General features: G+C 39.0%; 1 protein-coding gene across 1 annotated transcript; it reads left to right on the top strand.

Moving 5' to 3' along the window:
* Window positions 1-33416: 33416 nt before the first annotated feature.
* On the top strand, window positions 33417-92194 carry LOC128144185 (sperm-associated antigen 16 protein-like). The gene is made up of 10 exons (XM_052792654.1): window positions 33417-33496; window positions 38179-38225; window positions 38652-38750; window positions 44038-44165; window positions 51032-51169; window positions 56891-56998; window positions 60267-60384; window positions 61793-61862; window positions 68582-68733; window positions 91904-92194. Exons 1-10 carry the CDS (start codon window positions 33454-33456, stop codon window positions 91997-91999), a joined length of 999 nt encoding a protein of 332 aa, XP_052648614.1. The 5' UTR covers window positions 33417-33453; the 3' UTR covers window positions 92000-92194.
* The last annotated feature ends 20977 nt before the right edge of the window (window positions 92195-113171 follow it).

The raw sequence follows: 113171 nt of genomic DNA, 5'->3' as shown, positions 1-113171 counted from the left end.
AAGTCCCAGGTGCTGGAAACCCATCCCTCTCCAAAATGCAAGTGTGAAGGTGTGCTGCTCTGAGGGAAACCCTTCCCTAGGGCTTCACCTGCCTGCTTTCCTCCCTCTCCCCCAAATCCTCACACACCTACTAAATTCAACCCACAAATAGCAGGGGGGGGAAAAACCCCAACTCATTAGTAAATCACACTTTTTGTTAAACAAGACTTATTTACATCCATGGCATTCCCTGTGGCTCGTTCAATCCTGCTACAACTGAACAAAGGGCAAGCTTGCTGTTAGAAGCCATATAATGACCCTATAGCCATCCCATGGCAACCTTTTCCACTCCAGCAAAGCGGAGCAGAGCAGGCAGGGATGGGGGGGAGGCGACGTACTGTTTCCATACCTTGTCATCACACTGCTTGCTCCCTCTTGCTCCAAAGGGCTGGATTTTTACCAGCCAACCTTAATTTCCATAGCAAACCACAATGTGGAGGCCCTCATAACTGCACTGCTCCTCGAGCTGGATCGTTAAGGCTTCTAATTAAAACCAAAGGAGCTGATGGCTCTGAGTGTCTCACGATGCACACTGGCAGCCTGGCTGTGGGAGGGGGCTCTGCTGTCCCCCCCGCCCCCAACCCACACAGTTCTGCGAAGGCTCAGCAAGGCACCCAAAAAACACCCTGGCCGACGGGGATGCTGCAAGTAAGAAGCCAGGCACACACTTAGCCTCACCGGAGACTGCAAAACTAACACCACCAGCTACACACGTGAATGGCTGGCTGGCGTGGAGCCTTTGAAAACAGAAAGTTAATGAAACTCCAGCTCCTGATGAGCTGTTAGTATTTTAACCCTCCTAACATGAGGGAAGGCGTAAGGGCACTGATGTATGCAGAGTTGTCCCCAAAGCAGAGGAGCCGAGGTGTCGGGTGGTAAAATGCCCTGGTTGCAGCGAGCTTTCTGGGGCAGGGAGCTGCAGCAGGGGAGAGGAGAGTTATCAAAGAGCATAGGATACCTGACGGCAGCGGCTTCATCACGAAACCGCTTTTAAAATGAAATGACTGAAAGAGCTTCCCCCTCCCTCCCGGCACGTGCTCGCTGCCAACACATTGCAAGCGCTCTGGAAAATGCTGCTCACTTGCTCTGCGGTTGCTCGTGACAGCTTGATTTGGAAGAGAAGAGAGAATTAAAACAGTCTTCTGAAGAAGATGAACGACCTGCATTCACTGCTACCTTTTTTCTTTTTTTCCCCTTTCTTACTTTTTCTTTCAAAGCAGCACTACCCTTCCAAGGGCCAAGCCCTCCAGACACTGTAAGCACCAGTGCATTTTCAGGCAGGCAGTCGCTGCTCCTTAGCTCCCCTTTTATTGCACAAACTGCGTACAAGGAACACGACACCAGAATAAATTTACCTATGACTTCTACGAGCTCCAGACCCCGTGGGCACATCACCCCCTCACGAACACCTCCACACAGAAAGGATAAATTTGCCCTCAAGCAAGCGGTTTCAGCAGCACTGCACTCAGGTCAACCACGTTGGATTTATCCCACTGTGCCAGATTTATCCCACCATGCCTGGTACCAGCCCAGGGACGGGTTAAACCAAGCCCTCCCACCTTAAAACAGGAGAGCGCCTGCCTCCTGAGAATGAAACTCCTGCAGCACATGCAGGCACTCATTTTAATGACTATATTTTGTTGTAATGTTACCAGATATTTTAAAGAGTGTATCACTCTAGCAGAAGCCACTGCCATCTGTGCTTCCCCAATTAGGAATGCAAGCAAATATGTATTTTACAGTAACATCAATAAAATGTAACGTACAAGTGATGTATCTTTGGTTTTGTGTTGTGTTTTTTTTTTTTTAAAGACACAAATTAGGGAACCAGTCAGTCTTGAAGCTGTGGAATTCCCTTACAGGAAGAATGGGGGTTTTGTAACCAAAAGAACAATCCAGGCAGGGCGTCCATCACATGGATTTCAGTTTTCAAAGCAGAATAAATGGGCTTTAATATCTTTTTTTGTTGTTGTTTTTAAATGTATCATTACTTTGAGAATATGGCCTACACTTTTTTAAAAAAATAAAAAAACTAAAAAAATACCCTGCTTGCCAGGCTATTCATTAGTGAGCATCCCATACGATACGCCTGAAACCTGCCTCCTGTCAGAAGACAGGTGTTGAGCATTTTCCAAAATCTTGGCTCTTTTTTTTTTTCCCACTGCTGGCTCAGATTGGTCACCCACAAGCTGAGCCACCATAAATCAGCAATTCGGTGAAGAAAACGCTTTCATTTCCCTGTTACTTGCAACACAGAGATCTGGCTGCACTGCAACTATTTTTGGTTATTTCCAGAGAGTCCTTTCCCCGACAGATCTGGGCCATCGCGCTTGCCATCACCCCACAGCACCCGGTTCCCCAGGGAAAGCAAAAAAAAAAAAACCACCTTTCAGAGGGCAGAAGAAAACACTAGCATTGCAGAGAAGTAGAGAGGGTGGAGATCCCTGGCGCAGGGCTAGAGAGCCCAGCTCCACGCAGGGACGGGGAGATGCCCGCGGGGTGAAGCTGGGTACCGCGGGGGGGATGCCGGGTACCACAGCATCTCTCACTGGCGATGCTTATCAGGCTGCAAAGTTGCACAGCGAGGGCTCGCTGCAGGCTGGGGAGGCGTTTGAAGTCAGAGGGGAGCCGTTAAAAACCTCCAGCCTGCCGAAACAGTGCTTTGCACTGCGGTCACTTGCCTCCTCCTGCCTGACTTTTTTGTTTCTTTTTTTCCATCCAACTGTGTTTTAAACTGTTTCTCTAGAGCACGCAGCCCCCAAAGGGGAGGGGGGAACCAACCCAAACAAAGTAAAAAAAGTAACATATTGTCTGCGACTGCCAGCAAGGCATCCCCTCCCTCTCTCGTGCTTAATGCGATAATGAATCTTCCCGTAGGAGGTTTTGTGGTTTAGGGCTTACTGAATAATAATGTAACACAGAATACACACAAAGCCACATTTCTCTCTCTCCTCTTCTTTTTTTTTTTTTTTTTTTCCAAAATACACATCTGATCAAAAGCCAGGCTGCAATTAAAACGTAGCATAGTCTGGGGTTTGGGTTTTTCTTTCTTTTTTTTTTTCTTTTTTTTTTTTTTTGATGCCACTAGTTAGTATTTCATCAGCAAACGAAAGCTAAGATAGAATAAATATTTTCTCCATAATGGTAATGATAAAGGTTATACTTTGTAACTCTGCTTTGTGCTTTAGCACTTAGCCTTTTAAAAATATTTTCAGCTAAATTACTATGCAAATAACTAAAAATTGTGTGTCACACAGAAGGGTTAAACCTGCTTCACGACAGAGGGAGACAAGTGCAGGACTTGCCTTGCTCTGCCAGAGTTTCCCATTTTGGCATTTTCTGACCCCACCTGTAATTCTGTTGCACTCACGTGCGTGTCTCCTCCAACAGCTTAACCATGAATAATTTTTGTCCAACAAAGATCTCTGAGCATCCCTACATGATGCCACAGAGACCCAGAAACGATGCGCCTTTTAACAGCGGGGAAAGCCAAAAGGCTGCTGCCGTCTCTGTCCAGGTTTTTCAGCAAATTAACGGCAGAGAGAACAGAAGTAGTTCCTTCAATGGCCTCTTCTCCTCTCTATGCTGTAACTTACTCTCTGTGTGCATATTAATGTACTCAAGAGACTCCTTGACATACCTGGAGGCTATACACCACCTAAAAGAGCAGAGATAGGGTAATAAACCCCAACTGATCCAAGCGAGGCGAATGTGAATAAGTGTGAATGTCTGTGAGGTCCTCCCATCTCACTGTGGGGCGGCTGGTGTCCGTTGTGGCATTTAAGAAAATATTTGTGGCCCCAGAGCATTAATTCTGTTTTCAGTCTCTTTTTGTGTAAATCCAAGTATAAAACATCAGGCTCTATACTGATGTGCAGAAATCCCTTCTTCAGTCCGTTGGTGAAGAGGTATATTCTTGGGAGGAGCTTCTCTACTTTCATCAGCTTGAAAATCTTCAAACATTAAAGGAAAATAGGTCACCAAATCTTCCCTTTCCATATATCTTCCTACACACTAATAGTTATGGTCTTCCTCGTGGGATACAGATGCAGCATCTCACTTCAAACCCTGATAGGAGTCACTCATATGCACAATTAAAATTAATTATGTAGCTGTAGAGATGTCCCTGAGCCTTGCTAATAAAGAAATAATTCAATTTGATGGTCATCTTCACTTCTATCTTAACCACAGCATGTAAGATTGGAAATACATGTGTTTCACTTCAGTTAATTACTCTGGGCATGCACACAAATACATGTGCTCTGCAATTAATTACTCAGAGCTCAGTGAACTTTGCAGGGACTCCACCACAGCCAACAAAAAAAATCTTTTCTCCACAATTTGGCCCTCAATTTCCCCTGTGCCTGTTTGGCAGCCCCTTCCAGGGAGAGGCAGTGCTCTGGGAACCACGGCCACGCGGCTGGCGAGGAGGTTAGGCGAGGGAAAGCGCCTGCCTTCCCTCCTCAGCCACATCTGATCTCAGCCAGAGACAAAATACCAGGCGAGAGGGAGCTTGGGTCTGGCCAAGCACAGCTGCTCTTATCTCCTTGGGTAGGAGAAGAAAGCCTTGGCACCATCAAACAGCTTGAATCAAAGCCTCTTAAGTTCCTCCAGAAAAAGTTTTGTGTGGGAGCCAGCCCAGAGGATCTGCGGCTCTAGAGAAATACCTTTGCCCGCACCGTCTGCCCAGGCTGCCCTTGGCTCCTGCCCTCCAGAAACAACCCCCGTTAGCCAGGACACTTATACATGTCGAGAGCGATGTTTGTGTAGTTTCCTTTGGCTATTTCTCTGTCACCTGCAGCCCACTAGACCTCCTGGGGAGAGCTGCCTCCTCTCCTGGGCTTGTTTGGTGCAGGATGGGGCAAGCAGGAGGTGCCACGTGTAGCAAAGGTGAGCTAGAAGAGGCATTAAAGAAAAACTTTCTAGTGGCAGGGTGACACAGGCATGGGAATAGATGAGCTGCCTGTAGAGGTTGTGGCATCTTTTTTATTGGTGTTTTCTAGATCGGAGAAACTTCTCGGGGGGTGACCAAAGCAGCATCTCCAAGTCTCAGGACAGATCCAGTCATCTTCTCAGGAGTCTCTTCTGGCCAAGCTTGATGCAGTTCCCAGGGGTCTTATACCTCACTGGGGACTCAGGCACTGCCCTGCAGCACCAATAACCAATATAAGAATCATGACCCATTCAGGAATTTATTTTACAGGCTGATGAAATTCAAGTTGAAATTAAGTCCCAGTTGCAAACAACAATCAGGACATTTCAACATCACGACAGAAATTCAGCAGATCCCATTCAGAAGATGCTAGCTGCTGCATTATGTTTATTTTGAATTTAGAGGCTTGTGCTTAGCGACAGGTTGCCAGTGTCCATCTGTAGCTTGTTTTTTGTTTTCATCCATGCTGCACATTTGTGTGACAAGACGTGGGCATGTTCAGCGTGGAACAAACCTGCTTGTTTTTCACCTCCAGTCTACCCACAGGCAAGGCTTGGCAGATCCCAAGCCTGGCAGCTTTTTCCCCAAAGGCACCTGGAGAAGCTCCGCATCCCCATCCACCACCCCAGGCATGCCAGGGTCAGGCAGGAACAGGCTCTTCCTTGTGCAGGAAGCCTCTTCTGGCCCAGAGCAGAAAATCCCCCAAGCCCTGATGCTCTAAAAGAGTTGGGATGGCTTCTTCCTAACATTTCAGCTATAAAAGACAGTAGTCCACCACACTTCTCATAACCTCACCAGTGGAGCAGACGATAGCTTTACCACTGTTATTTAACAGCTGGGTCCACAGGCCAGGGACATTTGGCCATTAAATCCAGTCAGTCTCCCCCCAGCTTGCAAGATCCCTTAACCAGGGCTTTACACCCCACGTGCATCGTCATCCCAGCACTAATTCAGCAGGCAAAGCGCAGGGTTAATGTCTGCCAAACCTCACACGGCTCTTCCCATTGACTTTGGTACCCTCCCCACAGGCCTGGAGCTGGGCATGTACTAATTATCTTGGTCAGTTAATTAAGCATCCTAATTTTTTTTTCCCCTACCGAGGAGGCCTTTCCTAGCATTTAGGAGAAACATTTAAATGCGCTAATGGCCCACCCCTGAGTCCTCCCAGCCATTTAAACTTCAGGCTGCCACAAGCTGCCCACAGGAGAGAGGACAGGAAGACCAGGCTGGCTTTTGCAGCAGGTTTGGGGATTTTCACAGCCCTCTGAGCAAATTCAGAAGTACACATGCATGCATTTAACCAACTAGGATGTTTCAGTAACAAGAGCCTCCTTTTGCTATTAGTTGAAAGAAAAAAAAAAAAAAAGTTGATGATTTTTAAAGCAACTTCTTCAAGGGAGGAAGGGAAGGGATGCCATGTTATGCAATTGCAATGACAAATACAGGAGTTCTGCCTGGTCTCAAAAATAAGTAAGAGGTAAAACGATGCTGATATCCCCCCTAAAGTCACTGAAAGCAAGCTAGCTAATGCACAGTACATCTTGCAGAACCCTGAATTTTGTTTTTTCCTTTTTCTGCTCTCTCCTCTGCTGAGAGAGCTCCCTGTTAGGACACTGGGGGGAAAAAGCCCCAGGAGGGCTATCGCACATGCCAACCCAGGGCTGGCTGCATCCTGCTGCACTGCATCCCTAGCACAGGGCAGGGACTTCACGGTTCCTCGCTAAAAGCCGTGCCTGAGACACTCTTCTGAGGGTGCCAACCACTGCGCAAGGCACGCGCTGCAGTCAGATGGCAACGTAGGAGAGCCAGAAGTTGTGCCAAGGCTCTGGCTGGGGCGGGGGAAAGAAAAAAGGAAAGAAAATAAAATAGTCACCCACGCAGAGCAGCCTTTCTTTGCAGGCTTGCCGGCAATGGTAAGCTCATCGGTGTGCCCTGAAACAGCACCTGAGCATCCCGAAAACAGCAAAGAGAGGAGCCAAGCAGGCAGTAGCACAGTTTCTCTTTCTGCAACATGCACGTCTTAGGGGAACCTTAAAAAAAAGCAGCAGTCCCTCTCCCTGAGCACAGAAGCTGACAATATGCAGGCTCTTCTCTTACTAAATTTAAGTTTTCACAATAATTCAGCTAAGGGAAAACAAAGAAAACCTCGATGGCAGCAAATTTGTATGCAAGACTTTGGCAAAACCCTTTCAGGCAGCACACCTGGAGGAGGCTGCAGCCTGCGCTCCCCAGGAAGGCGTGCAGGAAGGAGAGCAGGGGAAGCAGCCGACATGCAAGATGGGGTCGGCGAGATGAGACCAGATGTTAGAGGAAGCCTGCCTCATGTGCACAAACACTACAGCATTGGTATTTTCAGGAGAAGTCCCCTGGGAAATAGGAAAGTGAGAAAGAATAGGTGAAAAAAGAAACGATTATTTTTACAAGATGTCCCTCCCCTGCACGAGCGATATGAGAGCTGACAGCCCACTCCTGTTGTGGGAGCTATGTGCAAGCTCTGCTAGGACAACAACTGGCAAAGCCCACGTCTATCCTTAGCTCTGCCCCAAGCTCATGTAACCTGGAGCAATTCCCTTCCTCCCCATGTAACCCTGTTTAAGCAGTAAGATCTTCAAGGCAGAGACTTTTTGTGTGTACAGCACCTGGGAGAACAGGGTCAGGGGGATATCATCTCAGATATGATATTTTCCATCATCATAATAATAATAGAGCCTGGCTGTCACCCACCCTGCGTTCAGTCACAAGCTCTGACAGTTTGGCCAGAAATCCCATTTATTTGTTCATGTCCTGATAGCTCCTACCTTTATCACAGAGAGCTGCTCCCTTTGATCCACACACAGTGGGAGGCTCCAGCAATTTCAGAGGCTCCAAGCAAACTCCTCAGAAGGGCAATCAGCCCAGTGTGGGACCAGAGAAGATTTATGACCTTGTTAGTACAAGTGAGGCTTTTCTACCCTGACTGGGCTGAGCCTGGGCTTTGCTGCAGGAAGCTGGGCATGTGGGGCAAGTTACCTCCTTGCAAGCAAGCAAGGTAAGAGAAAAAGCCAGACTAGCAAAAACAAGGAATATCATTGTCCTTATTTATAAGGACAATGCTTGCTCGCTCCTGGAAGACTAAGTTAGGACCCAGGCCACATTGTAAGAGACAGAGCCCACATGCTGTGGGCAGCAGCCACCACCTACACCCAGCAGCAGGCTTGCAACACCCTCACAGGCACAGAGGACCAGCTGAAGGACAGACCTCCAAATTCCCAAAGGATAAATGCAACAGGACTCACCAAGCAGCTTCACAACCACACATGGCCAAGAGCTCAAACCCCTCCCTCCTTCACTCAGTGCACTCCTAAGTAGGGTGCAGGGGGCCTTTAAACCAAAAATACTCCTCCCTTAACAAGCCCCAGACCTCAGGTTGTAGCTGACAGTAATTGAAAGCTGTTAATGTCACCACCTTCAGCTGCAGCCAAATCCCAAAGCTGCTCCATGGCCAGATTTTTTGTCAGTACCCCAAGTGATTTCATAGGTTTTCAGAGGCAAATGTGTGGTTCTCATGGTTATGGAAAACCCTGGTTCAGCGACACTTAATGAGCCCAAAAACCCAGAAAGAAAACAAACAACAGATCAATGAAAAATCCTGGTTTGGGGTGCTTTTCTTTAAAACCACTGACTTAGTTTCTACAGGATTTGGCTCATAATTTTTGAATACAGGGGAAAAGCCAACTACTGGGGGGGTCGGAATCCAAACAAGGGCAAGATATTGGCAGCAGCCCTTGTCCTCAGGTGCTCCCCCAGTCCTGTGTCCCCTCTCGTCGTCCCCCCCCGCCTGAGCCGTGCTGTGGGGTGTGGGGCTGCAGTCATCGCTCCCTCTGCAGGAGCAGGAATAGCCATCGGGGCTCAGATATGCTTGTTATTCATGCCTCGTATTCACTAGAGAATTTTCTTTTGTGGGTTTGTGCCTTTTTGGGGGTCTTACTAATGAGGAGGGAGATAGATACAACTATGTTGGGTGTTCTTCTAATTGTCTGTTTTGTCCCCATTTCATTCAATGTGTTAGCATTGCTTGTGACTTAAACCTCAGTCTTGCGACATCACCTTGTTTTCTAGATGTCCCACTAGAGTTAGAAATCTCCTTTTTTTTTTTTTTTGTGACTAAAAGCTTGTGGTAGTGGGGGAGCTAGAAAAAAGTGAAAGCTAAGCACCTTAGCTAAGCTGAGAAAAGTGAAAACGTGAGCCCTAAACACTGAAACATTAGTGAGGTGGGGATTACAATGGACTGTAATGTCTTTTTCTGGTTTTTAATCTTTTGCTGCTTGGTCAGTTATACTTTGGCTTTGTTGTGTTTTGTTTTGGGGTTTTTTTGTTGGGTTTTTTTGTTTGTTTGTTTTTTAAATGCCTGGGCTTAATTGGAGTGGTTTACTGTTCTTAGTAGTGGATGGGACAAAACACGCTACTTGTTTTCCTTTTGTGCATAGAGTCTGACACTGGCTATAGCCTGAACAGCTCAGCAAATAGCAGCCCTATCAACATGATATTTTATTTGGAACAAGCAGGCAGGACTCCCCACTTCAGTACAGATTTAGAAGGAACAGCCACCTCTCATATTTCCCCTCCTGGTTTTGATATGAGTATCACCAAGTGGCTTGAGATTTTGGAAGCAGCACTCAGGAGGCTGCAGAGCCTCAGTTCATGGCCTTGCTCTGACAAGGGAAATCCTGAATTAATTCTTAAAGGTCTTTTTTTTTTTGCCTAAGGATGGTAGACTGAACTCTGAGTTTTAAGAGTTTCAAACATTATTAACCTTTATTCGCAAGCGGCATGAGCTGAGAGACTCGCTGCAGGCATTGGGTTTCCACTCCTGCAAGCTCACAGCTTTTGCTGCTAAGTTTACAGTGCAAGGACAGATGGACTTTTTACAGGCTTTCAGAACTGTAACTTTGGCTTTTACCATCCCCAAAAAGCCACATTCAAATGTAATGAGTTGACTATTAGAAAGAGTAAGAAACCCCAACAACATTCTTGTAAAATCTGCCATCCTGCTCATGGGAAAAGCCCATGCAAGGATGCCTCTCACACTGACAGGCATCCGTGCTGTCCCGGGCATCTTTTTCAGCCCTAGGAAATAAAAATAAATAAAAACCACAAATTGTGCTTTGGAAATGCCTTGCTCAGGCTGCGGGCAGACAGCAGAGGTTGTGTTAGCAGTGTCCCTTAGTGCTGCTGAGCTGTAGTGGTGGGACCCCCAGGGCACTTCATCAAGGACTGGGTACATGCAAAATAACCCTGGTGATTCCATTTAATTTTCTGTGAAGTGCAGGATTACCAGACCTCTGCAAGCTTGCAGTATCATGCCCCAGCCAAGGCCAGCTCACTTGCTGAACTGGGTTTTGTTCACTCCTGCCCATCAAAAGAGGGGAGTGAACACCAGGCCATGACAACCCTCTTGCTCATCGAGCACCATCTGACAGCAGCTGTGTTCTGGCATGTTTCAATTGTACTTCACCCACTAGAACATCCAGCAGTTTCATTACTGCCACAGTTAACTATTATTTGAAAAATCTGGCCAAGCTGAAGAGATGTGAACAGGTCTCCTGGTTAACATTGATACAATAGCTCAGGAAAAAAAAAAAAAAATCCCCTCTCTCCTTTCACCCAACCTGTTCCACTTGTCAGGATGCTCACCCCTCTCGTCTATGCCCAACCCATTATTCTTCAATTCACACTTCAAAGGCTGCTCTTTCTGAGCCCACTCCCAACATTATACGTGCTTTGAAGTACCTGGGCCTCATCTTCATCACCAGCGAGGCGGTTATAAATGGTGCCTGAGGAAAGAAAAACGCTTCCTTGGCAATTCTGCCTCCAGAGCCACTGCCCTCTCCCCATTTTCCTGCCACACCTTGTTAAATACCTGCAGGAAATTGCCTGCTTCTCTGGGGTCTGACTCTCCAGTGCCTTACACAAATGGAGAACAGGGATTAAAAAAAGTTATTAGTCTAACCTGGCTGTGTTTTTCACCTGCCTGCTCTGGTATAAGGGACTGCAGGACATGTAGGGCAATAGAGCCAAGGTGCAGCTCTCACTTTACATGGTTTCAATCAACGAGAGGCAGAAACCTCTTAAGAAGTTAACTCTGGCTGAGGCCTTGAGTAAAAACCCACTGAAACATGCATTAAGACTCATTACTGACCTCTGACATTGCTCCTGTGGCAACGCTGAATGACAGAGCTATGTTTTATAGGTAGTAATTTTGCAAACGTATCTTCTTCTGCCTACGAAAGTAGCACATCGCTCATCCTCCCGCACAATCCACTGGCTGGTGTAATTAAAACGAAGCCAGACTCAACTAATTTGACACAAGCAGTTCAGATTTAAAATATTCTCTTGAAAAAATGCACTTTGCTGTTAAGAAGCAGCACATATGTTTATGTATGGATAATGAGCCTTGCTGGCAAGGACAATTAAGTCTCCTGTAAGCATCTGTGGTCATTCTCCACCTGCATTTCAGAAGGAGGCTGCCTGTAAAATATTTGCCATTCTCCAAGGTAATTGTACAGTCCCTTGTACTTGGCTCTCATGGCTGCTATGGTAATTCTATAGAAGACTATTCCTTGCCATTTTTCTGGTGTGCCTCCCTATCTCAAATGAGGATGGCATTCATTGCCTGAAGTTAAGTGTATTTTATCTTTATTCTCCTTTCACACCGTATTTCTGCCTTGGACTTGATCTGGCAGTTAGTTATAAAATAAGCACAACCTAAAAGATTGGATTGCCAAGTACAATGACAATATATCTAGCAGCTATTTCTTTCACCCAGGTTTTTCCAGCTTCTTGATTTGGCCCTATCACATGTCCCAGCTGCCAGTGAAATAGCTCATGGGCTTTTGTAGGTATGGAAATTCAGTGAGAGCCTGATGGGAGTTTTTTCCATGCAAAGTGGGACTGGATGGGGCCAGCCTTGCTCAGGGACAAGACAAGAGGTCCAAAGCAGATCAGGTGATATCACCCATCTTCACTGCCAGAAAATGACCACATTTCTGGGTATTTATGAGATTTTTCAGCCCCCTAGCTGGGAAGCTCTTTTCCCTACCTCTGGAAAAAAGTTATATTGTACTTGTTTCCAGCATCCAATTTACAAGCAGCCTGATGCTTGTTGCTAGCTCCCTGCCAGGTGGGCCAGGCTTCTTGCAGGCAGCACACAGGCCATCACAGGCACAGCGGGACAGGCAAGGGCAGGGTTTCCCCTGTACCTGCAGCCACACTCAGCATGGAAACACAGCTCCGCAGGATGCAGTGGCCACAGTGCCCAGTTTCCCTCCTGCTCCCAGGGGAGGGCAGAAGCCCTGTAGGCATTTAGAGCAGCAGGATGCATTAGCTGCTTCTAATTTTTTTTTTTTTAAATAAAACTTTACCCGCAGCTAGATGGACCCAGTGCAGTATTAGTGTGCACTAGGGCTTTGCTCAGGCTGGAGCAATTTCTGACACCTTTCCCCTCCACTGCAGGGAGTTCACGGTGCTCTTCTCTGCCTTCCCAGTGATTCCCACTTGCTCTAACCCTAGGGATGCCATAGCACTGTACTGAAATAGCTCATGTTGCCAAGATGATGCACAGGTAGAAAGTTTTATACCGGGTTGTTTTCTCATGGTAGGAGCCAATAGGGGAAGGCACTATCTTAGGAGCCAGCCCTACCTTCGCAGGGCCAGTGATCCCTGGTTATCAAGCTATACCCATACCTTACCTAATCATTTAAAGAACAGCTGAATAGGGGAGTAGCAAAGGTAGCCCTGTGCATGTCAGCTCTCTTGCTTTTTAAATTTTATATATATGCACACAGGACAGAGTAATCCAGTGTGGTCCTGAGGAGTCCCCTTGTGAAAGGGTCTTTTCCCCACTCACAGCTATTTCACAGTAATACACTTTTGGTATTAAATAGAAGGTGTTTTTTCAAAGCAGCACACTTGGGAACAATTATTTAGCTCTGGACCCATCCATCTACTTACACCCATCTCCACCCCTTTCCCCCTGTTATATTTTTGGCATCTTTAACATGTGTCAAATTCTCAACAGAAGAATAATAGTCCTGAATGCTTGCTTGGTAACAGCAAGCAGAGCAGGTTATTAAAGGACCAATTCTGCAGCATTGCACAATGAGGACCTGCACTTATGGAGCAGGGCTGTTTTGGGAATTAATACCAAGCAGTGCTCTTGTCTCCTTTTTTCTTAAATTCCTTCTTTTAGAAAAAGGTTCTATTATTTATTAACATTAGGAAAGTTGAGGCTATCCTAAGCTCAGGTAAAAGCAAAAGGCAGCACTAAAATAACATTAAAAATGATAGAAGGTTCCAGGTCAAGTTGGCTATTGCAGATAAAGCTACTATCATCTCCCGTTAGTGACTAGGACTGAGAGCCAAGTGTTTTCATTACACACCAGGTAAGAAGTACTTTATAAATCACAATAACTCCTGACACGCAATAACATCCAGTCTTATTAATATAAACTGCAGGGATTTTTTTTTAAAGTCTGCTGGCAGTAAAACCACCCCTTCCATAAAACGTTGGCATTCACACATGCCCTGCAGCTCCTTGCAGCACCTTTAAGCACTAAAGATGCTCATTACCTCATACACTGAAAAAATAGAGTGGGATTATATCATTGCTTCAAAATACTTTCCCCCACCTCTCCCTAAGTTGGAAGGTGCCAGTTGTAGGCACCCCCAAAACCCATGGAAGTACTTGACCTAGAGCAGCCAGCCCCAGCCCAGCACCACATTGTCTCTGCTCTGCTGATACACAGCTGGTTTTAGCACCCTGGCATGTGGGTAGGGCTGAATGCTCTGAATTTGGGCAGAAGAGCATCGCACTCCATGCTTTCTTCTTTTTTTTTTTCCATTTAGAGACAGCTAGGTTTTATTTTATGATTGTGTTGGAAAGCACTGCATCTTCCTCAAAGCAGCTTTTCCACATAGGCCATAGTCTCCCCCAATTTAGGGGTTGTAGGTGGGACCTCCTGTGCTGCAAGGAAAAGGCTGGAGGTCCCTAGAAACTGGCCAGACCCCTTCTTTCCCCAGGGAGCTTCAGCCAAGATAACAATGTGTTGCTCAGGTCCCCATTGCTGGGTGGTGGCGGGGGGGCAGTCTGTGGCCACCAGGATCCCACAGACTCCTGGCCCCCACCTTCCTGGCTTTTGCAGTCCTTCCTCCTCCTCCCTCTCTGCCACTTACCTGGGAGCTCTTCTGTCCTCCGTGCCCACAGCACAAAGTTCTCCTCCCTGCTGAGGGTCTGCAAATGTTTTCCTAATACAAATAAGCATCACGACAGGAGACATTGCACTCTTGTGCAGAAGGGACACGTGAGGTCCTGCAAGGAGAAAATCAGAACTAACCACAAAGAGACAACTGGGATAGAGGCAGCATCATGATCTCGCTGGTCTTCCTCCATCCATCCACCAAACAAACAGCTCTTTATGGTACAGGTACAGCAAATGCTGCAAGAAGCAGATAGTGTTGCAATATAAATGTTAGGATAGAGGACAGCTCAGTGAGATACCATTTTTCTATCTTGCAAAAAGGGGGCTTTTTTTGAGGTTCCCCCCTTTGCAATTCAGGAGAACGCAACCTTGTTGAAGCAGGAAGGAAAAAAAAAAAACCAACATTGCTCCTCCAGATTAGTCAACACCACAAGAAGCAAGAAAAAGTTCTGAGTCCAGATTGAGCAACAGAGGGGCTTGGCTCAAGCTCTCCAGCATACCAGAGAGCCCTACCATTACCAACCTGCCTGAGGAGTTTCTCTTCCTGATGAAGTCTTTCATCAGACAATTTCTGACCAGCCTAGCTGCTGCCTTCCTCCCAAGAGCCTCACCAAAACCATCACTCCTGCTCAAATACACCTTGTATTATAGTTAAAATGCTCACCAGGTGTTGATCTTACATAGTTTCATGCCAATGCACCACAGCTGGGCCTCATGCATACTAGCTCTGAATATTGATAAGGATGGGAGAGGAAAGATGAGCCCCAAGCTTCTGTTATTTTCAAATGACTTCTGATGAGATGCATCAGAAAGGGCAGGGTCATTTCAGAACCCTGTTGTACTTTGCACCAATAGCTGCTTGTTGTGCATAATGAGTTGAGGACATGCTAGCTGAAATGGCTGTAGTACCAGTTTATAAGGAAATTAATTGCCTATAATTGGGAATGCTCCAATAAGGGCACTCTTAAAAATGTAATTAGGAACAACTCCTCTTACAAGAAACTTTTGCAACTTTTTGATGCGCAACCAAAAGTCATTTGCCTGCTTTGCTGCATGTGGAAACAGTGGATTCTGCTTATCCTCCCTAGTGTATGCACAGCCATACACAATTTCTCTGTTTCTATTAATTGCCAGTGTCTGTCAGTATTGCATTTGGTTTGCAGCTTCAGGGTTTATTCCCCCACCCCGTTGATGTTTCCTATAATATACACGACATGGGGCTCCTGAATGTCACTTAAATGTTATCAGAGATGCAACGTTCAAACACCGCAGCAGAGGCACAAACACCGTTATAAGCTTCATTTGTAATCTTTAAGGCGCTTTTTTTGGCAGTTTATTCTTTCTTGCTGCAGGAAAGAAAACATGTTTCTTATCTGCACCGTGATGAAAAAAAAGAAGATTTTAGTACTAATTGGATGAAAGGAACAGTGTAAAACCTAATAGAGAAAATAAATCTAGAAGGGGGAGAGAATTAATGCATAAAAGTCCTGTGGGTCTCCTAAAGAAAACAAATATTTACCTGCTCCAAGCATGTATATTTTGAAGGTACCTTAGCTCAGTAACAAAAATGAGATCAGTGTGATACACCCTTCTATAAATATTTGCACTTCAGATCATTCTCTGGGGTTGTAACATCGTGGCATGAGTTCCATTTCCTTAGTTTATTGGTGTGTGTGTTTGCCCTCAGCTAGAGTTGTTAGTTAATAAACCTGGCCCAGGGATAACCCATCTGCGAGCAGATGGTGCAGGCGATTCTGTGCTGCTGACAGTAGATGTCAGCATTGCCATTTTCCTAAGGGGAGCAAGCCCACCGAACAGCCTCTCCGGCCACTCTTGGGAGGAAATCTTCCTTGGAGGGGAAATTAGTGAAATATTCACATAGAGAAAATATTAAACTAATAGGTGAGAGCGTTTATTTTAGCTATTCTGCATATTTCTGGGCTTTTAAAAAATATTGATGTTACCTAATATCTTAAGATGGATAAAAATGTCAGCGCTAAGTCTTTTTCCATCAGTTTAATGCTCTGTTGGGTACTCTTTTAAGATTTCTCTTTAACAAATTTTCATATCATATGACTGTGAGAAAGAGAATATATGAAATTGTTATTTCTTTGTTTGGCCACACAGGGTCTGAGAAGGGCGGGTGGCCTCTCTTCTCCCCACTCTCCATCAGGGAGGGCCACACCAATAGCCCTGTCCATCCATTTTACCAGCCTGGGATGGCTTTCCGATAAACTCCCACGCCTTGAAGGAGGCTGATTGCGCCTATTCTTGAATTTCTGAAAATCAGCAGGTAAAACATCCCGCAGCTCTATGCCCCCATCTTGGTGCCCTGATGGGCTCTGCGTGTACACCGCAGGGCTGTGCAGCGGGGGTGCAGGGATGGTGACGGAGGCTCTCCCCTCTTGCTTGGTGCAGAAATATTCTTTGCTTTGCATTAGGGTGGCAGCATTGGCCGCACAATGGGGACTTGCAGCAGCCCCGGCTGTGCTGGCAGGAGCCATGCATCCTGTATGAGCGATACATGCTGAGCTATAAGGGCTGTGCAAGCAGGGGAGCGCAGGGCCGGCTGTGCGTGGGGACACGAAGCAGTCCGCTAGTGCACTCACTGCCAGGCCCTGCAAAGCTCCTCCAGAGCTGATGTTTCACCATGCTGGAACTAGAAGTGTTACTCTCTGACAGCTCTGGGATATTTTGTGGCATGATGTGGCCCCTGGCAGCCCGTGCGTCGCCACCTGGTATTCACCAAGCTGACTCTGAGCATGATATTTGCCATAGTGAGGACACATGTGAGCAAACAGCCTTCTTGTCGCCACTGTCCGCTCCTGCTTTCAGTGTTTTAGAAAGAGGGTGGATGGAGTTTGGGGACAGAAAGTTCCTGCTGGGGTGGGGGGGCAGTGATGCTAATGCAAGGGACTTCATCCAGAGGGCACTTGAGCGAGAGCAGAAGAGACCAGTTGTCTGCCAATGCTGCGTCCCCCCAACCCTTCCTGTGCTTCCCCAGGTGTGGAGAGAGAAAGGGGATGCCTGGCAGGAGGAGAGGAGCCGGGGAAATGGAGAACAAGAGACAGGATGTAGCAGTGCATTTATTTCCATGGGAGGTTTTAAAATGATGATGATGGAGTGCAATCGCTGGTAAAGATGAGAAAGGATCATTCATCTTGGGAGACTTCTCCCCTCCCAGCTTCTACCACAGCCCCTCTTGCAGCAAACCTGTTTTCAGGAAGGCATCCCTCTGCATGTGGGTTTTCAGGCTTTTGGTATCTAAAACTAACGCTTTATGGGAGAGACCGACACATCCAAAGTCTTGCAGTCTTTCTCCACCAGTCCTCTTGGGATCCTAAAGTGGCACTGAACCATCCTGCCAGAGCCACGCAGTGCCATAACATACTTATAATTTCATTTTAATTTGCACAGGAGTTTGAAAGCCTGGAGCAGCACTGTTTATGAGCAGTGTAGTCTCCTTTCTCTTGCCCTACAGTGGTTCACTGGTGGAAAATATCATTTGAAGATTGTCATCATCACCTTAAAAATGTACTCACCAGCTACAGTTTTTGGAGCAGCTGACACTTTTTTTTTGTTTTGGACTTCAGACTCACAGAAACCACAAGCCTTTAAATGACGTAAGTCTTTAGGTAGTGTATGTGGGATGAAAACCACAGAAGATCAGAGTTTTCCATTATAATTACACACAATTGTTTGGACCGATCACAGCATCCTTCACTTCTGTGTAATTACACTGGCCTTGAGCAGCACGTACTGACATCACGATGTCTTCCTGATACTCAGTAACCGCTTCTGATCAATGCTGATGTGAAGGAATTAAAGTTAATAATATTGCCTCCTATCAGGGCAATGGTTGCTGGGCTCTAATTCAATCCTGCCAGCTGAGAGCCAGCCTGAGCAGGTGCTTTCACTTTGGACATGAAAAGAGACATGATTTAAGGCCCTGGTGAGTAGGTTGAGGTTTGGGGTTTTTTTCCTCCTGGAAAGGAGGGAGAAGATGTAGGTGTGATTGTATGTTGGAGAAATTCTTTACTAAGTATGTTTTTTAATGGATGTTTTAGACCTTTTTGTTAGCATGCTAAATATTAAAGAACAGATTTTAAAATTGAAGGCTTTACTTAGTTTTGCCTTTCTGCAACAGAAGCAAGAAAAATACTTATTTTAATTTGCTTCTATGTTATAAATGGGTCATGTTAGGACAGGTAGATTTATAATGGAAAAGATATTTGTGTAGTGCACAAAGCCAGCACCAAAATGCTTTAAAACCCCTGTATATGCGTTTATATTGCTCTTGAAGCCTGGGGCCTGAGTTCACCATTGTCCTGAACTTTGTTCATCTCATTGCAAAGCAGATGCAAAATCTAATTTGTCTGTGCTCTAGAAGGGTGAAATTAAAAGCCAAGGTATTAGTGAAAATGACAGTACAAGACAGCTGGCAATGTCTCCCTTTTCTTGCTAGTACTTTCCTTCTGGTTAGGTCCCCTTGCAAACTGACAAAAGATATATCTTTGCAAATCATTTTCTAGCCTGCACATGTGTTTAATTAGTCTCCAGCCTGCATAAGGAACTGCAAGGAGAAAGATAATTATGCAGGCTTCATGCTGTTTTGAGCTCTTGTGCTTTGCAATTTCTTTTCCAGTGTTCAATTAAAAGTTAAGCACTTTTTGAGGCTATCCAAGTAGACAGCTATTGATTCTTCATTCTGTAGCAGAAGCCCTTCTTATAGTTTGTCAATTTGTAAAGTTGCTGGTTGGGAGTGAAAGTGGGTAGCGCAATGTCCTTTGGGAAATACCACAATGAATTCAAGGTGTGAGCTACAAGATGGCCTTGCGCTTCAGACCCAAATATCTGATAATGTAAAAGTGCCTTGCTTTTTTAAAAACATTAAAAAATAAGTTTTTTGTCAAATAAAAGGACAATATGTGATGTGTGGAGAAGTTTTGAGAAGATCTTACTATGTGAGCCAGTGCACCGAAAGCTGAGGTGAGGAAAAGGGATTTTTAGGTCTGTCTATAGTTGGAGAAGGTGACCAGAGGATGAGGATCCATGGGCTGTTCAGGAAAAGTATTTCAAGACCCTTTACCTGTATTGACAAGGCACCAGTGCTTTGTATAGCTGTAGGGTAATCACCCTGACAGCTCCCTGGGACAAACAAGAAACCCCAGTAAAAGCGGCACTTGGCAGGGATACTGGCTCTGCCAGGGATGTTTTCTTCTGTAGAGGACAGACTGCTGCAGGGAGGAGGGGGTACCATGTGCCTTAGTGGACAATTTAACTACCATGTATATCTTCACTATGTGCACCGCTTATCTGCTTTAGAGGAAAGAAATGTTTTGTTAGAGATTTACTGTCTCTCATTCAGTTGTGGACAACATACACATGTCCCCAGTGGCCATGGTTTACCACTGCGACAGGAGACACGTTGATGTGAGAACACCTGAGGTGAGAAGGGAAGAAAATTGCAAATGTTTGATTTTTTGCTATTAATGGGTTGCCTCAATAATGCTTGGTCTGTGGAAATTTACTCTGCTTTGTTAGGAGGAAAAAAATCTTTCATGGGGACCTAACCCAAAGACCATTCACTCCCATGTGATCTTTTCCTTTATTTTAACAGATCTTGAATTTTCTCTCTAATAAAAGAACAGCCAATATACTATTAGAGGAATTGACACAGTTGGAATATAAATTCCCTGTGCAGAAGTAAAGATCTTTATGCAGTAATGGCTAAGGAGTAAAGAGGATGGTTCAGACAAAGATTATAAATATCCCCATTATGGGCCCTCATTTTCACTGATATAATTACAGAAAAAGCTGGGAACTTTTATGGGCAAAGCCGATAGTCCTCATACAGGCTTTCAGCATTGCTAATGGCATGTGGGTTAATGGTCACCAAGTCAAATGGTCCCTTCTGTAAGTGTTCAGATGTGGAGACCCTCTGTTCTACCAGTTTTTCGTATCTGATCCACTGGACACTGGCTGCTCTTCATAGCAGCTGGGTACAAGCTTTGGTGTTGAAACCAGCTGAGCCTAGTCCAAGTTTTGCTTAGTCTTTCCTTCTGGACAGCTTTAATGAGGATGCAGAAAGCAGTGGCTATGGCCAGGGGAGCAGGGAGGCTGCTACGGAAAGTCCTGCTTCTTCAGGAAGGTTCCTCTCATCCTCCCATGTTGGGGACGTAGGCAAGAGATGAATATGAGCTGCTTATAACACCAACATTTTAGATCTACAATAGCATAGCTCACTCAGTCCTAATTAGCTGTGACCAGTGGAAACATAAAGCTGATACAGTACAGTGAAAGAAACATAACTGAATAGGTGCCTAGGAGGAAGGCTGTTATAAAAATACTGTAGTAGAAGATGAGTCTCTCTTTAATTAATAGATTTATGGTACAGTGGATGCATGATGAATTGAGATGGTATGGTTAACTGTGGTGAACAAAGCTGTATCCTAACAACCGGTGGCTCTATAAAACTACATTTGCAATGAAATGTCATCACGCTTGATAACTGCAAGGTGGACTAAGCTGCACAGCTGAGATCTAGATTTACATACATGTGCAAGAATAAATGTTCAGGCATGGAGGCTTTGGCTGATTTTACAAAGTCCATCTGTGAAACCTGGACCCAGAGCTGGTTTCCAGCTTTCAGTGCCAGTTCAGTCTGGATTTTCAGAATGAAGCTTTTGGTCTGTGTGTATCGGTACTGCTGTCATACCCAGACACAGGGACCAATTTCATCAATGTTTTCTCAATGTTGAGAATTATTGTTACTTGTTAATATTAATCTACACTAATGGTAGTGTTAATCAAATGCTAATTAAGACATTGTGTTCTGTGTGACGATGAAAGAGGCAAAGTGCTTTAATGGTCACAATACTTTTCATATATGGACCGTACTCTTCAATTGAGGGTAGCGGGCAATGGCTGAAGTTGGCTAGAGGGCATTCATCTCCATTTTACAGGTGGAGAATGAAAGCACTAGCAGGGCTGTAGCTCGAGATGCCTGCCGTTTTTGTTCAGTTCAGGTGCCATCGTTCTGTGAGCCCAATTTCATACAGGGAGTCTCGTGATGGATTCTGGAAACTGAGGCAAGAGAGATGTCAAGTCTGAAAATGTCCAGTTAAACAGCTTAGAGAGTTGTCTAGAAAACCAGTGCTCTGTTATGCCGCTTGCTATAAAGCCAAAATCTATAGGGCTATTTTGCCTGTTACATAAATTAGTGTGGAAATTTAAGAGGTTATTCCTGCACTCCTCCTGTGTTTAAAACTGCTATTCTTTAGGTGCAGTTTTGGAGGAATGATAATATTTTTGAATTAGACTAGCTGATGTAGTTAGGAAAAAATGGACTTGTGTTTGGTCCTACCTGTCCTCCTTCAGATATAAGAAGATTTGGGCTAGACATCACAGTTACACTGATCTAGCTGGCCATTCTCAGTATGAAAAAAGACTGGGGGAAAAAAGTTTTTTTTTACACTTTTTCATCAGATTTTGTATTTAACACAAATTATCTTTTTCCTGTGTAATCTAATTGCCAAAACTTAGCTGTTTAGTCTGCACAAAGTAAGGTAACCCATGGGATATTATACAGATGTAAGAAAGAGGTTCTTTTCACTGTCTTAAATATATTTATAATAGATTCATGCACAAATTAGGAGAAAACAGACTTAGCCGTGTCTTTGTGAAGTACGGCAAATCTCATGTAAAAAATGGAGGGATGAAGAAAACATTGCTGACATCAACTTTACCTTCCTTAGCTTAGATTTGCTGGGCAATATCATCTTGTAGCTCTATTTTTATAAGCTTTATGCAAATCAATGTGCCCTGTGGCTGTTGAAAAGAAAATAATAAGTAGCTTCCAAAAAGCCAGTAGTTTAACTTGTGATGAGAGCCTGTGAATGATGGACATTATGGGTTCAGTTTATTAGATTCATTACAGCTCCATCTTAAGTTGATAGGAAAACCTCATCTGATTTCACTGAGGGTTGGGCCAACACATTGCTTTTTGCCTTTAGCACTGAGTACATTCACTGGGTGATGTCTGCATGCATGGTATACACAATGATTTTTAAATTGCTTATTCTGTAGTCAACATGTCTCACTAGGTTCAGCGGGTGATTGTTAGAGACAAAGCCCTGGCTTGGAAAAATGGACCATGAAGGTGATTCTTTCTTTCTGAATTATTCATTGGGGAATCTTCTGCTTGTAAATGAGAAAAATGTCTTTGACGTGTGACCTGACCACATGCCTGTCTGAGTAATTGCTAGCTCACTGTGAAAGCACTGAGCATGGGCAAAAGAAAGGCTGTCCAGGTTTCAAAGTGTTCCAGCTGATGGGACACCAGGGGTCTGACCTCACGTGAAGTCTATGAGAACAGCTGAAGATGGACATATACTTTGCATTGTGCCATATATGCATGCGCCCTCCTGAACAGAGAGGGACAGAGAGAGGGAGGAGGAATTTGGGTCTGGACAGATATGTACTCCTGCAACAACTCCAGCTCACTCAGAACCCAACTTCATGTGTAAAGCGGTTTTTGTCCACAAAGTTGTTTTTTTAAAGCAAGCGATCTTGCCTTCTGCAAGAGTGGGAATTACAACTGTAGTCATTTGTCATATGTTCAAAAATACTGATCTGAAGTCCCTAGCTTGTGAAAACTGTAATGTTTCCTTCTGCTTTAAAAAACTTTATAAAAAGCATAGAAAGTGAAAATTGCATGTCTGTGATGGAAGTGTCACATGGGCTACTCAGCCTACTTTCCTTTTCTTTCCATACTTTGTTTCAGATTTCCCACTGTCATATGGAATGGACTATAAGGAGATATGCTCTGAGGTGGGGTTTGAATTGATTCTGGCCCTGGGAAAGGGCAGTAGATATGGAACTACACATTGCTGAGCTGGTATTGAAAAGTCATTTTTGAAAAGAAACATTTCAAGAATGATCAACTTTACAAAGGGCAGCAAGGTGAGTTGTGGATCTTCTGTAAGGGAGAAGATGGTCAGACAGATGGTCATGCTGGCCTGTGAAGATACTTGTATTATGTCCCAGTAAAGTACAAACATGTGTTCAGAAGTTTAGAGGTGAATTTGGGTGAGGGAATTCTGATTCTTCTTTTCTGAACCAGCTATATATTTTGAAGGGTCAGAAATGCCTTTACAGGCAGGTGTTTGTTAAAAAACCTGGTTAATTTAAACACATAAATTTTGTAGTCCTTAAATAGCTATATCGTCTTAACTTCCACTGGAATAAACTACTATTAAAAGTAAGGCAATGTTTCTCTCTATTCCTGACCAGTGGAGAGGAAGCAGCAGCCCTCAGACTGCCTTGTAAATGCATGTTTTGGACAGCTAGTTGCCTCAGCATGGTAGTATAGTAATCAACACACAGAGCAAGGAACTGTCTCATCTGGTCAAAACACAGTGCTGGAAAGAGTTGAATCTGAAATGACATCCTTTTCAAGGGCTTGGGTACCTCATCCCTGACTTCAGAGGAGTGGCGAAGAGACAGGGCCCATATACGGCAAGCCTCTTTTGGATACTGGCACTGCAATTGCTCTTTTAAGAAAGGGGACAAAGCCAATTTTGAGGATTCCCAGTCAGTGAAAACATAGAGGATTTTCTTCTTGGTTTCGGGTGCCTGGATCCCTTTAGGCCTCTCTAGATTCTCAGCTTATCTTAGGGATTTGGCTCTAAATTACTGGGAACATATCTGAAGTATAAAGTGGAGTGAATTATAGTAAGAGTTTATACTAAGATAAGCTTCTAGTGTGTGAGCTACCACATTTTAAACCAGTTTGGGCATCTTCAAATGCAATACAGGGTGCCCAAGACTTAGGTATAGTTTAAGAGAAGCTGAATTATCAATATTTGCCCATTCTATTCTATACCAAAATGAGCAAATGGCTTGATAGCAGAATTTATGGCTGTGCTACAAGCAAGATGAAGGTAAAAGCAAAGAACTTAAACATAGCATTTTCAGACTTCAATTTCATGGCACTTCAATATTTAAACAAAATATTACAAAAACCACAAAGCAAAGCTTTGACATTTAAGTATAGGGTGTCAATATTGTACTATTGTTTTCATCAGAGATACAAGAAAATGAAAACCATAAAATGCTTCATTCACATCACAAATTGCAGTCAGTGTTGGATATAAAAGACTTCTTTCATCTGAAATGTTGGAGTTTTACAGAATTGTTGCCCAAAGTCCTACATCGAGGGCCAACTAGGGAAGGTGCCCTGTTGGACCTGTGAACAGAGAAGGACTTGTGGGTGATGCGGTGGTTGGAGGCTGTCTTGGGCATAGTGATCACAAAATGATAAGTTTTCGATTCTTGGAGAAGTAAGGAGGGGAGTCAGCAGAACCTTAGACTTCTGGAGGGCGGACTGTTTAGGAGACTGACAGAGTCCCTTGGGAGGCAGTCCTGAAGAGCAAAGGAGTCCAGGAAGGCTGGACATTCTTCAAGAAGGAAATCTTAAATGCACAGGAGCAGGCTGTCCCCATGTGCCCAAAGATGTGCCAGCAGGCAAGAATTGCAGCCTGGCTGAACAGAGAGCTTTGGCTGGAACTCAGGAAAAAAAGAGTTTATGACCTTTGGAAGAAGGGGTGGGCAGCTCAGGAGGACTACAAGGATGTTGTGAAGTTATGCAGGGAGAAAATTAGAAGGGCCAAAGCCCAACTAGAACTTAATCTGGCTACTGTTATAAAAGACAATGAAGAAATGTTTCTATAAACACATTGGCAACAAAAAGAGCTCTAAGGACAATCTCCATCCTTTATTGGATGCAGGGGGAAACATAGTGACAAAGGATGAGGAAAAGGATGAGGTACTTAATGCCTTCTTTGCCTCAGTCTTTAATAGTAAGACCAGTTGTCCTCTGGGTACCCAGCCCCCTGAGCTGGAAGACAGGGACAGGGAGCAGAATGGAACCCCCACAATCCAAGGGGAAATGGTTAGTGACCTGCTACGCCACTTGGACACACACAAGTCTAGGGGGCCAGATAGGATCCACCCAAGGGTACTGAGGGAGCTGGTGGAAGTCCTCATCAAGCCACTTTCCATCATCTGTCAGCAGTCCTGGCTAGCTGGGGAGGTCCCAGTTGACTGGAAGTTAGCAAATGTGACTCCCATTTACAAGAAGGGCCAGAAAGAGGATCTGGGGAACTACAGGCCTGTCAGCCTGACCTCAGTGATGGGGAAGGTTATGGAGCAGATCATCCTGAGTGTCATCATGCAGCATGTACAGGACAAGCAAGTGATCAGGCCCAGCCAGCATGGGTTTATGAAAGGCAGGTCCTGCTTCACCAACGTGATCTCCTTCTATGACCAGGTGACCACTTAGTGGATGAGGGAAAGGCTGTCAATGTTGTCTACCTGGACTTCAGTAAGGCCTTTGACACTGCCTCTCATGGCATACTCCTTGAGAAGCTGGCATCTCATGGCTTGGATGGGCATACTCTTCACTGATTAAAAAAACTGGCTGGATGGACGAGCCCAGAGGGTTGTGGTGAATGGAGTTAAATCCAGTTGGCAGTGGGTCACAAGTGGTGTTCCCCAGGGCTCAGTAGTGGGGCCAGTTCTGTTCAATATCTTTATCAATGATCTGGACGATGGGATGGAGTGTACCCTCAATAAGTTTGCATATGACACCAAGTTGGGAGGGAGGGCTGATCTGCTTGAGGGTAGGGAGGCTCTACAGAGGGATCTGGACAGGCTGGATTGATGGGCCGAGGCCAATTGTGTGAGGTTCAACAAGGCCAAGTGCTGGGTCCTGCACTTCAGTCACAACAACCCCATGCAGCGCTACAGGCTTGGGGAAGAGTGGCTGGAAAGCTGCCCAGCAGAGAAAGACCTGGGGGTGCTGGTTGACAGCCGGCTGAATATGAGCCGGCAGTGTGCCCAGGTGGCCAAGAAGGCCAATCGCATCCTGGCCTGTATCAGGAACAGTGTGGCCAGCAGGAACAGGGAGGTGGTTGTTCCCCTGTACTCGGCACTGGTGAGGCCGCACCTCGAGTACCGTGTTCAGTTTTGGGCCCCTCACTGCGGGAAAGACATTGAGTTGCTGGAGCGTGTCCAGAGAAGGGCAACCAAGTTGGTGAGGGGCCTGGGGCACAAGTCTTATGAGGAGAAGCTGAGGGAACTGGGGTTGTTTAGCCTGGAGAAAAGGAGGCTGAGGGGAGACCTTATTGCTCTCTACAACTACCTGAAAGGAGGTTGTAGTGAGGTGGGTGCTGGTCTCTTCTGTCAAGTAACTAGTGATAGGACAAGAGGAAATGGCCTCAAGTTGTGGCAGGGGAGGTTTAGATTGGATATTAGGAAAAATTTCTTTACTGAAAGGGTTGTCAGGCATTGGAACAGGCTGCCCAGTGAAGTGGTGGTGTCACCATCCTTGGAGGTATTTGAAAGATGTGTAGATGTGGTGTTCAGGGACATGGCTTAGTGGTGGACTTGGCAGTGCTAGGTTAACGGTTGGACTTGATGATCTTACAGGTCTTTTCTAACCTAAACAATTCTATGATTCTAGCTCTGTTAATAATAACATAGCAAAAAGATGGATATAAAGACTCTGCAGTCTCCATTATATATTAATATACAGAAACTAGCATACACTGCCACCCTCAGCTGAGTTAAGAGAGATTAGAGGTGGATGACTTGACTTCTAATTATTTATATCTTCATATTCTGTATGTGAGAAAATGCCGTTGCACTAAGAGCAAACAAAATAATAGAAAGAGGGAGTTAAAATTCCATGCTCAGTGTCGATGAATGCAACTGGCTTTAAGCAGTTAGTGAAAGGCTTGGGTAAATACTCTGGTAGCAAACATTGCTCTTGGCTACAAATCCCCTGCCAGTCCTTGCCTGTCTTGCATCAAATTTTGTGACTTCTCAGACCAAATTTTTTTTTTTTTTATAATTTTCTGGTTGTTTTCCTGGAACAGGAATACATGATATCTTCTGGGTGTATCTCTGAAAAGATATATCTTGAAGAAATACCCAAGGATTGCCAAGCTTGCTAAAAACACAAATGGAAATGGTCAGGTTTCAAAGGAGGTTGGTCAGAATAGGGCAAACCCAAGCAAAAGGAAACAATGAGTCCAAGTGAGGAAAGTGGCAAAGAGCAGGCAAACGTGTTTTGGGGCAACAAGGGTGAAAAGAAGTGAAGTATTCTGTCCTGTGTCTGATTAAGATACAGATAACAGAGAGAGAGGATTGAGTGCAGGGAGAAAACTTAATTTTGTTGAAGCACCCAACAGTTTCAAATAATTTATGTTTTTACAAGATATATTCCTTTATGTATATTTTAGTCTGATTTTGACAGAGAAAATTTGGTCATGTCAGGTCTTAATGTGTGCACATACAAACTCTCTCTAGGGAAACCAGCTAAAATGATTCTGGCATGTGCTGATTAGTATGAGACTCAGACTTCCAATGGGAAGATACATTGCCTGGGTAACAAGTAGTGGATTACTAGGAAGCATGGTCAAATAAACAAAAGTAATAATTTCTGCTAGCTTTTCTGTTGCTTATCCTTCAGTTTGTGTGTTTTCTGACATGATGGCATCTCAATTCTTGCTTTTATTACTAAGCACAGATTAGAACAATACAGCACTTTGTTTTCTCTGGTCTTTTGTGTTAAGGATGGTGGCTTTCCTTTTTCCAACTGTCACATAGTTATAAACTTTTTTCTTTTTAGCTTGTAGTAGGAGTGTATGAGCTGCTTTGTGGTCAAAGTTACCTAACTTTGAAAAGCATATTAACTAAACTTAATTTCAAAGAGGAGAAGAACATGTGAAATGAAAAGCCTCTAAATATCAGGAACAGATGATCATTAGTTCCTATAAGCTGCATAAATAACATTGTGTTCATAAAGCTGGAGTTTAGAGAGAACACGGGTCACTTACACTTCTTAAATAAAAAATTACTATATGTCACCTCTCTTCTCTCTCTTAGCAGGATTTATTCTTGTCTGTGATGCAGAAATACTCCCAAATTTAGTACATGGAGAGCCAAAATGTACCATCTGTCCAATGCTCCTGAGAATTTTCAAAGGCAACAGCAGCAGAAGAGGTGGAAGCTGTATTTCTTGGAAACAGCAGCATCAGTGTGGATAGAATAACTCTTTTATTATACATTACAGTGTACAGACTAGACTATATACATTACAGTTCCAGTGTCTGCAGTGGGAAACCTGCACTTCACAGTACTGTACCCTGTAAAACCTGTGCTGTGTGATCACATTGTACTGATGTCTCTCTGCATTATTGACAAAATACTTGACTGTTCACTCCTGAATTTTTCTGTAAGTGCAGCCAAACCTCTACATACTTCTGTTTGCACTCATATCGTTGTATTTCGAGAAGAGCATTGTCTCATTCTTTCCTGTGAAAGAGCTGTGCAAAATAGAAGGCAGACTAAATTTTAGAAATTTATCAAAGAAAAACAGCTTTTGGATGAGGTGATTAAATAGTATAACTAGTATTCCAGCTAATGCTAGTTATGCTTTTAATAAAATGCTTAGGACAATGAACATCAACAAGAGTGCTGATGCGTTGGGAAACTGACAATCTTGTTTTCATATGATCTCGACTCAAACCCTTCTTTTCAGAGACTTAGTATATCCTAGATTAATCTATAGAAATATCTGGAAATGTAGTAGAAGATTATACATTGAATGTTCTCTACAGAGTAGAGACAAAATAGTACTACATTTAATAACTTCAGCTTAACTCTGAATGCCAAACCCGTAGCACTTTAGTATTGCTTTTCCTAGCATTCAAAAAAAACCCCCAACAAAACCACCCCCCCCAACAAACAAAAAAACAAGTCCCTCTTTTTTTTTTCATCTGTATTAGCTTTTTTTTACGTTTAAATTATTTGAGAATCATGAGCACCAGCACAGGAGCAAGGAAAGAGGCAGGAATGCACAGCAGGAGGCAGAATAGAAAATTTATTGATTTAAGCTGTCATGGGATCATATTTATTGAAAATCCTACTCCATTTTTTAAAGCACCCCATTCTGTTACATTTAAAGCCCAGCCAGGGTACTATGGCCCCTAAGCTTTGCAAGTGTGACCTTTATAAATATGAAGCCCTGGCATTACAGCTATTACACTGTACTTCATACTGTAGTTACACTCTATTTGGCATTCCTTACATTTTTAGATGAAATTTTTGTTAAAGTACCATCTTTTTGAGACTGTAGTGTTTGTACTTACCAATTCCTTTAATTTGCTTCCTTTATCAAAACTACATTTGGCATGCATCATTACAGCAAAATAATAAAAAAAAAGTCCTGCTTCTCTAGTTTTGGAAAAGTGAATGTATTTCCATATGGTGGCAAAAGTGTTGATACTTTTCAAGAAGGAACATTTCACTGGATACAATGTTCACATCCTTTGGAAACCTGTATGCACCCCCCCCCCAAAAAAAAAACAAACAAAACCCCACCCCGAAACAACCAATCCCCAACCAACAAACCCCAAAAATCTTTTAGGGGAACTCTGGAAAATAAATACATGGAAAACATAAGGATGTATAACTTCCCACTCCCTGTTCCCCACCTGCAATACTCTGAGCATGTACTGCCATCAGTTAAAGAAACTTTCATTGTAAGCTTTTTTTTCATTTCAGAGTCTGTGTTGCAAGTATCCTTGATATGATTCTTAGGATAACTGTTAGCCAAATTCTGCATGTTCCTCTGTTGTTGTACAAGCAGCTGCCAGATGGTAATACGGAGAAAATACATTTAACGTCAGTCACCTAACTGGATGCCAGATGGCACAGCAGAAGTTGGAACAAGATGTTTGCCAACTCATTCTGGCTTCCAGCTGTGGTCCCATGCTCCACCATGACCGTGCGGACAATGACTTCTTGACCGTCACCATGATAGTGCCTTTACAGTGTTCCTGACCACACTATGTGCTCTTTCAAAAAGCTGAATTGATGACATTCCCTTGTCCCTCCTCCCCAAAAGCTGTACTGAAGAACAATGAGAAATGTGTGTGTAAAGTCAGTGGGGCAGATAATTCTTTGCTGGCAGTTTGTCTGTTGTGATGAAGTGCATAAACTGGACCTTTTAGATGCCTTCCTGCAGAGCAGGGAAAGTCACTGAAAGTAGCCTGCATGGACATTCTGGGGGTTTTTTTAACTCAACTTGTCAGAATTGTAGTCAGTTTGCTTGTTGAATTCAGTAGGAGGGGATATTTTGCTCTGAATGAGAGGATAGTCTTGCAATCCTTCAGCTTGTGGTATAAAGCTGGAAGACTATGTGGCCTTTAGGGCTTGGGAGCATGTGCAACACTTCTGGAGCATTCCAGTTTACCCAGTTTTCATGAATGATCTTTTTCAAATACTGTAACTTGTCTGGCTGATATATCTGGCTAAGGTGCATGGCTTAGTCTTTGCTGTGTGAGAAAAGTAAACAGTCTGTCTAATGAAATGCTCAAGCTACAGCAGATGCTGCTTCCATGTCTTTGTCACGAGAAGTTATAGGATACAGCAACAGCATTGGTTATTGCCATTTAGGAGAGGATAATCATTCATAACTCAGACTGTTATGAGGCTATAAAACAGGGTGAATTGGGTGTTTGGAATTCAGCTTAGCAATAACCAAATATAATGTATTTATGGTAGGTGGCTCTCAATAAGGTAGAGAGAAACAAGTTGGCTTGTTATGCCTTTTGGAGGAAAATTATTGTACTATCAGCTCATTTATATAGTCATGATGGGATGACATAAATAGTTTAGAAGTTGCCAACCAAACACTGTTTCCAAACAAAGCTTTAAACCTTTGGAAAATAACCATCAGTGACCAACCGATTCATCTTTAAAAGCAAACAGATGAACTCTATGGGTCCTTCAGGATACTGGCAAATCTCCACATATGCTAGAACTGGTTACCTTCTCATTTCAACCTTTTTTTCATAGAAAGTACCATTGCAATGACCATATCTGACTTTCTTGAAAATGCAAGCCATAGGACATCCTGAACTAGCTGGTGTCTGAATGTAGAATATAACGTTTATGAAAAACTCTGTCACTGCTAAAATCCTCCAGGAAGAGTTTCCATTATACTTTAAAATCAGTCAAATAGTTATTTGTTAAAAATTTGCCCTTTGTTTTTGGTTGTAATTTATTTTGATTTAATTCTCAATATGGTTGGATCTGTTTCTATCTTTGCGTAGCCTTTCTTATCAAATCTATTACCCATGCACTTTGATCAAGCTGTTTAACTATTCCTTGAATAAACCAAGACGACTGAGATCCTTTTGTCCTTCACTATTAATTGTTTTCCAATCTTAATCTTCCCTAAAGCACTTCTCAGCCCTTTTTAAGCTTTCATCAGCCTTCTTCAATAGTGGATACTGTATATTTCCATATTTTAGTGAGATAGAGAAGTCCTGTGAAAAATTTTTAGGCAGAAGTTAGGCCTGTAGAGGCAGATGAAACTCACAGAAGTAGAGAAGGGTACTGCTTAGCATTTTGTTTGTTCAACTCTGTGTAAAGGCTAATAGTAAACCTGTTGCTGAGAGGAGTGGTATTAACTTATGATATTAATCAGCTGTGCTTGCCTGTATGACATAAGTACAGCTACACTTACTCTGTGATTTGTGGTGGAATTGGAACTTCCCTAAGAGAATGAAGCCTTCATTTGAAGCCACCCCAACAGCATTATGACTTTTTTAATCCCATAGTTTTGGAAGTACTGACTCATGGGTGTTGTGCTTTATGATGCCACTTCTGCTTATTCTTTGTTATTTTTTGAGATGCTCTGCTGTAGTTCAGGACTGCTCTATGGGGCTGGATATGGATGAAAGCATGTTGTTCTGGTCACATCACTTTCCTCTGAAGGGAGAAAACCAACCCTGCAAGACAAAAAGAAAGGTATGCCAGCATTTGCCCTCCATCTCTTGAACCCAGATGAGTTCAAGCCCTGACAGATATCAAACTCAACCCAGTGGCAAAGCTGACAATAGAGAATTTATGAAGGAATACAACAGTTCTTGTCACCTTAGCAATGTTGTGATGATCTTGTGCCGAAACACTGTTCTTTTATTACAGTTTGGAGACTTTGACAGTGCCAAAGTACTCATTGTTTCTCAAGAATGTGTCTACAATGGGAGAGGAATGGCAATCCTGTGTGAAGATTTCTGGAAAGAAAATGCTAAAACAATAGTTTCACAGGTAACAGGCCCTCTTGCAGGATTGCATCTTGTTTTTTCAGGCTGAAGACTGGATTGAATGATATAATTCAATTTTACCCACTTCCATCTTCTCTAATCTTCAGACTGTATTTCAATGGTTAGGTTTTTATTTTTTTTAAAGCTTCAAGCAAAACTGGTGCCTCTCTTTTCGGACCAGACATTAGCACTTCTTTTTTTTACCCCCCCCCCCCCCCCCAAGACTTTGGGCATTTATTTTCAGTTACTGTACATGAATTCAAGCACTGATTCTGAATTCCTACTGCATGCAACGCCCATTAACTCAATGGAAATTTGAGACTGGGACTTCTGAGCTTATTTTTTAAAAAAAAGGAACAGTAATTTTTCTGTTGATTCCTGCAGCCTCATCCCAAACTCCTAAGAACCATAACATGTTTTCTCCACAAATGTATAGGATATGGTATGCTTCTTTCCCAAACTTTTGCCTGGGAAAACTCCTGCTCTTAAACTTGAACATACCGCAGGAACTTAATGTAAGCAATCAGTCCCACAGGACTGAGCTCAGGTGAACGAGCAAACACCTGCTTCAGCTACAAAAATGTTTCCTCTAAAGAAGAAATTAGTCCCTTCTTATGAGGTTGAAGCAGTTTTTCCCTCCCTTCTCCTGTTGTTTTCCTTCCATTTAGGAAAATGCAGTATACCCTAGTCAGAAAGGTCCCAGAAGTCAGTGGGGAGGACCCTGAGGGGACACCGAGGCCCGCCCAGGCTTGGCCAGCGACCACCCTGGAAACCTGCAGAATCTCCTCAAGGTCCCCGCCGGGGCCGCTCCCTTTCTAGTAAAATACGTCGAGAAGCTTCGCCTCGGCTTAAAGACAGCACCCGTTGGGACCTCCGCGGGCAACAAACCGAGGTGTGAGTAACGCTAAATTAAAGGAAATTAAATTAAATCGCCGCTGCGTGCCTGCTCCCACCACCGCCCCGCCCCACGGCGGCCGTTGGCCGTGGGACAGGTGTGGGCGCCTCTTCTCGCGAGAGGCCGCCCCTGGCAACGGCACGGCGCGACGGCGGGGAGGCAACGGCCATGGAGGAGGCGGCGGGCTCTGAGGCGTCCTTCTGCCTGCAGAGTATCCTTCCTCCTCCGGAGTATTTTCCTCCTCCTTTTCCTCCTCCTCAGTATTTTCTTCCTCCTCGTCTGAGGCTGGTGGCTAGGGGGTGCGGGGCGCCCCGGGGTCCCGCCGGTTCCCCGCCTCAGGGGGCGAGCGGCGCGGGGGGGCCCGTCTCCTCAGCGCTCCTGCCCTCCTCCCTGTGTGCTTGTTCTCCCCAGGTGGGGGGACCGCGGGGGCTGCCTCGGCGGCAGTTTTTTTGGGGGGGGAGCTGGGGTCGGGCAGGGCGAGAGCCCCGTGCAGCCCTGCCTGTGGCGCTGGCTGCTCGCTGGGAGCCGGGGCAGGACCGTCCCAGCGGGAGACCCGCGGGTTGCCAAGTTGTTTCACAGAGTAAGGGGGGGGGAAAAGCCAAAAAAAGGCCCAGTACCTTGTTGCTTCTTTTTGTGGGTTATTGCCCCTGGAGGCTAAAAAGGGGCAATATGCGGCGTTCAGTGTTTTTTGTTCGTTTGTTTGTTTTTTCCCCACCTGCCGAGACGGTAGGGTCTTGCTCACTTTTAACGTGATGGTTGTTTTCATTGCTGATGGTAAGAGTCCCTGAGTGTCCCCTAGGAAAAGCAGGGTAATTTTATCTTCTTGCTGATGGGGCAGTCTAAGCAAGAGTTAAAATCCTGAAATTAAACACTCTTGTCGCCTGTCTTGTGTTAATTGTTGATCAGTAAATGCAAAATATCTAGGGAGGAGTGACGAGACTTGTTATTAGGACTCAGTCCCAATGTGCTGCTGTAAAAGGTGCTGCTGTAAAAGGTGCTGCTTTAATTCCCCAGTGCCTGCCACACAGAGTAACTGGCTAGATATTCGTGGTTTTGTTTAGTACTGTGTATGACCAAGTTATAAAGATTATGATACAATAACCTAGACATAATTCTATTTGCTGTGGCTTTTAGCAGGGGGAGGAGATCAGTTAGAATTCTCACAACTGAATTGTAGCAAATTATTTTAAGAGTTTATGGCTTTTAAATATGTAGGTTTTGGTCAGACAACCCAAATTCTAGTTTTGTCATTAGATCGGACTAGCTCTGTCTGTTCTCTTCTGTAGCTGTGAGCTGCCAAATCAAGATCTTTCAAGCTTTGTTTTAGAGGCTAAACAATCACAGCTTAAGTGTTAGACCTACCAGTACTTTAGTTTTTCCTGCCTTGCTGGAATTAAGATGTAAGCCAATGTAAAAGCAATTAAAAAAAAAAAAAAAAGGAAGATTGTCCTTTGCAAGCTTGTGCCTCAGTTTTTACCTCCTTGGAACTGTACAGCTGTTTTCACACTGTGTGGTGTGCTTAAAAAAACCACTGCATCAGGATGTGTTAAAAAAAAAAAAATTGTCAGCATTTGCTGGGAAAATACAACAATTTTAAAAATTAATTCCTCTGTTTTATTATGCACCTGGCTATGATTTTTGGAAAAAGGAGGAAAAAAAAAATCAGGATTTTTAAAGTAATATTTTAGTCTGTGTACAGTGTTTGCAATGATGCATTAGTTTAGACCATAGTGGATCACAAGGACAGTCAGGTCAGTAGAAAATTCAGGAAAAAACCACAGTATTTGAAAGTGTTTTACTTATGAAGGGTATACTGCGGTGATGTTTCTATTTGCATTGAAAGATTTGATAAGTGCAGAAAGAAGTAGTTGAGATGGGGGGAGGATCATACAAAAGATAGCTTTAGAAAAAACAGTCTCTGATCAAATCACTAAAGATGGTGTGAAAAATTGCTGGGTACAGTATTTTATTTAAATGTACTTTATTTAAATTAATTTTAAGTTGATAACTACTGTGCTATAAAGTAATGAAGAGCCTTAGGAGTTCCACAGAAATATGCAGAAGTTCAGATCTGGGGCCCCCAACATAAGAAGGACCTAGACCTGTTCAAGTGAGTCCAGAGGAGGGCCATGAAGATGATCAGGGGGCTGGAGCACCTCTCCTATGAGGACAGACTGGGAGAGTTGGGGTTGTTCAGCCCGAAGAAGAGAAGGCTCCAGGGAGACCATACAGCAGCCTTCCAGTACCTAAAGGGGGCCTACAGGAAAGACGTGGAGGGACTCTTTATCAGGGAGTGTAGTGATAGGAAGAGGGGTAATGGTTTTAAATTGAAAGAGGGTAGATTTAGGTTAGATGTAAGGAAGAAGTCCTTTACTGTGAGGGTGGTGAGGCACTGGAACAGGTTACCCAGAGAAGCTGTGGATGCCCCATCCCTGGAAGAGTTCAAGGCCAGGTTGGATGGGGCTTTGAGCAACCTCATCTAGTGGAAGGTGTCCCTGCCTGTGGCAGGGGGGTTGGAACTAGATGACCTTTAAGGTCCCTTCCAACCCAAACCATTCTATGATTCTATGCAGATACTTAGTTTGTACGTAGAATTACTACATATGTAGGGAAATTGTCCCCTGCTTCATATAAAAAATGTTGTACCCAGGTATTCACACTATACAAACATGACCACACTTTAAATTCTCATTCTTTAAAGAGATAATATGTAGTCAGCTAGCTAGTGCAAGGTTATCTTAATCTAATTAAAAAAGGGGCTTTTTAGAACATTACCCTAACTAGTCACTCAATATTACCGTGTCTTATCTTGACTTGCCTGCTGCAAGCATCCTTCTTGCTTTTTCAAACAATAAAGGAAACCTATTCCTCCTGCTTTGCACTCGCACCTTGCTGCTGTTCCCTTTTTCTGATGTAATCAGCAGTTCAGATGAACTTTTCTCCTTCCGAGTCGAAGGAACAAAGTCCAGGACTTCGGAGCTATTTACACTGATGCGAGGACCAAAACGTTCCTGTTATGCTGGGGAGCAGGCAGACAATTAAAAGCTAGCCTGATGCCTGAGTCTCTGATTGTTATCTTGAGTCTGTTGGGTCAGCTCTTGACAGTCGTGTCTCAACATGAGCTATGTTCATCTCAGTTCTCTTTGCTTACCTTGGTGGACCCACATATGGTCCTGAAGTACCATGCTGAGAAAAGATGCACTTGTTGACTGCACAATTTCTATGTCATCCCATTAGAGTCAGAAGAATTAATCCAGATTTCTTCTGGTGTGATAGAGAACAGACTTAGGCCTGTTAAATCTAATAGTTTGGGGGTTCCGTTCTTTTTTTCCCCCCTTATGAAAGAAAGCACATTTTCTGGAGATGAGTTTCTGCATAGTTCAGGTTTTAGAATTAAACATTCAAGAATCAGTCAGGTTAGAAAATGAAGCTTTTGCAGAGAGCGAAATTTGAGATGCAGAGAGGTGGTGACTTGAATTCAAGTCCTGTGTTCTACACCTGTAGTCTGTGATGCAGTAACTTGGGAAGTAAATTTGCGGGCACATGTGTTACAAGCATTTGCTTTCATGTACTAAGCTTGGATAGGAGATTCTTAAGAAGCGTTCATGGCAGTTTCCTATTTATGTATACAATTTTTATAGTTATCATGTAGTTGGAGGTACACAGATATGCTTCAACTTGATTACTGAAAATTATGCCTTTATTCACTCAATGACTTCCCTATTTGGTTTTTTGTTGTTGTTGTTTACAAGAGAAAATGACATCTCTCCATCTTTTATCTTAAACCTCTGAAAAACATCTCTAAAAACCAAATGGTGGTTATCATTTTTTGGGACATGATCTTCAGCTGTTAGCCTTCCAGATGGTTACAATTTAACTGATAGTTTTGTTGATGCTGTGATGCTGGGGTCATGAATGCAGATGATGCTTTTATACATATATTGTACTGTCAGAACTGTAGCAAAAGGCCTGGTTTTTAGGAGAATAATTCAGATTTGGGAAACTTGATTCAAAGCTGGAAAACCATGTATCTTTTTATTTTCCTCGGTGTGTGCAGTACTGAATTGCCAGCTTTTCTTTTCTTTGGAAGTTAATTTCTGGTTTATTTACATGGGTTATTTTTAGGCTAACTGATTTCCTAGGGAAACTGTCAACAGAGCATCTTGCTAAAAATATTTTCATTGTACTTTCACAGGCGGTGAGGCTAGTGGATGAAAAAATGTTTATTTGGGTTTCATTTTACACCATTTATAGTTATTTTTTAATGAAAAGTTTGACTCTAAGGCATTTGGAGGAACTGTAGATAATTTCCAAATTAATTTTTACATTTTGAAAGTTCTTTATCTTTTTATTGTAGCTGTGTTGTAATTATTGAGGCATTTGATCAGCTTCAGTAAATGGTCCTCTAGTATTCAGTGTTTGATTTCAGATGTTCATGTTTGGACATCTGTATATCTGAATTTGATACAAAATGTGATTCTCTGAGAGCTTGAAGCTAGTTATGCTTAGAAGCACAAAGTCTGTGAAAGTCTCAGTGCAGTAAGACCCCTGCAAAAACTGATGATGGGTGAGAGCAGAGTTGAGCTACTGTTTAATTCAGAACAGTGCTTGACTTCTACCTTTGATCCGATGAGGCAAATTTTAATGGTGTTTAAGCCTGCTTTAAAAACTTTGAATTTAAATTCTGTCTCTGTGCACATAGTTTTCACTGGAGCTGGGCTTGTTCACCTAAAGGCTGAAAGAAGCCTTGAAAGTGTGAAGTCTTGTGTCAAAAAGAACAAGGGTGAAGGTGGTGATAACAGATTTATAGATGGTGGGTTTATGATACCTTTTTTTTTTTAAGTTGGAACTCATCACATGCATCAGCTGTTTCAGACTTAACAAAATCTGCAGAATTAACCATAATGGACGACTCTAAAGATGATTATCAGTATGAAGAGGTAATTTACTAAAATGATAATCTTCTGATATATGTGGTAGAGTATTCATGTTTCATTCTTTTGTTTTACTTCATCAGTCACAAAAACATCCTTGGAAAAATGACACGAATCTCCTTTTATAAAGTGTGGTGATGCTAGGCATATCTTTATTTTTCAAGAGAAGATTTAGTGTCAGTTGATTTGTAATGTTTTACTTTTATTTGAAAATGAAATACTTTTTCAAAGATACAGGTATTTCTATTTAGATGTTTTAGCTTATTTATAATGAATATTTCAGTAATATAAATTCTATTTAAATATGGCAAAATATTATTTTAACAAGAACGAGACTATTTTCAGTAGGTGTACTGGGAGTAGAAACGGTTGTATTCTGAAAGAAAGATGTATCAGATACGCTGATACCTAACTTTAAATCCTTTCATCTAGATTCCAGCAGATGATGAATTTAGTCTTCAGGATGATGATGAGGATCTGTCAAAGGCTTTGCAGACTATTCAAGAGCAGGCTGAAGATGCCCAAATTTTAGTAAGAACTTCCTAAACTTTCTAAGACTCTGTCTGTAATTCAGTTGGCATTAGTGGCTTAAAATTTACATATGATAATTTATTTTAATGCTGAAATATTTGTGTAGAAGAGATTGTCTCTTTATTTTTTAGAAGTTTCTAGGGGTAAACAAATGCCACAGTGGAAAAGGCAACTTATGTTTCATGGGTTTCATCTTCCTTTAACTTTTGTTCATTTTATGGAACCATAAACAACCTGATATTGCAAATACATGTAACATATTTAAATTATCTATCTATATAATTATTAATGTTATTACAATGTATCATTATTTTAGGGTTTGTTTCTTTATCTGAATGGATTGAATGAGAGGGTGATCCCTGACACAGGAAAGAAACTGCATATGCTTAAGACCCACAGAAGCTTGTACTTCAATACTTTGCTAAAAAAGATTATTCATATATTGAAAATAAAGAATGGGCTGTTATGCTATGTAAAATCGAAATATTAATGAAATTATCAATCATTTCACACTACTAGTTTTTGACAGTTCTTACATTTACAGTTTGATTTCAAAACAGTCATATAATAGTTCAGAGTTACACAATGGGATTGTTATATTGCATTTTCCAAAATATGATTTACCTGAATTTACTTGCTTATAACAATCTAAAGGAAAAGTGCTTTTCCCTGCTGTTTTTCTAATATTGCCACTATCTTATAGCCTCATCAGTAAGCTATCGTCACAGTCTTTGTTTTGCAAAAGCAAATTATTAATAATGAAAAGATAAAATTATGAATGATTCTTAACATCAAAATGGAGGAAAAATGTGCATTTTCTTCTGCACTAGTGCCTATCAATAGATCAGTTTTGTATTTTAGATCAAACTTTGAATGAAAACTGACAATACCAGAGTGTTAACTGTTATGAAACTGTATGTGCCTGAAAATTAAGGGAAGGTTGGCAGAAGTTTTTAAAACTGAACATGCTTAATGTTAACCGAGTAGTGGAAATTCTTAATGTTCTTTAGGGATAACTGAAGTTATGTCTGTTTTACTGTGTGAGTTGACATTCAAATAAAAAGTGAAACAAGGAAGAATGTTTTTAATCTCTTGATCTTTTGTCAGTGCTATATTTATGTAATCTTTTACCTCTTTATTGTTTTGTTGGACTTTGAGTGGTAGGAAACAATATGCTAATATCTATCCCATTTAATCAAACTGAAGAAAGTGTTACCTTTCCTTAAAACAGAAGAAGAATGGGTGTGCTTAAACTCAAATTTTCTTTGATTTTGTGCTTATACGAATAGATATCTGCCTTCTTGCTTCTTGACTTATTAATTGGAGGCCTCATTTTTTCCATAATTTTGAAATTGAAATAATATTTTCAGCCTTTAGACAAAGTCATGAATAGAAAAATATTTTAATACACTTGCTAGTTCCTTGACAGCTTTCATAATGATTTACTGTGTATTTTGTGAGGGTGAGTGACTAGATTGTTTGATGCTAATTCACTGGAAAGACCAAGTGCTGGAGCAAATGCTTTTGGTGACCCAAGTTAGAAGCACTGTTTCCTGTGAATTAATATTGGATCAATATCCAAACTCTGAGCTAAGAAGCACAGTAGAAGGCTGTCGTCTTCACATGATAAATAATTGGTACACTTTTGCAATTATTAGCTTCTAATCTTGGCTAAAATAGGTTAAATTAGGTAACAACCATATCCTGGAATAGCTGCTCTGTGATAAACAGTTTTAAGTGACTGTGTATATTTGCTGTTCATAGTAACTTTTCTACCTAAACCCGTATTAAGGATTGCATTTCAGTACTAGATGCAAATCTTTTTGTTAAGGAAAAGAAATTATATAGAGAAGGCAGAGATCAAGTGAGCATCCAGAAAGTGATCTGCCAAATGCAGATACTATAAATATCCACAGTTTCTCTATTGAGTAACTACAGGTTTTTTACGCTCTGTTAAAAAGGTCAAGTATAACCAGTGAAATCCAAATTATTTTCAGATTTCCTTCTAAAGTAATTAGCACTAATTACTAAATTAAGAAAAGCAAACATAAGCAAATGAGAGGTGATGCTATTCACCTTTTAAAAGAAAATAATTGGTGTGTAGGAATTAAAGCTATGTTTCTACAGGGGATATTGAGGCACGTTTTCTCTCCTTCTGGATCTCTGCATGTGTGCAGTAGAACTACTGGTCTTTAAGAAGTTTGGTGAGGCTCCCTCAACAGTTACAGTTCATGTTTTTGTTTGGATCCCAACAATGGCAGCTGATTCAAAATACAGCTGTGCTGGGCAGCATATGCTTTGGATAGCAGTGATTCTGCCTCCTGTTCTAGTCATCATTTTTCCTTTTCAGTCACAAGTCATGATTTTTTTTCTGTTGTCCTTGTTTTGAGGCATTGTAAAGTAATATAAATTATTTTTTAACACAAGGAACAGATTATTTTGCATATGAAAGAAAATCTTCAGCTGATAGGGACCCTAGGAGAAGGATGCAGAATTTCTGGAAAACCACACACACAAAAGAAAGTTGGCTGAAATGCTTTCTTCAGTAGTTACAGCTATTACACTTCCATTCCAGGATCTTTATTTTCTTAATATCCCCAATGATACTCCGAAATCACATGGCCCTTCATTAACGTTATATTCTATGTAGGTTTGAGTTATAATTTGTTTGATCATGTTAAAAATCTTTGAATTATCTTTTTTAGTTTAGTAAGTTTTGCAAGAACATCTCATTTTATTTTCCAGAGAAATTATTAATTTATTTGGTGTTAATCTTTCTTCATTTGACAGAAATTTTTGTGAGTATTGTGGAAGTCCTTAAGGTTAAGCTTTTAGCAATTATTTTATTTTACTGGCCATATGTGCAGTCCTTACACTCAAAATATTTTAAAGATTTTAATTAAAAAATAAATATTTAACCAAGAAATATTTAACAAATATTTAACAAAGCAAATATTTAGGTTTTTTATTTTGATTTAATGGTCGGAATCCTTTAATAAGATGTTTTTGTCTATATAGCTTCTATAGGGTGTCTCTTTGCACCACATTAATTAATTAGTAGATTGTATTTTCCCCATTTCTAAATAGGTAAATATATTAAAAAAAAATACTGTTATCCCATTCTATGGGTAGTCATCCAAGGTTAATATTAAATTAAAGAAAGTTGCTAGCCTAGTATTACTCGAAGTCTGCAGAAGAGCTAGGAATTTAATTCTGGTTTCCTGAGGCCCTGTTCCAATACCGTGCCTGTTAGACTGCATTCATTTTTCCCTATATTGTTCCCTGCTTGAGCTTCGGTTCCTGAAATGATTCTCAGTGCTAGTATCTAGCTAATAAATTCTCTTCTGCACAGATGAAATGAATTCCTATCATATTTCCATTTACTAAGGGAATCAAGCTGTGTCATTTCTTCCGAAGACTGGCTTTAGAGATGCATTTAGGAAACTACAAGCAACAATATTAGATATTTGCCTCACTTAGGGTAAAGAAAGAAAAGAAGCAAGAAAAGGGATGCAGCTGCATGTCTGCAGATGGACTCTTTTTGGTTCTTGTATTACCACAATTAGAAAATAGAGCTGTCTGATGTACTGTATCTCTAGTAATGAAAATATGCTAAATATTACATTGCACTTGGCATATTGTATTATTCATAATATAGTGTTACATGGCCTTGATCATCCATGTACAATTCTTTCTGTTTATATTAGGTAGGTTGCTTGGATTAAACACAACATTTTCTGTATTACACAAAATGGCTATGAGATTTTTCCAGTGTTTTTATTTTACCAGGAGAAATGCCTTTATCTCCAGGTAATTTATGCAGTCATGTTAATAGATCTCCCACTAAGGACATGAATAAGCCATAAATGAATGGAGTTATCAAAAATCCCTGGCCTACAGATTCTTTTTTGAATGGATGGAGAAAATAATTTGCAGTCACAGCCTTTAGCATGTCTTGATGAATATCTCACTGGAATTTTTTTCAGTTTTGTTAGTGCTGAAATGAAGAAAAGAAGGTAGGCATGTGTGGAAGCTGTTTCTGCTTCTTGTCTCTTCTCTATAGTGGTATCTCTTTTTTTTTAATAATACGTGGCACACGTTATCGTAGAATCTGAGTTTCTTTCAAGAGTGTGCTGAGTGATAGTTGTCGAGCCCAGGTTTGTTCTGTCATCCTCTCACCAGGAGGCAGGCATGCCCAGCGCAGTATCTTATCTTAGATAGTAGCCTGCATTGTTGAGCAAGTCCATTGTAGCATTGTGCCCATGTGGAGTTCCCAAATGCCGAGACCCTCATATTTAGGAATGTCAAGTTGCTGTAATCCATTTGCAGTCTGAATGAATTAAGGGCACCTCTTTGACTGCCGAGTTGTGGCAGTCTCTCTCATCTGGTTATATTTGAATGCATTTTGTGGGGGAGTAGTCTCAGACTAGGTTGTATTTTTACTTTTCTCATACCTCCTTGCACCTTGAAATCTTTCTGGGAGAGTTTAGTATCAAGCTATGCACTGAGGGGGCTGAATGGGGTTGAGTGAAGGAAAGAAATTTGCATTGCAACAGAAAACTGTGAAAGGGATTTTCTTTTTCTCCATAGTAGGATTGTTCTGGTTTGTTTTGATTCTGCTTTTGGCAACTGTGCTTGACCCATGAGCTGATCTTATCTGAATAGCTGTCTATCTCGATGGCACTGGAGGAGCTGCATGTGAAGCCTAGTGTACCATCTGCATTCTGCTAACACTTGTAGCAATGTTGTCTGGCAGCTTTATTCAGTGTCTGCATATGGATGTTGAGAAGAAAGAGGAGAATTGATCTTTGTGATACTTCTTAAGAGATCTGATGATGGAGATGCAGTTCTTTCCGTGTCTCCACTGCATGCATCATTACAAAAAGAATATAAGCCATTTTACTGTCACCTTGGACTTTTGCATTTTTCATTAGATGAAGTACTGATTTTTCTCATCAGTAGTTTTTAAAGTTGCTGAAGGATGCAGGAGTATGAGAACTAACATTTTCTCCCTGGTTGGTGACAGAAGATCATCCATCAGTTTAAATAGTTTCAAGTCAGGTTCAGAATACTTGTTTAAATCAGGTGATTTTTGAGTTAGCTTCTCTATAACCTTTCACAGACCTTGACATTGGAAGGATCAGTGATTAAAGTGATCAATAAAGACAAGGGAAACATTCAGCTGTACTTCAGTAGATCTGTGACTTTAAATGACTTCAGAAATAGAAGGTATGATAATTACATTTTTCTTGCAGGTTTAATAACAATTATCGAATTTTTATTTCAGGCTTTGCAGTCAGTTCTGACTTGTGAGAAATCAGTGTCTGAAATACCTGAAGCAATGGATGATTTCTTCTGCAATTTCCTGGTCAGATTGGGAATGTCCAGAACCCTTGACTGCTTCCAGACTGAATGGTAAAATATTTTAAGTGACTGTGTTAATTTGAGAATTAGGAAGTAGATGCTCAGGATGCTAGTATTTCCAGTATTTCAGGACATATTTCCAGAAAACCCTTCTGAGTACAAGTCATTCTTAAATACGTAGTGTTTTACCAAATAATTATATTCATGTTGAGAATGAGGATGCAAACTATTGTTTTAAGGAAAGACTTTCAAGAAAGCTGACTCCAGGGAGCTCCTAAACAGGTACCTTTTAAGGACTGTATGCATTTTGCCTAACTCTAGACATTTACAAGCCTGAAGTGGTCACCTGAGGCTGCTTTTGTGACCAGTGAAGAGAAATACTCATTTTCAGGATGCAACTCATCTAAGTTCTTTAAGCCATCTGCTTTAAGACAAAATGAATTAAATTACATTTTTTTCAAGTGTATTCTGCTTTCCACTGACTACCAATGAAAACTAAAACCAGCTACAGTGCAGAAGGCATCACTGAATCACATGAGTCCAATGCAAAATGACCAGCATTTCACTTCAGCAGTGCTGAGAAATCATGTGGGTTTGTGATTTTCTTCCTTTCCAGAACATGGGTGCCTGCTTAAAAACTGAATATTTTGTAGTATGCTATAGTATTTGCACCTTTAATTGTTTGGGTGTGTTTGGACATTCATCATAGCTACCTTGTGTTTTAAGTAGCATAATTAAAATTTTTGATATTTGGTAATTTTTGGTACATCAGTCAAAATAATATGATTGGTTAGTTTTTTCTTTCTTTCATATAGTAATCAGAAGAGTAAACTCTTGAGCTGTTGCTGTCTTCTTTTTCTCAGCTTATATAGATTGCAGGGATTTTGCCCATATTTTGTGCAGAAGTTTAAACATGCAGCTTAGTCTAAATACTCCACTCCCTCCACTGCTCTCTTTATATACAGAATCTTGCAGGATGTATACTTTTTTTAATATTGATTAAGAATATTGCCAGGAATGTTGCAAAGCTTGAAAGGAGAGCTGAATTATTTTGGAGCAAAAGATGACACTTGTCATAATGTTCTATTGAAATACTTTCAGTTAGAAGATTGCTTTGAATGTGCAAGTTACATAAGAAAGATTCTGAAAAGTGGAAACACCTCTTTTTGAATTACCTTGTAGGCAGTCTTTAAACATCAGAGGTTCTCAGATTTTTTTAATAAGGCCTTTTGAAATTGTTTAATTTGAAAATTAGTGAATTTGAAAAGTTAGAAACATCTTATTTTTTCCTACAAAAGCCTTGAAGCTTTTAAATTTTCTTAGAAATATTCTCTAATGGGGAATCATTGCTGTCATTTGCAAGGCTCTGGTCTTATTAGCGTAGAGCTCACCAATCAGGCGTTGCTTTTGGAATTAATAATGATCTGCTTTTTGGTAGCATAACAGTGCCACTTAAATGATTCCTTAGAGAAGAGCACTATAGTTCTGTATTCTTTTTCGATGAAAGAACTGATATGAATAGCATTAAGTTCTGAAGTTTAACAGTTTTTATGCTAAAAGATAATTAATACTAAACAGATATAAATAGTGACCCTTTTATGAAACTACAGCTTTCTTTGAAGCACTTACAGTCTGAATTTATATCAATGGCAAAATTCAAATAGCTTTTTAACAGAGCAAGTGCAGGTCTTAGCAGGCCATATCTTGTAAATCCTTAGCTATACATATATTTTTTTTCTCTGTAAGTAGTATTTTTAATTTCAGTAACATTACAAATGAGCTCAGCATGTCAGGATCTAATCTTACTGTATTGAGACTTTTTCTGCATTAATACCTTATTTCAAAATGTTTCATGTTGGTTTGAAACAGATAATTTACAATATTAATGAAAGTGAGAGCAGATTAGTGTACTCAGGTTCCTCATTATGTATTGGGACGACACTCTTGCTCTCATGCTGTGGTGATCAAGTACTAATGGAATTTAAAATGAGAAATTAATTAACGTAGAGAAGATTTATCAAAAGGCTTGCTTTGAAATAATTGTCTGTCTGAGATCTAAAGGTCACTTAAATTGGACCAAATTATCTGTGTTTATTTCAGAGTTTGAGAAAACATTCTGTTACTGTCCAGCTGTATAAAATGTCATGACTTGATTAAGTTTTATTTTAAGCCAAACCCACTCTTTTTCTATGATGTAATGAATAATTTTATCACACTTGCAGTGACTTTTTTTTTCCTTATGTACTTTTTTTGCACGTACACTTTTTTCTTCCAGTTATAATTTAAGGAACTTTAAATTAGACTTAAATTACTTCTAGAATATCTAATTTACCATTAAATTTTCTATCATTTTGATATACAAGACTTCATAGTGCTTTTGTTGCTTATCAAAGTTATTGGATTGACAGCTTTGGAGTATGAAGTGCAAGGGCTGATCAACTGTAAATTCATGTATCTGACAGTCTATACCTCCTAATCCCAAAGAGCTCAGTGCTGCTGGCAGCATGTTGCCAGTCTGATGAGCAGATGAATCATTTGCTGTTCACACATGTGCACGGAGCTATCACTGTGATTAGTTAATACACTCATTGGACTGGTAATCTCTGACTAAGTGTCCTGGTTTCAGCTGGGATAGAGTTAACTGTCTTCCTAGTAGCTGGTACAGTGCTGTGTTTTGAGTTCAGTATGTGAAGAATGTTGATAACACTGATGTTTTCAGTTGTTGCTCAGTAGTGTTTAGACTAATGTCAAGGATTTTTCAGCTTCTCATGCCCAGCCAGTGAGAAAGCTGGAGGGGCACAAGAAGTTGGCACAGGACACAGCCAGGGCAGCTGACCCAAACTGGCCAACAGGGTATTCCATACCATGTGACATCCCATCCAGTATAGGAACGGGGAGTGGGGGCAGGGATTCGCCGCTTGGGGACTGGCGGGGTGTCGGTCGGCGGGTGGTGAGCAATTGCACTGCGCATCATTTGTACATTCCAATCCTTTCATTATTTCTGTTGTCATTTTATTAGTGTTATCATTATCATTATTAGTTTCTTCTTTTTCTGTTCTATTAAACCGTTCTTATCTCAACCCACGGGTTTTGCTTCTTTTCCTGATTTTCTCCCCCATCCCACTGGGTGGGGGGGAGTGAGTGAGCGGCTGCGTGGTGTTTAGTTGCTGGCTGGGGTTAAACCACGACACTAAGTGTTCCTAGAGACCTGGCAGTGTTTCAGCTTGTGAGCAAAAGGAAAGCTGCAGACTAATTACGGAAACATGATTTGAAAATTCTTTTCCGTTTGATGTGGTTAAAATTATGAATAAACTTACGTGACCAAGCAAGGTTAAAAGCTATGTCTGTATTGTGTATGCCTTGCAAAGATTGCCTGGGTTGTGCATAACGGAGCACATGCAACAAAGCTACTGTGTCTTCTCTGAGTATAAAGGTAGACTCATTACAAAAAAATTCCCTTTTGCAGAATGAAATAAAATGGATATACGTTGTGATCCTCCATGTCACAACTCCCTGAAGACAGTGGAAACAATCTGCTTATTTCAGGCAGACCTGAGTTTCCTCTGCTCTCTGTCCTCTTTGGCCTGGAAGTCATGGTCACATTAATGTACATTGTGCTCTGAGTTCTTAAATCCTGAGAGAAACGAGGGTTATCAGTTCCAGGACAGCATCACACTAAAACAGGTTCAGTTTTTGGATTAGAACTGGCTCAGAACACAAGTGAAGTAACCTCAAGTTTGGTTTGTGAAAAGCCATGTGGACATACCTACTTTCTTGCCTATTGGCAAGCATAACATGATAATATAAATGTTCTACTTCTATGCCGTAATAGATTGGAGCACACTAGGGCAAAAAGGTGCTTTATTTTTCTGTGCTCATTTCTTTCTCAGCCTTCTGTTGAAACAGTTTAAGAGGTTATCAATTGGAATGATAATTTTCAGTAAGAAGTTCCTGTAAAAGCTAAAACTTGAAATTTTAATCCCTGAATACATCTCTAGGTGAGTTATCCCTCAGTAAAGGATTACCCTGAGCTACATATCAGTTAGTTTATTGCAGGTCCTCTCTTCAACCTGTTTCCTTTAGGACTCTTAGAAACTTGAATTCAGTGTAATGTATATAGTAACAATGTATTATTTTTAGTCGGTCTGCACTGGGCTTTGATCATAAAATCATAGTTGACCATCTGTTCCTTAGGTTTCCAGATTCTTGGTTAATTTTAAAGTGTGATTCAAAAGTAATAACTCAGTTGTTCTGAAAAGCTTAGAAAAATACCTGTGTGTGCATGGAACTAATTTAATTTGCAACACAGTTCCCTTCTGTAATGGAAAGAAGTGAGAACAGCAGCTATTTGGCAGTTGGCTAGGCATGTAGGAGTTCTGTAGGTTTTACAGGACTAGGTTCATGAAAGATAATGAGCTTTCACAATGCAATTTTGTTGTGTGGTTTTCTATTTCATTTCTGCTACATGCACAAAAGCCTTCATTTTTAGTAGTGTTCTTAGACAAGGGCATAGTGAATTTATTGGTATTAATTGTATTTCATTAAAATTATCTTTCAGAGTTCTTAGCTCTGCTGGAGGCTAAGTTCATCAATTATCCATGTCTGATGTGTCTTTGTGCAGAAACTTGATGGTTTTCATGAGATGCAGTTAGGGCATTCAGTGGAGAAACTTTTCTGGCAGATGAAGGAGTATGTAGAGTTGTGATCATCTGCAATGAGAAGTGCCCTTATTTGTAATATTTCCAGTAGGAATTGTACCTGCTCATCAGTCAATGTTTATTTGAAAAAACAAAAGAAAAAAGACTAAGCTTCTTTCTCAGTATTAAAGCCTGTTGCTACTGTAATTTGCTTAAGAAAATGGAGTGATTATAGAATGAATTTTGCTTTGGACATGTTCAGTTTAACTTTTCAAAAACCTTTCATCTACTGGTGGTGAATGTGGGTGACCGCTTAATTCATAGGCATGAGCATTCCTAGAATTGTCCACAGAACGCAGATAAGTAGTATTTGGACATAAGAGTTTCTAATATTCCCCTTAATTCTTTTAGAAGATGTTAAGTACAAGTTGTTGTCAAGTAAGAATCCCTTATTCTACAAACACTTTTTGTTTCTGCAACATGTTTTATTGATCTAGGAATGCTGTGCTTACTGTCAAGTTTCAAATCTGCTGCTTGTGTCCAAGTGCAAGAGATAGCATTTAGTATAGTTTTATCTCTGATTACTGCTGTTCTTTTCATACTTCCTTATTACTTGGAAAAAAAGTAATGCACAGATTCAATGTATTTTTCACCTGAAAAGGCAAATACTGTTCATATTACTCCTCCTAGTGAGTTCCCACCCAGAATATCTTCCAGCTACAGTCAAGATCAGCAGGGAAGAAGATTGTGGGACTATAGTCTTTATCTGATATAAATTATTTATAGCTCCACTGAACCTATGCTGAACTGATATCATAGCTTGTCCTGGTTTCAGCTGGGATAGAGTTAATTGTCTTCCTAGTAGCTGGTACAGTGCTATGTTTTTGAGTTAGGTATGAGAAGAATGTTGATAACACTGATGTTTTCAGTTGTTGCTAAGTAATGTTTAGTCTAAAGTCAAGGATTTTTCAGCTTCTGATGCCCAGCCAGTGAGAAAGCTGGAGGGGCACAAGAAGTTGGGAGGGGACACAGCCAGGGCAGCTGACCCAAAGTGGCCAATGAGGTATTCCATACCATGTGATGTCACATCTAGTGTATAAACTGGGGGGAGTGGGGGCGGGGGGATTGCAGCTTGGGGACTAACGGGGTGTTGATCAGCGGGTGATGAGCAATTGCATTGTGCATTACTTGTACATTCCAATGCTTTTATTATTACTGTTGTCATTTTATTAGTGTTATCATTGTCATTATTAGTTTCTTCTTTTCTGTTCTATTAAACTGTTCTTATCTCAACCCATGAGTTTTACTTTTTTTCCCGATTTTCTCCCGCATCCCACTGTGGGGGGGGGAAGTGAGTGAGCGGCTGCGTGGTGCTTAGTTGCTGGCTGGGGTTAAACCATGACATAGCTACAGTAGTGCACAATGTCATTGTCTTCAGTTGGTCTATAAAAGTTCATATTCATGAGTATTCTTAGCTTTCATTGACATCCTACCAAAAGATGGATAGTCCTAAAAGATACGAGACTGACTGAGTAGACTTTATGGCCAGGGCTTATAGAGATTCCTAGGTTGCTACACAGCATTACATGCTGCTCCAGATTCTCTTTTACTTCTCAAAATGCAAGTTAGTCTGTACAAGTATTTAACTAAAGTAGCCTTCAGACTTCTACATCAGGGAATCATGTTTTCTTAGGGGCTAGTAAAATAGGTAAATATTGGTAAATATAATTAAATAAGGAGAGGGCAACATAAGTAAACAGGAAGGAATGAAGACATTTCCCTAGGTGAACTCAGTATTCCATGTTGAAGATAGCTCATAGAATCGTTCATCCAGGTTATCTGCAGCTTTGTCATCTTATTTGAGTCCTCAGAAAAAAAATAAATCTTGCATGTATTGGAGCACATGAGATAAAAAAGACTGTGAGTATATACAAATGTTATTTGAACAAGAATATTTTTTTTATCTGTCTTTTATTTAAGCTATTTGGAAGAAAGGAAGGGAAAGAACAATTGTTTAAATTGAAGTACTGTGTTATACAGGACATGTCTTTTGACTATTATGAACAATAATACATTTTAGAGTGAAAAGCAGTGAAATAGAACAGTGTGGTAGCATAGTACTGATGCTAATTGTTAATGATCATAAATGGTAAATGCCTTGAGACGATAAATATCTTTGTGATTCTAGTTTAGGTAAATGCTAGCATGAGAAGGGAGACATTAGTGAAGTGAGAAAAAGGAAACATGGAATAAAAAATCTCTCTGTTTCTTTTCTACTAGGTATGAACTTGTACAGAGAGGTATGTTCACAGCCAAAGATATTGGATTGGTTCCAACTGTGTATACCCGCAACCAGCAACTTGAGGCTGATAATATGCGTTTGAGGAAAGATTTGGAAAACTATAAACTTGCTGCAAAGTATGTTGTTTGGTCTTAATGAAACTTTGATATACAGTAGTAAATGGCCAGATAAAGTAAACCCAAGTACTTAATGGAAATAAGAAGTTCCTGTTTGTTATGCTGGCTGCATGTATTTTTACTTCTAGGTGACACTTATAATTAAAGTTCATGTTTCTCAGCTCTATTAGAAACCTAAATCTTAATTTCTTTTATTTGTATTTACTGGGCTATAGAAAATAATTTTCAATATATGGTAATCACAACAGATTACTACAAAGAATCATGACAGTATAATATGTAGAACTAAAAAATAAATGGTTATATGCATTTTGTATTAAAATACAGTACTATAAATTGCAGATACCACAAAAGATCAACATAGGAAAAAAATCACTATACACTTCTTTTTTTTTTTTTTTTTTAATTGCAAAAAATCTGTCACTCTGGCCCTAGTGGTAAATAGTATGTCAATGTAAATTACCATCATTGATTATACTTGTGTGTACATTGTAGTAGTTGATTTTACAAGTCAGTTGTACTTCAGTCATAAGAGAGTTAAAATATTTAGCCTATATGATGGAGAGATGCAATAATGAACTACATGTAATATAGCTTTTTCTGAAGAATGGTATGTCTTCACATGTATGTGTTCATTGAGAATTTACCCTGAGACCTAATAATGCACTCACTTCAATTTTGCCAGTGCATAGTTTTAAAATATGGAGCTGTAAAAAAAAAATGTTAACTCCATCTCTTTGATTTTCCTCAAGATTGCTCAAGCTATTAATTTTCATTTAGATTGTTCCTTTATGTGAAAAATAGCTACTCAGATCTTAGATAATCATTGCTGCTGATAATAATGATAATCAAATTATTTTCCAATGACAATGATTTATTACATTTTAAATTAATAAATTAATTGGCCAAAGTCTAATAGTTAAGTAAACAGCTCTAATAATCAAGTCAAATAATGTGTAGTCTATATATATTGTTGCACTGGGAGATGGGCCATACTGAAAGCATTCCTTTATTTTAATCTGCAGTTTCTTTGGACAATGGGTAGTTAGGGATTGTGTGTCTCATTTGAGTGGGAGAGTAAGAAGCAGTAATGTGTAGTAAAAGAAGGAAAGATAAAATCTGGCCCTCCTGAAACTTATTATTGTCAGTAGTAATTTTAAGAGGCTTTCCTTTCTTTTTTTTCCTACCTTTTTTCTTCCCCCCCACCCCCCCCGTATGAAGCAGAACATGCTATTACAAGATAATCTGAATGGATTATGACTTGGTAAGAGTTTTCCTGGGTTTGTTGCATTGCTACATGATTGTTTCAGAACATAAAGCTCCAAACCATTTCACCAAAACCATGGTCATGAATGAGCTGGGTTTTTCCCATAAGAATGTCTATATACTCTATGGGGTGCCAGAAAATTTTTTGTACCAGATGTCTAGTTAAAAGGCTGAAAGATGACATGATAATGTGCAACAGGAAGAAAGCAGGAGAGGGAAAAGACATCGTGAGTATGCTATGTTCCTACAGGCTATCTGTTAAATAAACTCCCAACACTCACTTAAGTGAACTGTGCTAAAAAAATAAATCAATCCATGAACTGAAACTGTGCCCTGCTTTTTCACATTCCAGTGTTTGATGAAACCTAAAATAGTAGTGTTGTGGTGGTAAACACATGAGTCATGTCACCTGTTCGGTATTCCAGAGAGGGCAGTGAGATATAGGACAATTCTATATGACAAATTAGAAGTGGGTAAATTGTGTTCATTGGCATTTATTCTTAAATACTGCACTTATTCTGCATGTACCTTCTTAAAACACTATTAAAATTAGTCCTCCTTTCTCCATTTGTAGGGAGAGCTTTATTTTCAGTCTTTCTGCTAATACTAGAATGGAATATATAGAGATGTGAAACTTGGTTTGTGCTAGTGGTCACTACATTTTTCAACCTTTTTATTTCAAATAACTTTCAAAGTTTTCACTGATACTAATGTTAACAGTTCAGCACTTCTGTGACATTCATTTCACTTTGCTTTGAATAATTTCTGAATTAAACCAGTACTGTTTCTGGAATAATGGGTGAAACTGAGCATTTTCGCTGTACGTACCATGAGTTACAGTGTTCCTTTGTGTCTTTTGGATAAACCCTCATCATAATACTCTATAATAAATCCATTTACTGTAGTGACCATTAACAGCATTTTTTCTTGTTCATACATTCAATAACTGGAGTCAGTACCCTTGCTATGATAAAGCAAATATTCCAGCAGGAGCCAAAATTACTTGGAGGACAATTGGAGTTGAGAAAGAATTCACCAGCTAATGCTGAAAACAAAATGCCTAAGAGCACTGAAGAAATGCTGATTTGACTGGTTAGAAACCAAGGGTTTGTAAGCAAAGAAGGTCTCATATTTTGCTCTGTGGATTAGTCAGAAAACTTTCATTGTGGGATACAGTGCTGTGATGAAGAAAGCTTTCAATTACATTTAGTATTTCTGAGCTTGGTACTCTTGCCATCTTGCAGAAGAGAGATGTTATTTGGGACTGAGACAGTATGGGGGCCCAGGATAAATGACTGTAAACCAATTATCTCCTGCTTTAATGTTGTTTAGCAATTGGTGGAAGAGATTCAGTGTCTAAAAGCTAACTGTAATTGTATTTTGGGTATTTTAATATGGTATTTACATGACTGCATGGCAAGCAGGTGGGCAAATAGAGTAGACTGCTGGCTGTTGGTTACATTTCACTGTGGCATTTCATTATTTAAAGAGAAAATCACAATCAGCTTCACTTCCTGTATACAGTGCATATGTTTTTTTAATACGTTGTCCAGTGTCTGAAGGCATCTTGAGATGTAACAAAGCCCCTGTATGCATACATTAAAAGAAGTATCAGCATAATTCTTTTACTCCAAAGCTAATGATAGTTATTACCTGATGGTTTAGATACACTACTAATCTTTATTTAAATTATTTCTAGAAACAGACATTGTGTTGTGATAGAAATCAAAACTAATTTTACATTGGTTTGCCATGTCGCAGTAGTTAAAGTGTACCTTAAGTGTACTCTCTTTCTCTTTTATCTTGAAGGCTACAGTTAAGCCCTGATCGATTGGTAAGGGATGTTATCTGCTGCAATATTTCTCTAATGGAAGCATAGATATTCTTTCCAATATGCAAAAAAAAATTGAAAATATCTCTGAAAATTGTGAACTTTTACAGGAGACTAATTTTAATTCGTTGTCTTCAGTGATGATTTGTCATTTAAGCATTTAATATCCTAGTAATATTTGCTTGAGTTGAATAATAGATTGCAATTTCATAGAGACATTAAACTCTGCCTGTCTGATGATTTAAAATAGCTTGAATCCCATATATTTTGTTGTTTTCCTATGGCCAGACCCTTTGTATTGCCTTTGTATTTAAACACGTAGGTAGACAACATAATGGTATATCAGGTTGAAGATTGTGTTAATCACAGGGACTGCTAACTGTGATATTTATAAGTTCTTTAAACACTTAGGAATTTATTAGGTAGATGGAATGAACGTTGTGTATAGCTTTTGTCTGAGGTTTGTGAGTTCACAAACATCAGTTAGGAAGTTTAAACATTTGCAGGTATCTTTCTGTCCTGATTTTTGGAAACACGCTCACAAATACACACCCAGTTTACAGCCACAGTAACAGTCAAAATATAAAGCAATCCTTGAAATCATATTTATTATTACTGTTAGTGCTATCACCAGCAATAAAATCCTCAGCTGATCTCCTATTTCTGTGCCAAAATCTAACCCTTCCCACACATATTTCTCCACTTATACCATGGAAAAAATAAGGTGCACACTTAGTTGTATTGTACACCATGTTTAAATGTGTCTGTTTAATTACGTGGTACATTTAGCATCCTTGCTGCTAAATGCAATATAAACTAGATAGAGTAAAAGCATGAGAGTATATGTTTTCTGAAACTGTCTTTATTTCAATAAAAAATTTAGGGCTTCAACTTGCAGCATCTTGGGGAATAAAGTCCCACCTAAATTCAGTGGGAACAGGGCATGTAAGTCAGCTTTGAAAATCCCTGCTTGGATTTATTGGACCCTGTCCTTTTCTGCTATTTTTATGAAATGACTTGCTTGAGAAAAGTTTAAATGGAGAGACCTGCAGTCTTTGACGTATATCTTAAGAAATGGATATTGGCTTTGCTATGGCTGTAGCAATACCTTTTACTCTTAGAACAAGCCATCTACTTAGCTCTGAAGGGGCAGGTTTTGTATTCAAGATCTTGCGGCAAGTCAGATTTTGTGAGTGGTGTCATGGAGTTGTTTCACAGAACTATCCTGAGACCGCTGATTCATTTACCTCTCAAATGTTTCGCTGTTCGTAGGAGCTTGAGCAGAATCGTTATTCTGTACTTTGCATCCCAATACCAATATCCTAAGTTACTGTTTCACAACTTCTGGTATTTGTACACACGCATACACAAAAGCTATGTGCATGCCCACAGCTCCTTTGAGCTTTTCACAGGGCTACTGCAGGGGCAGCCCTGCCTGTTTTCATTTCCCTGCCAGCTTTTCTCAGCTCTGACTGATACGTAGTGGCATTAATTCACTGTGGTCGTCTTCAGGTCTTTCTAATTGTTCCTGCTACAAGCAATGATTCACATATGAATGTACACATATAAGTATGGTAGTTTGTATAGGTAATAAATATAGCAAATGCATATGTAGTAAATATAAATTATTTGTACCATTAAATATAATGCACTGGCAGCTATGGGTCATCTTCCTGGACCTGTGATTTTTGCATACTCCACTGTCATAGTGGTTTTCCTAACTCTTCAACTCCTGTTGGAGAGGAAATGAGCTTTATTTTTGCAAAGAGCAAATATCTAATTTCTGTACGGGGTAATTTCAAGCTTCCTTTGCAATTAAACGATTCATGTACTAATCTTTCCTGCCAAACCTGTATCAGTAAAGGCAAGGAGAAAATGTATGGAATATATACAGAGTATTTTCTTTTATGTTTATGGAGCAGAGTAACTCAGGGTGTCCCATGGCTGTGTGTAGAATGTGTTTAGAGAATAACAGGTTATCAGTATGTTTGCAATTAATTCTGAAATGGATTCCTCTTGCTTCCTGCTGTCACATACAGGGGGCACTTGGGGACAGGCTGCAAACATGATTGAACAGAGCCTAGAACTTTTTTAGCACAATTTTTTCCAGAAGCTCTCTAAATGCATGTATTTGCAAGGCAACGATACAGTTATCCTTCTTTGTGTGTCCTTCTAGCATGTACCATTACGTTGGGCTCCAGATGTGACGTAGATATTAGAAAATCAGTATTGCAGTACCTTTTCATGTAGAATTTTAAACCCACAACAAAAGTATTGTTTTCTAATCACCTGTAATTTAAATGTGTACTTCCACAAGACCTCTTGTGCTTAAAGGAAGGTTGACCTCAACTCTGAGATTTATAATGCCAGAATTCTTATGGATTCTATCTAAAGGAACTGAGGGAAGGTGAAGAGTACCCATGGTTTTGTACATCAGCTGGCAGCAAAAAGACCTCCGAAGTACATGTTGTGCACCACAGGGCATACTACCAAAAGTTTCCAACTTGGATACAGTAGGCATGTGCATATCTGAAAATTAATTCTATATGTATTCAGCATACTTTGATGAGCAATTAATAGGAGGAGATTAATACTTCTTTCTTGCATTTTCTGTTTACATATAGCAAAGCTAAAGAGGCTTTCCTAAAAATGCAGAAAGAACGTGACTTCCATCGAATGCATCATAAGCGAGTGGTCCAGGAGAAAAACAAGCTTATTTGTGACATTAAAAGGTAAAAAAATTATTTTAATTACTATACATGAAGCATTAAAGATAATGTCTTCAATTATTGCCTGGTATTGAGATACTGTTGTGGAATTTGAAGTGCTAAAGTAAAGCTTGCTGCATTTAGTTAGTGTCCTGGCAAATAGCAGTTCTATCTGACCATTCTGCCATGTCTCTTAAACAATTTCTAATGTGTTTTTGGAATATTTTCCATGGTGTGATGTGGCATTGTTATGGGTTTGTGTGGTGGGGTTTTTGGTAGCAGGAGAGGGGCCGCAGGTGTGGCTCCTGTGAGAAACTGCTACAAGCTTCCCAGGCTCAAAGTCGGATGCGTCTCTGGCCCAGGCTGACCCCATCAGCGACGGTGGTAGCGCCTCTGGGAGAACATATTTAAGAAGGGGAACCGGGAGTGGGTAGAGGGATTAGAACGTGAGAGGAACCCCTCTGCAGATGCCGAGGTCAGTGAAGAAGGAGGGGGGGGAGGAGGTGCGCTGGAGGAGGTTGATGCCCCTGCAGCGCATGGTGAGACGGCAGCCTGTTCCCCTGCAGCCCATGGAGGTGAGCGGGGGAGCAGATGCCTCCGAAGATGGCCATGACTCCATGGGAAGGCCTGCGCTGAAGCAGTCTGTGACTGAAGATCAGCCCGCAGAAAGGACCCACACCAGGGAAGTTCATGAGGATCTGCAGCCCGCGGGAAGGACTCGTGTTGAAGAAGTTCATGAAGGACTGTCTCCCATGTGAGGGACCCAACACTGGAGCAGGGGATGAGTGAGGAGTCCTCTCCCTGAGGAGGAAGGAGCGGCAGAGACAATGTGTGGCGAGCTGACCCCAACCCGCATCCCCCGTTTCCCTGTGCCGCTGGGGGGGAAGAGGTAGAGAGAACCGGGAGTGGAGTTGAGCCGGGAAGGAGGGAGGCGTGGGGGGAAGGTGTGATTTGATTTTGCAGTAAATTAAATTGGTTTTGTTTCTTCCCCAAGTTGAGCCTGTCTTTTGCCCGTGACCATAAGTGGGGAGTGATCCCTCCCAGTCCTTGTCTCGACACACGAGCTTTTCTTTATATTTTCTCCTCATCCCACCATGGCCGGGGGGTGTCACAGTCTGACAAATTATAGTTAATGTCTCAAACATTCATTAAAGAACTTTGGTGGAGAAAACGGCCTCTGCAAAAACACTGGAGTTTTGTGAACAGGACAATGTGGCCGGAGGAGAGGGCCTCATGGAGGGTGGGACTGCACTTCTCCAAAGCCGCAATTCCTTATCTTAAGTGACCAGGAGAAGGAGCACAGCATATGCACCTGGAGGATGAGGCCCCACGGAAGATGGGACTGTGCTTCTATCTTAAGCGGTCATGCCAGCAGGAAAAGAGAGGCAGCTCCGCAATGAACCTCCCCCCGCCCCCCAAAGCTCACTGACCAATTCCAGAGAACCCTGGGAATGGGAACTGCGCATGTTGAGACCATCAACTAACACACTATAAAAGAAGGGAGAACGAGTTCTCAGTGCGCACCCTCCGGAACTGGATCTCTACGCTGGCTGGACCAATGCTGGACCCAGGACTGGTGAAACCCTTTTCTTCACTCTTTCTTTCTTTCTTTCTTTACTTTCTCTCTCTCCCTCTTTTCCTTCTCTCTTTTCCACAGTCCCTACACCTCATCCTTTTAAACATAAACTGTTGACCAAGTCTGAGACTAGGAGTGGATCTAGCCGCCCCTGGGCTCCTTGTTGAGAAGGAGTCCAGAAAGCAAGGGGGTCTGCTCTGAACCTCGTGACTCAATGGGAGGGCTCTCCTTCTGATACAGTTTCATGTTCCTTTTTCCATTTCTTTTTCTACTCCTCCCTTTTCTTTTCAAACAGCAGCTTAATGACATGTTGCAAGGTTCATATTGATAAGTTCACTTGTACTTGGGCAAGGTGAGCTAGGTTGAATAAATGTTGATTGTCGTTTGAACTCCCCTGGTGTCGTTTCACCTTAATTCTGACAAAGGAAATCCACGAACCTGAGTTGCTCCAACTTTGGGATGCGACGGGGGGGGAGGAGTGAGTGCGCAGCTGCATGGTGCTTTGTTACTGTCTGGGCTGAAACCACAACAGGCATTAATAAATACACAGTATTTCTAATAGTTGAAAATATAAATGACATTTTCTTTTACCCAGATATTTTTCCGTAAATATGTAGTGAATTCTGGGATTAGAACCTTTGTCCATTTTAAGGGTAATTGGTATTACACTGAGTTCAGAACCTTTGTGTTCATGATTCCCGTTGCTGGTTTTTTCTTCTGTCCTTTTACATCTTGAGCTTCCTATATGAAACTTGCTACATTGCTTTGGTTGCAAATAAGCCCGAACTAGTGCGTTGGCACTGAGTTATAATAATTTATTTTGTAATATTTAATTCCCTAATTTTGTCATTCTGGAATTCTGTAAGTTTTCTATTAACTGTTGTGCTACTTTGCCTCTATGAGTAGAACTTTTATATTTTTCATCTGAAGATCAGTGGGCCAGGTGAAAGAGTTGAGTTTAGAATCTCTTCTTTGCATATTTTTATTCCAGCACTTGTAAGCCACTCCCCAATGTTATTTTAAAACATCTGCAGCTCCAAACAATTCACAGAATTTTGTTGATATTGTTATCAATCAATGCATGTAATAGCAGCTACGTTCTACATCTTTAACCTTGAAATCCATACATGCTAATGCAAGAGAGCACTATTCACTGACTTATCCTCTGTGTGTCAGCTGTTTTGCACAATGCAGTATTTTTGAAGTTGTTAGTCTCATGTGTTTCTCTTGAGAGATTATATATCTGACTTTTGGTCTGAAGAATTAAAGTGGTTAAGTATTCTGAATGTAATGTGCAGTGAAGAAAGAAATAGTAATCATATTATGACTGTTTTGTCTAGATTAGGATCTTAGTTGGTAGTTGGATAATAGCTGTAATTCTTTTTCTTCCAATGAAATATCATCCATCTGCAAGAAAACAGAAATTAACAAAAATTAATGTGCAGTGTGTGCATGAAGGATTAAGAATAGGTCAGAATTGGATGGATTGTTTTAAAAGATATGACTAAACAAACTATGAATCCTCTTATTGATCTGACTTTTTTTTTTTTGTGGTATTCCAGTTGGGTGGTTACATACTAAATAACTTTGCTATCTCCTCTGTGTTGATCTTTTGGCACTTTTAGTCTTTTATTTGGGGAGGGAAAAAGTTACACAGATATAAACCTCTGATTTAACTCATCTTTGAGGTATCATTTGTCCTCTTCTTGTTCACAGGCTGAAGGCACATTATGCATCATACGAACCAGTGCTGAAGCAGCTGACTGAAAAATACCAAACTACACTGAGACAGAAAATGTTAACTAGTTTGGAGAGAGACAGAGCAGTTGGGCAGGTAAAACTATGGTGAACACCACTTGCAAAGCTGTAAGGAATGCTTTTGGCTTTTACTTTGTTAAATACACAGGATATTTCTGTTAAAGCAACTCACACAGCAGTTTGAAGCAGAATATTTTAGTGAGTTTCATGATATTTGGTGAAACGTTAATATTGAAAGTATGTGAAACTTAGTGCCACAAAGTAGTAGTTCTCAGTCTGTACTTGCTCAGTGCTGCCCTACACGAGTCAGCAATGCGCAGACCCTAATATACTTTCAGAGTCAATAGATTAAGGAAAGGTGTGATATTCCCACAGATTCACGTGCTTCCATCTATCCCTTCAGAAAGCTCTTATTTTAACTTTCTTTATTACTATTTATTTTTTTTTCCTAAATATATCCAGGAATGACCTACTAGTTTAGGAAAAAATACATTAAGATATCAGAGATAGGTTTTTCTGTCTTGTGAGTGGAATAACAGAGTAGTATTTTACTCCTATAATCTTATCTGATATATAGGTTAGTATACAAGATATTCTGCACCTTTAGCAGGTTCTACTATAAATACAGAAAGGATGGATGAAGAACAGAAAATTATCTTGCATGTGTTAACTAATAGGTTGTTTGTTCAAAAAGAGAAGGAAAAAAAAGAAAGAAAAAAACATCCCAAAATGCATTGCATTTCAGCAGTAGCATCAACTATATGTGGGTAACATGAAAGGAATTTACCATGCTTGCACTCTCTTCTAATAGTCCTCATCTCTCACTTCCTCCTTTCCTCTGCCTCCAATTTTTCTCAGGTCACCTGAGGGCTTACTTTTAAAAGACTGAAGATTATATGTTTGAAATTTCACTAAGCAAACAAAAATGTCCTATAGAAAAAGAAAGGTTACTGTCCATATACAGTTATGCTGAATCAGGAGTACAAAACATGTAACAGTTCCAGTGACATGAAATTTCAGGAACGTATGTAAGGCCTATCCAGTTATGAACTGTAGGCATTCTGGAGTGATGACTTCTTTGGTAACACATAACATCATATTTTTTGGCATTTTCTTATGACAAAGCTATACGTCATATTGTGCTATTAAGTTAAAGATCAGTGCAGTGACAGCAGTGGCTAAAAGTTGATGGTGCAGTACGAGCCCTAGTATTCTATGTTTGCATAGTTTTAATAAATCTGTAAAAGTATTTTGAGAGATTCTGGATGGCTTGTATTTTATCGCACTGTTTCACTGGGCCTTTCCAAAATCTTGAATTAGGAGTAATGTTTATAACTTCGAGACAATAATCAGAAAAGTAAACAATTATAGATGGAATTTATTACTTAAATATGCAGGCATAAATGCTGTGTGTTGTGAACAGACAGTTTGAAAGCAATTTTTTCATATTGCCTCTCCTTGTTCTCTCATCTTTTTAAAATTAGGTTACAGGTTTGCAAGCCACATTACAAAATTTACAGTCCAGATGTGCTATTCAGATTCCTGTGACAAAAGGTAAAATATTCCCATCACCAAGCTCAGACTGGTTATAGGTTTTTTGTTGTTGTGATGCGTTTCAAAATTTGGTGTAATGGTAAATCAAAACTATTGCACTATAAACATTTTATCAACTGTCCTGGTGATAGAGCAGCAATTTTATCATTTGAATATTTATTCTAAAATATATCGACTAAGGACAGCGAGACTGCTGATGGCAATATGGAATATGTGAGTAACTATGGAAGGACTTTGTCCTAGAAATCTATTTTGTGTCTGATTTTGTTATTTTATCCACTAATACTTTTTTTTTTAATGCGAGTGTTCTTTTTCAGCTCACTCTTATAAAGGTATATATGGTGGTCTGGAAACATTTCAAAAATACTGTTGTTATGAAATCCAGCCTCTTATTTTAGCATGTCTCATTTTTACAGGAGGTTGCTAAGGTTATATAATACCTGCTGGAATAATATCTTTATCTGTATGCTACTACACTACTTCCCTGGTGTTTTGAATAAATGCATAATTATTAAGTTATTTTTCTAACTCCATCAGAAAAAAACCTAGAACCTCTGCTTTCCTAAGTAAATAAAGCCCATGCTATCACATTCTTTGTGAGCATCACTCCCCCTAATAATTTTGAACCTTTTTCCCAATTGCAGCTACGTTTGACAGTGAGATAAGTCTCAAAGAAACCAGGTTTCTGAAAGACTCCTGAAAAGATATGATGAAAAAGGGAAATAGTGAGCTCTACCCTCTTTGACAACAGAATATTCACATGAGAAGGGGATGTTGCACCTGCCTTAGTCATGAGCAGAACTTCAATCAGAGATTGCAGTTTATTTGGCATTAGAGGACACCAAATTTCTCAGCCACATAGGTGACCAGGTATCAAATTATATACCCAGGTGAAGCATTTGTTGCAATTAGGACATTTTGTTATATCTGTTTCTTTAGTGGTTTTTTTTCTAGTGTGTTAAAAACCTAAACTTCCTTTTGCACAGGTAGTATACCCCAGGTAAAAAGCCACGAAGTTACCCCAGCCTTTGACAATCAAGCTTCATTAGTTCCCAAGTTCATGGAGTTACTTCCATTGTATAAAAGTCCTGCAGAAAAGACAAGGCTGAGAAGAATAATGGTAGCCACATAAACTTCTTTGTTTCTTTTTGGATCTGTAGTTGATTGAAGAGGCTAGCAAGCATTTCCTTGACTATTAAGATGGCTTATTTACTATTAATGCAGACATTTCAACTACCGTCCAGATCTTTGCTACTGCCTGCCTGTTATGAACGTAGCACATTCAGTTTGATTTTTTTTCCTTCAAATTCTATCTAATATAGGTTGAAGCAGTTGGTCTCCTAAATTGTCGTGAATTGCTATGAGCACTGGACTGAGATCTAATAACCTGAAAGATGCCTCTCATCCTAGCTCAAGTCTTGGTTTCCATGCAGCAGTGGGATGCTTACATAGCTGAGGAGTCCCTTGGAGCACACCCTACTCCTTTTCTAAACTACTGTTTAGTTAAGAATATAGCTGCTTTCATTTCTGGGAGAACCTGAAAGGTTTCTGTAGTCTTACCCAATGTAAACTAAGCTATGATTTTATTTTGTACATGAGCAAGTAGCTACTGAACTAATAACTTTTGTAAATACAAACTTCAGATGTGTTAACAGGGTGGAATACTGAAGTACAGGCAGCAAGCCTCTTCAGTGTTCACAGTATCTTTCTGGTGTGGGATTCTGATGCCTTTTTTTGTATGTGCCTCCTCAGCAAGGCACATTTCAGGCCCCCAAAATACCTTTCTGTGGCTGTATGTACTGGATATGCTCTGCTGTAGTCTTTAAATCTTGTTACAACTAAAAGTATAAGCTTCTGCCCCACTAAAGAGCACAGCTCATTTTCATCCCACTTCAGACAAGGAGGTAGAGAATGGGCTTTTTATTTTATGTTACTTTAGGGCATATAGCATTCAACTTTTCATTATACTCTGGGTTGAGAATATATAGTCTGGGTTCTTCTCCCATGATAGTGTTTTACAGTAGAGATGCCCCATCTGTCTCTTTTTCATATTACACATAGTTCCATTTGTTGTTTGATTCTAAAAACCCCTCTCTAGCTGTTCACAGTACATGTTTATTCTCCAAAAATCTTGAGAGCACTTTATAAAACCAAAAAGTGACAAGCAGGGGAGCACTTTATAAATGATAATATAAAAAACAAAAAGGTCACTTAGTCTCCAACACCAATTATTAAGCTTACCAGCCACCCATGTGCTTGTACAAGCCTTAATTTGCTACATACCTTGTATATCATAAATTAAGCGGTATTTCAGTTCATTTCTTTCCAGTACTTTGTCCTCTAATACTACATAATTTTTATTGCCCTTTGTAGGTCATACTCATGTCTCAGTGGGTGATACTGTCTCTTACTCAGATACTTTCTGCTGCCTCTTGAAAGATGGTCATGTCCTGTTGCCTCTTGAATGCTTATTCCTGAGACAGTATAAATGCTACCTTGAGAAGCAAGCAGTGCATAGATACTGGAAAAATGTTTGCTGCGTTTCTCTCTAAATTTAAGTTCTTAGTTTGGAATGAACCAGTGCTGTTGGACTTGCAAATCTCTGCTGTAAGGAGACCTACAGCTGCATTTTTTCAGTTGCTGTTTCTTCAGGGCTGACTTTTATGCATTAGTACATTGGTACGTTTTAGTTAGAAGATAATGAACATTCAGACTGGCAAGTTATCATTTGCCAAGGTAAGATGCCTTTTCTGGCCACCTGTGTGCTTTCACTGCAGCGCAGAGCATGAAGGAACGAGAATGGCTCTGCCCGGGAGCAGGCGATTGCCCGTCATTGCTCCTAATGCTGCTTCTGTCCCACAATCTGACTTGATTGCAGAATACCTAGAATGCTGGCTTTGGCTAGAGGGCACTGAGAGTGGCTTTTAATTAGTTTTGGATCTGCTGAATTGTTCGAGGTTTTGAATAGTGGCAGTGAGGTCCTGCACACCCAATCCATTGTGAGTTTGTTTTTTGTTGGGTTGGGGTTTTGGTTTGAGGTTTTTTTGAGGGTTGGTTTTTTTGAGTCGTATAGTGCATAGTGAAGAACAAAGGGAATCATAGAATCATTTAGGTTGGAAAAGACCTTTAAGATCAAGTCCAACCATCAACCATGCCCACTAAATCATGTTCTGAAGTGCCTTGTCTACGCGCTTTTTGAATACCTGCAGGAGTGGTGACCCAACCACTTCCCTGGGCAGCCTGTTCCAATGCCTGACAACCCTTTCAGTAAAGAAATTTTTCCTAATGTCCAATCTAAACCTCCCCTGCCACAACTTGAGGCCATTTCTTCTCGTCCTATCTTCAGCCACCCGACAGAAGAGACCAGCACCCACCTCACTACAATCTCCTTTCAGGTAGCTGTAGAGAGTGATAAGGTCTCCCCTCAGCCTCCTTTTCTCCAGGCTAAACAACCCCAGTTCCCTCAGCTTCTCCTCATAAGACTTGTGCCCCAGGCCCCTCACCAAGTTGGTTGCCTTTCTCTGGACACACTCCAACACCTCAATTTCTTTCCTGTAGTGAGGGGCCCGAAACTGAACACAGTACTCGAGGTGTGGCCTTACCAGTGCCGAGTACAGGGGGGACAATCACTTTCCTGCTCCTGCTGGCCACACTATTTCTGATACAGGCCAGGATGCCGTTGGCCTTCTTGGCCACCTGGGCACACTGCCGGCTCATATTCAGCCGGCTGTCAACCAGCACCCCCAGGTCCTTTTCTGCTGGGCAGCTTTCCAGCCACTCTTCCCCAAGCCTGTAGCGCTGCATGGGGTTGCCGTGACCGAAGTGCAGGACCCGGCACTTGGCCTTGTTGAACTTCACACAATTGGCCTCTCCCCATCGATCCAGCCTGTCCAGATCCCTCTGTAGAGCCTCCCTACCCTCAAGCAGATCAGCCCTCCCTCCCAACTTGGTGTCATATGCAAACTTATTGAGGGTACACTCCATCCTATTGTCCAGATCATTGATAAAGATATTGAACAGAACTGGCCCCACTACTGAGCCCTGGGGAACACCACTTGTGACCCACTGCCAACTGGATTTAACTCCATTCACCACAACCCTCTGGGCTCGTCCATCCAGCCAGTTTTTTTAATCAGTGAAGAGTACACTTGTCTAAGCCATGAGATGCCAGCTTCTCAAGGAGTATGCCATGAGAGGCAGTGTCAAAGGCCTTACTGAAGTCCAGGTAGACAACATTGACAGCCTTTCCCTCATCCGCTAAGTGGTCACCTGGTCATAGAAGGAGATTACGTTGGTCAAGCAGGACCTGCCTTTCATAAACCCGTGCTGGCTGGGCCTGATCTCCTGGTTGTCCTGAAGCTTCGTAGTATGCACAATGAGTTTGCATTATAAATTTGTATCTGGTGGCTAGCTAGAAAAAAAAAATTTACAGTAGTTAATGTTAATTTTAGGACAACTGTTCTGGACTTAGGCATTTGATGTAGCAGCTTTCACCCTGATGCCTTTCAAAAAATTGAAGAGGACAGCGTCCACAATACAGACTGGTATTTAGCTTTGCAAACAGTGCTTGGTACACAAATCCTTCAGAAGAAAGTGTTCTTTAGGTGTCTTGATTGTTAGAAGTTTAAGTTTTTATTTGCTATTTACTTACCTTGCTTGTTTGAAGTTGATATAAAGGACAGTTAATGGTTGGAGAGGAACTAGTTAACAGTTAGGATTGGGACTCGGTCATCTTGTAAAGTGTTTCTCTGTCCCTGCTATGTTCCCTCAGAAGCCAGTTCTGAAAGAAAAGTTGTATTTTGAGTTGAGATTATTTTTAAAAAGGTTTGGATGTTTCACTTAAGAAGATTTGCATTAAAAACTGGTTCTGTTTTTGTTTTAAATTGGGTCCTCCCTGATGTGGTAGCAAGATCATACATAGAGGGATCTAATTATCAAAGAGAAATAACTGATTTTTTTATTTAGGTTATTGGTGTATATTAACAGAGCACTTGCATCCTTGCTTACGGATCAAGACACAGTGTTAAGTGGTGCTCTGAAAAAAAGACCGCTTTTTCCTGAAGGAATTAAGCAATGTTGATTGTGGCTTGCTTATAAACCTAAGTGAACGCTGCTATAACAGCTGGTTCTAAAAACCTGTTATAAAACTGTTCCTTGCTCAGTACATTTCCTGTATTTTCTAAAAACAACAGCTGCTTATTTACTACCCAATTATATTCAAAAGTTGAACTCAATGAGTTTCTTTACTCATGGTTGAATTAACTCATTGCTAAGCCTGTTAACTGTGCTTTTCCTTTCCTTGATCTAATGTAATTGGTGTTAGAAGGTCATGTAAAAAGAAATTCAAAATGCACCAGTTAAAGTACTTAAACCTTGTTGTCCCCATTCCATCTACAATGCAGTCAGAATAGAAAATCTGTAAACACAAGCTGTTGATGTCTTAGTGCAACAGTTCTTTAGAATTTGTTTATTTTTTTAATGGTTACTGACTTTTTAAGCCCTTCAACTGTCATAACTGATGGTTTATGTGTATTTCAAAAGCACCAACAAACAAATGCTCCATGAGCAACGTGCTAGTGGGTAGCAGTTACTGAGTGTGTAGAAAGTGTTTGACATATAAACCAATTTTGCAGTATACGGTTCCTCAGAGAACGTTATTATTCAGGATATCTGTGACAGTAGCTTTAACTTAAAGCGGTGAGAATACAGACATTTTGTTAGACCAGGCACAGTTCTTTTCATCAGTTTTAGTCAAATTGGGTATCCAGGAAGGTTTTGTGTTTGCTTGATCTGCTTTTTTTTGCCTCAAGAGTGGAGAGGGTGGGTTTTTTCCCCTTTAAGTCAGAAAGTTTGCATTTTGGCATCAAGGTCTTAATAAAACTAGTTTACAAGAGCAAGTATTTAGAAATGCGTACTGTGAAGTACGTTTGTTTCAGTCGGGATTTTAGCTGTGTAATGTGTTCTTCAGTCTGAGATTTTTTCAAGGAACTGGAGGGATATAAGTACCCAAATCCTGTTGGAATTCAGTGTTCAATTCTTTTTCCTGTAGACCCATGTACATACTGCAACAAGATACAGGGATTACAAGGGACTGTATTCAGATGTGTGAGCTGCCAATACAAAGACTGTCAGAGAACATATCTTTCTGCCAGATCATTGTACAGTAGTCCACATGTGCTATACTGTTCCTTGTGTTTCTTTCAGCCTATTCTGATGCTTTACAACTATGCTACCTGCTTAGGATTTCTTTGCTGAATTACCTATTTGTAAGTAATTCCTTGTTTGAAAGGTGGGTTGGGAGGAAGTGCAGGGAAGCAAGAGGGAATGGAGGCTGTAAATCAGAATAATGCATTGGTGGTAGATACTGGATGGGATGCAGTGAGATGATGTTTCTTCTGGCTCTGAGGGAAAAGAAGAACTGCATGCATTTTACTGTGACTCTCTCCTGTACTGCAAGATTCAAAATCATTGCTGCATTTTGGGGGCAAAATCTAGGGTACCATTAGGTAAGCTAAAATAGATCACACCAAAACAATTTGCAGAGCAGTTATATGTAGTCTTGGAATACTTTGTACAGATGGCACAGTAACCTGAATATCTTCTTATGAAGTGGTGTTTCTTTTAGAATTTCACATGTCTAGCTAATATTAAGAGAGATCTTCTATAAGAGTGAGTAAAAAATGCATTCTGATGATATCTTTGTTGGTTTTATTTTATAGCAGGCCACGACTGTCGAAGGAAGAAAGGGTTGGAAGGCCCCACCCAGAAAGCTATTCAGGAAGTCAAGCAGCAAAAAATCCTTGATGCTGAAAGCTCTTCATATGATCCAGTCAAAGATGCAGAGGAGGAGATAGGCAAGAGATATCCAAAGGTATGCAGCATTCTTTCTCAGTATCTAATCCAAAGTACTCTTTAAACTTTTACTAAGCTGGTGGTGAAAGATACTTGTCCAATGTGAATGAAAGAAGTCATACTTAGTAAAAGTAAATAGGACAGGTAGGTAACAAGTTTGTTTGTTTTTTGTTTTTTTTTTTTTTTAATACAAGTTTCTATTGCAATTAATTTTTCAGGCAGTAATAGGAACTCTGATTAGTTGAAGCCAGCAAGCTACTTTTCAAGAGCCTGGCGTAGTCACCCTGCAGAGGAAGAGCACTGGCTATAAATGCTTGTTGCTCTGTTACGTTTCTTTTGTAACTGGAGAAATCCTGACCTATTCCATAGTGCTTGCAAACTTTTCAAGCATTTCAACCTGTCTGTTTCAGCTGGGTCTAAAAGGTATGACATCTGGGAGACTAAGGGCAAAAAATTGGTGATTTCTTAATAGTCAATGAGAGTTTCTAAACTTGAGGATACCAAAGGTGTGTCGCTGTTTCAGTTTGGAAGTTGTGCAAAATCAAAACTAATTCCTGACTGATTTTTTTTTTTTTAATTGTTGAAAGGAACTTTTTTTCTTTACTTACTTTATTTTACTTGGTTTATTTATTGAGGTTGCGTTTTGGGACTATATAACAGTGCTTTTTATTTTTCCAAATCAAGGTAAACATTCTAATACCTAAAATTTCTTAAGCTCTTAAAACTGTTACACTGGCCTATTTTTGTTTGAGAACCACAGTTAGAGTTTAAACTGTGTTTTTTGAGAAGAAAAAAAACCTCTTTAATTTACGTTGATGTAGTCAGAATCAGCTTCAGTCTTTCCTTTCTCTGTCTCCACAAGAATATGTCCATGGTGATTTATTATTTGTATGTTTCTATCTGGTTTTGCAAGGGCATTTCCTCTATCTGATACTGGCAACACACCTCTCCTCTGACAAACATACCATTTTATTTCTGTTTTCATCCCTTTTCATTCTCCTGAACCTCCAAATAAAAAAAATAAATATATATTCAGTTGCTTTCTGAAATACTTCTCACCACATATTGGAAATAATTCTCTGTACTGTCTTCCCACCTATTAGTATCTGAGTATTACTGAGGCACCTGCCAGTCAGTCCATCTCTAGCTTCCCTGTTTTTCATTCAGTGGTTAGAAACTTCCATCTTAGACTCTTATAGGTTTCTCTTCTTTTCATTTTGACTTGTGATCAGATGAGTTTATCTTGGCTTATGAAATCTTATTTTTTTCTACCTGTTTCTACTGAAGTCATCAGGATTTTTATAGTAAACTTCAGTGGAATTATGCTTCACCCCCAGAATATATAAGCTCTACACAGGTAGTATGCCTGTCTGGTTCTTTCTTGTTCTTTGAAATTCATGAGCACTGTTAGTTGACTGGTTCTGGCCAGCATCTGTGTTTCTGCACATCTTATGTTTCCCAAATGAGTCTTACCAGAGGCCCTGATGTCTTTATTTAATCAATGGATTAGAAAACTGGAGTAGCTCCAGAAATAAGATATCAGAAAATATGGGCATGTTTGAATGTACTAGATTTTACCATGGCTAAGCAATAATCTAAAACTTTAGGTGTGAGACTAACACCTTTTCCAACAATGCAAAAATACCTTTTTTTCACTTCACATTTCCTGGATCTATTATTTCTAATTATTTTCTTTCCCCTGACAAAGAATGCTACCTTCTATACTGCATGTGAATTGTCTTATTTCTTAGGCTGTTAGAAATAAATGGCGGGGGGAATGATGAGTCTGTAGAGGGTGAAGGGGTGAGTTAAAATTGTGTTTAAAACAAAGTGTCCTGGCTTCAGCTGGGATAGAGTTAATTGTCTTCCTAGTAGCTGGTAAGGTGCTATGTTTTGAGTTCAGTAGAAGAATGTTGATAACACTGATGTTTTCAGTTGTTGCTAAGTAATGTTTAGTCTAAAGCCAAGGATTTTTCAGCTTCTCATGCCCAGCCAGTGAGAAAGCTGGAGGGGCACAAGAAGTTGGGAGGGGACACAGCCAGGGCAGCTGACCCAAAGTGGCCAACAGGGTATTCCATACCATGTGATGTCATATCTAGTATATAAACTGGGGGGAGTAGGGGTGGGGCGAATCACTGCTTGGGGACTAACTGGGTGTCGATCGGCAGGTGGTGAGCAATTGCACTGTGCATCGTTTGTACATTCCAATGCTTTTATTATTACTGTTGTCATTTTATTAGTGTTATCATTGTCATTATTAGTTTCTTCTTTTCTGTTCTATTAAACCGTTCTTACCTCAACCCACAAGTTTTACTTCTTTTCCAGATTTTTCTCCCTCATCCCACTGCAGGGGGGGAGTGAGTGAGCGGCTGCGTAGTGCTTAGTTGCTGGCTGGGGTTAAACCACGACACAAAGATACTCACAGAACTCTGTCCTGTAGTGCACATTTATTGAACTGCAATTCTAATCTATATTATTTTATTAAAATAGTGCATTCTTACTCAACAGTTTAGTTGTCTGAGTATTTGTTCTAGTGAAAGGGATTAGGTATAAATGAGTGCCTTGCCTTCCTTAGATCATTTTGTGATACTTGGAATCAAACTTGTGTGGTGCCTCATCTCCTTTGACCTATATCAAAAGATCTTTTAAATTCTGCCATGTTTTATGTGACTTACATTCCTTCTTGCAATGATTCAACATGGCAATGACTTTATTGAAGAATGTACCATAAATAATAGTCTTGTTCTCATTTACAATAATGAAAATAACACTTTAAATGTTTTTTGGGGGGGGGGGGGGCAAAATTGATTTACATGTATTCAGATAAAGATTACACTTCATTTAAATTTTCTTTATACCATAAAGGAAGTAAGAGTCAGACCATAAATTGGTCGGTTCCATGGAGTTCAGGTGAGGAATATATAGAAGAAATAAATGCAATTAAAAAACCTGTATTCAAACAGTGCATTTATGACAAAATAGAGAAAAAGAAAACAGAAAATATGGGAAATCTAGGTAAAATTCACTGTCAAATATTGTTTAGCTCTTTTCAGTAAATGTAAGTGAACATTTAAAGCTTACATTAGTTCAGAGTGAAAAGTTTATCCAATTTTAAAATTTAGGCATTTGGATTATATCACGTTCAGTAAAAAGCAAATATATTGTCATGAAATTCTATCCTTGAGACAAAATCATAAATGTTTGTATTAACTGTACTGTTACATAGGAGTGAACTATGGTGATGAAAATGATTTAAGATCTTTTCTGTGTCTTGTAGCTAAATAATGATCTAACAAAAGCCTGTGCTTACTTTTAAGTAGATGCAAATATGACTCATAGCTGAGCTAGAACATTTACTTCAAGGACAGACATATATTGTGTTATCGTAATATCCTGTAAAAGCTGACATGTAATTTAAAACCTAGGGTCCCTTTGATATGAATTTTGTCAGTGAAAAAGCAACTGGTATTTTTCTGAGAGAGAATGTATTCTCCCAATTTTAAAATCTTTGTTACAAGACTCAATTAAATTATACGGTAACAGGCAATTAGGCTAAACTGTTTACATATCTACCCCTTAGAAAGCAGTATCAATAGCATAAATATTCTTAGATTAAGAATGTGCATAGAGTACTGCTTTAAACATTTAAATTAATTAAAATACACTCACAGGTCATTAAAATTGTAGAGAACCTTTGATAATGTGATTTTTCATTATCCTGCTGAAATACACTTTTCCTATTTTTATAATTTTATTCTCTCAGGTTCCTCACAGAGTACATTCTATGTTTGATTGCTTTTATTATTTATTAGCAGGGCGATTGCAGCTTCTTTATTTTTGGTAAATTCTATTTCCACATATAATGTATTACAACACAATTTAATTTTCTGAAGTTTTATTTGGTGTAAAACTTATCAAAAGGTGCATTGGACATTTCTGGAGTCGATGCATTATCTGTTCCTGTGGAACAGCTTTTCAAATTATGGCCAATGTTATATTAAAAAAATACAGAAGTAAAATCCAATGATCATACAAACATAGTTTTTGTAATTAATAAGGCTTTGGGTCAAAATATCACATGTATGCATGTATAACCCCAAGTTTCTCCTCAGTTCTATGGAAGAAAGTATACAAAATTTAGAAGAACTACTGTTTCGGTGCTCTCAAACAGAAGGGAAGCTAAAACCAAATGATTACTTAATCAGATTGTTGAGCTTGAATATAAATTAATACAGGCATATTGGGACAGAATCGGAAAGATGAGGTCCCAAAAGAGTTAGGAAGGGTCATAAATGAAATAGGCAATCATTTTGTGTTTGTAGTAAGGTTGCTAAGAAAGCACTGATTTGATATTCAGTAGAGAGAAGATGACTGACAGATAACACAGGGAATACTTATTTCTGCAGTTCTTCACTGGTATAGTAAAACTTCGAACAGATAGCTAAGAAAATTAATACTGGTTACAAAGATATAAGACCTCAGTCTAGAGAAGGGAAAAGAAAATACAATATCTGTATTTCAAATAAGATAAAAAGTAAAAGCTAAGAAGTTGTAGACTAGACAGTATAACTTAAATTCCCAAGGAAATTTGTAATGAATAAATGAAACTTTACTGAACATCTGAAAGAAACCAGGAAAAGAAGTAACTGTGAAAACAGATTTGCAAGGAAAAAGTGTTTCAATCCAGTTTAAATTGCATCCATAACAGGATAAGAGGTCTCACGGATAGAAGAGGAGCAGTAAATGTAACTTTATCTTATTCTTAAGATATAAGAGCTCTTATGTTTTTAATAAGGCTTTGGATACTGTCTCACAGCTCGTTCCTATTAGCAGCTGTGGAAATCTGGCCTGACAGAAATTTTCCTAAATTAATGGAAAGCAGATTGGAATGGCAACATGCAGATATATTGAATAGGCTTTTGCTGGGATATGTTGTCATTAATGATCTGGAAAACAGAACAGAAAATACGCTGACTAAACTTGCAGACCAAGTGAACTGGGTTTGGTGGGGGTGGAATAGCAAGCACAATTGAAGATAGGAGTACGATTCAAAACTTGACCTATTGGCTAATTGGTCTAAGGAAATAACATGCAGTATAAGAAAAGGTACAAAACTCTACCTTTAAAAAAATGATCAAATGTATAAGTACAGAGCAAGAAGATAAAGAGTTGATCAAATAGCTTTTATTTAGAATAGGCTCTAGGGTTGGTTGTATAAAGCAAGCTTAGCATGAGTCAACAATGACATAATATTGCAGAACAGCTGAACACCACACTGCAGAGTAAACCAGGAATATTGTATGGAGGATGTGGAATATTCCTCTTGCTTTGTTCAGTTGGCATGTAGCTTTGGCTGCAGTATTGTGTTCAGTTTGATCAAAGCTCTTCAGGAGACAAGTGGGAGCATCTACAATAGAGCAATAAGAATGATTAGAAGTCTATGAAACACAACTGTCAAAGAAAAGGTGAAAAGTGAAATTGCGTAGTCTACAGAAAAGAACACTAAGGGGATACAGGATATGTTCTTAAAATCTAAAAGAATTCTTTTAAAAAAACCTGAAACCACAAACAAACAACAAAACAACCTGTTAGAACAAGGAGTAATAAAGTAGAAATCCAATAAGAAAGATTCAGATTACATATTAAACAAAATTTATGGCAGTAAATATAGTGAAGCACTGGAATAGACTGCCTAGGGGAGGTTTTGTCATTGGAATAGGATAGACAGGTTTTTCTGAGGAATAATATAGGTGCAGTGTCCCCTTGGGAAAGGGGATGCACTACTGGTTGACCAGCAGAGGATTTGTTTAGCTGTCATTATTAGTTTGATTTTCCCCCCAAAATAGTACTTAAGGGAAGAAGCTTTCTGCCTTGCCCTAAAATAGCAGGCCACTTTTACCTTTCTATTAAAGAATAGCAATATCAAAATAAGTTTTTATAATTCCCATTAGACTTGATGGCTGGGGAAAGGGGAAGGACTCAGCAGTAGTGCCTGCAGATGGGAAAGAAGATATGCCAGTCAGCAAATGTGTATTTGTGAACTGATGAGCATGACTGTGGCTCTAGAACAAGTACAGCACGTGCAGCTTCTTGTGCAGTGGGGCTGTCATCAGATACACGGTGGGAGCTGGCATTATTGTGGTGATAGTGGATATTAAGCAGCAAAGAATATGTATCTTTAGAATATGATGCCTCTCTACTTCTACTTATGGAATTAATGTCCTGTGACTCAAATGTTAAGAATATGGTCCAAGATTAAGTGGACATAAGCTAAAAAGTGTTCTTTAGTTGATTTTGATGGAATTTAGTTTAAAAGAAGTACATATTTTGTTAGGTAACATTTTATTTTTTTAAAAACTCCTACTATAGACTCGAAAATGGTGAAAAGAAAAAAACTTTTTTTTTAGATTAAATCCATGCTTTTGTTTTATTTTGTGTGTGATATTCTGTATGTAATAGATGATGTGATGATGGCTTTAGTTTTAGGCTTTGCGTGAACGTGTATTTAAGTATGACAGACATACATGGAGAAAATAAGAAAAAGTTTAAGAATGTTAGCTACAAATAAAGCTGTATAGAAAAAAAAATTCATACAACTGCAAGAAAAATTTATAAAAGACAACATGGATATGATTTTCCATCCATCATTGCAGCTTTGTTAAATCAAGACACCCAAAGCCATGCATTTCTACAAATAGATTGTTTGATATTTGAAGGCATTGGTACTTGACAAAATTACCTTGCAGAGCATCCAAAGAGTTTCTTTGTGCTAAAGAACATTGCTTATTTTGAGTCATTACTTGCTGCTAAGAATAATAAAATAACAGGCCCCCAAGACTGAAAACAAATACAGAAGAATGTTGGAAAGTAAAATGCATTTGATCCTAATTCTAATTGTAGATATGCTTTGCATATTCATATATTTCTTTCTGTAGTTGAGTGTAAATAGTAACAGATTTTAGAATAATAGCCTGTCTTTTGTGAGACTGTGAATCTCACTCTTGCTATAATTATTTGCAAGAACTGCTGATAATAAAATTGCTACTTTTTAAATGCAAATGCTTTTATTTCCTGGAAAAGGGACCTACTGAAATTATATTTAATTTAAGAAAAAACCTTTGAATGTTACTGAGAAAATGTAAAAAATATAAAGAATTTATATATTAAAAAAAAGATTTAAAAATGTTTGGTTTTCTTTATTTTTATTGATAGCTGTTGCTGTTGCTCTCTTTCTCAGGACAGACAGCCCTGTCAAATGGGGAGAGCTGGGAAATGTGCTGTGCATAAGGGTTTCCTTTATCCCACAGAAGTTCCTGCAATGCTTTCCCTAGCCTGCATACAAAGCGTGCACAGTGGGTAGCAGAATGATGCTTGTACAACTATTAGTAATGTCAGCATTGTTTGGCCTTTGAGACCATAATTGAGTAATTTAATTAACTCTGGAATAATGCTTTGTTTTCCCTTTAATTAAAGTGTTAGGACATTAAAATTTCTCTTGGAAATTGTTTGGGAATTTTGGAGGGGTGAAGGAGGAGAATGGTTTAGTTGTGTTTGTTCCTTCACTAACAAATGTGCAGTGCTTACAGCACACTTTTTGAAGCATGCTAGGTGAAATGCCACCAAATGGGATTCTGCCAGTACAACTTCTCTCTGTAACTGTGCAATTGTAATGCTCTTTTGAATGTTTAACTTTTGCCAAGGTCTCTATTCTTTTAAAGGAAAGAGAAATCACTAAGTATCATTAGGCTGCACTGCACAAGACATATATAGCAGTGCACCCTTGGTTGGGTATATTGATTATGATGTTATTGATGCAAACTTCATTACACTTGAAAAATGTTGATTGTTTTTAAGAAGGGATTTTTTTGTGTGTGTGAGAGGAAAAATCTAAATTCCGCAGAAGTCTATTTCCAATTATAATTCTTCTGTTTTTTAAGGTCTGTTGCATAACAAAAAATTTATAATGCAAGAAGTGGGAAGAGTTATGTAATAATTCTGGAACCCTCTATACATAGTTTTAGTTTCCAATACAACAAAACAATGATCTGCTTTGGTATTTTTGGGTGTTGATAAAATACATATAAAAGTGTTAATTGTAATTGATAATACAATTGCAAGTCAAAATGTTCAGAATGGTAAATGCATTTGAACTGGGGAAATAATGACCACTGTATTTTTAAAGAAATATTCTTCCAGAAGAAACATTTGCAATATAAAATTTAGCAGTTAACTTACATTGGTGTCCAGGGATGTGGTTAAAAGGAAGGGCAATATGTGAACTACTGCATATATACTTACCCCCTGAAAAGTAGATTAAATGAGGCCAAAGTTAACAATACTAATTGTTTTTTGTTTTTCTGTTTTAATGTAGTTCAGCTTAAATTATTCATGCATAAAACTAGATCCCTTTCAAATTACTGAAATGTGACTGAAATATAAAATAAGCACTCAGACCTGTAAAATCTGGAAGGAAGGGCTCAGGTGCTCACGAACTGTGGTATTTATATTTTAAATTAGCTATTCTATACTAAGTTATGGACTTTGGTGTTTCAATCTTTTTCCCCAATATTTAAACAAAGCCTTTGCATATGTAAACATCACTTTAAGGAAAATGAAATTCAACATTAGCATTTAGTTTTCATGGTAACGAATCTCTCTAACATACCATAAGTACTCTGGCAGGAACATGCAGTTCTCATCATGTTCAGGGTTGTTTGTCTTCTATATTCAAACAGTACTTCTGGGAGTAGAAAGTAAAGTCTTAATTGTTTTTGTTTGAATACAATAAAATGAAATAAAATGTTAAGGCTATATTCCAAACAGTTTATGAATTAATAATCAGACAATTTCCTCCAGAAAATTTAATCATTTTCCATTGGAGTGTCACATACTATGAAGATAATGGGTCACAGGACTCTTCATAACTGGATTTCCAGTTCAAATCGAGGCTTAACAGGTTTGATCATGGTTAAAACTAGTTGTAGAATCATGGATTTGTTGATCTTATCTTCTCTTACATGCAATAACAAAAGTGAAATCTCTCTCAGCAGGAAGACTGAGTTCTGACAGTACTAAAAACTTATGATCTCCACAGTCTTCAGGAGAAACATGACTGGGATGGAGAGAAGCTATTGTTGGCCTTTCTGTGTTGTCTGAGATCCTATCAGGTTGCTGCCCTCTACCCCCATTTATACTTTCTTTGTCCTTAACACCAGCTCACTTTATACAGATCACTGAACAATTGTCAGATTTTAACACCTTCCCTTCTGCCTGTAAGGGTTTTGCTTTCCTGAGGAAAGGTTCCTTGGTGAAGGATTTCTGCTGGAAAGGAACCTGTAATGATGTATATACAGGTGGGGTTTTTATGCCAGTGGAACTGAAATAATTTCACAGAGTGATGTTTAGACAGTAAAGGTGGATCAAATCTGCTGCTGTTAAATGCAACCACTTGTGTAAAGCACAACTGCTAAACAGCATACACTCTACAACAGACAACAATTTTGTGGACGCATTAAGAATGTTTTCATATTATATTGCAAAAGTATTTGTTTTTATATAAGTGCAGTCTAATGTCTTCCTGTGGAGTTTGGCTATGATCTCTCCGAGCTTTGTCTTTGGGGGAAAAAGCACAATGTATTTTTTTGTACTCAAGTGGTTTCACATCTGATCTAAAAGAACACTTTTTTTTCTGTTTTCTTTCAGTCCTCCTTTTTTCTCCCTAACAGCTATCCTTCTCTTTCCTACTTCTACTCTCTTTGCAAATACTCTAAATTCTTTCAACTGAGGTGCTGAATTAAAAAGTTATTTACACAAGTTTGAAAGTCAAGTATAGTATTCTGTTACTCAAAACACAGGCCAAAACATGCTGAAGTGATAGCAATATTACCATATACTCAGTGGACGGCTTCAGTTTACATGTCTCTTGTATACTTTGCAACAGTTTTCTGTATTTAGGTTTACAAGTTTTTATCATCTTGTGTATATACAGTTCAGAAAATGTGCTATATATTGTAAATCATCCAAAGCAGGTCAGCCAATCAGATATTTAATTTACTATACATCTGAAGCTGCTTTTAATTTTGCAGGAATGCTTCACTCGTGGTAGAAAGCAAACCTACCCAATGTTTCTGTAGCACCTGTAAATAAATTGTTCTCTTGCAGCAATACAGCAAAAACTGAGATTGTTTGCTGTGATTTAAATCTGTTAAAAGCATTTTCCACAAATTTTTATAGGTTAAAAAATAAAAGAACAAATAAACAAGAAAAAAATCACTATACATAGTGTTTTTAAAAATTTAGTCATGTGTACCAGTGGTATTTGTTAATGTGAAAATTCCACACTTCTGATGTATGCGGATTTTTTTTTTTTAAATTTTGTTTAGAATACTTAGCTCTTGTAGCTAATTTAGGAGCAATGCATGTAGCTGTGACATCTCTCAGTTGTTTATGTATACATTTTTCATGCCCATAGCCTAAAAAAAATGGGCATAAAAGGATGTTTGTAATAGTAAAGAAATTCACAAGCCTCCTTATTCACACTTCATGTAAAAATTGTTGCTATGCTATATGGTGTACATGCCCTGGCTTGGACCTAGCAGATAAAATGATCAGAAAGAGCAGCACATATCCATGTTAATGTAATAGTTAGGGAGAATACCCCAATTATGTGTTTCAGCATAGATCACAGGGTTGGTTAATGTGAAGATACTGTGCTTGGTTTTGCATTATTACAAGTAAGAAAAATAGTAATGAAGATAGAGATTAAATAGGAGCTGGTTTTACTTTTGAATATTATCCTTTGGGAAGAAAAAAATCCTCCTTCTGAGTGTATATTACTTGGAATTTCTGATATACGGTCAGTTGTTAAGTGATTGTTTTTGTCCAAACATTAATAGTAATTAGAAAGAGGTGTTCTCTTGAGTTCCAGATTGTAAGGCTTTGGCAACTTTTTCTTCTGCTGCTCCTGTTCTGTTGTTGACTAAACTTCCCTTGTTCTGATCTTGCCTCTCCAGCTTCTCTTCTGTTTCGCAAACTAATAGTTCATGGCCAATTTTTGCCTGCCACCAAAGCTTTGAACAACCAGTGTATGTAGACTTGCTTTGATCTCAAAAATCCACCCAGACTAAAGTAGTTTTGGAAATAACAATGAAGAGAAGCTGAAAGGGCTTTGTTGGCACTATTGTTTATTTATAGAGTTCTGTTTTATTTTAATGGAAGACAGCCTATTATGTACTAATTAAGTATTTTAGAAGCTGTGTAAACATAAAAAGAATGAGAGGGGAAGGCTGACAATATTTGGAACACATTTAAGGTTAATTGGATATGTCCTGTGCTGTATTCCATAACTCCTGTATTCTTTATAAAAACACAACCAAACGAACCAATATACTCGAATATATTCTTAACCTTGGTGCTAAGTTAACTGATTTTTTGGTCTGAGAATCATAGCAGGGAGCTCTTTACAATCTGTGTGTAGTTTTATTTCCATTTTCATCAGGATACACACACAGTAAGCTTCCAGCCACCATCTGGTAATCTGTATGAGTAGACGGTCTCAGTGGCAGTAAAACAGGCTGTATGTGCCACAGCTGTGGTTAGGAGCTTAGTCAGAACATGCCAACACCTGTGCAGGAGACTATTGTTATTCAGCTGCATCAGCTGCTCAGCAATGCTTTAGATTGTCTTAAATTGTATACCTTTTGAAATAATCCTTTTTTGTTTCTTTGGAATAATAAGTTTGTTTTCTTAAATAATTTATGAATGTCAGGAAAGCTTTTAAATCGGAGATTTGGAGCTATAAATATTGTTCCTAAAATTACAAATCCTGTTTTTATTACTTCTAAAAATCTTTTTACTAATTGAATTCATTCATCATGGATTTCGTGTAAGAAGTAAGTTACTGTAATAAAAGTAATGAGAAGAAACAAGAAAAGGGTAATCTTTTTGGTTTTCTTCCCAGCCAAATGTATTTGAATATCATTTTAGTATGTCATTGGATTGTTCTAGTCAATATATTAATGACACAGCTGAGATTTGATTTTATTGGTGCTATCTTTTTGATGAGTCTGCATCAACTCTAATTTGGCTATTATTTTTAGCTGCCCAAGTATGTGCCTGTGTTTTACAAATGAGAGGTTGATCTACTTGTAGTTTATATCATCTTGATATACTTTAGCTGCACACCCAATACATGTAAGCCATTTACCAATGGGTTTTAAGGTTTTCAGTTTTTTCTTCTCAAAATAGCGTCTATACATTTAGCAGCAATTAGTATCTAAAGCTCTGCAAAGGTGTTTAGGTTCCCAGTCATAGAAGTTAGTAGGAGTAGATGCCTAAATGCTTTTGAGAATTTAAGGCTTATATGCTGAGACTGGGTTGATATTGTCTAACAAATTTTCTAAGCATGCTAAAGACAGTTAAGTATCCAGCTTCTGTTTAAAGTCAGCTATCATTATAGAATGTTGTACTGCAAAGGTTAATTTTCTGGTATTCTAGTATCTTAATAATTAGTTAAACAGATCTAATGGCTTGTTGCCACTGTCAAGGTTACAATTTTACGCCCCTATTTTCTTTTTTCCCTTCTTTCATTCTTTGCGGAGAAGCATCCTTTTTTCTGGAGTTGGTTGTTTTCTGCCGGTTTAGTTACGTGAACAGGGTCACCATGGGATCAAAGCAATGCTATTGAGTGCAAGGGAAGGTGAAGCTGCATTAGCATGTGTGAGGGCACAGGATCATCTCTATGGCTGCTAGCTGTTGAGATTTCATGTAACATACTAATCTATTTTCATTTCCTATTCAGTGTATAGTAGGTGACAGTTTCTGGGGGGAATTTCAAGTTTGTGATGATTCTTACAAAAGTCAAACAGCCTTTCTCCATCTGAGAATTCTGCTGAAGTTGTTGAGGAGTGTGTAAGCTAATTGAAGCAATGGTGAGAGTTTGTTCAGTTGTAAAGAGGACTTCATACCTGTGTGTTTCTTCTACGCCTTTCTTCTGAATGTTACATGTTTAAGTTCTGTATGGTCCTATTCAGATAGTACAGTAAGGCATGCCTTGTTTGGGTTTTTTTGGTTTGAGAAAGCTGAAATTCTAGTGTTATGGTAAAGACTTTCTGCTGTATGAATCACTGCATTTTACCTTTCTATTGAAGTGTGCGTACAAGCTACAAATATGGAGACCTTATATATCAGTGCAAAACACGTATTGGTTATATCTTTAGACCTTCTGTTCAGTGTCTTTTCCATAGATATTTAAACTGCTGCTCTCAGCTGTTAGTTTGAAGGCTGCTTTTTGTAGTTGTTTCTTCCTTCCCCCAGGAATATCCAGGTAATTCCGTGCTGTTTTATCCCCATGTCCTTTATGCGCTATTATACTATAAATTTTTTAAGCCTTAAATTAAAAAGAATCTGAAAATTTTAAGTGTTACTCTTTTGGGTTTCTGTGATGATACAATTTATCTTCTGCTTTGTTCTTTACATTCTCTTTAGATTCTGAGTTAGAAAAGGAAATTTTTGGAGAGAAGGTACTCATCAATTTGATAGAAGCCTCCAAAAAATGTGATTAAGGCAGTATTAAGGTCGGAGGCATACACAAATAGTGTGAGTTTGTATTAGCAGTAAAACGTTGGATGAAAAAATCCCACATAGCTTAATTTAGACATGGAAATGTGGAGTTAGGATCCTGCTTCTCAGGATTCTAACAGGATCACCTACAGGTGATTATGTAACCTGTTTTAATTACGCTCTTGCAGCATTTTTTCTTCCTCTTTTCATGAAAATGTGGTCGTATGCTGTAGAAGGTTTCTCCTGTAGAAGTCGTCATCACTGGGTATACTAGACATTGATGACAATACTGAAATACTTAAGGAATCAGGCTGAACTTTCACTTCACTAGCAAGAAGGAAGTGAGAGTACTATGACCTGACTCAAAAGATGAGGCATCAAAAAACTTCAATTTCTCTGTAGGGTCCCCTCAGTGCAGTAATGTGTCCGACTTCCAGTAAGAGACTTGGCACCAATGAAAGGACTAGAAGTATTTTAGACTTGCCAGTCTTTCCGGATGGTGTATCGATAATTGAATGTAGAGTAGGTGTTTGTGTAAGATGTTTCTTAATTTTAAAATGTGTTGTCTTTTAAATGCTTTTGTTCTGAATAAATAAGATATTGTTTTAAGAACCTATTGGTCTGAAGGTAATCCCGAGAGAACAAAATCAGAGATGCTGTGATCTTTTTATTGAAACTCATCACCTGTATATATTTAACGTAAGGTTTTTTCAACTCCAGAAAAAAGATAAGTATGCATTTAATTGTGGGAATGATAGAAATTGAGGAATGATGTTTGATATGTTTTAGTGAGCGCTACTTTATGCAGTTGAACTACAATCGTGAATGTGTCCTTTGTTTTCCTCCATAGCACAAAAAAATGATCTCTGTAATAGCTAAAAAATTGCCAGTGTGATTCCAGTAAATTTCTGAGTCTGATCTGGAGACAGTATCACAGAATTTTTCATCAGTTAGGGGCTGGAAGTTGGAGTCTTTATTAGGATTTCCTTCAGGGGAAATACGGAAGGGGTCCAGAGGTACAGTTTATGGCTGAAACATTACAGGCCTTTTATCTGATGTGCAGCAATGACTGTGATCACATAGAAAAGATTTTTAAAGACGTATTAAATGCCTTTAGTAACTGCAGTTCCTTTGAGTAAAATTGTGTTGGGCTTTTTTGAGTTTTACTGTGTGAAAGCTCTTGCCAAATATTGCCTTCAGTGCCTGCAGATTGAAGGCAGAAGCACAACAAAAAATGAAGTGATTTAAGGTGTTGGTGTGACAACTGAGGGTAGAAATGAAAGACAAAAGAATGAAATGACAGGTGAGGAAGACAAGGTAGCTCTGTAAGATGACTGGATCTTTGGGGAGTTTGCAATAAAAAGGCAATTTGCAGCGTAATGCAGAAATTAACATAAGCTTGGGGAAGCATAGAGGAGAACAGGTGATTGTGAATCTTGTGTTGCAGATGAAACTGAGCTGTAACAATTCTATGTTTGCTTGAATACCAACAAGTGGAAGTTGACAATCACGCATTCTACATCAGAAATGAGAAACTGAAGAAGACCTGCCAGCAGAAATAGATTTTATACACAGATCCAAAAGGCATTTTCCAGAAATGCTGTTTTCCTGGAACTACTCCTGTGCTTATGTTGTTTTCACTGTAAGAACACTTTGAAATACATGCCAGTTGGAGTAGGACTTAAAATGGGGAAGGTGGCAGTGCAAGTCTCTCTCTTTCTGCATAACTGGAATGATTATGTTCCATGTCGTTTTCCACATACCATATAAGTATCTAGGAATACATGGAAGCTAGAAAAAAGAGTGAAAAGTTGGTAAGAACATGGCAGATTACGATGAACTGCAAGTAAACAAAGAATGAGGCAATGATACAGATTATAGATGATAAAAAACAAAGGGATAGAAGATTATTATGATTTATAATTTCAGAGGACAAAAGTACAGCAAAAAAGCTACAGTTAAATTTGTTTATGGAAAGGTGCAGTGGAATTTTTGTGTTGTGAAATCAATAGAGAATGTGAGGGGACTTCTGATGCAGGTAGAATATTGGCAAAGGAAATCTAATTTGCCTACTCCTACCCACTTGGGTTTACTGTAAAGAGGAATGTGTTAAGGTGGCTTGCAATTCTAAAGCTTTTACTAAAGTCACAGAGAAAAATGCCAAGAAGATGAGGTAGAAGATGGACATTTACTAAAACAAATAATTTCATAATACAAGTGGGAGCGAAATTCAGATTTAGAATAGATTAATTACATTTTTGCATGGGTTATTACAGAGGATAAGGGAGAGTCATATTCAAAGGGCAGTTAGACATAATTTTATGACCAGTGAATCAGGGCTTAAGGGAGAGTTTGAACCTCTGTAGATTCTCAAGAATTGGGAAAGTTACAAGAAAAAGCCTTTATTAGAGGGGTAGATGGAGGAAACAAAGGCAATAGTTTAAGATAAAGGATAGTCAAAATAAGAACTTGAGAGGGTACTTTCCTAGAAAGCTGGGTGACATGCCCTGTTTGCACGATTTATTTTATTTTTCTCTAAACTAATTTTGTATGCTGCTGGGTTCAGTATGCTTTAAGGCAGAATTCTTTGGAGTGTCCACTTCTCAGCCTGTTTTTTCCCACTACTGTCTTGCTCCCCTTACATCCAGACTATCTTTTAGTTTTTCTAAGACTTTTTTTATCCAGAGTTTATCTCTAGAAATACCCTGTGAATTAGAACAGGCTGGTACAACCTGTGATCAGATAAATTTTTAATTTCTCTGGGTAGAGTTGGGTTTTATCTCTCTCCCTCTGTTGTAGATTTCTGGTATTGTCTCTTTAAGCATTAGGCTCAAAACTGTGGTCAGTGAATTCTGTGGGGTTTTACCCACTTGTATCTCTGACTGTACTCTCTGAGCCCACAGAGGTATATTGATATATTGCACTCTTAAAAATTAATAAAGCTAATGCCCACATTCTTCATACTCATCCTGTGCTGTAGCTACTGATGAATGAAATTTGACATCTCCAACAAAAGCTTTGAAACTGTTAAGGCAGTGCCCAAGTGCCTAGATTTAGAATGAAATTGCAAGTTGTCTTGGTTTTGTCTGTAGATGAGCAGTTGTGGATAATTGGTTTCAGATATTCGCTCTGAATTTGTCAGAGTGGACGGAACAGAAAGCTGCTGCATGTGAAAGGGTATTCTACACTTTGAAGAGGGAGACCAAAAAAGACCAATAGAATCTAGTTCCATTTCAAAATTAGTTGGTTTTGAGGGACTAATGGTAATAAAAAGCAATACAAACTGTTACTTGCATTCTTTCTAAGGATATATGATTTTGAATACAAAAATAGAACAGATCTATTGGGTAAACCATTGCTGGGTTTCAGACTGAAACTCATTTTAGGTCCCCATGCCATCTGTCCTAAGTGACAAACAAATTACTTTTCTATTGAGAGTACATGGACTTGGTTTCAAGAATTGAATAAAATCTTGCAGGTTTTGGTATCCCACACAAAAGCTCAGTCTTTCAGCTTTGTAATCTTAGGAGTCAGGTGGTAATAAACTAATTCCATTCTTTTATCTCCTTCTGTACTGTATTGGTTTTGTGTGGCAAGGTTTTGGTGGTGGGGGGGTGTTACACGGGTGGCTTCTGTAAGAAGCTGCTGGAAGCTTCCCCTGTGTTCGAGAGAGAGCCCATACCAGCCGGCTCTAAGATGGACCCGCCGCCGGCCAAGGCCGAGCCAATCAGCGATAGTGGTAATGCCTCTGTGATAACATTTTTAAGAAAGAAAAAAAGTTGGGACAGACGGTATTTGGCAGCCGGAGAGAGGAGTGAGAACATGTAAGAGAAACAACCCTGCGGACACCAAGGTCAGTGAAGAAGGAGGGGGAGGAGATGCTCCAGGCGCCAGAGCAGAGATTCCCCTGCAGCCCATGGTGAAGACCATGGTGAGGCAGGCTGTCCCCCTGCAGTCCATGGAGGTCCACGGTGGAGCAGATATCCACCTGCAGCCCGGGGAGGACCCCACGCCGGAGCAGGTGGGTTCCCGAAGGAGGCTGTGACCCCGTGGGAACCCCGCGCTGGAGCAGGCTCCTGGCAGGACCTGTGGATCTGTGGAGAGAGGAGCCCACGGAGCAGGTTTTCTGGCAGGACTTGTGACCCCGTGGGGGGCCCACGCTGGAGCAGTCTGTGCCTGAAGGACTGCACACCGTGGAAAGGACCCATGCTGGAGCAGTTTGTGAAGAACTGCAGCCCGTGGGAAGGACCCACGTTGGAGAAGTTCGTGGAGGACTGTCTCCCGTGGGTGGGACCCCACGCTGGAGCAGGGGAAGAGTGTGATGAGTCCTCCCCCTGAGGAGGATGAAGCGGCAGAAAATAACGTGTGATGAACTGACCGTAAACCCCGTCCCCCTGTGCCGCTGGGGGGTTGGTAGAGAATCCGGGAGTGAAGTTGTGCCTGGGAAGAAGGGAGGGGTGGAGGGAAGGTGTTCTGAGAGTTGGTTTTATTTCTCATTACCCTACTCCAGTTGATTTGTAATAAATCGAGTTAATTTTCCCCAAACTGAGTCTGTTTTGCCCGTGACAGTAATTGGTGAGTGATCTCTCCTATCCTTATCTCGACCCACAAGCTCTTTGTTATATTTTCTCTCCCCTGTCCAGCTGAGAAGGAGGGGGAGTGATAGAACGGCTCTGGTGGGCACCTGGCATCCAGCCAGGGTTAACCCATCACATGTACTGAGAAATTGTCTCAGTGAGATTGTGCCAGCAATCTGTGGATAGTTCCAAAACTATTAAGATGTAAAAAGTGACTCATGAAATGGAGAACTAGAATAGAGAGAACTAAAAAGTGTATATGATTAGTACTGACATTAATACAAATTATCCTGTGATTGTAGGAGATAGAGTTGCCCACAGTAAGCAATTGTACAAAGTCAACATAAAATAATGTTACTAATATGGTAAAGTCTGACAAGAAGCCTTAAAGGGAGAATCATCAAATGTTTTCAGAAATATTTTTGTTTCTCATAAGCTATTTAGCATTTTGATATGTGACTTGGAAGAAAAGATTCTCAAAAATCTGATTAGTATTTGATTCAGAGCTACTGATAAAGTTAATATGACACACTGGAGAGGTCTTATTTCATGAAGAGACCAGGTAAATGAGGAGGTGAAGTCTGGATCACTTGGTAAACTAAATAGAAATAAAAATCTACTTTTTTACTACAATGTCTGTTAAAGTTATCTAGAAACACATGGAACAGATGTCATTACTGGAAAGGAGTGATAAAAAAAGTATATTGTAAATGGTTGAACAAGTGTCCATACGCAGTGCTCTGCTAAAGACAGTGATGCAGTGCTAACAGGTCTAAGGCAAGGAATATTGAGGAAAGGTAGGAAAATTGTTATTTCTGCATATGACGGTGGTGTGATTAGGGTAGAGAATATGAGGCTAGCAAAAAATTGAAAAATGTGTCCCATTATGCCGTCTGTATAATTTCAAAAATTTAATTGAGTTCTTCATCGTTGACTGTGATTATCTACAAAGGGAACAAAATATATTCCTAATAGGACTCTTTACTTAGCAGACAAAGTAGAATAGGATTTAGTAGACGAAAATTGAATCTAAGGACATTCTGTGTTAGAAATAAAGTGTTGCTTTTTAACAGAGAATGTAGCTAGGCATTTCGCAAATGTACTGGCAGTTACAGTAAATTCTTCAGTCTTGAAAAAACTGACAATTTCTAAATAATGGCTTTTTTTAAGCTATGTCTAGCTCAAGTAGGAATTAATTCAAGAAAGTGCAATGGTCTTGGCTTTATGTGGTCCAAAATAAATTACAAATGTTGTCTGGTCTGGCTTTATAATCTATGTCTTGATGAATTTAGAACAGACTGGCTTCCTTGCACCTTAAGGCAGTTTTTAGCATTTCAGTTTCACTGCTGGCATGTTTGTGAAGTCAGTCTGGCAGTACCTCACTTACATATTCTGTAGTATCCACTTCCTGCAGTGCTGAAAATATTTATGCTGAGTTACAGTGATAATCAGCATTATCACTATTTGACTTAGTACTTATTGCTAACAACTATTGTAATCAATTAATTAGCTTTTTATTATAAAGAATCCATTGCTCTCTAGTATTGGCAAGTTGAGTGCTTTGTACCTACCTGTCAAAGTACTCTTACAGCTTTGTTTTTATTAATTATCATTATGTGGAGCTTGGAATAACGGTTACTACCTGTCCTGAAACTGTGTGATTAAATGCAAAGGGGAGTAATACGGACAGCATCTGTAAAGGCTAATTGCAAATAAATCAATAAGTAATGGTCCCTAAATGTGTTTACTAGTTCATTGTAGTGATATATGGACCTTTGTAAAACCTGTGTGCCTTATAACAGTTATTGAGATGATTACAATGTGTACTTTAGTCATATGAAAAATTAGTGTATACTAGATACTGAGAATACAAATGCAATTTTTGAGGTTCCTGACAATGCTTTAAAAGTGGAGTACTAATTTGAGGTAAAATGAAACATGTTTGTTAATATCTAGAAAGTTAATAAAAGAATGGCAAAATTTAAAACTTATTTGAACTTCTAGTATCAATATTTGGACATTATTAGTGGTAGGAGAGCCTTTAGGAGAAGATGTATTTTTCTCTTGTTACAAGTGCAAGATAGGATCATGTCAAACTAAGTCATCCAAAAAATAATAGAGTTTTCCCACACTTTTTAACAGTGCATAGGATAAAAATAAAATCAAAATGAATGCAGATGAACTGTACTTTGGAACATCCGTAAATGAATGTATGAGCTTGTATTAGCTTCTAAGGAATTTCATCCTCTGTTCTGCCATTGCTGTTTTCCTAAAGCTTTCTACTTGCACTCACGTGATGTTTTGGGGGGTTTTTGCTGGCACTTTTTCATCCTCTCTTTTTTCTTATTTTGCACAGAATTTGTAGGGACAGTGCTTACAGTTCTGGGAATCTAACTGTGTGTAATTGCTGCTGCTTAGCTTAAATAGACTATCTATGTAAAAAGCCCCTTTAGAATTGCTGGTAACCCTGGGAAAACTGTATGTAAAGTAGAAGAATGTAGCAATTTTTGTTTGGACAGGGCTTGAGTTTCATGGCAAATCTGTCCAATAGCTTATGTGCTAAGAGAATTGTTCTGATTGTTATTTCAGACCTCTTATGCTTGTGATTTTGTCGTCTTAATGGGAAGATACTTCTTACAAAAGATGTACCACATATCCTGGTGGAAGGAATTAGTGAAGAAACATTTGGCAGTATTTTGTAGCATCAAAACATTTTGATAACTGATAAAATTGATTTTGTTTTTAATTATGATGTTTTGGACTAAACTTCATAATGACTTAACAAGCCCATGTTGGGAAAATATTATAAATTAATTTTAATAGTTATAAATCACTATTTGACATACCAGCCTTGAGCATGACAGGGCGTGTATGGGTAGGAGTTTTTTCATTTTCTATTTCTTTTAATTAGCACTTAAGTCAAGTAGCAACATTTTTTTTCAAAGAATAATTATTTTTGTTTTTCTAGTTTGAAGAAAAACAACATCCACTGCATGCAGTAATACTTAAAATTTGTAAATTCAGATTCTTCCTCTTGCTTCAGGTCTTGCACACTGGTTTTATATATGGACATATAGGTACATGTGTGTATAAAATTTATATATATATTCTGTACATATGCAATACATATAGTCTTTATATATAATAGCTATTATGTAATTAAAACAGTTTATATTTATTATAGAGCAATGCATTAGTCCTACTGTTAAAACAAATAAGCCTATTTCTATAAACTGCATTCAGAGATATTTTAGTGCGGTCTTGCTATATTTAAAGAACTGATGTCTACCTATGTAAATCTCTTATCTTCCCAGCCTACTGTGCAATTACAGTATTATTTTTCTAGTGTGCATTGGGATTCTGTAGACATGGAGGTAGATTTTATATATCAGGTATTCAGAGGTCCTGTAGATTCCTCAGTGGAGAAAAGGGGAAAAAAACCCCAACAAAACAAAAAAATCCCAAACAAACCCAAACCAACCAACCAACCAAAACCCCATCCTCCCACCTCCCCCCCAAAACAAAACCAAAAACCCAACCAAAGCAGAACTGGTAACACTTGGGAGAAACTTTTCAAAATGAAATATTTGAGTGGAAAGACAATGTAGAAGAAATAAATAACCTGGTAATTCCACAGAAATGTAATACTGACATTTATATTATGCTGTGTGGAAAAAAAAAAAAGTCTTTAAACTATGTTAAAAGTTTAAAATTACTTTGTTCCTTAGTACTTCTGATAGAAGTAGATGTGAGCTAAACTCTTAAAATTGTTTAAAAGCACCTAGTTTAATTAAAAATCATTAAGGCAATATTTAGGCCAAAAGTTTCTCTCCTGAAGATGGTTTATGGATGTGATAGCTACTTGTTAGTGCTATACCTTAAGAAGAAAACAGCTTACTTACGTTGTTTACTTGTGCAGGCTTGTACATTTGCAGTTGCAGTCCATAGCCATGATTCTGGCCGAAGGAAGCTTGTACCTTTTACGCTGCACCAACACAGCCAAAATCTTCCTTAGCACTTGTTTCAGCCCAATGCATAGCCCAAGTTTCTTGTGATGCAAAAGGGAAAGGAACGCTGTCAGCTGCTGAGAGAGGGGCCAGGGATGATAACACTGGTGTTCAGGGTTGGGCAGCAACATTATGTCCCCCAGCCTCCAAGGCAGCACCAGCAGCAGCCTGGCATCTCTTGCTGACTCGTGACAGAGGTGCATGAGGGAGTAGTTTACACATGTGAATAAGATCACTCTTAAACTGAGTTCACATAATGTGATGAACTATCCAAAAAACCATTTATTTGACAAATATGTAAGTGGCTCTGGGAAGAAAGGAAAGGTGTTTCTGTGGAGATAGGAGTACAAGGGGGGTGAAGTCCTCATCTGTGTTGGATTACTTTTACGTACTATGCTCCATGGTTATGAAACTGCAGTAGTGCATTTTGGCACCATCACTATGGCAAACTTCCTTATCTTCCCACTGGAGGTAATGGAGTCTCAAACAGTATCAGCAAGGAGGCGGGTACGCAGTGATGATCCTGCCTGCAGGGCAGAAGCAGAAAGATGCATAGGGTAAGGCTGTGCTGTATAAAGTGTGTGCCAGGCTGCAGGCTAGGAGATAGGCAGTGCATGCTAGGAGAGGTTCTGAGCTCCTCTGGTGGCTGAGTTGACCAGAGCTACCCACCTGGCCTGGTGCTGACACCAGGACTGTATAACAGGGGACAAAGCAGCCCATATAGTTTATAACTTGACCCGTTCCCACGGAAGGTAAGGAGTGTGCTTTGTCTTGGTGATGATGTGAATACATTTTGTTTTCACAGCAAAACTACACTGTGCTATAATGACATGCAAAAAAGTATTTTTCAAATACAGAGCTTGGGTGAAATACAGTTTTATTAAGCACATCAGAAAGTTCTTTTCATTAGGTATGTTTTCTTTTTCACTTTGAGCTCAGGTTATCAATACATACATTTCTTTGGAACTTATTGCATAATGTGTACTGAATTTAAGAGTGGCGTTTTTTTCACATTTGTTAAATATATTTGTTTTTTTAATGCTAGGTTTCCAAACAGTGGGCAGCAGCCTACCTGTTACTAGCTCTAACTCTAGGATCTTTAAATCAGTTTGAGTACTGCAATGGGAAGAATTATACATGAAGCATGCATTTGATATAGGTTGTGATTTGATAAATATTATACGATGGTATCTATGATACCATACCATATGTCAGTATGTATGATCTTGGGGACTTTTTATACATTTAGATCTGAATATGTGATGTTTAATTACTAATTTCTTGATTCATATGGCTGTTCCAAGGAAACAAACAGAAATTAGACAACTTATTTGAAGAAAGCATCTAAATTTGTTAATTGACTCTACTATAGGATACTTCTGTAGTAGAGAAAATTCATATTAATCTCTGTGAACAATTTTTAAAATATATATTAAAAAAGACAACACTACAACATATTTTGGAATATGTCAGAAAACTGAAGTAACTTGATGTCTATTATATAATCAGCATTACCTCTTTAACACGCCTAATTGAATTGTATAGCATATGCAGCATGTGCTGCTGTAACTTAAAATATTGCTGAAGTTTAATTGCACCGTAATCAAAATTTAAATCTACAAAATAAAATTATAATTGGAAGAAGTTTCTATATTTTATTGCACCATTGTTTATTTTAACATTGATCATAAATACAGCAGCTTTTCAAGCACAGGCCTTTTAAAGGAAAGGATAGGGCACATATTTGGGAATAGCACATGGTTATTTGTGACTTACAAAACTGCTATGAAAATCCAGGCAACAAAATGCATGCCATGTATCATCATAATTTTTTGCAGCATTTTCATCAATGTTATTTTACTTCTCCTTGGCAAATGATCAAGCTGAGTTCTGTATTAGTGTTTTCACTTGTTTATGCAAGATTAAGTTATATATGTAGTTACGCTGCAGATCTGTATTCTATGAACATAGATATTGTTTTGTGCCTTGTAAAAGGTTGATTATCTGTATGACGTGTAATACTATTTTGACAAACAAAGAGAAGCATATTCTATTGTTATGTTGTGGTGATGCTGTGATGACAAGAATCAGGTCAACACATTCAGAATTGCTACCAGTAAAATAATACTGAATTCATTCTTTCATGAGTGATGATTTTACATTCATAATTCCTGTTAATGGTAATTAGAAGCAGATATTTAAAATCCTGGCATATCAGTACCTATATAGACTTTGTATCTTAGAGTTGTAATATTGAATTGCATAATTTTAAATTAAGAAATTAATTTTAATTGCATGTATTAAGTTAAGTTCCCACCATCAAGGAGTAGTAAATTAAAAGTTGGATGATCATTATATCACTTTATTTAGACTGTAACTGAACTTAGCACTCAGAATTACTAGTACGTTCATGTACTAGAATAATTTCACCGTGACTCCTCACTTTCTTGACTCAACAGAGATTGTTGGTCTTTCTATATCTTGTAACAGACTAGCTTAATGAAAAGAAGGTGTTAAAAATACAATTGATGAGGTAACTGGAGTGGTAAAAGTGATGCAAGAAGCTGCATGTAGTATTTCCACACAGCATAGATATGCTTTCTAAGATAGAACAGGTCTTCAATGAATAGTTTATTTTGAAGACTGTTCCTTCTCTAGAAAAAAATCTGTTCACCTTTATAAAGCTTAAGTATTTGTTTTCCATTCAGTGTGGGTGAAGAGCATCTTAAATCTACTAATCGTTCTATGGTCAGTCTTGAGCAAGCTCGAGGAGCCTTTCTCTGGTTCTTGGCTCTTGGTCCTGAGACTCTAAGCTCTCAGTCCTCTAAGCAACTGTGCAACTCATTGGGCATTTGTCTATAGTGTACAAATTATGTTATAGTCCCCACATTTGAGTGGCGTGTTTATCCAGCATCATTAACAATCATACTGCTTTAAACTGAGAAATGTGTTTTACTTGGGTATTTGCTAAGAAGTTTTTAAGTTTTAGCAGAAGCTAAAATATTACAGTTGTTTTATTTCTGTAGGGTTGGGCAGTATGTTTTGCATAGAGTAAGTTTTTTCCTTTTATACCATTACTTTCTGAAATAGTGGCAATAAAAGTTAAACAAGCTGTAGTGCTAAAAATTGGAAGAAAGTTACATATCAGTGATAGATATTTTTATAATTGTTAGCTTCCTCTTATTCTTCAAATCTCTCAGATTATTAATCATTGAAAAATATGGTTTTAATAACCACCATAAAAGAAACAAAACACTAGCGAAGTGCAGCAGCTTTCGATCTTCAAGTTTCTCCTTTTTATAGTAGAAAATAATTTCTGTAAATTTATCAATGGGTGCTAATAAGAGGTCTAGTCAAAAAGGTATCAAGTGTCTGTGGTATAGTTATATGTTTATAGCAGTGGTGCTTTCTAGTTTCTTTACTGCATAGGCAGTGGCTGTAGGAAGAATTGATTTGGCAGATCCTTAAAACTGACATTGTCAGGAGCAGTTTCAAGTTTAAATTTACTGTTAGCACCAGTTCACAAACTGTCTGAAGAGCTGCATGAATACACTAGCCCTGAATATGAAGACAGAACAGTTTTACCATTGCTTTTTTAATTAATGTGACTTTTACTACCTATTACATATTATCTTCATGTTTATTTTATTAAAAAAAAAGGAAAAATTGTCGGGGTTATAAACTGAATGAGGAGGATTTATGTGGCCACAACCTTTGTAGGTGATTTTAATGTTTTTTATTAGCAAGCCAAGCAAGATGTAGTATGCAATAAAAGTTTTACTATGCTCTCCTGCTATTTCTTTCAACTTCCTTTCCTTACATTTCAGATGTTTATACAATAATTGTGGTCATGATTAAAATAGTAAAATAAAGTGCAAGTGTGTTGTAGTACTTACTATAGACACTGGAAAATTATGGAATCGAGTTGTTTCAGCATTAAGAATCGGACAGCATTGGCTACTGAATATTTTGCTGATGACATTCTGTTCAGTGGGTGCACTAAATTTCTTCATTTCTTTCATACTCTGCTAGAAGAGGATACCTTATTCCTTGTATTACAGAAAACATGAAAAAGAAGATAAAGTAATGCTTGGGTACTGTATTTTATATTAATTTTCTGTCGCTCTTGCAGCAAATCACTTAATACTAATTCAGTAGTTTCCTGCTTAGTATTTGGTTCCTTTTGAAGCCACCTATCTCCATTGCACCAAAACTAAGCTACTTGGAGAACAGAGTAAGAGTATCAGTATTTTCATCATGGGAAAGAGGGAAGCAGGAACAGATTTGAATCTCTCTTAACTTACTCTGAACCTTAAAATAATTTTAAGTGGTGTCTTATGTTATCTTAATAGTGATCGTTATTACATCTTTCCTCAGGAATTGTCCAAGTTTTGTAAAAATGAAAAGTAGAGGAAAAGTAAAATGGGCTTTGAAAATCTCATACTGTAGTTTGCTTTTTTAAATGTTCTAGCTTATTTGATATGCTTTATTTTTGATAGTCTGATGACTAAGATTCATTCATTGTGAGCAATTACAGCCAAGACTATTTTTATTCTTATTTATATATTTGTATTTTTAAAATGTCTTTTGTTTATTTCCACTACTTGAATGTATGGGTTCTTAGTAATCCTTAGGTTGTTTTGAAAGCTGTGATAGTTTGGACAAAAACTGAGGTACAGTGTAAAACTAAAGTCCTGTCGTGAAAACTATATATTTAATAAGGAGTTTCTGAGTAGGACTATTGATTTCCATGGGACCGCTTTGATATTTAAGACCTAAAATACGGAAATTTCAATATATTAAAATTTGTTTAATCTAAAAGAAAAGAAAAAATACAAAATATCCATAATATAAACATAACAGATTTTTCAGGAAAATTAAACAATCAATTATTAAAATTCATTTTTTTCCCTATCTCTCTAACTTTGAGTAAAAAGATGATTTCAATGGTTTATAAGTGCAGCTATCAGTGACTAGTGCAGTGCTTTTCCAAGTACAGAAAAGCAGAGATAATCCTGATTTTTGGGTGAGAATCAAGAACAGAATATTTCCTTGAAAATATTTACTGATACAAGTCAGGGTATCTTGCTGAATCCTGGACATAGACAGTAGCTATGCCCGAAGAAGAATTCCATTTTCATTACTTTGTTCTCACTTCTGAACAAAATATCTAGTATTTGCTTTTTAAATTGAATGTATGGATACACCAGCATGTGTAACTATGATTGTGCCCCTTGTGCATGTCTTGACTGCAGTCTTAGAATGACCTTGATAATTTTCAGACTGGAAATACTGATGATGATATTCATCAATTTTTGAGGGGAAAAAAAAAAAAAAAAAAGATTGCTCCTCCTCCCTCACTGAAGGACTTTGAATCACCAAATTAGTCTGATGATCTTTGCCTCAGTTAAGCTTGCATTTTCTTTTAGAAATAAAGTAATAAGGCTTGATCTTGCTTGCAATTGCATAGTGAAGCTAGTTCTTTTCGACTTCAATTTTTAACATCTGAGTAAGGAGAAACTTAGAACTACATGTAATAATGATATAGACAAGGCCAAGATGTGATTTAGATAAACTGATCTGGATGTTTTGTTTTGTATTAAACTATACTACATCTTTCTTAGCTGTGGGATGATTTAGATCTGTTCCACTTATCTATTCATTGCTTTCTGCATGCTTTGACAAATGAGTCTCTTGCATCTTCCTCAAGGAAAAATGAAAGCTGTAGACTTGCTTTGAAGAGCCCTGCTATCAGAAGCAAAAAGGCAGTCTACTGTAAAAATTCAGGACAGGAAAGAAAAAGATTTCTAAGAGCTTTTAAGGGTAAATTGTCATAATAGCATAACGATTGCCATCAAGACAAGATTTGTATCTTATTAGGGAGAATTAAGTAATGGTTTGAGACTTTGAAGATATGAGTTTGGTTTACAAGCTCTCCCAGAGAATTTCAGCTTGATCTGGGGTAAATCACTAAATCCTCATATGGTTCAGGTTCTTAAAAAAAAAAAAAAAAAAAAAAAAAAGCCATTCCTCTTGTGGTTTGTTTTTGTGTATGAACCCATGAGGTCTTAGGGCAGGGAATGCTTTTATGAGTTCGTGCAATCCTGATTTCTATAGGGCTCTATAGGTAAATCATAAGAATCAGCAATAGATCCTTTTATTACTTGGGGGTGTAGACGGGTTTGCATTATTACCTTTGCCAAGGATCTACCATTTGTATGTCTTCCCTGTGCCTATAGAACAAATGGAAATAATGATGCTTACACCCTTCCACTAATATTTTTGAGGGCCATAGAAATACTACATGTAAATGGACTAAGGGCCATGGCTAACTTATGAGTGGCTGACAGTCTGTTACACCTGTAACTTTAGATCATGATAGTGTAGTTTCTGAATGACAGTTTGGGCAGATACACTGCACTATTTGCTTTCACCATTGTCAGTGACTGAAGACATGCCTTCAGAATGGTTATGGTTCACAGAGATTCTTTCTAGGACACTATTTTGACTGTAATCTTCCTTGCCTTTGATGATAAATAATAGGATGTTTAATTTCACAGGCAGGAAATGCATTACTTTCTCTTTTATACTGATGTAAGAAAGCTTAACAGCTTCTTAAGTTCATCATAGTACAAATGTCTGGTACATTGCAGATACAAGAGTGAACAAAACCATAATATTGCTTTGGCTCCTTAGCACTCAGTACATGTGTTTCTTGAATTTTGGCATGCACATTACTGTTGCTGATGCTAAAGTAGCATCAGGCTTTGTAAACAATGTTTGAAATAAATATGTTTCACAAAGCCTTGTTATGCAAGATCTCAACTTGTGTAATGGATTCTCTGTTCCTTACGATTTAGCAATTGAAAATAATAGAATAAGGATTAAATAATGACACTTCATTGCCAAAATCCTTTTGGGGGAGGTGAGCATCTTCATATTAGCATTCTTGAGCATTTTTATTGTAGGAAGTTTGTAGGATAACAAATATTTATATCGGGGTGGGGAGTGGAATCTGTATTGACCTATTTCATAGGTAGCTTGTTTGTGTTCCTTTAGAGGAGCTCAGAACCTACATGCCTCACATAAATTGAAGTTCCAATGAAGCTTTGATAAATCAATACAGTAATAATATATTTTGGAAATGCTGTGAGAGAACACCTTAAGCTGGTATGGCTTCTAAACTCCTTGGTAGCTCTCTCGGGCAGGAAATCAACTCAGCAACAGACTTGATATGTTTAAACTGTGGCTTCTACCTGGTGTGTACTGGGGAGCTACTGGAATCAGCTTTTCACCTGGCCATGACAAGTGAAACCACTGTTCATGCCATTCAGACCCTGAAGTATGAACCATAGGTATGAATTATCTCAACAACTGAGGCTGAATCTCATGTTCTAGAAAAATAAAGGATTATCACAGCAAAGGAGGTAAAAATGACAATTTCAGAAATACTTCAGATATTCAGTAAGGAATGGTAGAAATACTAGTATTTTTATATTATCTTCTTCTTTGGACTATATTTGTAAATTTTACAGCAACAATTTACAGCAGTATCTCCTGAAGTAGTATCTGGTTTTTTTCTACTGAAAAATGCAAGACTTTCAGTCACTTCTTTTCAGAATGCTTAGGCTTTCCTAGAATTGTTTCACTCTGAAATGAGTAAGTCTGGTTACATTTAGTAATTTTTTTTGTTCCAGAAAGTGAATAAGACACAGTTTACAAAAGGCATGTTGATTGTAAGCTTTTTTTATGTTATAATTCTAGTTGTTCAAATTTTAAATTCTTGAAAGCTAAAACTTTGTAAGACAAGGACCACATAAAGCTTCTAAGATTTGCATGGAGTCACATATTGGGGCTATGATCACTTTTAGTTAACCTCTTTGCTCTTTTGTATGTGTATAGTAAATACTGCAGACTCATTTTAATCACTCTTAAATTTGGAAAATGCATGGATTTTTCTTGAAACTAGCTCCAGAGATCTGCAGGAATATTATGGCTGTAACATAATCAGAACTTGACATGTATTTCTATAAAAATGTGTAACTTTAGCCACAAACATTCCTTCCAGGAATAACAATGCAAGATTGAAGTAATCTTTAATCTTTACTTATTTGTACTTTACATATTTATTTCCTAATTCTCAATGTTTCTGATTTTGTTTAGATTTTTTCCCCACATAGTTAACCTTTCTCTCCAAAACTGTTCTTATCTGTGAGATAAGAATTTTAAAATCTGTTAACAATTATCTTCCGCAAGTTTCAAATAGAATTTTAAGAATTTAAGTGTTTGTTTGAGGTTAATTTTCTTTCTAGGCTCCTCTTTGCTTCTTAGTACACCCCTAAGTATGCATAAGTAAGTGGAAGTATAGAAAACTGTATTTAGACAGACAGCTAATCGATGTGAAATGGCTAGTTCAAGACATAGATGTTTAGTTAGCACCTTAGTACAAGATCTATATATCTTGCTAATACCTGAGTTAAGACAACAAGGGATGATTTTGATCATCTGTTCCCCGCGATTCCCAGATTCTCTCTTCCTCTCTGGTCAGAGAAGAAAGATAAGACCAATGTCCTATGCCAGTCACCATTCTAAGCCCCTACCATTCCATGGAAATTGAGTCTAGTGTTCTGGGAATGTGATTTCTGAGCATCATTAAGGGAGTTTGAAGCTAAAGTTTTGCATATCTATAAAAGCTTACAAAATAATTGTATAGGATAAAAATATTGAGAAGTTTTTCTGCAAGCAAAACTCTGTATGTAGCTTCTTAGCTTCAAAGAGGAAACATAAATATGGTTTAGATGGAACAAAACTTAGCAGTGAGCATCTACAACTTCTGTCAGATCCAGTCTTACTTTTTTTATAATCAAATAAAAAAAAAAATTCAAAACTAGATTTTGGAGTGGGTTTGTTAGGCTATGTATGTGATTGAAGCCGCAATCCACTGAAAATGTCTTCCAGGTCTTGGGTCTGTAATAGATGGGCTTGCACTGATCATTAAGTCACTAGCTTAATTATTTTCATAATCATTTAAAAAGTTTGACTCAGGTTAATAGCATCCTTATAGAACAAGCAGTGTAGAAAGCTTCTGAAATGGGAGAAAAAATGGTATTCTTTTGATAGTCTGTAGTCCTGAAATTTGCTGTATGCTCATTCCTACAAATTAACAGGATGGCTACCATCAAGTTAAGTGCAAACAAATTCTAAAAAAAAGTTAGTGGTTATCCCTGCTGTGTGTGTACATTTTCAGATTAAAATACATTGATTTTATTCCATTCTTAATCTTAGTGGTTGATGGGCATTTTAAAGAGTATGGTAATTTCAGTCTTTCCTTTAAAGCTTCTCACAGCAGGATGTCCTGAAAATGTTGCAAACGTGAATGATCAGCTAAGTCTTCAGAAAACTGTATAGTCTTTGTAAGTGGTTTTGTAATGACTAGTGTAGTCCTTAAAATATATTGTGTGCAGTTACCCTCCTTACATTCTTTAATGACAATCTATTTTTAATAAAGCCATTTTGCTTGGTTAATTAGAGTTAGTAATAAATCTCCTAGTCTGCTGACTATTCTTAGAAAATAACTTACAACCACACTGATCAAAAATGAGGCTAGAGTTTAACTATAAGTGTGTATGTATTTTGGCTTTTCATCAGCATTATACTTGCAAGAAAAGTCGTTTGAAGAATACAGAAGATCTGCCTCTTGATGCAAGTCATAGAGCTCACCTTCCTGGAAAATAGTGGTAGTAGGAAAGTATAGTAGTAGGAAAAGAATAGATACTATATAGAATAGAATACTATAGAAAGAATAGTAGTAGGAAAATTGGAAAATAGCCCATGCCAGTAATCTCACAGAGGGAGGCTGATATAAACCTTCATTCCCAGTTCTAGTCCAGTGTTTTATGTCAGTAGTATGCCATTTATCTTATCCAGTTTTTTCCTTGAGGCTTCTTGCAACCATTGAAGCTTCTTTCTCTACAATTCAGCCCCGTGTTGTGATACAGCTGCTCTTCACTGCCTGGTGTACCTGGAAGATTTCTGTCCTTGTCCTCAGCTTCTGAAGTCTCAGGTCAAAGTAGATCATTGTTAATACCACCTAAACTGGTACCTTCTACCACATTGTACTAGGCAAATGTAGTTCACTCTTAGAACTTACAAGAGAGCTTTTTCAGCTTTTCTAAGAATGTCACTGGAGCAGACTGTAAAGCCAGCACAGGCTCACAGATATTCTCAACTTAATACTACTTGATCATACTTGTATAATGCCCTTTTTGGGACATGTCAACTGTGCATAGGTGAGATCAAGTGGACTGTATAGTTGTGACCTCAGACTATGACCTGCTTCTGATTGGACTGTACAGTGACGTGCCATAGGTCAGAAACTCTGTGTCTAATACTAAAAATACATGCATTAATTCTGTCAGTTTAGCTCTATCACCCAGTTCCATAGTAACATGTTTTTCTTTTGGTCTGGAGAATTCATTCATTATTTTAAAGCACATGGTTAACCGTTAATAATAACTTGATGCTCAGATGTACTTAATACCCTCACATGCAGATACTGACAAAAAAAAATATTCTGTAGCAAGAAGCAATATCAGCTCTCTTCAGTGGAGATGATGTTTTTGAAGTCATGGGTTTTGAATACCATTGTACGCCATTTACCTGCCTAAAAACCTGGACAGTTATTTCAAGCTGATTGTAAGTAAGTGCAGTTGATGATATCCAAATAGCTATCTGAAATTCTTTTTCTTTGACTTGTATGGCAGTACGGAGGGCTATTCTCTCTAATTCACGGCCAGTTTTTTTATTCTATGCAGAATAATTTCCTAGTTCCCTCTTTGGGAAAGCTGATGTGTTTGTTTCCTTCTATCCAGAGTCCTTCTTATGCTGCAAACCCTTCTGCCCCTCTACCTGGTAAAGCCAGGTCTGGCTCCAGCAAATCTGTATTCTTTTTGGTGAAGAGCCTGAAAACTCAAGTCTGCTCATGTCTGACTTGAGGTCAGTTTGAGAAGGTTTATTGTGGAAACCTCAGCCCCCTCTATCTGATAGCATGCATGCCAAATATCAAGTCTACAGTAAGGTTCTTGATTAATAGCAAGAATGTCTCTGCTGTGTCCAGGGGACCAGATTTTCTGCTCCTAAGCTGGTACAGTCCAGCAATAATTCTGTGGTTCCTATCCCTCTAGGTTAACTGCTGGAGCTGAAGAAAACTGGGCTAACAGCTCAGGGTATCTTAGTATTCTGTTGGTGTTAAATATTTTTGTATTCTCCTGTCTGCTCAGTATATGCATCTGAAGGATTTGGACCTTTTTGGGAATCCAGTCCTGCCATGGATCTTAAGCATATTACCCGTGAATCTTTGCTGAGCAATCCACTTCAATCAACGTATGATTTTGCCTTCTGTTATCTGATGATGAGGATGTTTTTCTTGATGATTGTCACTTCTACCAAATGAGAGAATTCTGTATAGCATACTCTTAAGATGTCCTATTCCATGTAGATTGAGTTATCTTCAGAGTTCATTCTAAATTGATGTGTAATGTATAAATAGTTTCATCTGAATTACAAAATTAGCTTTCCTGTTTGTTCTTGAAGCCACAGACTTCCAGGACTGAGACCTCCCAAATGTTAGGTTTGTCTTTGTCCTTTTATGATGAGCGAACAAGAGCTTTGAAGAAAGGACTTTGCTTCAGGTCTGTAACTGCATTTTACAGAGGCAGATGCTGTCTCCCTGGGTTGCTGCTTTGGAGAGGCTGTTAAAAAGCTGCAAATCTGGAAGCGCCTGCTGGTGTAGTCAATGCTGTTAAACAGCATCAGCAGCTGACCTGGAAAACGTGTCCTCTGAACTGCAGCCTGGAGTTCCAGTTCCCTCTTCAACAAGTGTTACTGTGTTGGTGAATTTATTGGGGATTATGTGGCATGTGTGAAACTGGTCCTTCAGTCTTTATTCAAGTAGGGACAAAGATCTTCTTATCCAAGTAATGGTGATCCTTGGAAAATACTGTCTGGAGTTACTCACAGTCTAGATCTGTATGTATGTATTTGAAGTCAAAGGAGAAAACAGGTTATTTACTTATAGCTGCTCTCCATTGTATTGTTTATATGTGCATACACAGCCCTCCTCTCTTTGTGTTTGTATGATTTTTTTCATTTATGATCACAGTGGATACTGTTTCATTTAGCTGATAAATCAGTGATTACACTACAGACCACGCTATGCTGAGCAGTTCAGCTCAGCAGGACGGAACTTTATTCTTTTCGTCTCCAGTATGGGAGGTACGCATAAGAAAAATAAAGAGAAGGAAATAAAATATAAATGGAGTGATTTGGACAATAAGAGTAGTTCTTTCATTCCAAATTGAGGAGCTTTCCAGCTGCCAGTTGATGAAATTGAAAGGATTCTAGAAGTTAACTTCTTTTAATCACGAGACGGTCTGTTGCAGGGTAGATCTCTGCATCTTAAATTGGTAGTTTTAAACTTACTGTTGAACAATTTTAAAACATTTTTTTCTGTTTAAGGAAAAATAATACATTTACCTAAATTTTGACTGTCCTTCACAAAATACTTACTAAAAACAGAGATTCTCCTGAATTTTATATAGTAGCAGGTACATAAATGACATTAACACTAAATGTATCAGGCCAAGTTTTTGTCACTTACACCCACATCGTTACACAAACTTTGTTATGAGTATAAATGACAGCAGCATTTTATTTGCCATTTTTTGCTCAATCTCACCATATCCACAGTGTTGAGTTGCTTCTTTCCCATTGCTGTTATGTTGAACTATGTGGGTGGGGGTTTTTTTTTCTGTTTTGGGGGAAGAAGGGGTTTTGCTGGCATAAACGGTGAATTTATATTTGGTTGCAGGTAATGATTAGTATTGATGGTTGGTCTCCTTCTAGAGCAATGCTATATTAATATAACTGTCCAGAAGTTAACTCCTTAGTAATGTAATTTTAGAAGAACAAACTAATAATTCTCATAGTATTCAGTTGTTCACTAGAGACCCCAGTCCTTCAGTTATGCCTGCACTCAGCTTTAACAATACATACCAAAATTAATAAAATCAGGACAACAGTGATTTAAAAAATTGGTGAAAATTGAGCAGAGGAGAAAAATAGAGTGGAAAAATAAGACAAAATTGTGTTTTAAAAATAGTAACGTAAGTAGTAGTACGCTGTAGGAACTTACACAGCATTTCTGAGAATTAATAATTTTATTTTTTCCCCAGGATTCAGAGTTCCCTGTTGATACTCAAGTGAACCCATACCTTGTGCATGCTACAGAATATATTCAACCCCTGAAATCTGGAGAGTATAAACTGAGCAATATTTTAAAAGTGCACGACTTAGCAGTGAACTGGTAGGAACAATTAACAGTACATTAATTTTATTGTTACATACATGTTGAGTTTTATTTTTCAACAGGTCATTGAGAAGCATTTGTTTTAAGTAAATTTCTGAAAAACTACTGGCAGCAGTCTGGGGACATTCTGTCTGAAGAATGTGAAAGTAGAAAAAATAATAATGAAATTTAGTGGGAGTGTAAATACAGTAAAACACCTGGGCAGAACTGTTCACAGATTGAGATTCATCTTTTATGTAAGAAGGGTGGGATTTGGTTAGTAGACATAGAAATGGGAACCAGAGATGACTATAAGCTCAGGTTCCAGGAAACCGAATTATAATGCTGAATATTTTTGTAATGTGTATTTGATTGCAGTTTATTCCCTTGGGTCAAAAATCAGAAGAGTTTAAATTTAGATTAGCTTGAGTGTGCAAATAGCCTGTAAGCAATGACATTTCAGGGCTTGCTAGCTGCAGCTGAGGAAGAATAAACATAAAAACATGAAAAAAAAAAAATGTTAGAGCTAGTAGCAAAGTTCAGACAATTCTGACACATTGTCTAGGTATGAATATATTTTTAAATAAATTTTACGAATAATTAATACTTTTGTCATTCAGATAAACTTTATGTAGCTTGATGCTGTTCTTACTGCACTCAGACTGCTAGTAGATTACTTCTGAAGGTATCTCCCTAAAGAAAAACTGTATTCCTACACTTAATTTTAGAAGCTTAATTTCTTGTTGCATCCAAGAAACATAATCCAATGTAGTTATGTTTTAAATGGCCAAAAACTTGGGCAATGTAATTCTCTTGTGGATTAAGAGATTAATCGACCAACTTGTTGAAAAAAATCAGTATTGTGAAGGAATAGAGTAGTACACCATATAAATAGTACACAAAATCATAGCCAAGGAAAGCAGTGACACAAATCGGAACATACTGATGTGGGTCTAAGATAAATGTTGTCTGTGAAAATGGAAACAATGTTTACAGATTTAATAATTACAATGCAAAGGTCACAGATACTTTCTTTAGGTGGCTGCTCATATTTTGTAATAAATATCCACCATACTGCTTTGAGTTTTGGCCTAGCTGGGCAGGCTTCTGCTTAGTCTCTCAGGTGCTTGGGTTCTGGTTTTCTGTCTGGCTAATCCCTAACCTATAATCATAAGGCAATATTTTGAATAATTTTCTCCTGTATTGTATAGTCATATTGGTCTGCTCAGGAAAGAAAGCTTGCAGCTGGTGTCTCTGTGCTGCTACTCTGAGGAGGCTGTAGTAAATCCACCCCAAATATTAGTGGGTGCCCACTAATATTGGGCTTATCTGAAGAATGCTAGGTGCAAGAATGGTGTGTGGGTTTTTTTTTTTTTTTAAAAAAAAAAAATCAGACTGGAGGAGGAGGAAGACACTTCCACAGTTGGCAAGATTTTCAGTGAATGGGGTGGAACAATGATCAAAATGTAACCTTTACAGGGTACATCATCACAAGATTTACATTGCGCTACAGGTGGGCAAGTCTAAAGTAATCATTTTCATGTTACTGTTTGCCTTGTTAAAAGTTTGCCTTTACCTGTAGTAGGAAGCCGGGTTTGAGTTGCAGATTACTTTTGAATGGTGTTGCAAACTACTTGTGAACGTTAAAATATGTAATATGTAATTGAAAATAGTAAAAGCTCATAGGCTCGTCAAGAAAGCACATCTCTACTTAAATTTTTCCATTATCTTATAATTGAACAATAACAGATAAATATCAAACGTTCATGTAAGACTATTCCTTGTTTTCCTTATCTTTCTTGAATTATGTTTTTATATCTGACTGAAAGCATTATTCTAGATCCTTATATCCAGTGCTTCTAGTTATTGCTAGAAGAGATAGTCTTATGTGCTGGGGAATTCTAAGTATTTTCTACAGCTAATAACTAGATATCACACCTTAAGGATACAATGCCACTTGAGAAAGCAATTTACTGGAATAAAATTAAATTGGATGTCTTTAAACTTATTTGGAAACACTTTAGAACTTGCTTGGAGAAACAGCAACTAAATAAAAAAAAAACAGTGAGGATGTGTATATAATTTCATATACTGGCAATATGATGTTGACTTTCATGTAAAGATAATGCTTTAAAGAAAATGAGAGCCTGGGATAGTGCTCTGAAATTAAATGAAATGCTTATTTAAAAAATGTAAAAATATAAAAGCACGTAAAGAACAAAAGAAGAATTTTAAAGTGTTCTTGAAAAAATGTAAACAACGTAATTGAACTTTTCATTTCCTTAATAATCTCTTTGTGTACATGGTGGATCATAGTTTCTACATGTTGAACCATGTCTGAAAAAAATATTTAAAATTTACAGTCATTTCAATTAACAAAGAGTTTTTCCTATCTGAATACTCTACTTAAAATCAATCTTTTTAAGTGATTGAGAAGAAAGACTGTCTTTTGTTTCTCTTGTTATTGCTAAAGGCTATGTTGTCACCTGGTTTGCTAAAGATAGGCCTTTTTTTTGACAGCATGACCTACAGTTTTTTTTTTTTTAACACCCTGCCCAATTTCAAACAAATTTGACAGAGTAATAACAGACTCAGAAGTAGTACTGAGGTTCCCATGTGTTTCAAGAAAACAGATCTCTGTGTTGAAGAAAGGGTCGCTTTTAGTACCCTGTTGGCTGCAGGTGGCTAAGAATTCAAAGAGAGGAGAGAAGTTACTAATACTCTGGTTTTTGCGAAGAGCTTCAAATGGAGCACATTCCTTATTAGATGCTATGGAATCCAATCTCAAGGCACACAGCTAATGCACACAGAGCTTGGGTTATCATTTTTAGTTTGACACAGCAGCTATTCAGTTCTGAATCTGGCCTTCCTTGGAAGTCCAAGAGGTTATTAAATGCATAAATCGAGATTTTTTTCAGAGAAAAATGACTTAGATTAAATTCTCTGTATAGGGAATTAAATAAAAACGGCCCATTTAAAGAAATTCTAAACTTTCACTAAATGTATTTATAGTAATTATGATTGTCTATTTGGTTTACAGACAGAAGGTGGAAATCAGTATCCACTAGATAAGAATTGTTTCTTGTAGTCCATAGGATAGATGGAAAACTTTCTATTGACTTACGAGACTGAATTTGCCTTTTTATGATTTAGGTTTTTCTCATCGGAACCAGTGTATCAAAAAGACAGAACAGAATCTGCTTCGTGTGTGTATATTACTAGGTTCCTTTACATTTCTCTAGAAATTGGAGCACCTGCAAATCCAAATTCACAGTTTTTACATGCTATAAAGCTGATGTAGATTAGTTCTTTAGACCTTCATTAGTATTCACTGAAACTTGTATTTGCAGAAGGGGGGGGAAAATCCCTTGGGAAACCATGTTTGTTTTCTGCTAAGCTGAATGTTTCCCACTTTTCAAATCATCACATAGGCATTCCTCTTCTGCATTAAGCTCACATTTCTCCAGTGTCCTTGTAAATATCCTGGTAAATCTTACTCTGCCTGCAAGAATCACTGTAGGATCTATAATGCCTAAATGATCTTCCCAATCTTACTTGCTTACTGTTCACTTTCTCCTCACCTGTTGTCTGCATCTTTCATGTAACTCCAAGGGGTTTGCATGGCTTTCCATGGAAGGTAATTCTACTCTCACCATATGCAATAGTACATCTGTCACGGTTTATATTGTCTTCACTTGGGAAAAGGAAGTTGTGAACATTGTTCAGTGCATTTTTAACAGTTAGTACAGTGTTGGAAAATAGGAAAATGACATGTATTGCGTTGGAGAGATGTTTATCTGAGATGTAGCTGGAACGTTAGCAGTAATTTACAATATGATATTTAGCATATAATTTAATGTATTTTGTAGGTAGAAAATGGTTCTGTTTCTCTTGTTTAAATCTCAGATCAGAAAATCAGTGTGATGAAAATACTGGCTATTTGCACTTTAATTATGAGCTTTTTTTTTAATAGCCCTTAACTCAAGCAGAATGAGAAGTGAAGGCTCTGTCACCTTTTCTTGCCCTTTTTTGTTGATTTTTTAAGATGATGTCATATTGTCCTCCTCCTTCCCTCCCATGCCTCATGCACAGAGGTTACAATTCTCCATTCAAAGCTTATTTGATGTTTATCATGTATAGTAATTGCTGTAAAAATGCCACTTTTGATTGTGGGTAGAATTTGTAAAGTATATGGGCTAATATTTTAAATGGATGCTTTACCTAGTAAGCATACCTGCATAAATAGAAAATGTATCATATATAATTCTTGTTTACATGTAACCTGATGTTCCCAAATCCTTTATCCTTGTTTGATATTTTGTAAAAGAAAAAAGATAGAGAATCGCAAACGCTCTGCCTAGGCACAGTAAAAATATGAAGCTGGAGATAATAAAAAAAAAAAGCACATACAAAATGTTTCGTGATTATCTAGGCTTTCCTGATGGGTTTAGTAAAAGATAACTTTTCTATAGGGACTAATTCATCATTATATCTTATAATACTGGTTTCCCCCATTTTTTATCAGTGGATTCCAGAGAAGATTTTTAAAAACTTATCTCCTTGGGAACCATGCAAATTAACTTGCAGCATAAAATTGTGTAAGTGATTATACGAGACTTATTCACAAATTGAAATTAAAGTTACAGTCTTGTGGTGCCTTGTGCAAAGTTGTGGAGGTAAAACTGCACAGAAATTATTGCAAACCCCTGTACTCTTTCCCCTCTACTACTACTTCTCCTTCTAAACATATGAATACATATGTACACACAGATGCACATACACATGCAAACAGAGTAATAATCTTTGCAGGAAAGAGAATTCTTTGTGTGTGTTGACATGAGGAACTTCTTTATCCTGATGGTTTGCTGAGACTGCTGCCTGTCATACTGACAAATGTTGTCACCCTTTTCCTGTGCTCTGCCCACTTGTTTCCATCTCTCTGTTGTCTTAGAGGCGGTGAAGTAATGTCATTTTGTTCCATGTCTGAACGATGCCAAGCAAAATAGGGTCCATCTACCAAGAGGTGATCAGTCATGTGAATCATATTGTGTCCTTGTATAACACAAATTAGAAAACAGAGGATTTTTTCTGTCCAGGAAATTTCCTGTCGAAGGAGAAAAATTCAGGGAGGTAGGAAAATCCTTATTAATTATTTAAGCCTTCTTCTTGCCTCCTTAGGGCATTAGAAAAGATATTTTTTTATTAAACTACATTTTTCCATTAACAGTAAAACTTTTAAATTGTGCCATCATGTGCTGATTTCTTGCATGAGTAGCTGCAGTGAATTAGAGCTTTGCATTAGCAACATTAGCTGCTGCTTAGTTTTCCTACGGAAATTATACCTGTTTTTAAAGGAATATGACATACAAGGTAGCTACTGCATATCCTAATTTCTCATGCTGTAGCCATTTTGATCAATTTAGCTCCAGCTTAGCAGATTTTGAAGCTTTTTGGAGCATGTCTTGCATGCATTGCTGTAGCAGTATGACACTCCCTGCCTTCCAACTTCTGTCATTCAGAAGCCACCTGTTTTTTTTCTGTTCACTTTGTTTTGTATCTTATTCATTCTCATTTTCATTGCATGCTTCAGACTCAAGTCCATGACTGCTAAAAGGAAATTTGGGTGTTTTTAAAGTGTGGATTTCAAAGCTGTATCTCTGACAGCTAAGGTTTAGCTCCAGAATGGAATTTGTTTTTCTTATCAAACTGCTCTGCAATCCTGAGGCGTCTGTATTTCCCTGGGACTAACCATCCCAGCATGGGATCTTTCATGTTAGGCCTTTGAAACATTTATATAATTTGGCTGAGACAAAGAGCACCTTTCTAAAAATATCTTTAGGAGAGAAGGCCCTTTTTTCAGATGTTAGACATTCCATTAAAGCCAATTTATGTCCTTGTAATTCAGTAAGCAAATAATTTAAAATATTGAACCTTTCAAAGACTTACTATGTAACGAACTTACTTTTTTATCGGAACTGCAAATATCCCTTTTCTGTTATTGTTCTTCAAAAGCCAAAGCTTTATTTCTTCAAATTACTTATATAACACTGAGGTCAAAGATGAAGAAAGTGAGTCTCACCCGCATACAAAAATACTCAGTTCCCTACTATGTAGGTATGACTTTTATTTACAGACTGCGAGGTGGATTTAAAACTGGCTGAATGGCCAGGTACAGAGGGTGCTGATCAGTGACACCAAGTCCAGCTGGAGACCAGTAACTAGCAGCTTATCCCAGAGATCAGTACTGGGTCCAGTCCTGCTTAAGCTCTTAATTAATGATCTGGACAATGGGGCAGAGTGTACCCTCAGCAAGTTTGCAGATGGTACCAGACTGGGAGGAGTAGGTGACACACTGGCGGGTGATGCTGCCATCCAGAGGGATCTCAATAGGCTGGAGAAATGGGCTTACAGGAACTTCCTGAAGTTCAACAAGGAGAATTGTGAAGCCCTGCACCTGGGGAGGAACAACCCCATGCACTAGTATATGGTGGAGGCTGCCCAGGTGGAAAGCAACTTGTCAGAAAAGGACCTGGGGGCCCTTGTGCGAAGAAGGTGACTGGTATCTGGGGCTGCATTAGGAGTGTTTCCAGCAGGTCAAGGGGGGTGATCCTTCCCCTCTACTCAGCACTGGTGAGGCCACCCCTGGAGTGCTGAGTCCAGTTCTGGGCTCCTCAGTGCAAGAGAGACATGGACATACTGGAGAGAGTCCAACAAAGGGCTATGAAGATGAAGAAAGTACTGGAGCATCTCTCCTATGAGGAAAGGCTGAGAGCTGGGTCTTGTTCAGCCTGGAGAAAAGAAGGCATGGGGACAGATCTCAGGAATTAATGTGTGCAAGTGTCTGAAGGAAGGGTGCAAAAAGGCGGAGCTGGGCTTTTTTCAGTGCTGCCCAGTGACAGGACCAGAGGCAATGAGCACAGACTGAAGTGGGAGGGTCCTTCTGAACATCAGGAAATGCTTTTTCACTGTGAGGGTGACCGAGCACTGGCACAAGTTGCTCAGAGAGGTTGTGGAGTCTCCACCCTTGGAGATACTGAAAAGCTATGTGAACACAGTCCTGAGCAACTGGCTCTATGTAGCCCTGCTTGAGCAGGGGCATTGGACCAGATGACCTCCAGAGGTCCTTTCCAACCTCAAGCATTCTGTGATTTAATTATATATAGAAATGCACATAAACACATATGTGAACATGTATATCTATCTAATAATACTTTTAGATGTATGTGCTATTAATTTTAATGTCTGCTGAATAAGCGTAGACAGTGTAGTTGCAGGATTGGATTTTTGCGCGTGCTGAAATATTCAAATACTCAGTTCTGCCTCTTTTGAAGTATTCAAATTCTGCCTTTTTTCCAAAAGCAGAAGAAATATGAGTGGAAGCTTGGGTTGATCCTTATCTCCTTGTATATATGCAAAGAAATTCCTATTGCTCCTGTTTTATTTCCCCTCTCCCCATTTTAACAACCTTTGAATATGTCTGAAGGAGCTAATGCAGGAGACAGTTAAATGTAGAATTAACAAGAGTCACCCAGTGCAGCTTCCTGACACAGGGGAGGAACAAGAGCAACTCTGCTTGGGTCACTCTGCACAGATCAGTCTGCACACTTGCAGCAAGGTTTTTTTTGTGGTGTTTTAAACTGCTAGCTTTATGTGATACATTCTGTCAAGTATTTTAGCATTAAATTAATGTTGTTAATAAATTTGTTAGATCTATCCTTACAATATAGGAAATTCAAGTAATTTCCTTTCATAAATGCTTGCATTTATGCCTTTTTTTCCCCATGACTGAAAAGGCATTTTGCTGGCCTAGATGAGAAGTATGAAGGTGTGTTTACAATGCAAATAAATGAAGTTCTTATCCTCCTGCCAAAGAACAAGTGACAACCCTAAAGCCCCAAAGTGTGGTGGGTACACCTAACAACACCTACAGTGGGACGGGAAGAATATGCTTTGTCTGGCTTATTGCCCCAGCTGCCTCTCTGTCCTTGTGAAAGCACGTGTGGCTGATGTCAGGCACACAGACTGGCACCAAGGTCCTTTCTCCAGAGGTCTGGTGCCATCTCAGGCACAGCTGGATGAGATATGTGCAAGGCAGCCTGGGCTTGAGCAGCTTTCAGAAATGTAGATGCCTGCAGCCTAAGCTGTAGCAAGCACCAGCATGGGAAACTCAAAAGCTGAGTCGGGGAGTAAAGAGTGCCAGGCTGCAGTGGGCAGCACAGATTGAATTTAGATCTAATGTGCAGTGAAGACAGAGTAGGCATATATATTTGTGTTATGTGCTCATACAGCTCTATCCTGCTAGCTGAGACCTCACGCATGCACTTATCTCCCCAACAGTCCTGAGAGGTGGTATTGTCCTCATGTGAAATAACTTCTGCAAGATTACCTAAGTGGGAGATCCAGAAATTAAATTCATGTCTTCTGAGTCACAGTTCAGTGCTTTAACCTTTGATTTCAGAGTATCACTGTTTCCTATAGAAATTAAGTTCTTAATTTCTTTCTGCATTAAGGCCCATATTGTAATGGAGAGATTATTTCCCAGACTTCAGTCTGTTCATTATCGTACAGTCTCTGTGACAGCTTTAATGCAGTTTATTTGGAAGAAGTACTCATAGGAAAATGTTAAATGTGGTTTAGCTCGCTGTAATGCAGTTTAATAAGGAGAAAAAGTGAGCTCTGTGAATAATCAGTGAGAACTGTGTGGCTCTCACTTTGATAAGCTCTGTGAGGGCTTGCTGCAGCAATGGTATGAATGCACAGCTCCTGGCTATGACCCTTTCAACCTCATTTGTAGCTTTTTCTACCTAACGCGGTAATAATAAGAGAAGTAAATGGTTCCCTTAGCTCCGCATTTGCCTCTTCTCCCCACTCACTGTTTCCCTGGTAAATGTTCCTTCCTGTTCCTCTCTATAAGCTTTTGGCTATCATAGTCTTAAGAAGTCTTTTTATTTCTCATTAGCTTTGTCTG

This window comes from Harpia harpyja, chromosome 7 (genome assembly GCF_026419915.1).
Source record: "Harpia harpyja isolate bHarHar1 chromosome 7, bHarHar1 primary haplotype, whole genome shotgun sequence".
NCBI lineage: Eukaryota > Metazoa > Chordata > Aves > Accipitriformes > Accipitridae > Harpia > Harpia harpyja.
This window is presented reverse-complemented; position numbering and strand designations above follow the sequence as displayed.

Coding starts and splice junctions, on each gene's coding strand:
- LOC128144185 (XM_052792654.1), top strand. CDS start 33,454: ATGGAGGAGGCGGCGGGCTCTGAGGCGTCCTTCTGCCTGCAGA. Junction 38,226..38,651: donor ATGATTATCAGTATGAAGAG/GTAATTTACTAA, acceptor CCTTTCATCTAG/ATTCCAGCAGATGATGAATT. Junction 51,170..56,890: donor AACTATAAACTTGCTGCAAA/GTATGTTGTTTG, acceptor GTTTACATATAG/CAAAGCTAAAGAGGCTTTCC.